At 42.9% G+C, this 126,964-nt stretch overlaps 6 protein-coding genes across 7 annotated transcripts; 4 read left to right on the top strand and 2 right to left on the bottom strand.

The window, feature by feature from the left end:
• The first annotated feature begins 5,234 nt into the window (after positions 1-5,234).
• Positions 5,235-14,332, top strand: LOC108919163 (uncharacterized). The gene is made up of 8 exons (XM_018726957.2): positions 5,235-5,394; positions 6,232-6,259; positions 6,984-7,067; positions 10,709-10,789; positions 11,693-11,851; positions 12,055-12,145; positions 13,033-13,111; positions 13,232-14,332. The coding sequence occupies exons 3-8, from the start codon at positions 7,004-7,006 to the stop codon at positions 13,556-13,558; spliced, it is 801 nt and encodes a 266-aa protein (XP_018582473.1). The 5' UTR covers positions 5,235-5,394; positions 6,232-6,259; positions 6,984-7,003; the 3' UTR covers positions 13,559-14,332.
• A 6,462-nt stretch (positions 14,333-20,794) lies between these two features.
• Positions 20,795-21,931, top strand: irgq2 (immunity-related GTPase family, q2). The gene has a single exon (XM_018726900.2). The coding sequence runs from the start codon at positions 20,795-20,797 to the stop codon at positions 21,929-21,931; it is 1,137 nt and encodes a 378-aa protein (XP_018582416.1).
• Positions 21,932-33,801: 11,870 nt separating this feature from the next.
• On the top strand, positions 33,802-55,167 carry LOC108919121 (B-cell receptor CD22). The gene is made up of 17 exons (XM_018726901.2): positions 33,802-33,824; positions 36,334-36,414; positions 36,594-36,971; positions 38,273-38,539; positions 38,937-39,188; positions 39,635-39,901; positions 40,053-40,343; positions 41,064-41,378; positions 41,802-42,071; positions 48,990-49,259; positions 49,709-49,796; positions 50,984-51,059; positions 51,305-51,438; positions 52,467-52,539; positions 53,522-53,622; positions 53,808-53,877; positions 54,396-55,167. The coding sequence occupies exons 2-17, from the start codon at positions 36,375-36,377 to the stop codon at positions 54,612-54,614; spliced, it is 3,111 nt and encodes a 1,036-aa protein (XP_018582417.2). The 5' UTR covers positions 33,802-33,824; positions 36,334-36,374; the 3' UTR covers positions 54,615-55,167.
• Positions 55,168-55,740: 573 nt separating this feature from the next.
• Positions 55,741-64,257, bottom strand: LOC108919123 (sialic acid-binding Ig-like lectin 10). The gene is made up of 9 exons (XM_029246029.1): positions 64,208-64,257; positions 62,782-62,871; positions 61,456-61,815; positions 59,515-59,832; positions 58,838-59,101; positions 58,440-58,736; positions 58,158-58,251; positions 57,472-57,547; positions 55,741-56,566 (listed from the first exon to the last, which is right to left on the bottom strand). The coding sequence occupies exons 2-9, from the start codon at positions 62,825-62,827 to the stop codon at positions 56,048-56,050; spliced, it is 1,974 nt and encodes a 657-aa protein (XP_029101862.1). The 5' UTR covers positions 62,828-62,871; positions 64,208-64,257; the 3' UTR covers positions 55,741-56,047.
• A 17,141-nt stretch (positions 64,258-81,398) lies between these two features.
• LOC108919092 (sialic acid-binding Ig-like lectin 10) lies at positions 81,399-89,434 on the bottom strand. The gene is made up of 9 exons (XM_018726858.2): positions 89,343-89,434; positions 87,313-87,402; positions 86,292-86,630; positions 85,300-85,617; positions 84,854-85,117; positions 84,230-84,526; positions 83,936-84,026; positions 83,702-83,780; positions 81,399-81,986 (listed from the first exon to the last, which is right to left on the bottom strand). The coding sequence occupies exons 2-9, from the start codon at positions 87,356-87,358 to the stop codon at positions 81,552-81,554; spliced, it is 1,869 nt and encodes a 622-aa protein (XP_018582374.2). The 5' UTR covers positions 87,359-87,402; positions 89,343-89,434; the 3' UTR covers positions 81,399-81,551.
• Positions 89,435-100,488: 11,054 nt separating this feature from the next.
• On the top strand, positions 100,489-108,048 carry LOC108919166 (C3a anaphylatoxin chemotactic receptor-like). 2 transcript variants are annotated; one of them, XM_018726962.1, is made up of 2 exons: positions 100,489-100,539; positions 106,337-108,048. In XM_018726962.1, exon 2 carries the CDS (start codon positions 106,338-106,340, stop codon positions 107,385-107,387), a length of 1,050 nt encoding a protein of 349 aa, XP_018582478.1. In that variant the 5' UTR covers positions 100,489-100,539; position 106,337; the 3' UTR covers positions 107,388-108,048. The 2 variants fall into 2 exon arrangements, with proteins under 2 accessions (XP_018582478.1, XP_018582477.1); XM_018726961.2 differs by lacking the exon at positions 100,489-100,539 and adding an exon at positions 100,808-100,874.
• Positions 108,049-126,964: the final 18,916 nt, after the last annotated feature.

Raw genomic sequence — 126,964 nt, forward strand, 5'->3', positions numbered from 1 at the left:
CAAGTATAATGGCAATGCATGCACAGAGCATTTGTGGTGAAACCTTTCTAGCAACAAGTGGCTCTGCTGATGTGCTCATTCTAGTCCTAAATAACATTGCATGTTACCGGCTTCTACTACACAAATACAGAGGCAAGGACAAAATGTCCTCATCAAGGAGGAAACAGAAAGTTCTCTTTTCATGCATGCAAGCATTCTGCCAGCGCTCCAAGCCCCATCAACAGCTTGCTGCTTCCTTCGTCTCCATCCACCTTTGCAGTCAGATGCACATGTGCTGTCTCTTGGTGTGTATATGCTTGTATCTTTCACAACAGTGTTGTTTCAAAACAGTTAATTTCTTTCACAACAGTGTGCTAGTGAAAAATGTGGAACATATGTTTTCTTGTGAGCTCTTACTAGAGGTTCTCTCCATCAAAGTGTGTTTTATTTTGTCACCAATGTCACTGACCTATGATGCCAAGCTGAGGTTTCAATGTTGTGATGTTTTGGTCTGAGGCATAGCTCAGCAATGATTTATATGCAAGTGCTTTTCTCACCATGGGGGAGAACTGTACATGACTTCTGCAAAAAGCAAAAAAAATGTTTTGAGAGAGGAAGAATTTGCTGTTTTTTTTTGTTTAATTTGAAAAGGAAATGCTGCTAGCTGGTTGTTCTGTAGGCAAATTAGGAACCGTATACTGCGTGTTGTTATCCCTACTAGTGAATTTCCTGAACACTGCAGTATCTATCTTAACAAATTTACCATGAGTTGCTTTAAGTCATGGAGACACAAAAGCTTTTTCTGTCGGTTCTAAACAAAGTGTGTAGGCCTGATGGAAAAAGGCTCATGTGTTCCTTTTATTTAAACCAGCTTCACAACCGTGACAGTGAGAGGCAGATGACTACACATACACATGACTACAAAGTAACCAGACGACATGATTGTCTAAGGATGAAATTCAGTGATCTGTGCTTTTGTGGGGCGTGTGGTGGTGCGGCATGTTTGGCCACTGCCCGCTGTGTGGCGGGTCTGGGGTTAGAGTCCTGCTTGGGGTGCCTTGCGATGGACTGGCATCCTGTCCTGGGTGGGTCCCCTCCCTTTTCGGCCTTGTGCCCTTTGTTGCCAGGTTCGGCTCCGGCTTGGCGCGATTCCACTTGGGACAAGCAGTTGTTGATCTTGGTTGTTCTTTTGTGTTTCTTCATGAAAGCCTCTCTATCTGGCTGTGAGAAGCTCAGCTGGCGTTAGAAAGATGGTTTTCTTATTTGCAAATACCCCCCACAAGCACAGGCCATGCATATTTTTGACTTTCCTGTTCCCCCCCATTTCCTCAAAGGTGCTTTCTCAGGGCAGGGTTCATCCCAGTTGGGTAGCAGAATTAATCCACAGCATGAGGGAATTTTTCAGAATGTTTATCATTTAGATGAGATAAACCCGCCCACATGAATGTAGACTCTTCTGGATATCTTCGTCCACTATCAGCAAGTCATGTTATCCTTGCAGAAAGCTTATCTTTGAATACGACAAAAATAAAAATGTAAAAAAATGTTAGTATTAGAACTTCAGGAAGGAACTCATATGAGTATAATGTAAACCAAGAACCGCGTACCAAGAGGTTTCAAAATTGTCATAAAGGGCTGATCTGATTGCTTCCTTAGCACAGAGAGCCATAAACAGTGGTGCGGGCTGAGAGCTGCGTCATTTTATCTTTATTGCGGCTGCTTACATTTCCATGTGCATGTATTAATTTAGTAGATGCTTTTCTCCAAAGTGATGTACATCTTATAGAAAATACCATTATGCCTTATATCAACAGAAGGAGAGACTTAGATGCAGATGTGTGATCCTTCAGTGCAGTTAATTTGTTTCTTTCTACCATAAGAACCAATGTAAATCTTACCTCGTCTTTTTGGATTCCCTTGTCATCAACGTTTGCCCATTGGAGACCCTTGCCTGCCCACCAACTATGAGTTTGGTTTATCAAAATAAAAGTCCTGTTCGCTCTGCACTTGAGTCCAGCCACTTTCTTCTGGAACCGAACCATGGCAGAATCACATTTTTTTTAACAAAACATTTACATTACAGGAGTAGCTGTGTAAAAGTTTGTTCATTATTCAACATGTATGATCTCAAAATTATAGCGCATGAACATTTACACATTAACATGTACTTAGATTATGGGAGAAGTGAGTCCAGAAGAGAAAAGGGGGGGGCGCAGTGTTGCAATAGGCTTGACTGAGTCCCACTCTCTGGTGGGTCTGGGGTTTGAGTCCTGCCTGGGTTGCTTGTGGTGAACTGGTATCCTGTCCTGGGTGTGTCCCCTCACCCTTCAGCCTTACGCCCTGTGCTGCTGGGTTAGGCTCTAGTTCACCGTGGTTTCGGACAGTGTGTTTGTGTGAGTCCAGAAGAGATGAGTTTTGAGACATTTCTTAAATATGGACAGAGATTCAGCAGTTCTGAGTGAGAGGGGGAGGTCGTTCCACCACATTGAAACCAGAACAGAGAAGCTTTTGTTTTTGGACCTTTTGTGCAGTCTGTTTGCGGTGTAGTGAATTGATCAGGTGTTGTAGATATTGGGGAGAAGTTCCATTTATGCTTTTGTAGGCCATAAGCAGAGTTTTGAATTGATTGTGAGGAAGAGCTGGGTATCATCAGAGTAGCAGTGATAGGTACTTGTTTGCAGTTTTCCTGTTTTAAAGCAAAATTATTGCACTTTGTTTCAAACACATATCTGTTAAAACAAAAAGAACCAAACCAGTGATTTCTGTAAAGTCAGGTAAAACTGAGGCTGCTGCTAATTTTAGGACATAGATATCATCATAGGGGCATGATGACGCAGTAGGTTTGGCCAGGCCCTACTCTCCGGTGGGTCTGGGGTTTGAGTGCTGCTTGGGGTCCCTTGCGACGGACTAGCATCTCGTCCTGGGTGTGTCCCCTCTCCCTCCAGCCTTGTGCCCTGTGTTGCCGGGTTAGGCTCCGGCTCGCCATGACCCCTCTCAGGACAAGTTGACAGTGTGTGTGATATCATCATGTAACTGTAAATATAAATGTGTATGTTTTTTGAAAATGAAAGTACTTCAGAAAGTACTTAACTGTATAGTGAGATTTGTAAGACATGAGGTGGGTGGAATGACCGATGAAATAGAAGAAGATTTTCTCATTTGCCCTTGTTGTAAGCATATTTTTGCATTTCCTGTTCTTTTACTTCTTCACAGGTGCTTTTCTGGGGCAGAGTTCATCTCAGCCACTGCTGGGTAGAAGAATTCATCCACAACATTATGTAATTATAAAAATGTTTTCAATATATGTCAGTGTTTCTGGCAATTTGTACTGTGCTCCAGAGCTAAGCTGTAGTGATTTCTTTAAGGAGACATAAGAACCTGACAGACGTGTTCTCTCCTTGATGGAAGCTGCTCAGTATTTGTTACATGTGTAGACTTGCCTCTTAAAAAGCATCTTTAAAGCATCACCTTTCACTTATCACCTGCTTCTGCCAAAGATTATTTTGTTCTAAATGGCAGTAAGCTTAATTTAGCTGAAACTACATTTTTAGAGATGTGTAATATTAAGTAAAAACTTTTCAAACATTGAAAAATGGCTATATTAAACAGATGGTGTGTTTATATTTGGTGTTTCTATGTGTATTCATGTGGTTTAACTAGAAGAAAAGAAAAACAATCACAGGTCAGAAACTGCACATTACAACCTGCTGTGCAAAAGTGCTGTTTAAGTAGACAATTAACCTTAAGACACAGACATTACATTTTTATAGGCAACTTCTGTGTTGCGCACACACACACACACACACACACACAAAAAGAAGTGACAGCTCCGTCTGAAGGAGGCAGCAAATAGTCATACTGACTTTAGGCTGTGAAAGTAGTAGCAGCAGTTTAATTATGAATAATCAATATAGAGCTGTATGAGACTTTATAACACCACAGAGTGCAACAAGTTTTAACCTGTCCAAACTTTGAAAAAAGCTTTTTTTGGTTGTGTTGCACAGATCAGTAGCACTAAGCAGCACAGTGGTTAAGGCTGTTCCCTTGCAATTTCATGGTACCTCGCTGAACTTCTTCTTCTGCTGCTGTGCTCTCAAGCAAGATATTCACTATGATTTGGTCCAATTAATATACTATGCTGTCTAAAGTGGTACATAATTACATTTGGCTGATTGTGCAAACCTAACATTGTATGTTGTCTTAAACAAAGCGACCAGCTGAGTAAAGAACCACTGAAACACTCATTTCTTATCGCAACCTGCATTCAGAAGCATTGCATTCGTAAACTGAACAGTGCATTTGTGCGCATGGTGATGGTGACTTTGTACTGAAGTTCCTCTTTTTGTGTCGAAACTGAAGACATCGATCACATTGATGAATAATAAAGCTACCAGCTAACACATATTCCTGCAAGAGCAGAGGCTGACAGCAAATCTGACTCAGAAGTTTTGGTCAGTGCTACATTGTATCTTGGAAAGTAGCTGCAAAGAGGACTTGACATTTGGATCAGCACACACACACACACACACACACACAAACAAACAAACAAACCGCTTGCCCCAAGTAGGGTGGTGGAAAGCCAGAGCCTAACCCAACAACACAGGGTGGGTGCAAGGCTGGAGGGGGAGGGGGCAGACCCAGGACAGGATGCCAGTCCATCACAAGGCACCCCAAGCGGGACTTGAACCTCAGACCCCCCCAGAGAGCAGGCACAGGGCCAGCCTGCTGCACCATCATACCCCCAATAAACACACAGTGAAAATTTATTTCATTCAATTAAATGAAAAGACATAATGAAAAACTGTCACACATGCCCCCAAAAAAACACATCAAAAGTGTAACTCAAGGAGCCTCTACAGTTAAAATCATAGTTCAGAAAATGGATTAGCCATATAGAGATGCACTGTGATGAATTTTTGCACTGTATACAGCCAAACGAATGGTCAAGTTTGTCGTCATATAGTTTTCTTATTTCTACTTTCTCATCCCTCAGTATGGTTAACAACTAAATCTATATAAATGGATATGACTCACTGATAATTTCTGAAACATGTCCTCAAAAAATTTAGGACAAAAGTAAAACAGTACAGATTAAGAAAACAAACTGAAATATTTTGATAAATTTTGTTCCTTGAGTGCAGTAAAAGTTGATGGATGGTTAATGGTGGAAATTCTACTGTGGTAATATTTGACAAGTGGCTCTAACTCAAAAAAAAAAAAACATCTATGAAAGGCAGAAGTTGGGATGGAGGCCAAATGAAGAAGAGGAAATTTCAATGTGTCAGTTCCTGTTGTAAAGCGAGATTAAAAGAACACGTCAGACACACAAGCTCCTCAGTGGGGCAACAGCTGTGTGACAGTCCAGACAACACACATGAAGACAGCAAGATAGGAGGGCAGCCCAGAAAACTAGAGGTATCATTCCCAATTTTTTTTCCCCACACTTTTTCCCTAGTTGATACTCAGTGTGTGTCTGGGACATTTTAAAATTATGGTGATAGTGTCATACACTTTCAGTTTTGTTCCCATGCACCTGTGTTTTGTGGTCCTTTGGCAACTTGTATAGCTGTTTTTACTTTTTGGTTTTGAAATTACAATATTACAATATAACAAAATTAAATGGCAACCATGTAAATTAAATGATACTTGTGTCCATCTGTCTTCATGCAAAATAATTTTTAACTAAAGGCTACCACAGCTAAAAAATTGTATCAAGAGTGATACAGGAGTCATAGGCTGGTTATTACTGTGCCTCTTTAGAATTTCAGCATAAATTACTATTAATAACATTATGCATTGCAGGATGGACTGTTATACTGATGCATAATGGAATATAATTGCAACCCACATTTATGCATTTAACTGGTGCTTTCCTCCAAATCAGTTGATAGTGTTAAGTGCTGTACAATTTGTACTGCTGGGTAATTTTACTGGAGCAATTTTGGGTAAGTTTAGGATATAGCAGCTGGGATTCAAACCTGTGACCTTTGGGTCAAAAGTCAGCTGCTCTAACCCCAACATTATTAGCTGCCCACACAGTTGTGTGCATAGAAAAGCTGTCTGATTCACTGGCTCGCTTTTGTTAACCACTTGTCAAGTGTTAGTTAGAAAGTACTAAACACAGTAAAAATTGTGCGCGCCTTCCCCCTCACGCCCCCCAGGGCTGTGGCATAGAGGGAGGATATGTGGTTGTTACTTAGTTGTTTGTTTGTTTCACACTGAACTCATGTTTCCTTTTCCGTCCTGCTTCAGTTCCACTGCACACTTCACTGAGTTGGAGGTAAGAACCTGCTGTTTCTTCATAAATAATTTTAGGAAAGACTCTAAATAAATCAACAGATAAGGAGATAAATGGATTTTCACATTAAAAGGTGACAGCAAAGGCAGGATACATCTAATAAATATCCTAGAATATATGGGCTTTGAACGTACCGTTGCAACACAATGATGCATTAATCCATTATTTTATGCTGTAAACATTAAATTGTCTTTCATTACAGTGCAATACAAACAGAAAACAAAGCGGTTAATCTGGTCAACAAATTCAGGAAAGTTCAAGAATGTCCTCAATGGTTCATATTGGCACATCAGCAAAAAATATTTAATACATCACCCACACTGGCTTTTCTTAACCGCTTTTTCAAAAAGAACCACTTTTGTGCAGGGTTGCAGCAGTCCAGTCTATCCTGAAGGCATTGTTCATCAGTTCACTAGAGGGTAACTGCACACACAGTCACATACTAAGGGGCAATTTAGATTCCTGAACTCATTGAAACACAACTTTTTGGACTGTGGAAGGAAACCAGAGCACGTGGAGGAAACCCACACAAACACAAGGAAAACATCCAAAAGCCACACAGTCCAAGGTGGATTCAAACCCATAACAAGTCAGGTGCTGTGAGGAAACACTGCCACCCATTGTACCACCATGCTGGCCTCTTCTGTTTATACACTCCCCACCCTTTACTTGTCTGACTATGATACTCTTATGTGCGTTCATACAGGTGGTGCACCAGACAGGAGAATGAGTGTTCCTGCCTGCGTTTTGCTGCTCCTCAGTGTGACAGGAGCAGAGATTAATAATACAAGTAAGCTTGCTTTCTGTGAGCACACACATTTATTTGATGTACCTGTAAGAATGCTGACGGAGCCTTATTTAACAAGTGCAGAACCACAGAAGAGCTCTTTGCAGCAGTGGAAATCAGAGGAATGACAATAAAAATACAGCAAAAAGGACTTAACAGTACCATGGAAAATCAATCACACCATTAAAAAGTTCAGATGCTGCAGCATTACAGAGCAATATCTACAATATTCAATATCCAGACACCACACACACAGACACACTGTATGAAACCGCTTGTCCTGAGTGGGAGTCACAGTGCACCGGACCCTAACCTGGCAACAGAGGGTGTAAGGCTGGAAGGGGAGGGGACACACCCAGGATGGGACGCCAGTCTGTCACAAGGCACTGCAAGTGGGACTCAAACCCCAGACCCACCAGAGAGCGGGACCCAGCTAAACCTGCTGCGCCACTACACCTCCATCACCCAGACACCATTTTTGTTTAAAATTCACTTACTGAAACAAAAAATTTTCATAGACAAAATTGTTTGCAAACATCTCTCGTATTTGCTGATGTGTTACTGTACCAGACTCTGAGATCTGCCTCCCTGTGGCAGAAAGACATTTTCACTTCTGGAAGTGTTCTTTCTGATAACTACTCAATGTTTCTGACCGTAGATAAGGATGAAGATGTGTACCAGCTGGTAAACTGAGAGGTTGTCTGTGGTCTCAGTACACTTTTCCCACTGTGGTACAATGACGTGTGCGCATTACTGCAAACACAGTTCCTTTCCCCACATCAAATGACCAAGACTCCTTTATCTGTGAGAAGACCACAGCTTCTGATTTGGAAGTCCTAACCTTCTTCCAAACACTGTCAGGTGTGGCTATGAAGTTGTGCATGCTGATGATCCCTGTAAAATGGGGACCAGTGGGACCCATATCATCTGCAGCAATGCAATGCTAATGTTCCCTAACAGATTCTCTCCTGACCTTGAAGGGGAGACAAAAACAATTAGTAGAATCCAACATGTACCTGGAAACAAGGTCAATATACAGAATGTGGGTATCTGAAGATTGGACTGGACATTATAAATAATAAATAGTTAATTTTCATGAGTCATTGAGTAACTCTGCCAGGACAAAAAGTTAGTTCATCATTCCACAGCTAAGATTAAATCAGCATTGTTCCTCCTGAAACTAAAGTGTGACTATTTGCTGGAGTGTTTTTTTCAGCACTCTGTCATAGACTGTCCCAGGAAAACTGAAGAGTTTGATCTGTTGCTAGTTAGAACATGTTCTCTGTTTCTCATTTTGAAAAATGAAGCAATCACCCTAATCTGCAAAACCTCTAAAAAGCTTTCAGCACTACCTCCCAAAAAGAAGGCATGTCTACCAAGATTATCTTCAAAGTGTTATTTCCACCTCTTGCTAATATCTTCAGTTGAGGTCAGCTTATACCTGTGCTTTATGAAAGGAATTTTTCAAGATTGTTGCTGCTATGCTAGGACCTTCTTTTTGTGCTAGGAATCTCTCTGTCATATCTTGAGCCTTGAGTCTTAACAGTGACCCCTTGTATAAGCTGGGAGCTTCTTTTACTGTGATCATTCATTAATGCACTGCGAGTGACAGGTGCCTACAACCTTATGATCACAAGTCTTCATGGACACCTTCACAACCTGAAGCTGAATAGGGCCTGTTACAATTGCAGTGCTCCAAATTCATTGCAGATCCTTAGAAAACATAACTACTTAGCTGGGGCTCCCATGTCTAGTCAGCTGTCTCATTCAAACCAACACAAGTAGTGAGAATCTGAAACATATGGCCTCATGTTGCCCCAGTGTTAATAGAACTACCTCTAGTATTAACCTTTCCCTGTGCACCACTGCCCACTAAGTCTCACATTTATAATATAAAACCCCAGCCTCTCAACTGATCACTGGGCAGACAGTGAATCTAAAAGAATGCTATGAAAATGAGGATTAAAGAGCACACTGGCTAAAGTCTGAATAGTCCAAAAATGTTCAGGTGTATGACTATTACTGTTACGCTCACACTCGCTCCCCAAGCACCAGCACCTGGTGCTAATCAGCAGGGAGGAATGTTTATCATTTGTATTCCAGCAACAATTGAAAACTTTCAGATGGTGTGAGTGTTTTTTCAGGATACTGTCCAATTAGAATTTAGTTTGTCTAAATCCCAGAATAAACTTACAGTTAATTGTTGCTGCCTTGACTTGTTTTGGTCAATATAAAGCTGCTCAGATTGAAATAAATCAAATGCTGTGTTAAATGGGTTTAAGCAAGCATGCTTCATATGACTTAAGATCAGTATTTATATCAGTGGCTATGCTGTTTTCAAAGTGTAGGGCAAAGACTAAGCAGTACATGCATGTAAAACATGAGCTCACAGTCAGGCTGAGAGAGCAATTTGGAGAACTGCTCAAACTGGATTACAGAAACATTTCAAAGTTTCTGGTTAGATTGATAAAAGAGGGCTTGACTTAAGTGGTTAGTAGCTCTGACTTAAAGGTCCATATGGCACAAACACATAGGACAAATCTGGAAAGTGGATGGGTTTTTTTTTATACACACACGCTGGGTGTGTCAGGGTAGGGAAACTGTGCTTGGGGGATGGGCAGTGCCCTCTTCCGCAGTTGTGCAGGTGTTCTGTGGGCTGTTCTGGCCCCTTAGGCTTTCATGGCCATGGCCACGGCCACACCCCTTTCTCTGTCTCTCTCTCTCTCTCTCTCTCTCTCTCTCTCTCTCATAGCCTCTGTTTGCCTCCAAGCTCCGTGGACTACTCAATCCTTGGAGAGACGGAGTAAAATAGGGGTAATTATTACCCGCAAGTGTGTTGAAGTCCCTCCTCCTCACCTCCTCCATCTCCCATAGTCTGGGTGTGCCAAAGTCCAACTCACTCATTCCCTGATTTTGTAAACTTTGTCACTGAGTCTCAGTGATCATAACTGAGCAATTCTGTCAGTTTCTGTTGAAAGACATGAGTCTTCTAGCATGCTGTTCTATTTTTTTTTCTTGCTCATGGTTTTTTTTTTAAGTTATCTGTGGTACCAAATATACCACACACACACACACATTTTCAGAACCGCTTGTCCCATACGGGGTCACGGGGAACCGGAGCCTAACCCGGCAACACAGGGCGTAAGGCCGGAGGGGGAGGGGACACACCGAGGACGGGACGCCAGTCCGTCGCAAGGCACCCCAAGCGGGACTCGAACCCCAGACCCACCGGAGAGCAGGACTGCGGTCCAACCCACTGCGCCACCGCACCCCCTCCAAATATACCAGTAGTTTGTTTATAATAAATGATAGTGACTGTGGAAATAAAATATTTTGTAAGGTAAATAAGTATAAATTAAATATTATGACATCTGAAAAACTTTTCAGCTCTTATGTAATAGTTGACCCATCCTGGGTGTGTCCCCTCCCCCTCCAGCAGCCAGGTTGGACTCCAGTTTGCTGTGACCCCGCTTGAGACAAGCGGTTTCAGTCAATGTGTGTGTGTGTGTGTGTGTGTGTGTGTGTGTAATAGTTGACTGAAGATGTTTCCTAACTACCAAGAAGCTTTTAAGCAGTCAGCTTAATGTAGTGTAGAAATGTAGACAGGCGAATTGAGACATCTGCTATTGCTGCTTGCCTTTCAGCTGATCAGTTAAGCATTTCAACACCTTCTACATCTGAAGGACAAACATCAGCTCTACCCTCAACACATCCTGCATGTGAATGTAAGTACAGAATCTCATACAAAACATCAATATTTGTTTTATAAAATGTTTTATAGAAGAACCCTATAACACCCTGACAGTATCTCATCGCTAAGAATGATAGATAGATAGATAGATAGATAGATAGATAGATAGATAGATAGATAGATAGATAAAGCCCACAAGGGAAATTATTATGTTACAGCAGCAGAATACAGATCTTAAAATACTTGCAATATAAAAAATATAAAACAAGTGGAAAAATACAAGATAAAAATATGTACAATTATATATACAGTTGGAGGAATAGTAAATAAGTGTATTTAAATAAATAAATCAAAGCAGTATGTAGGATTTATAACTGCTGATAAATTTCTTACTTGAAGACAGCGCAGAGTTTATGAATACTAACAATAGGGCTGTTCTTTGACCAGGTACGACTCAGATTATCAATGAATGTTGTTTGCAATTTAGCTACTACAGCAAGTAATAAAATGTTTATATCAATCCATTATCAACAATCACTTGTCCACTGCAGAGTCACAGTGGTCCAGATACCATTTTTGAAAATGAGGGTGCAAACTGGTGTACACTCTGGAGTTCACATCAGTCCTCTGCAGGATACACACATTAATTCACACATATACACACTAGGAGCAATTTGGAATTGCCAGTCTGCCTGAAATATATCTTTGGACTATGGGAGGAAACCAGAGCACCCAGAGGAAACCTATGCAAGCACTGGGAAAACACATAAACTGCCTACAGGCAAAATCAGATTCAAACTTATGCCAGCTATACCATCAAGTCCTGACAGTTTATTCAAATTATTTGTAATCAATAGGACAACAGTAGATGGGGTGACTTCAAGAAGCTCCTTACCTTGTTGACGTTCTAATTTGTTTTGATGCCTCCCTTGCTCAGGTAACCATACAAAATCGACAAATTCACCCAGCAGTACTCATTTAAATTCCACAAAAATTCCTCAGCAGACACATACTCTGCAATGCGGCAATCAACCGAAGACACATACGCTACAAACTCTGCAATCTACTGAAACTGATGCGGCTAAAGGAACACAAAGTAAGAACTGCGTTTCTATCAAAGAATGTGCAATTAGCGAAGGAAAATTGAGGGTCTATTATGCGGTGTTTCTTCCTAATATTGTATAGCCATGCAAGTTGGAAAAACACAAATGTAATTAAACAGGTATTTGAATTATGCACATTGGTTAAAATCTGCTGATAAGTATGACCATTTTTCACTTTTGATTTCAAATATTATAGGGTGGATCTTGCCTGCCGCCTTCATGGTTGGAGCCCTTTCTTCTTCCATCCTCTTCAGTGCATTCTTCTTTGTGATTTGCTTAATCCAAAGGTATGGAGGTAACACATCCTTATTATTCTGAGATTTTTTTATTTTACTGCTACCTGTGTATGCCCTTTATGAAATGAATACAGTGCACCGCTATAAAACTTTGATCATGTAATCCAGATGATGCTACTTTGCAGGAATACTTTCAGTAAAATTTCTTTAGGTCAGGCAACCTACAGAAACCTTCATAAAGGTTTAGCTTTTGATATCTTACTCTACCTTAACTTATCTTACCTATACATTGTTGTTTTTTCTGTGTAAACACACATACATTGTTGTATTTTCTGTGTAAACGCACATACATTGATGCAGCATTACCCAGTAACTTACACATAATTCCTGGTGTGAAAGGAGAACACACACACACACACACACACACACACACACACACACATTTTCTGAACCGCTTGTCCCACATGGGGTCGCGGGGAACCGGAGCCTACCCGGCAACACAGGGCGTAAGGCCGGAGGGAGAGGGGACACACCCAGGACGGGACGCCAGTCCGTCGCAAGGCACCCCAAGCGGGACTCGAACCCCAGACCCACTGGAGAGCAGGACCCGGTCCAACCCACCGCGCCCCCCTGAAAGGAGAACATGAATGAATTAATCTTTGTTATTCCCAGAGTATTACCTAGTTTGCTGCTGTTTGGTTGCAGGAACATGCATTGTACATACATACAAGCAACCACAGATACAGACATAAACTGAAGACACGGGGTTAAATATGAAGATAAGTTATGTGAATGAGTAGGTTTGGTAGCAGAACAACTAAATGACATGTGCAATTCCAGTTGTCCCTACATAGAATAAGGTTTTAAGGCAGAGAAATGTATAAAATGTTTTATTCTATTAAATCAATTTTAAATAGTCTGTTGATATCTTCATTCAGATTAAAACAACAGAATTTGAAAGTTCAAGATGAGGAGCAAAATGAAAATCTGAAGATAATAACAAAAAATGATGAACAGGTAAATGTTTGTTATCTATAAGGATTAAATTATTTTCATTGCATTGAAGATCAACTAAAGTAACTTAATTAAACAGAAGTCTATTTAAAAAATCACGCATCTCATCCCACAATGTGCTAGCTGCTCGATGCAGAAGAGGTGAACCAGGAGGAGCAGGTACTTAATGAGGAGCCACCCTTAGATGAGAGCAGAGAGGCCCTGGCTGCAGCAGACAAACGGACCAGTGGCATGGACACTGTGGCCAAAGAAGTGGACTATGCCACCATTGACTACTCCTTGCTGAAAGAGCGAGAAGAAGCTAAAGGTGTGGAGAAGATCAGGGAGCCAGAGTATGCTGAAATCAAGCAGGAGGAGGTGAGAAAAGAGGTACAGAAGGAACCCCTGACAGCAGAGGAAAAGAAGCTGAATGAAGAGATCCAGGAGCTGGCTGGACAAGAAGTAGTGTAGCCTCAGAAAATAGAGGCACATGAAAAAAAGCAGACAGAAAATATGACAGTAATTGTGTGCAGTTATGAAAACTATTTCTGCGGTGAATGCAGTTTATGAACCAGTGTAAAGTACACTCTTGACATCACTGTGAGTAATGTGATGTTTTAGCAGACCAGGGGCAAATTTAGTGAAGTCATTATATATAAATCTAGTCTAAATGGTGAAGTTCCTTTTTCTGTGGGCATCCAAAAGTTTGTTCTAGATGCATTTTCACAGGGAAGAACAGCAAAGGAAAGAAAAATTTGCAGAGTACTTGAAGAAATGTAACACACAGTTCATACTTACTTTTAGAGCGCTGCTAGTACACTCTTTGAAAGATTGAAGTGAAAGATGTCAGGCACGATGGTGAATGTCTCTGAAACTTACTGTGGTCCTCCACAAGAACGAGTGACTTTTTAGCAGGCTGCTACAATCTTCAAATGAAATTAAGTTAAACAGCACCAAATTCATCCTTTTTTGTGAAGCTCAGGGGCATTTAAAATGGTTTCTTTCCAAACATTTTGTGTTTCATAATATTAGTGAATCTTAGTAAATAAGCAATATTAGTAAAAACAAGGTTAAAAAACAGATATGCTTCAGTTCTACATGCATGCAGTTTTGCAAAGTGCAGAAAGGAACTGAAAGTAGAGGACTGAAACTTCAGCATTTTCACTGAGAAATATCAGTGCTTGGTGTCTACAGATAACAGCATTTTTTTAAATTGGAATTTAAAAGTTTTTATTTTCAGTTAATGGGGGGTGCGGTGGCGCAGTGGGTTGGACCAGATCCCGCTGTCCAGTGGGTCTGGGGTTCAAGTCCTGCTTGGGGTGCCTTGTGATGGACTGGCGTCCTGTCCTGGGTGTGTCCCCTCCCCCTCCAGCCTTGCGCCCTGTGGTGCTGGGTTAGGCTCAGGCTCTCCGCGACCCTGTTTGGGACAAGCGGTTCAGAAAATGCGTGTGTGGGTATGTGTGTATTTTCAGTTATTTATTTAATAACAGAGGGGGGCGTGGTAGCGCAGTGGGTTGGACCAGGTCCTGCTCTCCGGTGGGTCTGGGGTTCGAGTCCCGCTTGGGGTGCCTTGCGACGGACTGGCGTCCCGTCCTGGGTGTGTCCCCTCCCCCTCTGGCCTTATGCCCTGTGTTGCCGGGTTAGGCTCCGGTTCCCCGCGACCCCGTATGGGACGAGTGGTTCTGAAAATGTGTGTGTGTATTTAATAACAAAAACAGAATAAGGAGATTAACTGTGTTGGATGCTAAGTGTAGGGAAATGGTGTGTTTTAAGATATTCTGCTTTATTTCTACTATTTAAGTTACTATTCATTCAACTGACTACTTCATTGTTGATAGGACTGAAACAAATTATTTGTTTCTGCACTGAATTACTGATGTCTATAGACTGAGTCCCTGGCTGTAAAGAACTTTTTCAAGCGTTTTTTAGGTGGAAAAAATATTTTGGTAACCATTTTATAAGTGTTTAATAGTTAAATTCTCTCAATAGAAATCACACACACACTCACACACTCACACACACACACACACACACACACACACACACATTTTCAGAACCGCTTGTCCCATACGGGGTCACGGGGGAACCGGAGCCTACCCGGTAACACAGGGCGTAAGGCCGGAGGGGTAGGGGACACACCCAGGACGGGACGCCAGTCCGCCGCAAGGCACTCCAAGCGGGACTCGAGCCCCAGACCCACTGGAGAGCAGGACCCGGTCCAACCCACTGCGCCACCGTGCCCCCCTCCAATCTCAATTACCTTTCTACAAATTAAAGAATCTAAACAGGTATAGTTGTGAGCTTTGCAGTTGAGTGGTTAAAATCATTGAAATTAAATGATATTAGAAAATGCTGTTAAAAAAATCTTGAACCATTTGATGGAAGTGGCTCATTTTTACACTGTACAGGAATTGAATTCTGACAATGTTATCCTGAAAAGTAGTTGCACTGGAACAGTCAGATTAAGCAAATCTGAACAATAAAGGTAAAGTACAATTTTATTAATTCAGTGGAATATAAATTGCTTTGATGTAAGTCTGTCCCCTAAGCAGTGTGTAGTTTTTCAAATCAGTTATGTCTGAGTGCAACAGGTTATAAGTAAATACTGTATATAAATAAGAAAATTTGAGGATTTTCTATCTGTTTGTGTCAAATGGCTGATGTCTGGGTAGCAAAGTAATTTTACAGTCACAAATGTGTTAAATAGCAGATAGAAAAATAGGTGATTTTTAATCTGACTGAAGGAAATTGGTACTGGAGTGTTCTGGCAAATTCCATCAGAGATGTCTAGATCACGAGAATATGCAGCCTGCCTCTTACTTTGGTGTTAATACTAGGATAAGTAATGGGATCATCTTTTCTGTGAAGGTCTTATTGTTGCATATTTTAGGTTGCCTGTAGTATTGCTGCCACATCATTGTTTGGGATTCATACAGTGAATAACTCAGACACCTGTGTAAAAAATAAAGCTGTACAAGAGGCCGCATGGTGCCACCTTGGGCAGCCTTGTGGATTGACAGCCAAGGTGCCTTCTATGTGCAGTTTGCTTGTTTTCTCCCTGTTTATGCAGAATCCTAATACATGTTGAAGTGTCCACACACTGGGTGTGTGTATTGTGTCTTCCTTGAATGGCCTGATATTCTGTGCAGGGCTGAATAAATGAAGGGTATATGAAGATATGTATATAAAAAGGTTCTCACTGCCCACAACCCTCCACTCAGGTGTGGATTCTGGATTCTGAAGATTAATTAATAGCTGTATTGGTACAGGCACTTCATGAAACTTTCAAAAAATTATGCTTCACATATTTTTATGAGTTACTGATTTTTTTTTTATGCTGGAGAACACATGTCATTTTAAATAAACTGCCAGTCTGCTGTGAGGAAGGCTGACTTCATACCAGCCTATGCGTCCCATCTCTCACTAGGCCTCCTGGCTCCAACTGAAACCTGGATCACCCCTGACAACACAGTGACACCTGCAGCCCTCTACACTAACTTCTCTTTCTCCCACACCCCTCGTCCCTCTGGCAGAGGTGGAGGCACAGGTCTGCTCATCTTTCCCCAGTGGGAATATTTTTTTATTGCTCTCCACCTGCATGACCTGTCCTCATTTGAATTGCATGTTTTCTTTAACACTGCCCAAATCACCCTTGTTGTGGATGTTCTTTATCGCCCTCCTGGCTGCTTCCTGGATGACCTTGACATCTTGTTGAGCTCTCTGCCAGGGAACAACACTCCATTGATTCTCCTGGGTGACTTCAACCTGCATGTCGAGGACATTCATGCAAGTGGCCTTCTGTCACTCTTACAGTCCTTCGAGCTCTCACAGTCTTAGTCCCCTGCTACTCACAAAGAAGGCAATTGCCTTGACCTTGTCTTTTCCTGTAACCATGGCTGTCCTGTCCTCTCTGTTACTCCATTGCATTTCTCTGATCACTTTATCTCCTTCCAACCCTGCCTCACAACTAATCCCTCTCCTTTCTCTGCACCCATTGTCACCATCCACTGTAACTTAAAATCTCTCTTGCTTCCCTGCCTTGCCCCTCCCTTTTGCTGCACAATTCTCTGATCTATCAACAGACAATGCCACTGAGGTTTTCCTCTCTGTCCTATCTTCCTTTCTTGACTCTATCTGTCCACTATCTTCCAGACCAGTAAGCCCCAGTGCCACCCCATGGCTGACTGAAACATTACATGCTAATAGGACCAAACTCTGGGCTGCAGAGCAAAGATGGCTAAAATCCAAGACTTGCACGGACCTGGATGTCTACAAAGGACTCTTAGCTCTTCATTTCACCTCTGGTAAAGAAACCCTCTCTGGGTCCTAACTCAGTCTAAAACTACAGGCCAGTCTCTCTCCTGTCTTCCTGTCTAAAACTGTAGAATGGGTGGCCTGTGATCAACTACGTGAATTCCTCACCTGGAACCATCTCCTTGATGGAAGTCAGTCTGGATTCAAAGTTGGTCACTCCACGGAGACAGCGCTCCTGGCAGTGGCTGATGCTCTCCAGTTGGCTAGAGTGGCCTGCCTGTCCTCGGTCCTCATCTTCCTTGATCTATCTGCAACATTCGACATTGTCCAGCACCAAATTCTACTCTCCTCTCTTAGTCAGCTTGGGATCAAAGGAATGGCACTAAGATGGTTTGAGTCCTACCTATCAGATAGATCCTATCAAGTGGTCTGGTGGGGTTTCTGTTCCTCTCTTCTGCTTCTCTCAACTGGTGTCCTGCAGGGCTCGGTACTAGGCCCTCTGCTCTTATCGATCTACACCTCCTCCCTCGACAATCATCACTTCCCATGGCTTCAAATACCACTGCTATGCTGATGATACCCAACTCTTCTTCTCCTTTCCACCTAGAGCATCAGACATTTCCGCGCACATCGCTGCCTGCCTGTCGGACATCTCTGCATGGATGTCTGATCACTACCTCCAACACAATCTCTCCATAACAGAGATCCAACACCACCCAGCTGGTCTATCTTCCTGTCACAATCTCTCAATCAAATTGGACAACTAACTCATTTTACCTACCTCATTGGTTAAGAGAATAGGAGTGATGATCGACTCTAGTCTATCTTTCTCTCAGCACATCAAAGCCACAACCCAGACCTGCAGATACATCCTGCATAACATCCGCAGAATTCATCATTACCTCACAACTGACTCTGCCCAACTTCTTGTCCAGGCCATGGTGACATCCCATCTGGACTACTGCAGCTCTCTCCTGTCTGATCTTCCCGCTACTGCCATCAAACCTTGGGTTCATAACCTACCTGCCTGTCCTCCGTCCGTCTGTTGTCATGACAATGGTGCATATGGTGGAAAGAAACAAACTATCTGTAGTTAATAATCACACACCTGCAACTATATCTGTCTTTCTCCAAATGTAATGCACAGATTGTGTTTTCTATGAGATGTATGTCGCTTTGGAGAAAAGCGTATGCTAAATGAATAAATGTAGTAATACTGTAATTAATCTGATCAGATCTAAGGCACCTGTTTTTCAAATGCTTGTAGTTTCCTTGGTATTGCAACTAGTGCTGTTGTGCATCTGTATGGGCCTGTTCATGCAGAAAAGGATTAGAGAAAGGATTATAGGATTAGACTGCAAGTCCTCACAAGAGAGGACACAGATGACCTCAGCAGCACGGTATCTGCTATTTTCAATACAACAAGTGACTAGTGGCTATCTGGATTTACCCTGTTCTAAGATCATCTGTTTGTGCTTTTTAAAACTCAAGAGCAGAAGTGGATACAAGACTTAAATCTGAAGGTGAGCAAAGACATAAGAAACTGAGAAACTGATGTGTCCAATATGAATAGAGAACAAAAATATGTAGAGGTGCCTATGTCTGCAAAAGAAATAACACCAGTGTTGGTGGTTTTTGTATTAGAATATACAGGGACGTAAGAATATGCTCCAACAAATTCCATAAGCAAGCAAAATCCATCGCATTTCTGTTAACAAGGTTATATTTGTGTTTAAAAAAATTTAAAATTTAATGCATCATTACAAATTAGTTTGTGTTAATCAATTAAGCACAAACAGGAAGGTATGACAGCTAGATAATTATTTAAAGCATATCACAATCAATTTATTTTCAATTTCTAACACTCAACCTTTGACAAATTTACTTGTTTTGTGGAACAAGACTATGCTGACAGAGCTTCTGGAACTCTTAGGCGGGGTGAGATGTTACAGATAGAAGAATCAGAACTGGTCCTTCACTGTGTTTTACTTCAGGGCAAATCTCTTTTCACACCTACAGCTTCTTATCAGTTCTCAATCAGGGGCTGAAAGAGCAGAGATTGTTTATGGTAACTAGGTGTATGGGCTATGGTGACATGGTTACCAGCATGGTAAGCAGGTGTGTTTGTTGGTGTGTGTTTGCATAATGTTACATAAATAATAAAGGTAATGCTCAACACTAGACTGATCATATATTCTGTATATGCATATGTGCTTTGTCTTTCCATCTTCTACACACCATTAGGGTAACAGCAGCACCTTCTACTGTGTCCTTAAATACCTCTCAAGATTTTTAAATATACAGATATGAAGTTCACCCAATTTGTTCTGAAGATCGGTTTTCAGAAATCTTCTGTGTAAACAGTTTAATCAGTATACGTTTTACCTCTGGAAGTGTGTGTATGTATATATAATTTTTAAACATTATAATGTTTTACTGCCTTCCCTAATCCGCTATTACAGAGAGACTGGCAATAACGTTGCAAGGTAAGTTGGTATGTTTTATGTTTAAAAAGAGAAACTTATACAAATCCTTTTCTGCGGTTTAATTCTGCTGCTATTTTGACTGATCCTGAAGCATAGAACATAAATATTTGTTTCAAAATTATAAAAGGTAGCAAATGTTTTCCTTTCAAAATTTTTGGGCAAGGTACTTAACCTCAAGAAATTGATCCAGCAAGATCACCCAGCTGTATAAATGGGTGAATAATAGTAGGTATCTTAACATTGTAAGCTGCTTTGATATCAGACAAATGAATGAATATAAGCAGTGCAGGTGTTAAAGTCATAACCTTACAACCTAAAGGTTATCAGTTGAAGCTTCTCTTGATACTGCTGGAAATCCAACTATAAGGTATTCATTTAATATATATTTATTTTCAAACAAATACTTCAGACTAAATCAAAGTGCATTCCACCAACATGTCAGATGTAAAGATGCAATTTTTTTTTTTTTATTTGTAATGCAGTTCAAGTTTACGGAACAGATAGAAGAGAAGCTGATCTGAAAGAAAATGTATTTTGAATCCCTTCTTGAATGCTGAAAGGAATTCAGCAGCCATTCCACCACATTATACCTAGAACTGTGAGCCTTTGGGTTTTTGTTTTGGACCTCTTGTGAATGGTACCATCAAGTGGCTAGAGATTCACCTAATCTGAAGTGTTCTGGTTACAATACGCAACTATATATACAGAAAACATTCCTAGGATTAAAGTAACTACTGCTGCACTAACATTAGTGCTGCAACTATTGAAAATATATCTAGACAGTTTTGAGTAAAGGGGAACAACATGTATTGGTACAAAAACTTAACCCCCTTTCAACTTTAACTGATATTCATTTAAACCCCTTTCAGCTTTAACTGATGTTCATGTTTATTTCAATTAAAATGGATTGCATACAAGCAGAGTTTTTCTGTTTCATGATAGTCAGATCAAAATCTTTGGAGAAGTCATGGCTGATGTGATTAAGAGTCTGAAGGTGCTGGAAGTTCTGAAGGAGTCCATGGATAAAAACAAGCTGTCAGAGGTTAAGGATGCTGTGGAGGACCTCCTTCTAAGTAGGGTCAACATTGCTGTGATAGGGGAGAGAGGAGCAGAGAAAGCTGCCTTCATCAACTCCCTGCGAGGGCTGGGGCCTGAGGATGAGGAGGCTGTAAAGACATCTTCCCCCACCCCTCCTGATCAGCTGGCAATGTATGTCAGTCCAAAACACTCGGACTTTCGAGTATGGGATCTTCCAGCTGTCCCCACTGATGCATCATTTGACCCAGAAGAATACATGGGGCGGGTGAGACTCCTACGTTTCAACTCTGTCATTATGACATTTTCTCAAAGCCTCCATCCCAATGATACCATCATCTGGAGGGAAGCTAGAGCACTCCAGAAGGAAACTGTGTACTTTGCACTGTTAGCCTCTGAAAAGGAATCAGTGGAAGTTCTGGCAGCCAGACGACAGTCCAGCCTGGATGTGCTGAAGGCTCAAGGTGTGGGTTCACAGAAAGTCTATATGGTACATGTTTCTGCCTTGGAAAAACTGGACTTCCCAGCTCTGCTAGAGCAGATGGAGCTTGACCTTCAGGAAATAAAGGCTAATGCTCTGCTCATTGCCTTGCCTGCCCTCTCCATTCCTGTTGTTCAACGGAAGAAAGATGCTTTTAAGGCGGTGATTTGGGCAGCTGCATCCCTCTCTGGGGGGGTCTCAGCCATCCCTGTGCCATTGGTCTCTTCCATGGTGGACTCCAGCCTGGCTGTTCGGATCTTGGATAAGGCGAGACAATCACTGGGTCTGGATGACAAGTCAATTGAGAGGCTGGCAAGGCAGCGGGGGAAGGACAGTATACATTTAAAGATGCTGCGCAGCTGTAACCTTTCTGTAGAAGTGACCAAAGGGGAGGTGAAGAAGCGGCTGTTGGCAGCTGAAAAGGAGAAGCCCTCTAACTCATGGCTGATGGAGATGGCCCTCCCACACACTGCGAAATCTGCCAGCCGCTCCTTTGTAGCCATGTTACTCGCGCTCACTAGAGCCATAGATGAGATGGGGGCAGATGCAGAGAAGGTTGTAGCTGCTGTGGTTGGAGAGGAAAAGTAGAAGTATGCACTGTTCTCCAGCTAACCTTTGTGTTTTTCTACAATATTAGTGGAGATATTCATTGCTCTTTGCACCAAGCTGTTGAAAACATTTGGCTGAGACATGCATACCAGCCCCAGCATTGTCAAGAATTTGGATATTAACCCAACATGCTACCTGAACCTTTTCCGTCTTATGTTGAGCAGCTAGGTTCTGTAAGTTGTTCTTCTGTGACATCAAATTTACTCATTCTGGACACCTGTGAGAGCAACATCAGCTACTGATCATCTATACTATACTGATCACCAGTTCACCTGAAACACAGGTCTTTGGAACATAAAAGGAAACTGGAATTCTGAGAGGAAACCCATTTGGAAACCAATGCAAACATGGAGAGAATGTGCAAACAATGTTTTTCAGCCATTCATTGATCTGAAAAAACCCTGTGTGTTTGTTTTTGGTCACAGCTGAGCTTTTGGTTAATTTACAGTTATAGCTGTGGATTGAATCATTTCCATGATTCATACCTCACTTAACGAAAAGCAAGTGAGGGAGACAGTGTTTTTTCATTTGCATTAAATTGGACTTTTCATGGTCTTCCTGCCATGCTAGAGGGCTGCCAGGATTAGCAGCTCTGCATTTATATGTTCAGCACCTTAAGAAATGTTTAATTTATTTTTGTCAGGCACAATGCACAGACACTGTTGGAAAGTGCTTGTCCAAAGGGGGATTGTAGTGCATGGGAGCCTAACCCAGCAGCATAGGGGAAGGGGGGACACCTTGGATGGAACACCAGCCCATTGCAAGGCACCCCAAGTAAGACTCAAGCTCCAGGCCCACCAGAGGGGGGACCCAGCCAAGCACGCTGTGCCACTGCGCCCCCTGTACAGCCACAATCCAGAATAGTACAAATTAGCGCCTAACCACTTTTATAACTTGATCATTTCAGGGTTGCAGTGATCAATAACAGAGGAAACAGGTAGTAGTGTAGTGGTTAGAGCTACTGCCTTCAAACCCACAGGCTGTAGGTTTGAATCTTACCTGTAGTTGTAATACCCTTGAGCAAGGTATTTACCTTGAATGGTTCCAGTAGAAATTTTCCCACTTGTATAAATAGGTAATTAATTGCAGGTACATTAACATTGTAAGTCACTTTGGAGAAAAGCATCAGTTGAATGAATAAATGTAAACTTCCTGCAGTAACACATGGTATGGGACATAAAATCATTACAGGGTTATTCTACATACATATTTTTAATATATATTTTTGAATAATCAGATCCTGCTCCCACCTTGCTACACCAAAATCTCTAGGTGTTATGCTTTGGGCATGTTTCTTTTGTCATGTGCTTTGGATAAAAACATTAGCTAAGTGAATAGAATAAGTTGCACAACGTATTACTAGAATTATGTATGTATTCTAAGTTAAAATTAAATGAGTTTTCCACATTAAATGACTACCTGGAATTGTCATGGGTATGGACCTTGTAATTTAGAGAAAAAAGATTTTAACATTCTTAAAAAGAAAGAATAAAGTGGCTATTGCATTACTATGAGAAACAAATCTGCTTAAATTGAGTATATAGAACTGAACAAGGACTGGGTTGGTCAAGGTTACTTTTCTTTTAGCTTTAACAAAAGAGGAACATCCTTATTATTTCAAGGTTATTTATGCATGTACATTGTAAGAGACGAAGCAGGAGACAGGAGATGCAGTCGCCCGTAGCTGTGGGCTTTTATTTGCTAGACAGCGGAGAAGGACGGAGATGGGAAAGGGGAGCAGGGAACAGGTAGGGAAGGGCTTCGTGCAGGCTGGGAGAGTAGGGTCGATCGGGGCAAGGGCTTCGTGTCAGGGAACGGGTCGGCAGTCGTCTCGGTGTGGTTCTCCTCCTTGGTCTCTTCCCCCGTACTGCTAGGCACTGGGGAAGAAATAGGGGATGAAATCGGGGATGAAATTAACCCCAACTGTGGCTGCTTTAATCCCGTCTCCGCCCCCTCCCCGGGCAGCCTTGGCGTGCTACATACATCTTTATAGGGTGTTTCTGGGGATATCTGAGCTGTGCTTTAAGGCCAGTCCAATTTATTCTGGCAACATGACAAGATTAGTGTTCCTTCAGTTGTTCAAAAGATTGACAAGAAAATGTTTGATTTGGTCCTCTGCATATTCCTGTTAAACCACCGCCTGAATTTTGTTTTTGACTGAGATACAGAACATGGTTTGGTTACTTGTACACATTTGGAAAGAAAATACATTTTATTCATATGGTCCTCCCCAGACTCTGCAAATAATATGACATTGACTGAAGTGTCTTAACTTGTCTCTACTAGAAAAGTTAATCACCTTATGGATGATGTGAAGGAACTTTTTGGAAGATTTGGTCATCCTTCTGCAACTTCTAAGACAGTGCTGTACAATTACCCCTGCTAAATATAACTTTTGTGCTTGTGTTCATTTATGTAACTCTATGAATTTACTTTCTTTGTATACTGTTTATTTCTGTTGTTAAGACCCAGTTCTGTTATGTAAACAAAAAATTAAACAAATTTGATATATCCTTGGCTCAACTTTGATTGATAGCTGTAGTCATATACAACCCCAGGCAGTTTTACAGAGTTCATTCATTATCGGTAACCCCATTGTAGGCTCAGAGTGGTCTGGAACCTACTTCCAGAAGCAGATGGTGTACGAGCACAGGTTATTTATAGTCACCAATTCACCTGAACCACACCTTTTTAGAGTGTACGACTGAACCCACGTGAACTCCACACAGACAGAACCAGAGCTGAACCCATCTACAAACCCATATACCACGAGCTATGAGGCTGTGCCATGGTTTACATTAGTTTCTATTAAAATATATAAGAATTCCCCTGTTCCATTTCCTACTCTCTTTTGAGAACATTTGAACCTTCCATTTTCTGACCCAGATGGCAGTTTGGGAGTTTAAACAGGGTTCCGACACCTAACTGCCACTGACATGTACAAGTCCAGATTTAATTGTGAAGGAGAAAAAGAATCACTGGTTGTAGCAGGGTCGCATCACAGCCTACACCACACTATCCCTACAGTCTGGACCGGACCATACGGAGTTCTGGGCCCCCTGAAAAATATTGATGTGGGCCCCCACCGCCCTCCACCACCCTCCACCCATATCATATACAGTATAAGATATGGGCAAGGAGCGCCACATCTACGGTGCTCTAGGGACCCTCTAGACATCTTTAGAATGGGGTTGTGGGTCAGATGATGCCACAGTCAAATCTGTTGCTGCAGGACATATTATTTTAAAAGTTTAATATTATCACTCTGACACAGTCTATTTACTTGTAACAGAACATGGAAATGTTGTTAACACTTTTACTTCAAAGTTAAATGTTTATAGAAATATTTAATCAAATACAACGGCATTATGCCATCAATAACTTCATATGAAACGTTTAAAGTCCTCAAGCAATTATTCAAGACAAACTAATAAAATAATAACAAAAGACAGGAAATCAATAAAATAATAAAACAAATTTAAAAAAGGTAGCAGCAATATAATACAAAGTCTTTCCACTCAGTCTGGTGTGTCACAGCTGAAGTTAAAATTCAGAAATTGAAAAGAATGAGGTCAAATGTAAAATAAAACCACTAAATTACTCGTCTTCATTTTTGATGAAAACAACCTGGTTCTGGGGGAAGCGATGACGCAAAGGGTTTGGCCAGGACCTGCTCTCCAGTGGGTCTAAGGTTTGAGTGCTTGGGGTGCCTTGTGACGGACTGGTGTCCTGTCCTGGGTGTGTCCCCTCCCCCTCCAGCCTTACGCCCTGTGTTGCCGGGTTAGGCTCCAGTTCGCCTCAACCCTCTGCTTGGGAGAAAAGGTTTCAGACAATGTGTGTGATAATATGGTACTGGATGATATATTATTAAATAAAGCTAATAAATGTATCCATCCAAGAGAAACGAGTTGTATTCACGTTTTCTTGACAATATTGTTACCTTAATCTTAAAACATACCACATCAGCAGCCGACAGGTCTGTAATCCTTGTGACACGATGCATAACCACTTTTTTTTCCGCGTGTTATAGAAACCAACTCTATTTACAAATGGGAACTTTGACTATGCATCATTCGGTCAGTGTGCGCCAATACAGTAATGAGAAAATTATGCGACAGTAGCAGCAGGGGGACATGGGCGGGTGGCAGCTCTAGGTGTCCTGTTCACGCGAAAGTAAATCACCAGGCAGCACAATGATCTGTTCACGGCATTCCATGAAGGACATCCCTACAGTACACTAACCTATCTTGTTAAAGGATGTCTTGATAGACTGGGATCCAGTAGTTCTCCTGGCCTCCCTCTCCTTCTTTTCATTATGTTTTTGGTACCCAGATTTATGTTTTTTCCCAACATTTTCAATCACTCAGTCTCCTGTTCATCCACTGTAACTTCACTTCTAACTTCAACTGTTTTCAGATCAGCCTCGAGTTCGATTGGTGATCTTCACTAACTGGGGTGGGACTTACCATTTTTTTGGGGTCCTCTGCTGTTTGACTGAGCTGAAAAAATTAATAACCATCGGACTAAACCATTTTTAGGGCGAGGAGAGGAAAGATTTGGAAAACTTCTTCCATGAAATTGCATATTTTTGTGGTTTTCATTAAACTCTCAGGCATACAAGCTGAAGCTGTAATATATATATATATATATATATATATATATATACAATAATTATTCAAAGATTAGGTGCCTATATAGCCTAACTACTGGATTTAGTGGGCCTCCCATTACCTTAAGTTTGAGTAGGAAATGTATAATATTAATAGTTGGCTTATGGGTAAATTGTTAATAAAGTGTTCAACCAGTGGGGACACTTCTGGGGAAAATGATGTGGTGACCGTGTTTGCCAGCGCAAAGAAAAAGAAAGCCTGGAGGCGCTAAGCTGGTTGGGAAGAGTGGCTTGAGGCGCAGCAGGTCCTTACGGAAATGGGGTGCTCAGATCTAAAGCATTATTTTCCTGTGTGCTGGTGTTCCAGTAGAACATTCATTATGAACACTGTCTGTGCGTCCTTCTTCACCCCAGAGCACCGCGCGCTGCTGTATAATGACCCCTCGTGCAGCGTGTACTTATAAGTGCACAGTAGGTTACAAACCGTAAAGAGCTAGGTAGGGCTAAAACAATGAACGCAGGACAAGAAGACACAGTGTATTCTCACAAAGGAGAAAAATGAAACACGGATTTGTGAATAGGACTTGAACATGGTGCTGTGACGAAATACCATACTAGAGCACTGGAGCTGGACTGGAGCACTAAAGGCAGGAGTACATTTACATTTACTCATTTAGCAGATGCTTTTCTCCAAAGCAATGCACATCTCATAGAATTTACAATTTGTGCATTACCTTAGGAGAAAGAGCCATACCTGGAGATGTGTGATTCTTAAGTAAATTAGTTTGTTTCATATGCACCAATGTTCATCAGTAAAACTGAAGAAAACTTTACCACAATATTGACGATTCCTAATCACCTACCTAGTTTTTTTTTTTAAGATACATATAAACATTTATGTTACATTGAGAGGGGGTGCGGTGGCGCAGTGGGTTGGACTGGGTCCTCCTCTCTGGTGGGTCTGCGGTTCAAGTCCCGCTTGGGGTACCTTGCGGCGGACTGGCATCCCGTCCTGGGTGTGTCCCCTCCCCTTCTGGCCATACGCCCTGTGTTACCGGGTAGGCTCCGGTTCCCCACGACCCCGTATGGGACACGCGGTTCTGAAAATGTGTGTGTGTGTGTGTTACATTGAAGGAGTGGCTGTGAAAAGGATTTATCTGATCATGAATATTACATGATCTTAGTTCAGGGGTGAAGTGAGTCTGGAAGAGATGAGTTTTAAGACCCTTTTTAAGTGTGGACAAAGATTCAGCAATTTTGAGGGAGAGGGGAAGGTCGTTCTACAACAACAGAGCCAGAACCGAGAACCTCCCTGCTTTACTTTTCGTGCGTAGAACCACCATGCGGGCAAATGTGAAAGAGTGTAACAGTCTGGTGGGGTGTAGTGAATGATAAAGTCTTCTAGATAGCTTAGAGCAATTCTATTGATGCATTTGAAAGCCATAACCACGGTCTTAAATTTGATCCGAGCAGCTATAGGAAGCCAATGCAGAGAAACAGGTGGAGGAGATACTGTACATGGGAATGCTTTGGCAAGTCAAACACAATTCGGGCAGCAGCATTCCATATCAGCTCTAGAGGTCTAATGGCAGTAGCAAGAAGGCCTGACAGGAGACAATTGCAATAGTCCAGACGGGATGTCATCATGGCCTGGGTAAGTAGTTGGGCAGAGTCGGTTATGAGGTAAGGGCAGATCCTGTGGATGATATGCAGGATGTAGGTCCAGACTGTGGCTTCAATGTGTTGAGAGAAAGAGAATCTTGAATCAATCATCGCTCTTGAATCAATCAATCATCAGACTTTTAGCCGAGGAGGTAAACAAAATGTGTGAGTTGTCCAGTTTGATTGAGAGATCATGATGGGAAGACAGGCCAGATGGGAGGTGTAGGATCTCTGTTTTGGGTGTTTCTGAGGAGACAGGAGAGGCACTCGGGACTAGAACATAAACACCTATAGAACAAAACTTGATACATAGACAACTGAAGTTCTCTAGGAAATAAAGGGAACACTAATTAAGAATCCACAATCTATCTTTGGCTGCTTGGTCCCTTTACACCTCACTAACCACCAGATTGTGAACAGATGCATGGGTCTGGGCTAGTCGCACTGAGTGGCACCTCCTCTGGCCCTGTGGGTTGTGATAACTCCTCGGTTTTGGGAGGCATCAGTTTGTAAGGAGAGAGGTGAGGTTCCTAGGGAAGGGCAGGGGTGGGAGGGGGGGTCCCTGACTTCCCCTTAAAATTTGATTGCCTTATTTTCGCGCAGCACTGCTTCTGTCTGGCAGCTCCCCTGGAACACCCACACCAGCATTTGGTTCGCCTCTGGCTCTCTTTCCCATTGTGACATTTGGTGAATTCGTGGTCCAATGTTGGAGCAAAGGCTGAGTCTCTGCCAGGCCACTATAAACAGATGGTGAAATGGAGTAAGATTATTCTGGCAGACACTGGCACAAGTACCCTCCTCAAGCACAAAGTGTTATATAATGCTTTGTTGGAGAGGAGGGGAATGCGAGTGATGTTGGGCCTTGGGGAAGACATTTGGGCCCGAATTCAGCCAAAGGGGCTCGACAATAGGCTGCAGGATTTAAACTGGCAGTGCCTCCATGAAAGATTACCTCTAATGGAGAAACTTTATAGGTACGGGTTGACCGGACGTCCCGACTGCCCGCGACCCCAGTGTTTAAGTGTGGAAACGATTAAACACGTTTTTTGGGATTGCGGTTATGCCTGGACAGTCTGGTCACTGGTCAAGCCCTTCTGCGGGGAGTTAGACGGCGAGATGGCATTGACTTTTGATGATATCATGAAGGGGCTGTCCCTCAAGGTAAATGAAGCAACCTCTGGTAGGATATGGTTGATTTTGAGTTTGACAAAGAGAGAATTGTGGAATGCATGCATTAACCTTGTCTGAAAGGGGTTGAAAATGGGAACCTATGGTGTCTTTTTGAAAATCCAAACTGAACTGAAGTTCAGGACATAGCAGGATGTGATTGCCTGGGGCTACCACGAGGAAAAGGACAGATGGAAAGGCCTTGTGGAAAAATGTGCCTGAAGCTCTGAGGATGGACGTCTACTTTATGGAACTGCACACACACACACACACACACACACACACACACACACACACACACACACACACACACACACACACACACATTTTCAGAACCGCTTGTCCCATATGGGGTCGCGGGGGAACTGCATTCTTTTAAAACATATTGTACTTTCTTGTATCCTACCCCCTTGTATATTTATTTCCTTTTATATTTATTTGTTTAATTTTTGTGGATTTTATAGTATCTTATTTACAGATTTTAGTAGTCTTGTTTTACATTTACATTACATTTTGTGTAACGGCTTTTTAGTAAGCCTTCTTGACCAACTGTAGGAAATCTGGTTTTGGATTTGTTTGGTTGTAAATTTGTTGATTGTTTTTAATTGTGTATTGTATTAATAACTTTATTAAATAAAATTTATTTAAAAAAAAAAAAAAACACTCCTCGGTTTTTCTCTAGAGCTCTGAAAGCAGTGACAATAAAATTAAACCCAAGACAGAGTAAAAGAGCAAAAAAAAATTTATTCAAACAAAATAATAACAGATGATTCCTGATCACATTCCTACAATTTTTTTTTTGGAGATACACAAGCATTTATGTACAATACAGAAGTAACGGATGTGTAAAGGCTTATCCGGACATGATCGTAATGTTATGGTGCATGATCTTAAGAGCGCATGGGCGAAGGGAGTCTGGAAGAGTTTTCTGACCCTTTTTAAATGTGGATAGAGTTTCAACAGTTCTGAGTGAGAGGGGGAGATCTTCCCACCACAACAGAGCCAGAACCGGAACCTCCATGCTTTACCTTTTGTGCACGGGACCACCAAGTGGGCAGAAGTAGAACAGCAAAACAGTAGGGTTAGGGTTTAGCAGTTGATCAAGTCTTGTAAATAGCTGGGAGCAATTCTATTGTTGCATTTGTAGGCAATAACCAGGGTCTTAAATTTGATCCGGGCAGCTATAGGAAGCCAGTGCAGAGAAATGAGTAGAGGAGATACATGGGAATGCTTCGGTACATCAAAGACAACTCAGGCAGCAGCATTCTGTATCAGCTCTAGAGGTCTGATGGCAGTAAAAGGAAAGCCAGACAGGAGAGAGTTGCAGTAGTCCAGATGGGATGTCACCATGGCCTGGACAAGAAGTTGGACAGAGTCAGTTGTGAGGTTAGGACGGATCCTGTGGATGTTATGCAGGATGTATCTGCAGGTCCGAGTTGTGGTTTCAATGTACTGAGAGAGTGATAGACTTGAGTCAATCATCACCCCCAGACTTTTAAGCGAGGAGGTAGGAAAAATGCATGAGTTCTCCAGTTTGATTGAGGGATCATGACAGGAAGACAGGCCAGCTCGGAGGTGTAGGATCTTTGTTTTGGAGAGATTGAGTTGGAGGTGGTGACCAAACGTCCATGCAGAGATGTCTGACAGGTAGGCAGCGATGCGCGCAGAAATGTCTGATGAAGAAAAGCTGGGTATCATCAGCGTACCATTGGTATTTGAATCCATGGAGGGGAATGACAAGGCCCGATGGAAGAGTTATAGATCGAGAAGAGAAGAGGACCCAGTACCGAGCCCTGTGGGACACCAATTGAGAGAGGCAGAAGAGAAGAGTGGGAGCTCTGCCAGACCACTTAGTGGGATCTGTCAGATAAGTAGGACTGAAACCATCGTAGTGCTGCTCCTTTGATCTCAAGCTGACTAAGAGAGGAGAGTAGAATTTTGTGGTTGACTGTGTTGAACGCTGCAGACAGATCAAGTAGGATAAGGACCGAGCACAGGCAGGCTGCTCTAGCTGACTTGGAGAGCATCAGACACTGCCAGGAGAGCTGTCTCCGTGGACTGACGAACTTTGAATCCAGACTGACATCCATCGAGGAAGTGGTTCTGGGTGAGGAATTCAAGTAGTTCAGCACAGGCCACCCATTCTAGAGTTTTAGACAGAAAGGAGAGGAAAAAGGCTGGTCTGTAGTTTTGGACTAAGTTGGGGACCAATGATGGTTTCTTTAACAGAGGTGAAATGAGAGGAGTTCTGAAGGCAGATGGGAAGCAGCCAGAGGAGAGAGAGGAGTTGAGGATTTTAGAGATGAAGGTGGAGAGTTGTGGGGAGATGGTCTGTAGGAGCGACGATGGGATTGGATCAAGCGAGCAGGTGGTGGCTCTGTGTGATATCAGGAGGTCTGAGATTTCAGATTCGGAAAGTTGCTTGAATTTAGGGAGCGTGACTTTGCAGGGGGGTCAAGCACGAACTGGGCAGGGTGATGCTGAGAATTTGTCCATGACTTTGTTTCTGAAAAACAAAGCAGTGTCATCAGCAGTGACAGAAGAAGGAGGAGGGGGCAGCAGAGGACACAGAAGAGATGAGAAGCTGGCAAAGAGCCTGTGTGGTTTTTTAGTTGCAGGCTGTATTTTGTTGTGGAAGAAGGTAGTTTCTGCTGAGAAGAAGACAGAATGAAAAATAGTTAAAAGTTGAAAAGTGAACGAAAAGCAGAAACGTCTCTGTTTTGAGTGATGTAACAGAATACCAGAACAATCTCAACCACACCAGTTTCTTTTTGTAAAATGATGGCAATGCATTCATATCTACTGTGACAATGAACATATGAAACGTACTACGCAGCACAGGATTTATGCAGAGGGTCAGGATGGACACGGCATGTGAAGATAGCACGAGAAATGGGTCACCACATGGAGCTTACTGGATATTTGACACAACAAAACAATGGAAGAAAGACACGCAAAGCTGTTCACGATGAACATTTGTTAAAACACCAGCAAATAGCGCAAGGTATCAGCGAGTACACAATGACTATAGTGTCAGCTGGTTAGAAATGGTGCCTTTTAATCAAATGGTTGCAGGTTTAAGTCTCACCTCCTGCTGTAATATCCTTGAGTAAGGTTCGTACCCTAAATTGCTCCAGTACAAAAATACCCAGCTGTATTTGGTCTTTTTGGACCAAAGGTTGTAGGTTTGAGTCTCACCTCTGGTTCTAATGTCCTTGAGCAAGTTACAAAATTACCCAGCTATATAACTGTAAATGACTTAGGGTTGTAAGTTGCTTTGTTGAAAAAGCATCAGCTAAATGAATAAATGTAAATATAGAGCTTTCACCCCCCCCAGGTGCTCTTCTCCTTATAGTCCTTAAGATTCCCCTCTGCAATTGCACAACTCTTGTACAATTTCCCACAGTTTCCGTTATTTACAACAATTTACAATAACATCTGTTCCTGCTTGATTTTAGGGGAATTGTCCTCCACTTATGATGGAATTCTGTCATTAGTCCAAAATGCTCTTATACCATGTTATATGAACCATAACAATATAGTATAAACTCTATTTTATGGTGAAACTCTATGTCTATGGAGAAGTGTTATTCACACTTTATGGTTTCTAGTTGCTTGTGCTTTCAGTGTATTACAGTTTTGATTGTTTACTTACTCTGCGACACAGTATCATGTTTACTCATACTATGGTTTCCTTTTAGTGCAGCTTCAAGTGTCTCTTTCCCTTTCTGGCCCTGAGATGCTGAGATAGGTCTGGACTGTTCATGCAGCTCAGCTACTACATTCAGAAGTGATATTCATATGGATAAATATATGTTTTGGATATTTTTTCCAGCAAAATTATAACTGAACAAACACATTTGTAGTCATCTGCAAAATTTAAGCGAATAAATGTATAATATTTGCTTAAATAACTAATCTAAGCTGCGACTTTACTGTGAGCCTCATCTGATTGATTGTGTTACTCACAAAAAGGTTTAACATAAAATTTAACAGTGAACTATGTTGTTTCTCCTAAGGCATCAAAACTCAGTACCGGATTGAGGACACAAGGTTTGGTTCAGTGCCCTTAAAGATATTTCTCTTCTTGGAAGAACAGTCACTTTTGAGCTTTGTTTCAAAACAGGATCGTTAACTGAAGCACTTGGAAGCCCAGCTGCCTTTTCAGATGACAGAGCACTCTTCTGAAAAATGTTTGATTTGGGGGAAGTGAGACTCCATTCCCATCTACAGTATGGGGTTAAAAATAAGGTAATACCTCCCCTCACCCATCTGCATACACATTTTCTATTCTTTTCATTTTTTGCATGGTTGAGCATGCAAATAATGTTCTGTGCAATAGAGTTCTGCTTTTGTCCATGTTGCATTTTATTGAGAAATACAGAAGACACAGGAGCTCAGCTCAAGAATGAAGAGAATATTAACCTAGTGCAGGTGAGCAAGATCCTTTTTTTAACTAACATTTTATGTGCTAACACTGTTGCCATGTATCATATCCGAGTGATTAATCTTGGACTAATATTTCAAAGTTCCAACACAATTTAAAAAGAAAGTGTTTCATTTTAGATTGTTTTTACTTCATATTGCAGTACTTTGATACCAGTTTGAATTCTGAGTTACAAAAAAAGGTAATTGGACAACTGGTAGCATTGTGGTTAGGGATGCCGCAAGGTAATTCCCAAATACTTACTCTGAATTGCTTCATAACACCCATCTCTGTAAATGGGGAAATAAGTGTAACTTAAATACATAAACCTAAAGCTGTAAGTTATCTTAGATGACAGTACAAGCAAATTAGAAATTAATATTAAGTTACAGTGGGGGCGCGGTGGTGCAGTGGGTTGGACCGGGTCCTGCTCTCTGGTGGGTCTGGGGTTCGAGTCCCGCTTGGGGTGCCTTGCGGCAGACTGGCGTCCCGTCCTGGGTGTGTCCCCTCTCCCTCCGGCCTTACGCCCTGTGTTGCCGGGTTAGGCTCCGGTTCCCCGCGACCCCGTATGGGACAAGCGGTTCAGAAGGTGTGTGTGTGTATTAAGTTACAGTCTCATAGTGTGAAATGCAGTGATTTGTGACACTTGTCAGAACAGCTAAAGTAAGGACCATGCATCAACAATGTAAATGCAAAGGCTACTGTGAGAATCTACATTAGGATTTGAATGACATCATTTATCATTCAGTCAGTATTGTCAAAAGTTCCTCCCAATCAGGGCAGCGGTGGTCCAAAACCTATGCTGGATGCATTTGGCACTAAATTAGTCAGGATATATCCTAGACAGGATACAGTCCATCACAGGGTAGCCACACACTCCAGAGGGAGTTTAAAGTTGCCATTTCATTTAAAATGTGTGTCTTTGTGAGAAGAAACCAGAGGTGTGGGAGGAAACCCACAGAAAGCAGGAAGAAACTGCAGACTGCTCACTGAGCTAGTGTTAAACCCACCCAAAAGGTCCATGCACTATAAGATAGCAGCAATACTCCCTGTATCACTGTGGCACCTGCAAATAATTCTTGTAAATCAAGAATTATTTTTAATCATACTTACGTCAGTTCGCTGAAAAAAAACACTGATCAATGAAATACTGCATATGGAACAAATTGCAGGAAGCAGCAAAGATCCTTTTCACTGAACAATTTACTGTAATCAAAGAGAAGTACATACATCTATTTTTACAGTAATTAAGAAATGAAGCCGAAAAAGAAATGTCAATCGTACAGGACAAACCCTTGAATTTTAAGAGGGAGAATTATAGCAAATATGATAATAAATTTTAGTGATCTCTCTATGACTGGAAAGTTTTCTTTACACACACTTTCTAAAACCACTTGTCCCAAGTGGGGTTGCAGTGAACAGGAGCCCACCCTGGCAACACAGGGTGCAAGGCTGGATGGGGACACCAGTCCATTGCACAGCACCCCAAGCAAGACTTGAACCCCAGGCTCACCAGAGGGCAGGACCTGGTCAAACCTACTGCACCACCACATCCCCTAAGTTGCCTTTAGTTGTGTTAATTTATTAAGACCGAATTACTGAAAAGACAAATGGTCATAGCTTTTCAGTCAAGGTATGTTTATTAAAATTGGCTGTAAAAAACCAAGGTAAAAACCCGCATCTTAACTAATATGAACCAGGAGATTTTGCTAAGCTTTAAGAGTAAAAGAAATCCAGCTCTTTTTTATAAGGACCAGCAATAACTTATGGGGCAATGGGCAATGGTGTAAGGTGTCGTTCACACAGTTCACTGTAGCTTAGCAAAGAATTGGTGTTACACAGCTAAAAGGGACCCAAATACCTTGTTGTTAGCAATGATAAACTCAGTTTTGTCTGGGGAAATCAGTCAGATCTAAAAAGAATGGAAGACTGCAGAGGAACAGCAAGTTTTCTTCCTTAAATGGTGACAGAACTTCTTTATAACAATTGAATAAATGTTAAGATACATAAGGGCCAGGCATAATGGGTGGGTGTTTAGAATATTTTGGTAAGACTAACAGCCTGTGACCTCTCAGACATGACAGTGAGTCATCTGCAGCTGTGGTGCAGCTACACAATCACTAAACACACGCACACACACACACACACACACACACACACACACACACACACACACACACACACACACACACACACATATCTGTCATTGTGAGGACTTCACATTGGATCTCATTGTCATTAAATAATGTATTCCTAACTCAAAAGAAACCCCAAAACACAGTGATTTTTATTAGAAAGAACCTATCTTCTGATAAACATAAACTTATTATAAAAGACATTTTATTTCTTGGGTATCTATTTATAAAGTCTTTTTCTCTGGTATTACTTCCTTTTTTTTGGGCATTTTTTTCCCCAAAATATGAAAAAGATTAAGAAAACATAGATACTGTAAATACATGCAGCAAACGCTGAATATTGCACTTGTAACATAACATTTCCTTTTTTTTTTTTTTTTAGATATGTCCACATAAAAAGAGATGCAAAAGAAAAACTGAAACATGATTTACCTTCTGATGACATTTCTGGGCCTACTCTCTGGTATAGTACATGTTCTGAATGATTATAAACAATTATAAGTTTATTATGTCTCTAATGCTACTTTTCATATTTTCTGTATATTAACTTTATTAAGATGTACTTTGAAGACATTCTTTAGTTGGTGACAGAGTCTATATGCCTATGGTACTGATCAATATTTTCTTGATTTTTCTTCCAAGATTCCATGTGTGAAATAAACGTAACACCTTTAACAAAAAATCATCCCGAGGGCTCTTGTGCGCAAATCAAATGTTTTATATCGTCAAAACTAATGCAAAGCAATTCCTGGGACAATCAATACCCCAAAATTATTTGGTTGAAAAACAGTACCTGGAATGGAACTATTAAAGATTTCATAGGAACAGTTGTCTACAGCAGTACAGATGAGCGACCAGTGGCTTTTGAATTTCAAAACAGGACTTCCTTCAATATCCATGATTGCACTCTAACAATCAACAATTTACAAAAAGGAGACAGTGGAGATTTCTCTTTAAGGTATTATGATAATGCTAAAGATAGATACATGAGCACAAAAAATGCAACTCTTAATATTACAGGTAAGTGATTTTATCATTTGTGTTATAAACAAAGGTGCAGTATTCGAGTACACATTTTAAATTTCTTCATCTAAATCATAAAAACCCAGTTATGAATCCCATGGCTGTTTCTGTTGGCTTAATCCTGTAAAATGTAGCTTAATCTTACATGGGATTCTGAAAAAAAATTTAAACTTTGAACAAAAAATGCCCATTAATGTATGCTGGCTTTATTACACTGTTTTACTGAATAAGTGTAAACCTTAGAAATATTTGTATTCCGAAATGTGAAGTGTGTAGTACTTTTTACCACCTGAGACAATTAACCATTTAAACATGCATTGGAAAGACATATAAAGATGGCCTGGTGCAATTGTTAGTGTGTTACAAGTGGTACTCTACCTACCATGAGGTTCTTTTCTAATGACCCTATTGTAAGTTGACTGTATTATTAGTAAAAAAATTCCCCTATACTGTATGATATGATCAGCATCAGCTAAATGAATAAATGTAAATGAGGCAGGGTACACAGTGTAACTCTTGTTGTATTTTTTGTTATTAACTTGAAATAACTTATTAATGTTATTGTTAATATCCAATGACAATTGGCCACTCTTGGTTTGCTTTATTATCTATAAAATCAATAAAAGTACATGAATAGAGAGAAAGTATGGTTTATTTAATATGTAGGCTCTATAAAAGCCTTACACACACACACACACACACACACACACACACACACACACACACACATTTTCAGAACCGCTTGTCCCATACGGGGTCGCGGGGAACCGGAGCCTACCCGGCAACACAGGGTGTAAGGCCGGAGGGGGAGGGGACACACCCAGGACGGGACGCCAGTCCGTCGCAAGGCACCCCAAGCGGGACTCGAACCCCAGACCCACTGGAGAGCAGGACCTGGTCCAACCCACTGCGCCATCACGCCCCTGCCTTGCATATAATTATAATAAAAAATTCCGCTTGAAAACTTAACATTTTCATTAACTTAATGCTACATTATGCTGTGTCCAAACATGCCAACAATATTAAATGCTAACTATTGACTGATTTATCCCATCAACATGTACAACATTTCCATCTTGTTATCATTACACTCACTCACAGAATGTCTTGTTGGAGAAATGTGACATTTTTTAAACACATTTTTGAGAATAGTTTAAGAAAATACAATTAAAATGTTCAAAAGTTTGTAACTTGAATGTTCATAACCTGAGGACAGTTTTTAATTGCACTAGACATAGACATGATGTTGTCTGCATCCTGATAATCTGTTTTCATCATTCCTCCCGGTAATGATGTAGAAAATCCTTGCAAAGTGAGCGTGCATGATCCTGGACCTGTGAAAGAGGGAACTATAGTAGAACTGAATTGTTCCACATTGGCAAACTGTTCATTTCAACCTAAGTGGGAGCCCTCTGACATTGCTAGTATAATGAATGACCAACACAGCAAAACCAGCCAGCTGAAATTCAATGCCACTTGGGAAAATGATGGAAAAACATGGTCCTGCAGCAACCAAGACAATAAAGACCCCTGCTTGGTCAGAAAAGTCACCTTTACAGTAATGTGTAAGTATCCACTGTAACCTCTGAAGACTCTGAACTCATCAATGAAGCTTTGATTCAGTCAAGCAGGTTGAAAAAAGCCAGGAACTCTGTTGGTTCTGTAGTCATGACTGAAGTTTCAGAGTACAGCACAAGATAAATGGCTGTGGCTATCAAAGGAATTCACACTGTCAGGTGTCAATATTTCATTCAGCTTCTGTAACAGAAGCAAGTGCACAGATAAAAACTATCAATGCAGAAGGAAACTGCACAAAACTAAAAAACGTACCTACCACTAAATATTCACAAGTGTAAGATACTCTACAAATGGGACTGCCTACAACATACTGAAAATGAGAAAAATATTTTTTAAACAGACATGGTTTTTAATCTTCTTCTTGCTTTTTTTTTTCTTACAAAGATTCCCCGAAGGAAACCAAGGCTGAAGGTAATCCAACAAATGTGAAGGAAGGAGAAAGTATAACTCTCACCTGTACTAGCAGAGGGAATCCAAGTCCCACCTACTCATGGTTTCACAAGGGAGAAAGTAGATCCAGCAACAGTCGGTTGCTGTTGCAGGACCTTAAACCTGAAGACAGTGGAGAGGTTTTCTGCAAAGCCCAGAACAAATATGGATATGTGAAGTCAAATGTTCTGCAAATCAATGTCCAGTGTAAGCTTAGAACTTTTTTTTGTTCATCTGACCAAGAGTGGGAAGAAAAGCTTTAAAATACTAAATACTGTGTGTGGCCACCTATTGAAATGACATAAATCAGAGATTAATGATTAGATTTTAATTCTGCAAATCAATGTCCAGTGTAAGCTTAGAACTTTTTTCTGTTCATCTGACCAAGAGTGGGAAGAAAAGCATTAAAATACTAAATACTGTGTGTGGCCACCTATTGAAATGACATAAATCAGAGATCAGCCTTAACTAATGCTCTGCAATACTTTTTGAAAATACTGTCTCTTTTTAAATTATGGACAAATGTGCTGTCCAATTATTTGTGCTATCTTTCCCCTGAGGTATTGAGAGGACTCACATTTACTTCTCATTATCTTGATGTTATGCTTTAAAAGCTTCTCAGTTCACATCAGCTAATGAGGCTTTCCTTTCAGATGCCCCAAAAGAAGTCAAAATTATCTCGTCTGGCATGTTACAGCCACTTCTAGAAGGGGAGAATTTCACACTCACCTGCAATGCCAGTAGCAGCAATCCTCCTGTTCACTCTTATATTTGGAAAAAAGATAACAATCACATGCTGATAAGGCAACAGGAAAAAATTTTTCCCCACCTTCAGCCAGAAGATGCAGGCAAATACACCTGTGAAGCTACTAACAGTGTGGGTTCTATGGAGTCATCACCAGTCGAAATTCGTGTGAATTGTAAGTTCTAATAATGTTCAATATTGTAAGAATTTGATCCTATACAAGTACCTAAAACAAAGCATCACACCATTCCTCAGCACTAGCAGTACAGAAGTAGTTGGCTTTAAATTAATCTTTCTTATTTTATACTATTCTGATATTTTTTCAGATGGACCAAGAAATACAAAAGTTGAGGCAAGGTGCCCTCCGTTTGATGATTGTCCAGAAAATCAGGTGAAGTTGGGCCAGCAGTTACATCTGACATGTAAGACAGATGCACAACCTTTGCAGTTGGAGTACACATGGTACCAAAGGAATCGTGAGTCATTTGTCATGCTCTCAGAGAAAGGCATTAATCTTCAAATGAAGGCAAGCGTGAGCAATGCAGGGGAATACATGTGTTGTGCTGCCAACAGCATCGCTGCCCAGAACTCCAGCAGTCTCCCCATCAATGTGCTCTGTGAGTACCTCCGAATTTTTCACACACACACACACACACACACACACACACACACACACACACACACAGGCTGAGGCCGCTTATCCTGAGCAAGGTCGCGGCAAGCCAGAGCCTAACCCAGCAACACAGGGCATGGGGCTGGAGGCAGGGAGGACACACCCAGGACAGGACACCAGTCTGTCACAAGGCACCCCAAGCAGGACTTGAACCCCACACCCACCAGAGAGCAGGACCCGGCCCAGCCCACTGCTCTGCCACGTCCAAATGTTTAAATAAATTTTACATTATTATTCCTGTTGACATTTGTTTATTTAATATTATTATATCATTAATTCACACACACACACTTTCTGAACTGCTTGTCCCATACGGGGTCATGGGGAACCAGAGCCTAACCCAGCAACTCAGGGCATAAGGCTGGAGGGGGAGGGGACACACCCAGGACGGGACACCAGTCCATCGCAAAGCACCCCAAGCGGGACTCAAACCCCAGACCCACCGCAGAGCAGGACCTGGTCTGCGCCCCTGTGCCACTGCACCCCCATCATTAATTCAATATTATATTATTTATGTGATATTATTAAAGGGGAATATATTGGGGCAATTTGTAAACTTATTTAGATATTCCATATAAGGGTACATTTCAGCTGAAAGAAGTCATTTTTCATTTTCATTTATTTTTCTATTGCTATTTCCATGATCTTCCTTCCTGCATCTCAGATGGCCCCAGTAAACCTGTTCTGGAGATGAAGAGTCCTGTGACCGAGTTTAACACTCTGATCATTAAGTGCTCAGTTGAAAGCTTTCCATCATCAACCCTCACCTTGATAAAAAAAGTCAGGGCCCACTCAGCTGGTGCTCTCGTAAGCTCATTACTCAGTCAGATGTCTGAAAATCACTATGGTGAGAGCAACAATGGTGCAAATCATCTCGAAGTCGCCATCAATGTGTCCTTCAGTGATGCTGGACACTATATCTGTTATGCCCATAACTCAGAGGGAGAGGACTTCACTGAGCAGGAGCTTACAGTCAAGTGTAAGTAGACAGGCTCTTTAACAGTTTACTCTATGTAAATTAAGCTTTAAGTCACACTGTACTGTTGATAATAAACAGTTACAGAAAGTACCACACTAAAGTATCGGATGGCACACAACAGTTGGTTGTAACTAATATTCTAGGCATAAAAAATAATTGTGCTTTGTTGTTTAAATGTCATGGAAATTTTGTGATCAATAATGCCACCTCATCAATGGTTAAACATTAGAAATTTCATAAGTTTCTAGCATTTTTAGATGTCTTTATTTTCACTGGTAATTGGAGAATTGGTGGTTTAGAGTAAGGAAGAAGAGCAGCTTGTGACCATGCTGCCTAGTTCAAGATTCAAAAGAAAGAAAGCTCATACTGTAATTGTAGGTGATTTTTCCCATTCTCTTCTTCATTCTGTCTACAATGTGTCAGATGCTCCCAGAAGCACAACGGTATTGGTGAAACCTGGGACAGTTCTGAAGGAAAATGATTACCTGGAGCTTACCTGCACCACTGAATCCTTCCCACCAGTGTCCAGCACCACTTGGATCAAGTCATTCAGAGACAAGAATTTAACAGTGGGTAATGAAACAAGCCTGAAATTCAGAGCCTTGTCTGCAGAAGACAGTGGGAAGTATAGCTGCCGGGCCGAGAATGAAGTTGGGGAACAGACCTCTAAAACCACTGAAATTACAGTCCAGTGTAAGTCAATATTCTCATGGTAGACAATTTTTGTTTCACTCTTTTTTTGCATGCATTTACTGTTTCTTACTATGGAGGACCCCAAGATAAAGAATCCTACTAATATGCTGTTTTACATATTCATCCCTCCTTATTTGTAATTATGTCTCACTAAGACATTTTTACCTTGCAAATATGTCTCTAGATCCATAAAGCAGAGATGCATTTTAGTTCAATTCAAAAATTTCAAAAGAACAAAAATACAGTATTTGCACGACATTTATATATTTGGTGTTTCTCCAAGGTGAAATAACTGTATACAAAAGTGCATTCAACAACAGACAAAATGTTTTACATACAACACATGATTAACAAACCACAACTTCTTTCACTGACGCCACCCAGATGTCAGTGTAGCGTGCGGAAGAAAGTCTGACATGGATGCGTGTTGCTGTTTCGTTTGAACATGGGCAATACACTTGCAGAGTGTATTTATAAGTGCGCAGTGCAAACCGTAAAGTACCAGGTTAAAGGTGAAACAATAAATGCAGGAAAAGGAGACTCACACTGTGTACTCACTAAGATGTATATCTCATCTCATCTTCTGTCCTACTTGTCCTAAAAGGGTAGCGGTGGCAGCAGGGAGAGCAGAGAGGCCCAGCCGCCCCTGTCCCCCGCAACTTCCTCCAGCTCAGCCTGGGGAATCCCCAGCCGTTCCCAGGCCAGCTGTGAGATATAATCCCTCCAGCAGGTCCTGGGCCGACCTTGGGGCCTCGTTCCAGTTGACTGTGCCTGGTATACCTCCAAAGGGAGGCTCCCAAGGGGCATCCTTATCAGATGCCCAAACCACCTCAACTGGCTCCTCTCAATGTGGAGGAGTAGTGGCTCTACTCTGAGCTCCTCCCGGATGTCCGAACTCCTCACCCTATCACGGAGAGTGAGTCTCAACACCCTGCGGAGAAAACTCATTTCGGCCGCTTGTATCCGCGATCTTATTCTTTCGGTCATCACCCAAAGTTAATGACCATAGGTAAGGGTAGGGACGTAGATCGACTGGTTAATGGAGAGCTTCGCCTTATGGCTCAGCTCCCCCTTCACCACTACAGTTCGGTACAGCGACAGCATTACTGCTACCCTGCTCCCAGTCTGTGGCCGATCTCATGCTCCTTTCTTCCCTCACTCGTGAAGAAGACCCCAAGATACTTGAACTCCTCCACCTGGGGCAAAAACTCTCCCCTTACTTGGAGGGGGCATACCATCCTTTTCCGTGAGAGAACCATGGACTCAGACTTCGAGGTGCTGATCCTCATCACCACCGCTTCACATTCGGCTGCAAACCGTTCCAGTGCGTGCTGGAGGCAACCATGTGATGGTGCCAAAAGGACATCATCATCTGCAAAGAGCAGAGACGTCACCTTCCGACTCCCACACAGAATGCCCTCCTGGCCTCAACTGCGCCTTCATATCCTCTCCATGAAAACCACAAAAAGGAGTGGAGACAAGGCACAACCTTGGCGGAGTCCAACACCCACACTGAACAGGCTTGACAATGCCGAGTATGCAGACACAGCTTTCGCTCCGTATGTGCAAGGACTGAATGGCCCGCAGTAGTGGCCCCGGTACCCCATTCTCCACTCCTGCTGAGCACAGCCTGAACAAAACTCCTCCGACCCCTTCTGAGCTGCCGGATGGTTCTCCAGAACCTCTTTGAAGCTGACTGATAGTCGTTTTCCATGGCCTCTCCAAACTCCTCCCATGCCCGGGATTTTGCTTCTGCAACCACAGCCGCTGCTGCCTTTTTCGCCTGCTGGTACCTGTCTGCTGAGTCAGGAGTCCCCAGAGCCAACCAGGCCCTAAAGGCCTCCTTCTTCAGCTTAACGGCTTCCCTCACCACCGGTGTCCACCAGCGGGTTCTCAGGTTGCTGCCCTGGCTGGCACCAACAAGCTTTTGGCCAGAGCTGTGCCTGGCTGCTTCCACAATGGAGGTTTTGAACAGGGTCCATTCAGGCTCCATGTCCCCTACCTCCTCCGGGACATGGGAGAAGCTCTCCCGGAGGTGCGAGTTAAAATCATTCCGGACAAGGTCCTCTGATAGTCATTCCCAGCACACCCTCATTAAATGCCTGTGCCTACTGAGTCTGTCCATCAGTTTTCCCTGCCATCTGATCCAACTCACCACCAGATGACAGTTCAGTTCAGCTGACAGCTCAGCATCTCTCTTCACCCGAGTATCCAGAACATGTGGCCTCAAGTCAGAAGAATGACTACAAAGTCGATCATTGACCTTTGGCCCAAGGAGCTCTGGTACCAAGTACACTTATAAGCATCCTTGTGTTCGAACATGGGGTTTCTTATGGACAAACCATGGCTAGCACAGAAGTCTAATAACATTTCACCATTCGGGTTCAGATAGGGCAAGCCGTTCTTCCCAATCACCCCCCGCCAGATTTCCCAGTCATTGCCAACGTGAGCGTCCCCCGCAGGACTATGCGGTCTGTAGGTGGGGCCCTGTCCAGAACCCTACCCACCTTCTCCAAGAAGGCCGAATACTCTGAATTGCTGTTTGGTGCATAAGCACACACAACAATTAAAGTTTTACCCTCTGCGACCCTAAGTCGCATTGAGGTGACCTTCTCGTCCACCGGGGCAAACTCCAACTGTATGGCAGCCAGCCGGGCGCTTGTGAGTATCCCCACACCCGCCCGGCGCCTCTCACCTTGTGCAACTCCTGAGTAGGAGAGGGACCACCCCTCATCGAGGAGTTTGGTTCCAGAGCCAACACTGTGAGTGGAGGTGAGCCCAACTATATCTAGTTGGTATTTCTCAACCTCCCGCACCAGTTCCGGCTCCTTCCCCCCAAGTGAGATGACATGCCACATACCAAAAGCCAGTTTCCGTCGCGAGAGGCTACGACACCATGTGCCACCCTGCCCCCTCCCATTGCCAGGTATACATTGCACCCGACCCCCCATGCTGGACCTTGCAGGTGGTGGGCCCACATGGCCCCCCACGATGCCTTTTCGGGCTGAGCCCGGCCGGGCTACGTGGGCTGCCTGGCCACCAGGTGCTCGCCTAGGAACACTACCCCCAGGCCTGTGTCCAGGGGTATGTCCCAGTGACCCTATTCCAGGCAGGGTAAATGATTTCCTGTTTATTTTTTCCATGGAGGTTTTTGGGTTGTGTTAGTCTGGATCTTCACTCCAGACCTGTTCGCCTTGGGAGACCCTGCCAGGAGCATAGTGCTCTGGACGACATAGCTTTGGAGGTCCCTAGATCACGCAAGCCCTTCTGCCACGCCAAGGCCCCGATCCAGGAAGGGACCAAGGTGAACACTGAAACTCAAATTCAATTTCAATTCAGTTTATTTCTATAGAGCACTCTTCTCACACAGTGACACAGAGCACTTTAACACAAGCATAAGGCAAAATAAACAAATACATCAGATAAAGAAACAAAGAAGACAGCTGGCTACCAACTATCAAAATGTAATGCTTTCATAGAGCTATAAGTATGCCTACTGGCCATGGAGTAAAGGAACAAAAACTCCTAACCAAAAATCAAGGGAGAAAATATCTCTGGGGATCCAAGGGCCAGTGGCTGCCCACCCCTTCTTGACATTCTGAATTAAATAACAATACTAAGCCAATTTACAAGTAATAATGATATTGTTGGTGTATGGTAGTTTAAATTCCTAGCTCAGCATGGTACGTCTCGTCCATTATGGCAGTTAGTCATCATCTTCAGTCGGCCTGGGGTGCATCTGTGACCACTGGTTGGCCTCTTCAGGTCCTATGTAGGGAGACAATGCTCAACAAGAAGAAATAGTTAGTAATTTGTAACTTAAACAAGTAAATTTAATTTGAATTTGTATAGCGGTGGGAAAAACAAACACAGCCAAGTGGAATTACATTTTGAGGTGGAATTCCTGAGTTCACATGTAAATATTTAGTCTGGATTTGAAGACTGAGACAGATGGGGCATTTCTGACAGTAACAGGTAGAGTTTTCCACAGTTCAGGTACTCTATAACTAAAGGTGAGACCTCCTACTGAGGTCTTATTGATCGCAGGTACTTTAAGGTAACCTCCATCAAATGAACGAAGATATCACCCTGGGATATACGAATCAACAATCTCACAAAGGTCAGATGAAGCAATGCTTATAGGTGGAAAGTAAAATTTTATAATCAACTCTAAATGTGACCGAGAGCCAATTCAACGATTTAAGTATTGGTGTTATATGGTCATACTTCCTAGTTCTAGTGACAATTCTTGGAGCAGCATTTTCTACCAACTGTAGCCTGGACACAGTCTGGTATGGACAACCTGATAATAAAGTATTACAGTACTCCAGCCTGCTTGAAACATAAGCATGAACCAATTTCTCAGCATCCTATCTACATAGGAATCGCCTTAATTCAGCTGTGTTTCTTAACTAATGGAATCATGACTTAGTCAAAGCATTTACTTGAGAGACAAAGGACAGCTTTCCATCCAACAGGACACCCAAATCCTTGACACAATCTCTACGCTTGAAACTAATTCCATTTGTTGTAAGGATTGGTGTGATTGTGTCGGGTGCCTTGTGGAGGACTGGCGTCCCATCCTGGGTGTCCCCCTTCCCCGTCCTGCCTTTGACCCCGTATGAGAAAAGCAGTTTCAGATGATGATGATGATGATGTGTGTGTGTGTGTGTGTGTGTGTGTGTGTGTGATAAAACAATGTGGTAAAACAATTAGCTAAAGACATCACACATGATGGATCATCAGGCTTAAACTAAACATATAGCTGTGTCTCATCGGCATACGAATGGAAATTCACATTGTGTTTGTGAATAATGTCACCCAGTGGTAACATATACAGTGAGAACAGTAATGGACCCAACAGAGAGCCCTGTGGCACACCATTCTGAACCGTAATTGAGATGGAGGGGGTGCAGTCATCAGAGTACAGTACAAATTGTTCATGGTTACCTAAATATGAGTCGAACCACTTCAGAACAGTACCCCTTAGTCAAGCCAGATTTTGAAGTCTACTCAATAGGATACCATGGTCTACAGTATCAAATGCAGCACTCAAGTCCAGTAACATAAGAATAGAGATCTCACCAGCATCAGAAGAGATGGGAATATCATCAACAACACGTGTGGGTGCCATTTCAGTGCTGTGACCAATGTGGAAACCAGACTGAAATTTTACAAATGTATTACCATGATTAAGATATTTTACAATCTTAGCAGCTACCATGTTTTCTAAAATTCTGGATAAAAACTGTAGAATGAGATGGGTCTATAATTACATGGGTTATTACAATCCATGATCTGATTTCTTTAGTAGGGGCCTAATAATGACGATTTTAAAAGCTTTTAGAACACAGCCATTAAATAATGAAGTATTAACAATATTGACAGTAGGTTCTGCAAGTACGGGAAGTGTGGCTTTCAGTAATTTAGTGGGGATTGGGTCTAAAGGACAGGCAGTACCTTTCATAGAGTAAATTTGCACGGTAATTTCCCTCTAAACTTATTATGTTGAAGCTTCTGAAATGGTGCAGGTAGCAACTAATATTATTATCATCAGAACTGCTTACATTGGCTAAGACCGAACTAGAGGGCACTATGGATTCCCAAATATTCTCTGATTTATTGGCATAAATTCATCATTAGTAATTGTACCAGAAATAGCCTTATCTGTGAATAGGACTTGAAAACGGAGGCGTGATGAAATACCAGACTGGAACACAGGATCAGGACTGGAGCACAAAAGGCAGGAGTTGGCAGAATAGGCACTTGGGACTGGAACATAAAGATCTATAGAACAAGACTTGCTAAACAGGCAACTAAAGTTCACTAGGAAATCACAAAGGCAACACAAATTAAGAATTTGCAATCTATCCTTGGCCGCTTGCTCCTTTTATATCTCACTAACCACCAGATTATGAACAGGTGCATGGGTCTAGTGGCACTGAGTGGCATCTCCTCTGGCCCATAGCAGTATTGTCACTGTAGGTCGTGACAGTTTGATACTGCACATTACCATACACATTACCCAAGTAGTTGCCTTCAGCAGTGAAACTGAAATCACAAATACAAAATGTAGATAACAATGACAGGTTGTTATGTGTGCCATGAGGAGTGATGAAACTAACAGCCAGAGGTCTGGGTTCCAATCACTTGCCAGAATGTGACGCAGCTGTTCCCAAAGATACAAATGCAGAAGAAGCTATAAAAGGCAAACAACAAGCCTGCAGAGGTGTGTTGATGTTCCTGCCCTCCTGCAGTGTATTTGTGTTCCAGTCCTTGGTTTCTGTCCTGTTTCTGCTTGACTGCTGTCCCCCTGTCCTAGTCCTGTGTATCAGCTTTGTTTAAGCCATGTTTTGGTATTTGTCCTGTTCCACCCACAGTCCTTGTTTTAGCCACCCTGTGTTTCACTTTGCTCTGTTTCTCCTTTCACACCTGCACTTCGGCTTCTAATTTACTTCATATGTGAGTTTCACACCCTTATGTCCATATAGGTATGCTACAGTGTGGGGGACAGGCAGCCACACAGGTGGTGGGATAGAGGTGTTAGACAACAGGGTTTCACACCTAGAAGGAGGGTTCATTCACAAAATCAAAACAGACGTGACCCCCCCTTTTCCTACTTTGAACAGCAAAAAATAGGTACAGGCAGTCCAACCAAAACAGGCAAACAGAAACCGGAAACCTCTCCTGCACCATGCAAACTTTCCTAAAGGTCTCCCTCAGTCCTCCCCCCAAGTTATGAAAAGTTACACTTGATACATTTATGTGACTGTGGAAAGAACCCCTGGTGTATGTGTATTTCAAAGAATATGTAACTGAATTGTTATTAATCAGAATTTTATGTGTTTATTGATTTAACTGGCAGAGCCAAACTCAGGAAAGGTCAGTTTTTTTTTCTCTTATTTCCTTCTTACACAGATGGCCCAAAGGACACAAAAATTATTCACAGTATGATCGGCAGAGATCTGCGGGACAGAGACAAGGCACTGACACTGTCCTGCCTCAGTTACAGCTACCCCAATATCACACATTACTGGTGGTACAAAATCACAGAAAACACAGTGGAAAAGTTTGTCACTGAAGGACAGAACATTACAGTTATGCCTGAGGAATCGGGGACCTATTACTGCATTGCCTTCAGTTCCATTGCGAACAAACGTTCCAACATGATAGAGGTGCCTCCCATGCGTGAGTATAAATATTAAAAATATGCTCTCAAGAGGTACACTCCTGTTTACTCCACTTGCTGCTATAGCTGTGTGCTCATACTTTCCCAGTGCCCAAGACCCATATATTTGTCAGAGTCTCAGTCACCTACTTTCGGCTGAATTTCTTCTGTTCAGGTGTATGTACCATCTTGGATCATATTACATGATTATTCATGCAATTTCAAAAAAGAAATCTGCCAGAGCCTTAACCTGTCTCAGCTCAATCTGCAGCATCTCACACTGTCATGCCTGGTTTACATTACTGTCGTAATGTCTAAATGATATTAAACTAACACAATTTCATATAGGTACAGTTTTTTTCACAGAACTTAATTACCAGCATATGCCCACATAAGAAAGTGTTCTATGATTGTTTTGTTGCTGCTTTTTGTTTTGTATTTTTAACTACTTTCTGCCTATCACCTGTAGGGAGCATTCTTCATCTGTTAACTTACATTGGTGTCTTGGCTGGACTCCTCCTCCTCTTGGGGGTACTTATTGGGTATGTGGCTTACAGGTGAGGACTCAACATTACCCAAGCAGGTCACTTTTAACATTATGCAGATGTTGCTCTGATTTAGGTATTTGACTATTAGTTGTTCATCAGGTTCAAAAAACATTTTCTGATGTTTGCTGGTTTTCAGACTTTTCAGTTTAGTTAAAAATACACTGTGGACTCAATATAACGCCGATGGCAGGGTCCAAATTTTCATGCTGTGTTATGAGTCTACGTTGCAATGAGTTTCCAGTTTTGATGAAGGTTGAAAAAAGTTTAACTCCAGTTTAGTGCTGAGAGAAGATCAACATAAGTAAAAACAACCATCCGCACACCTGTGTGAGCAAAAATAATTGATACGTAGCAGCAAACATACTTCATAATTACTACTAACATTGAGTAAAGTGCAATTCAAGAATTCTTGTTTTTATTGATGAACCAAAATATCATGAATCAGTGTATTGACATGTGATATATTCTGTAACATTAAATACACTTCCTCACAAATTGCTTAATTACAGGAATTTACAACAAAAACACACTGATGTTAATGTCCTAGAAGAAACTAACTGGGAATAGTCTGTATTCGCTTCTGTTGTACTAATATTGCATTACTTGTGCAAGTTCTACTGTGGTGTGCACTGTATTGCGTAACTTTACCTTTTGACTTTCGGAAATGTGTTTGGGAACTACCCAGATTTGAAACACGTGTAAAGGAATTGATTGAAAAAAATTTAGAGTTCAAACTCTGTCCATGTTATATGCAATCTCAAGTTGTATCAAACCGCGTTACATCGGGTCTACAGCATATATGGTTTGGAAAGATGCAATTAGACCCACCCAGGGAAGCCTCAGAATTCAGAGGAAAAACCCTTCATATGCTTATTCTTATGGAATCAATTCTACCTGCTTTACATGCTCCTACATTTTAAAAAATGCCTAGTGGACTTTTTACCTGACTGGATTTAAATGTTTGCAGGGCTATAACAACCTTTTTTAACCTAGAAACCTCTTCAGAACTCCCTTTTGAAATTCTTGTTGTGTTAAGTTTTTGTCATGTTAAAACACAAAATACCCTGGTCTTGTGCAATCTGTTTCCGTTCTGTTGCCAGGGGTTGAACCGCTCACTTATTTGCAAGCATGTACAACTTACATTGCAAAATACTGCCTTGTAAACAGGAGTCTGCTGTTCTTCCCATTTCTCACAGAAAACAGAAGAGAAAAATCACCCAGCCAAGTACAGGAAACACAAGCTTGTGTCATCATCATTGCCCAAGCTTTCTGGTACCCTTTTATTTGAACAGTTACTGTTTTATGTCAATGTAATAGTCAGTGTGTTGAGTTCTCCACAGCCTGTAATTAATATCAAAAAGCTTTTTCTTCATTCATATTTTTATGTAGCACTAGGATGTCCTCACTTTGGAATATTATTTGTAGCGGTACATTATCCTAGTGTTATGATGCCTTGAGCATTGAGGGTACTTCAGAATTATAGACTCCCTGATTGTGCATTTGTGGGCTGCCATCAGGGTGCGAGGAGTGGCACTCAGGAGCACCTGGTAATGGAGGGGATGGGAGAGTTGCACAGAAGCAGGGAGGACCTGCTGGCAGGATTGACCTTCCCCCAGAACCAGCACACCAATGGACCCCACCCAGACACTGTGTAAGAGATCTGTTCTATGTGCCTCAGTGCAGTGTGGGGGTGGGGGCTGGCTAAGCACAATGAACATAGCAAAAGTAGAAAAATTATGTAATACACACTCCCATACTGCTCTGCTCATAGTCAAAATGGGCTACAAAAGGTGGAATACATTTGACTGTGGCCAAAAAACTAATATGCAGTTTCTGCAGAGTTATGCAGAATTTTGACTCAGATTAAACCCTATAATCCATACAATTGCCACTTTAAGGCTGGAAAAACAATTTCAAGCAAATTACTGGTGTATTGCCCTGTACTACATTTAAATTTACATTTACATTTATGTATGAGATGCTTTTCTCCAAAGCGACTTCCAATGAACTCTATGTAGTGTTATCAGCCCACACATGTTATTCACCAAGATGACTTACACTGCTAAACACACTACTTTACAAAGGGTCACTCATCCATACATTAGTGGAACACACTCTCTGTCACTCACAAATTATGGGGGAACCTGACCACTACTGTGGGACCTGCTGCAGGACAGGTGGGCGAGACATAGCTACTTATTTCTGGGTTAAAATTGTTCAACAACACCATAAAACATGCTTTCCACTGAGTGTACTTCATTTTTTTTACTGCTACTGTAATTTAGCAAGGACATAAGTCTTTTCTGAGCTTTTGTGTGTAGACTGATGTTTGCAGAGCCCCTGTTTCTTTTTACTATGAGAGTGAACCGTTTAGAATGTTTCAGGGTGCTTCAATCAAAACTCTGTGAAAAAATAGTTTTCCATCAAGTTTTTGAATTTTTCCATGGCTCTGTGAACTGGAAGCCAAATAGCAAAGTTGTGTGTTTGATTAACTGCTGTGTAATTATATATTCTTCATAAAGCCACCACTCTGAGAGATGTCTGCGCAGTCTCCATTCGCCACAGGGTGCAACATCCAGCTCAAAGGGATGAGGGATTTGTGATAATGTAGTTGTTTGTGATTATATCTCAACACATCTCAAAATAAATTAATTAAAATTAATTAACCGTGTTTTCAAGACCTCTCTCAACCGCAACCACCAATGTCCACATTGTGTACAGTGCAGTGAAGACTTCTGCAATGGAACAAAGGGTAAGACACAGCAAAATATTCAATAAAAGCCCACAGAATAGTTTTTTCTTTCTGTGTATATTTCTGAAAAAGTTTTAGCTATAAAATTGTAGTAGTTTATTTAGGAACTGTATCCATTAGTGGAAAATGAATAGTAGTAGTAGTTAGTGCTGTGCAATTTGTTGCTACGATTGTTTACCAGTTTGGTTTAAACAGATCAGTTTGATTTGAATTGATATGTTTTGCAAAAAAACTGTGCTTCAATGTTTGTGTGGTGTTTGTAATTTTCAACATATCAGGTATTTATCCAATAAGCACGTCATCAGCAAATACTTTAATTATATATCTGTGATTTCTTTCCCCCTTTCCGCAACACTGTACACACACACCCAACAATAAATTATTTACCTGTTTAACTGTGATGTCTACAGTTTTCATTTCGTTCATGGAATTGGCTATAATAGTGACCGCTGTCCAAATTACCAGCACTAATGTTTCATGTTTGAAAGTGCTGTATTCTGACCCTCAGTAAACTCAATACAATGTCATTAGCGAATCGAATCCAAAAAAGTAGAATTGCAAGCACGACTCAAATTTAATCTATTGTTTTTCTTGTCGCTGAATCACACATCACTGTTGGTAGTACAAATAAATTGCAAATGTACAATTGAACATACTGTATATGTATTCTCTTGTATTGTGGATGTTCGATTTATCTGGTGAAGGTTAAAGGGATTATTTCAGTTTGCTAAAATATAGAAGTTATAAAGCTATAGTTGTATTAGGTTCCTTATATAGATGTGCAGATTAGGGCTGTTGTGACAGTGGAGGGCAAAGTGTTGCCTGATTTTGTTTTAGAACTTGTAACCTCACAATCATTATCATTATCATTTTGCAATAAAATCTGATAATGTATTATGTTTTATGTGTCATGTTGCCACTGCTGTCTTTATTGTTTGTGGCCATTCATGGACTTTGCATGTGAATGTGCGGTAATTTGCAGTCACCGTGCTCTTCCTGGAGAAGCCAAGATGAAAACACAGAGATGCACGCTGTGACCTATACCACCCTGCACTTTCCAAAGAGTGACAGCACACATAGCACGTGAGTTTTGTGTTTAATGTAGTGAAAAAAAAAGCATGCAGTAATACTACTACTACTACTACTACTACTACTACTACCAATAATAATAATAATAATAATGAGTAGTGATTTATGCTGGGGCTGCTATCTGCCTTATACTATTAAATCTTCACAAATCTAAGATATTTATGCCTTTTTTATTGAAGGAATGCCACTGACTCAAAGACACTGGACTGGATCTACGCTAAAGTGTCAAAGCCACAGTGCCACATGGAGGTTAGACTGCTCACATGTTCAACACTTACTTACTGGACTCAGTGTCACTTTCACCTGAGTATGACCTGCATGGAAACAACTTTGTAATAATGGAATAACATCTTCATATGTGAAATAACTATTGATGCTTAATGTTTAATGTAACTTCCAACTTGGTTGCAGTTGAAAATGTTCCTCTTTCACATGTTTCTCTTCTGACAGGAAACTACTCATATTGCCCAAACCAAAGCCAATAGATTTGTGTGTTATGGAAAAAATTTTAATAGACAGCACAGCAAGAATTTTTCTTTTTTCAGTCTTGCAAAACACAAAGTCATAAGATTTTGCTGGATTTCAATGAAAATGTCTGACTTATGTGTTTTAACAGGCATTCTTTTAAGAATTTCTCTTTGTAAAGGTGTGCTGTTATTTGTAGCAAGATGACAAATTCTGGCTAAATGAGAGTGAAGAAAATGAAAATCTTCTCTTTTTTTAGAATATCTGCACATCAATCAACTGTTTTCTATTTCTCTTGTCAGCAGAATGGGACACAAGACTATGAGAACGTGAAGGGCTTGAATTTGAAGCAGACGAGCACAGATACAGACACAAGTGAGGATGACCAAGAAGTCAACTATTCAGTCATTTCCATCAAGCAAAATGCCAATTACAAGGTCCAACAACACCAGTTCTCAGATGTCAGTTCCAGTTCAGATGAGGAAGACGATGCAACACAGTACTCTGATGTCAAGATCTGAATGAAATTCATATCGTATTTTTTCCATGATAAATCTTGAAAGCGTTTCACACATGCATGGGCCATGAGAGAACTAAGGAGGAAAAAAATGTTTTCTTCATCTTTGGCCTCTGATGCCCAGTAACTAATATATCTGTTTGATTCAGTATAGCCTACTTCTGCATCTATGAAAGCCTTGGGGCTTAAAATATGATATTGACCTCTGCTTAGGATCTTGATGGCATGTACTCTGGAGCATAATGACTGTTGCTGTAAATTCCGTTTACAAGGTCAGAGGAGTTTTCCACACACAGTCTACTTCCCCTTGAAACACATTACCCTGATTCGAAGGTTCAGCCTTTGCTGTTCCTTTCCTCACATTGACTGATAATTTACTGCCTTCTGTTAGTTCCTTATTTCATTAGCAGCTCTGCCTCTTTTTACTTCTCATTTTTAGTGTTGCAGATTTATTTTTTTAATGATAAATTTCACAGGAACTACTATAACAAAAAGGGGGGGCATGGCGGCATGGTGGCACAGTGGCAGGGAGGGCTTGGCTAGGTCCTGCTCTCTGGCAGGTCTGGGGTTCAAGCCCTACTTGGTGTGCCTTGCGGCGGACTGGTGTCCCATCCTGGGTGTTTCTCCACCCCCTCCAGCCTTGTGCCCTGTGTTGCGGGGTCAGGATCCGGCTTGCAGTGACCCTACTTGGGACAAGCGGTTTCAAATTGCATGTGTGTACTATAATAAACAGAAAAAAAGTGTTTTGTGCTCTGAATATATAAATCCTGTAAAACTGAATTAAATTTGAATGAAAAACAATTTATTCTTCTGTATTGACAGAACACTGGAGTGCTCTGGAAAAGAAAAATAAATACATTTGCATGCAAATGCAACACGTACACACATTATTTTATATTACTGTAAAATGCAAAGACATGCAAGAATATAATCACTTCCTAGGAAGAAAATCACGTTTCAGCAAAATCAGAAGAAAGGTTTCTAAAATAAAAATTTAAAGGAGAGTTTATTTCCAAAACATATGGAAATGTATAATTATTACACTGCAATTATATATACTATCATACTTAACACTGACAAATCTTTACCACTATGCAACCAAAATATAAATAAATATTAAAGGACTGAATAACAGATAAATTAGAAGGTTTGGAAGTGACTTTTTTCTTTCAAAATTATGTTTCCAGCTTTATATGAAGTAATACGTACAGTGAGCTCCACTGAAGGTCCAGCGGTTATAGCTGTGCTCTCAGTGTCTCACCACTGCTCGAGGAAGACTAATGGCTTTTCTGCTGAATGTTATTCTTCCTTCTGACTGCAGCTTACTCATTGTCACTGGGACCCTTTTCTGCACCGCCTTTGCTTCAACTGTTAATGTGATGATAAAAGTTGACCCATCAGCTGTGTCCCTCTCGTCTATATCAAAAGCTGCCATCCTTAAAGCAGATCTCTTGTTTCTTTCTCTGTAGCTGGAAGCTGTTTGCAGATGTTCCCATATGTTGCCTCCTGTATGGATTCAGGTGGATCATGAGACAATCCCCACTCCTCCATCTCCTCTTCTTCCTCTAGCTCAGTTTGTTCCTCTTGGTCCTGTGTAGAACTTGGATATTGGAGCTCACCCTCAGATGATTCTCCACTTTCAGACAGTGGTTCTCCTTTCTTCTCCTCTCCCTCGGCCCCAGGCCTAGTCCCCAGGATTTCAGCATACTCTCCCTCCTCATCCTGCAGCTCAGCTTTACACTCCCTGACCTCAATGTCATTTTGGGGTTTGCGGCGGATCTCAGCGTAGTCGGTTGTTTTTTGAGAACCTCCCCGAATGACTCCCTGTTCCTTCCCATTGCTCTGGACACTGGAGAAGTCAATGTTGGCATAGTGGAGAGTGGTGGCCCTGTCTTCGTCCTCCTCATCGGCAGCACCTGTGATTCCCATGTCTCCCGACAACATGGCTTTAGGAGTCTAGGAAAAACACAAAGCGTCTTTCATTGTGAAATGTTTAAATGCAACTTCATTAAAAAACACATCGTATTTGCACATTTAGAAATCTTTTATTGTTATTTTTCACTTATGAATATACACACACACACATTTTCAGAACCGCTTGTCCCATACGAGGTCGCGGGGAACCGGAGCTTACCCGGTAACACAGGGCATAAGGCCGGAGGACACACCCAGGACGGGACGCCAGTCTGTCGCAACGCACCCCAAGCAGGACTCGAACCCCAGACCCACCAGAAAGCAGGACTGTGGTCCAACCCACTGCGCCACTGCACCCCCACTTATGAATATAATCTCTGCAAAATCAAACAGTATCATTTCAGGAAGCTATGTGTCACCTGAAACCATGTATTTAGTCAAGTACTGTGTAAAAGTTTTGAAATATTCCTGGATCACTTTCATCACCCTCTCTCTGTCCCTCAGAAGTGCAAAGTCCTTCTCAACAATCAAAAATGTAAATGTAAATGTTGGTGGATTACAAATGATACAATTACATGTTTTTCCAGTTAGTAATTTTAATGCAAAGTCACATCCTCAAAGAGATAATATTCTGAGATAATTAAGAGATAATATTTTAAAGCGAAGGGGGCATGGTGGCACAGTGGTGCAGTGGGTTGGACCAGGTCCTGCTCTCTGGTGGGTCTGGGGTTCGAGTCCTGCTTGGGGTGCCTTGTGACAGACTAGTGTCCCCTATAGCCTTACGCCCTGAGTTGCCAGGTTAGGCTCCAGTTCTCCGTGACCCCTGTATGGGACAAGCGGTTCAGAAAATGTGTATTTTAAGCAGTAATTAGTTCTAATTTTTGTGGAGATTTCACACATCAAAGTGTGTGTTTACTTTAACACAGAAACACATGAGTGAGACTCACCTGATCTGTCAGTATTAACTGTGCAGTGTCCTCCATCCTTGTGCTGTGCTTATGCCTTTTCCTCCTCCTCCTGAAACTGGTTAAATCAGCACAAAAAAACTTTTTTATTAACAGAAAACATGAAACCTGCAGAAAGATTTTTCTTCTAATAATACAACCAGGTGGGGGTGCGGTGGTGCAGTGGGTTGGCCCTTGCCCTGCTCTCCCGTGGGTCGGGGGTTCGAGTCCCGCTTGGTGTGCCTTGTGACAGACTGATGTCCCGTTCTGGGTGTGTCCCCTCCCCCTCCAGCCTTACGCCCTGTGTTGCCGGGTTAGGTTCTGGCTCCCCGTAACCCCGTATGGGACAAGTGGTTCAGATAATGTGTGTTTGTGCAATACAAACAGGACAAATCCCAAGTGTCCATTCTGTTACTATACAGGTGTTCTGTAATGGGTAGGGGATGCGGTGGCGCAGTGGGTTGGACCGCAGTCCTGCTCTTTGGTGGGTCTGGGGTTCGAGTCCCGCTTGGGGTGCCTTGCGACGGACTGGCGTCCCGTCCTGGGTGTGTCCCCTTCCCCCTCCGGCCTTACGCCCTGTGTTGCCGGGTAGGCTCCGGTTTCCCGTGACCCCGTGAGGGACAAGCGGTTCTGAAAATGTGTGTGTGTGTGTGTGTTCTGTAATGAATATGAGCCTTCCAGACACTCACCACAGAAAAAGTTGAAATAAGATGCAAACAAGCATCATCCCAGCAGCCCCTGCAGCAGTTCCAATCATCAGAGAGGGAAGCTTATGAATCAGGCCTATGTAGGGAATAAACAGGCAAAAAAAAATTGATAGAATATTTTTCTTCATTTTATTTTTACCACAGTAAAAGGTTACTGACTGAATAATGAACAATATCACCATAAAAGAATGAAAATAGTTATATTACATAGAATGCTGATTTGGTGTTCTTCATGACAAAATACACAGATGTGTCTTGCTTTACCTGAGTCAGACTCAGAGGGAGGGATGTAAACATGGACACCAAAGGAGCCAAGAGGGTTGCGACTGAGGCAGAAAAGGACGTGTGTGTCTCCCTGTTTCTGGCGCATGGTGATGGAGCTCCTCAGCCCTGTGGTCCCCAGGCGCTCCTCCACAACGACTCTGTCAGTAGAGTTAGCGAGCACCTGGTCAGACAGACGCCACTCTATGGTGGGGGAGGGATTCCCTCGACTCTCACAGCAACAGCTGATCTCTGCTGCGGTCCTGTTGCAGCTCCAGGGAGGAGAGATCCGGGGAGGATCTGAGCAAAAAAAATCATGCTCAGAAACCACAGTGTTCACCATGTTTAAAACTGTGACACACTTCAGGGTAAGAAAACTTCTAAGAACCAATCTGACATACATGTCACATGTAGAACAACCATTGCTGAATTTTCAGTTCCATGTTCATTCTGAGCTCCACAATAGTACTGTCCACCATCTCTAGATACATTAAAGATGAGTTCCTGCCCAGATCCAACTGTTTTATTCCCACTTTCAGTCACTATATACCAGGAGTAATTCTTCACTGCTGGATTGGCTTTGCTGCTGCAGTTGAGAGTCACTGAATGCCCTTCTAACAGTGAACCAGCAGGACTTACTGAGACAAAGGTGTTCTTAGGCGGATCTAGAGGAAGAGAAAAACCAAAACCAATTAGGTGGTATGATATTTCATTGCATGCCTGCAAGCTGGTAGCAATGAATTATGTAGAAGTATGACACCAACGACAGACTTAGAACACTGATACCACATTAACTAAAACACATATTGGAGCTGAAGCATGAGTTATTGAATCACCTTCTAACAGTGAACCAGTAGGACTAATGGAGACAGAGGGGAATCTGGGAATGTTAAAACATTAATTTTCTAAGGATGTGGATTTAGAGAATACTACAAGAATACAATAATTTTATTTCTTCAAACATGGTGCATTTCAAAATACTCATAAGCAACAGCTACTGGAAAACACTGAAATACTTGAACTCTTAATCTTGTTACATTCTTCATAAAAATACAAACAGTGCAGAAATGAACCTTACACTGAACATCAAGAATGAAACTGTTCTGGGATGTTTTCTCACTGCTGTCCACTTGTAGTGAGTAAACTGCAGAGCAGCTCATTTCCTTGTTATGGTGGAGATACGATGCAGTGAAGTTCAACACAGAAGACACATATTTGGTTTTATCCTCCTTCTCCTGCAGTTCAGTAACACTGACACTGTCATTCAGCCTGGGGGTCCATGTCAGAGTTGGGGGAAGTATGGGACAGGGGGCTGGAGCAGAGCAGCTCAAACTCACAGTGTCCCCCTCCTTCACCCTCACTTTCTCTGGAGTGATCTGGGGTTTCGCTGGAGAGTCTAAGTGTAAAATTAGACACATATGACAGTGTTTCATGCATGCACACAAACACTGAGTTTAAACCAAGGGTGTCCAACCTGCAGTCAACCATCTCACATAATGCAGACAGCAACCACATCTATGAATGATTGACACATACAGTTGCATTACAACATTTACCTCAGGCCTTTCTCTAAATCAGCTTACAATGTTAAGGTATTTACAATTACTACCCATTTATAGAACTGGGTAATTTTACTGCAGCTATTTAGGGTAAGCATTTTGTTCCTGTCTACTACAGCCAGCAGTGCAATTTGAACCTGCAACCTTTGCACCCAAAGGCAGCAACTTTAAATTTGAAGCTACCAGCTATACTTTGAACGAAGAAAGTGAAAAAGTTGTTCAACCGCTGTGGGTGCTGACAGGGACTATAAGGGGTGAGTGAGTGTCTGTTGGGGAGTCTGTACGGCTGTATTGAGGTGCAGCTCCTTGAGGAAAAGAGCTGGCGTCAAAAAAATGCGGCGCGGGATGTTTTGTCTCATTACATGGTTTGGTGTGTATTTAAGTGATGTACTTGTAATTTTTATTGTTTTGTTTTTTTGCGGGGGGGAGGGGGGGTGTTTTAATGTTGTGATTAATGGTGAGGAAATCATGGAGTTTTATGTCACAGTTGTTTTATATTATGACACGAACTGGGTAGACAGCAGAGGGAACTGTTCAAGTAAGGGAAACGTGACGTGTGTTGTGACGTCTTATTGATGACGTGTTTCTGCTGATTTGAATAACATTTTTCAATGAAGTTTGATTAGAAATCTCCTCGGACTGAGAGCATTATTTACATTGTTTCGCGCTGTGTGCCGCTGTTCCAATAAATATTTATGATGAACGCTGTCAGTGTATCTTTCTTTGCCACCATTCAAACCCAGAGCCCCGCGTGCTACAATATATACTATAATATATTTATGTACATCACTATGTACCGAGTGAGTGAGAGGACGCTCCTCCTCAGTGTGTATCTATTCGGGGAAGTTTGTGTCTTTTCATTCCATCTGTTTTACACCGAGTTAATATTTGTATTTATTATTGTTTTTGTTAATGTATTATTATTGTATTCAAGTATTGCATTATTATTTTTGTTATTTGCTTTATTTGAGCGCTGAACATAGTTTCCGAGTCGAGATAAACTATATTCATCGGAAATATTTCTATTTCGAGCAAGGAGGAACCTGCTTTTCTTCACACTGGGTGACTCGACTGTCTCACTGAAAATGCCGAAAGCGTAACAAAACAGACCAGTTACCGCTTCAAGCTCAACAGTTAAAAAGTTGTGTCGGGGACTTTTTAAAAATGAAAGCTTTCAATTCTGTTATTGTTCTTGCTGTTGAAAGAAGCTGAGAAACAATATTCTACACTACAGGTAACTGGTGGATATTCAGACGGTAAAACAACTTGTACTTACTTCTTCTTGTCCTGAACTGTGTAACCAGTACATGATTAAACTACACAGAACGAGTAAATCTTTCACCAGAAGCTGCATTTTCAATTTTCACGCTGACTTCTACAGATACTCTTTATCGTGTAACTTGTAAAACTGTAAAACACTGTGAAGTAAAACATGTATTCAATGAAAATGAGTGTTGTACCTTTAACAGTAATATAGACCGGAGGATCAAAACTGTATCTGAGACTGTTTAATCCTTCAACTCTGAAGAACAAGTGGTCAACCCATTCAGGTTTAACGTAGTACAGTACTGTAGTACAGTTCTTCTGAAGCAAATCTCCAGTTATATGTCCCTGAATCTGATTCTCTTGCCCTGAAACACTGGAATCAAACACAGTTTCCCCTCCTTTGAAGCCCCTTTTCCATATTCCTTTTACTGTCTCTTCCAGATATTCGTCCCACTCTGGTGGAATGTGGAAACTGCAGGGAATCAGCACACAGGATCCAGTCAGAGCTTCTATACTCGGAGGCATCCTCACTGACCACTGACTGCACAAAACACCTGTAACACACAACACACCACTGTCACACTTTGCCCATAAGAGACGAGTAATACAGTACATTAAAGATGGGAATATTAGAGAGCCAACCAGGTAATTAGAGTGACTCTTACCCCAGTAGGTTTTTAGTTCCCAGAGTCAGTGCAGTGAACCAGAAGAAAATGAAACACTAGACTGGACAGCACTTCATCACAGAGCACTAACACATACTCACCAGGTCGATTTAGAGTCAGAAATTCACCCAAATGCTATTTTTCAGTAATAGGAACACAAGGAAAAAACCCATATGAACACCGAAACACTGTGGAAACGTTACAAAAGGCAGTTTATATTTGAATCGCAAGTCTAGAGCTGAGATGTACGTCGCTTTGGAGAAAAGCATCTGCTAAATGAACAAATGTAAATGTAGAGCTAAAACGTCACAACACAACCTAATGAAACACAACCGTCCCATATATTGGAAGTGACGATGTGCATGAAAAGTGTATGAGTGACAGAGAGAGTGTGTCACACTGATGTGTGAATGAGTGACCCATTGTAAGTAGTCTATTTAGCAGTGTAAGTCACCTTAGTGAATAAGGTGTGTGGGATGATAACACTATGCAGAGTTCATTGGAAGTCACTTTGGAGGAAAGCATCTGCTAGATAATTAAATTTAAATGTAAGTATAAATGTAAAAGTGATGTTGTTTTCATGTAGAAAACTATGGACTGGTAGGCAGCCCACTGCATGGTTTAACCTGACACACACATTCACTTGTGACACTTCACTAGTTCACGAGGAGGTTCAGTTCAACAGTTAATGTTAATAGCTTGTCTTAGGAATACAGTAAAAACACATGAAGGAGACCGCACTCCGAATACAGGAAGAAGATGATGCCAGATTTGAACCTGCAACCCTGAACCCAGAATCACCCACCGAATCAAAATGTTTTCCGATATGACATGTAAAGGAATTAGTTTCCCCACCTTGCAGCAGGCAGCCAAAGAGGGCGAACCTCTGAGCTCCAGTCATGTTGCTGTGTGTCAGCAAGGATCAGGAGCCCTTAGTGGACCCACCTGGACAGGAGTGTTGGACACTGTGAGGAGAAACACTCTGCACTTCTTGTGTAATCCATTTACACACATGGTATAGGATACATAATGTTTCTGATCAGTTAATGCAACATACTGAAATATTCACTTAACACAGATTTCAATAAATATCAAAATTATAGTGACCCAGTTCAGTTTTTTTACCCAATAGTCAATAAAAGTCATTTGTTGTTTTCCCGAATGTTAAAAATACAGTAATTCCTGGAAAACCAATTAAAGTAAAAAGTATGTAAAAACTGGACTGATTGTAGAGTATAAAATGTAATAATAAACTTACACACCATTATAATAAATGGAACTAGAAATTATAGAGAAAAGGGAAGATCTGAAACATCAAATGTTTTTATGAGCAACGAAAGCCTGTAGGTGCAGATGATGTTTTTACTGCTATATTTATTCATTTAGCTGACACTTCTCTAAAGCGACTGCTTACTATGATTTCCCCATTGATACACCAGGGTAATACTCATTGTATCCATTCAGGGTAAGTACCTCAATCAATGGTACCACCGTAGGAGTGGAGTTAGAACCTGCGACATCCGAGTCCACAGGTGGTCAGTCTTACTACCGGATTTTTTCAGTTATTCTAACAACATTCATAAGATCATATCCAGCTCATTGCACTTATATTTGAAAAGTTTTTCTACACCCGCTTTTGACACAGAAGGAGGAAGTTGGAATTTCCAAGGCAGCCAAGCTACAGGACACAAATAAACATTTAGATTTCCTTTTACATGTATTAATTTAGCAGACAATTTTCTCCAAAGCAACACACACCTCACAGAAAAATACAATTAGTGCGTTACATCAACAGAAGGAGAGACTTAGATGCCGATGCATGATTCTAAAACACAGCTAATTTGTTACATTCCACCATGAGTACATCACGCAACAGCTGCATAAAGGTTTATCCGTTAATCAACAGTTTTACTCAAAAGCTTTTTTATACATATTAAAATTGAAAGTGCATGCAAACAATGAGTAACATCAAAGTAATTGTGAAGTTGTCCTGAAAAGTTCTATATGCTATTTATCTATGTATAGTTTTTCTTGATCTGTCTCTTTTCTCCACTATGGATGTCCATGAACTTCGCTAGAGTTTATTAAGCAGATGAACAGTTCTGTTTGCTACCAAACCTCAAGAATATCAGACCAAAGGACATATCCTCCAGGATAACAATTAACACAAGATAAATCCTACTTGTACTGTCACTTGCTAGGTCTATTTAATGTGAAAATCAGTTTCTCATTTTTTATTTATTTATTCCCAGGTTGTACTGAACCAGCAGGTTATTCTTACCTCAAACTGAGTGAAGTTTGCAGTGGAGCTCCTACAGGACTGAGGAGGAAATGTGACATAAGTGCAGTGTGAAACAACCAAATGACAACATATCCTCCCCCTGTGTCACAGTCATGTTTTTACCACATTTTACTGGCATCTAACAGGATCTGTCACCACTTGAAACTGAGGACCGAAAAAGTATTTTCATAGAGTTCTTTAGAGAACTCGGTGTTCATTTGTCTGGTTTGTGTCCAACAGTCAAAATATTTGCAAATATACGAATAAGAATAATACTAATTTTAAGGTTTTAAATTGACAGCCCAAAAAAGTGGTTGAGTGACCCGCAGTTAGGTATTTTGTTTTCCCACCTTCCACTGTACCCCAGTTAAAGTCACTCTGATTCCCCCAATGACTGCAAGCAATGTTTACAGATTAACTAACAGTTAAAATCAGCATCAACACAAAGAAATAACACAGCTGGCAGGGTAACAATAAGATTCTCTTTGAGCAGGAGAAGGAGAGGACAGTTTGAGCGAAACCCTCGGATAACAAGTCCCACCATAAAGACATTCATGTCTCACTATGCACAGCCAGTCCAGTCCATTATCGGGAGTCTTTCACTCTCTACGGTCAAAGGATAGATAATATGACGGAGAACCATTTTAAATACAAATTTGCCAGTCCTGTGATCTTTTCTGAAAGCTGCATTGGGGAAAAAAAATATTTATGCTTAGACTAATTCCTTTTGAAAGAATGTATCTTTCATATTTCTACTATGTTTCCCATTTAGTGAGAACAACTTCTGAATTTACATTACTTCATTTAGTAGCTGTATCACGCCGATGCCATCGAGCCAAGCGACCGCCCCCTGCTGCAGATCAGACTGGCCAGCTATGAAGTTTGGAAAATGGTTGTTTTGAATTGGGGTGATTGCAAGGTTTGAATATGCTGTGCTTGAATATGTCCTTGAAAATGCTTGATTTTTTTTCAGAATGTCAGATGTAATTACAAATGTAAATAAAACCTCCAGCCTGTCGTTATTTTATTTTGTTTTGTTTAATTTCCTGAGGCAGTGTTCTCTGTTGTGGCGCGCCCTAAAAAAAATAAAAGCGCTCGTCGCTTGTCATTCGATCTATTGGCACTTCTATTCGCCTGGCCCGCATCCATCTCCATGAACATGCCTCACTCTTATTTTAACGATAACTGGCTGGAAAATGATAAATACAAACTGTGGTTGCATCGAGGATATTCCATGAAAATTTCAAATGATTTTTTTTTAAAAGGATCAAATTCTTTCACCCACTCTTCTGATATATTTGATATTAAATTTCAAATATATAAATTTCAGATGTTCAAAATGTAATTCCACTTACCATGGTTGTCTTAACCACCTTTATATAAATGTAGAAGGGGGTGCAGTGGGTTGGACCGGGTCCTGCTCTCCAGTGGGTCTGGGGTTCGAGTCCCGCTTGGGGTGCCTTGCGATGGACTGGTATCCCGTCCTGGGTGTGTCCCCTCCCCCTCCGGCCTTTTGCCCTGTGTTGCCGGGTAGGCTCCGGTTCCCCGCGACCCTGTATGGGACAAACGGTTCAGAAAATGTGTGTGTGTATATAAATGCATATTAAATTGACTTACAGTAAGCTACAAATTACTGACGCTGTTCTTTCTTCTTGATGAGCACTGTCTCGACTTGAGGAGGCCGGCCGGTGGTGACAGACGAATCCCATGCTGACCGAAGATGATGACCAACTGCCATGATGGATGAGACGTTCCATGCTGAGCTGGGGATTCAAGATACTATATATCAATAAATATCATTATTACTTGCTAACTGGCTTAGAATTGTCGCTTAATCTAAAACACCCAGGAGGGGTGGGCAACCACTGGCCCTTGGACCCCTAGAGGTTTTTTTTTCTCCCTCAATTTTCAGTTGGGAGTTTTTGTTGCTTTCTTTTGTGGCCAGTAGGCATACTTATTGTCACGCCCTCCACCTCGGTAATGAGCAACACCTGTGGCTGATCAGGGTCCGGGCACATAAAAGGACAGCCCAGAGTGCAGGAAGATATGGAACCTTATTCAGCCTTACTCTTTGCTTGTGCTCACTGGATTGTCTGCTTACTTCTTCCCTGACGTTCCTGTTTCTTAATCCTCCTTATCCTTTTCGTCTCCCTTGACCCATTGCCTGACATTTGACTCATGGTTTTCGGATTCTCCTTGTAACAATGCCTGCTCCTTGGTGACCTTCGCTTGTTTCCTGACCATGACTCTTGGATCATCCCCTCATCCTGTGTGCCTCTGTGCTGCATTTGGGTCTGATGACCCACTTCCCAGATGGAATCATGACACTTATAGCTTTATAAAAGTACTATATTATGATAGTCATTTGAATTGAATTTGATCTTAGACTATAACAGATCATTTGTTGTGTGGTATATTCTTATTTTCCCGTCCTGGGTGTGTCCCCTCCCCCTCCGGCCTTATGCCCTGTGTTGCTAGGTAGGCTCCGGTTCCCCACGACCCCGTATGGGACAAGCGGTTCTGAAAGTGTGTGTGTGTGTGTGTGTGTTATTTTTTCTCGTTATATTATATTGTGGTGCGCAGCGCTATTGGTTTGGATGGGGTGAAGAAGGATGCAGAGGCAGCGTTCATGTCGAATGTTTTATTAGAACACCAGCACACGGGGAAATAACGCTCTCGGTCCAAGGACCTCCTTTCCTCCAGAACCTGCATCTCCAGCCAGCCTGCTTAGCGCCCCCAGACTCTCTCCTCTTTCTCTCAGCAGACGCAATCACCCCCTTATACTCCCTGCATGTCATCAAATGCCAACCAATCACAACAAACATATTTCCCACTAAAACACAGTAACGTGGGTCATTATATCTTTTTTTTTCAAGGCAAGAAGCATCAAGACCTTTTAAAACATAGGCTTGGTCCTTCCTTGGGGTCTTTTTTCCAGCAGCCATGTAATAAGCCCAGCAGTGAAGCTATGGCCTGATCAACCTCTTCAACTATTTCAGCAACAGCCAGCAGTGGATTGCAAACGACCATGAACACTATAAAAACTTTTATTAGAACAAACCTAGCACTGATGGTAGAGATTTGTTGAACTACAAAAATGATCACAAGCCATTATTTGTACAAGTCATGTGTTAACATTGGAGCTGTTTTCAAAACCATGTTTCCTGACAGTGACATTGCATCATTGATGAAGAAAGGAGCCAAGAAAGAATCTGCATATGTGCTTTTGTCTGATGAGAACTTAAACCATGAAATGAAGAAAAACCAGTTTGATGTTCATGTGGGATTTTGGCAGGATAGCAACATAACAATAAGGTATTTAACTTCTTTTTTTCATGGGCCATCACACTGCAGACCAGGTGTATGCGGACATTGAAAATGTGTGTTCAGAAATTGGTTTCCATAACCTCATGCAGCTCTCAATGGATGGCCCTAATGTAAACTGGAAACTTCAATCACTTCTGCAAAAAAAAAACATCCAACATCAAACAGGTAAGAAAATGGTGGATGTTGGAAGTTGTGGTTTACACATCCTGCACAACTCCTTCAGAGTTGGTTGTGCAGCTACAGACTGGGAGCTTGGAAATGCCTTGTTAAGCCTCAAATGGTTATTTGAGGCTGTGACAGCATGCAGGGAAGACTACACAACAGTAACTGGGTCCTCATGTTTCCCTCTTAATTTCTGCAGTCATTGATGGCTTGAAAATGTGAAGGTGGCAGAGCATGCAATACAGGTCTTGCCCTTCCTAAAGACCTACATAAATGCTACAAAACAAGGAAAAGTAGCAAAGCCAACAAGAAAGTCTTTCAGGACCGTTTAGAAGATTTTTGGAGATGACCTCTTCCCAGCTAAACTATACATTTTTCTTTATGTGGTGAGGGAAATGGCTTCTTTCCTGGGAAATGACCAAACTGATAAATCCATGCTCCCATTTGTGAATGGGGACCTTGTCAGTCTGTTGAGGGTGCTTTTAGAGAATTTTGTAAAGCCAGCTGTCATGGAGAATGCCACCACCACATTGAGGCTGCTACAGGTGCAATATGATGATGCTGAGAACCATGTTGATGTCACAAAAATAAAAGTTGGATTCATAACAGAGAGAGTCCTGGATGACCACAGAATCACCAAAATGGTCAGAATCTGAGGTTGGAGTTTAGACAAGTTCTGAAGGAGTTTAGTCAGTTCTATGACCACAGTCTGGAGTCTGATTCTTTTAGGTCCTTCAAATCAGAGAGCTACAGGCTGGATGAATTCTACGATGAGCAGTTATCCTCCAAAGCAGAGTGGTGCCATCTATGGGAAATAGTGAAAGAGCTCCTGATCCTCTCACATGGTAAAGCCTCTGTAGAAAGAGATTTTTCAGTCAACAAAGAAGTGATGGTGGAGAACCTGCAGGAGCACTCAGTGGTGGCACAGCATGTCATCCTTGACCATTTAAAAATGTTGGAGGAATGCTGAACATCGCCTACACCAAAGAGCTTCTACTGTCAGCAGCTTCAGTAAGGCAGTAGTATAACTTCTATCTCAAAGAACAGAAAATGAGACAGAAGGTTGAGAAAAGATTTGAAAAAAAGAACATGACTGACGGTGGAGAGAGTAGAACTAAAAGCATAGAAAAAGAGGATGTAACACGCTGAGGCGGCCGGGGAAGCGGGCGGAGATGGGGATAAGGCAGCCACAGCTGGGGCTAATTACTTTCGCTATTTCTTCCCCCGGACCCGATAGCGAGTGAGCGATCCACCCCATCCCGAAACCTTTGTTTGATCTGCCTGGAGGCTTGTCTAGTCCATTAAAGAAAGGAAAAAGAAATGTTCGTATGACTAATTGCTTTGTTGAGCCGAACCTTTGTTTTGATGCCTAAGGCGCGATTGCGGAACCTCTTTATACTGTGGCGCGCAGCGCCGTGGGTTTGGATAGAGCGAGGAAGGACACGGAAGCAGCGTTCATAACGAGCGGTTTATTCGAACATCAGCACAAGGGAAACAATACTCTCGGTCCGAGGACCCCTTTTCCTCCAGGACCTGTGCTTACAGCCAGCTAGCCTGCCTTAGCACCCCTAAGCTCTCTTCATACAGTGCCAGACACAGTCAACCCACCATTTCCCCCCGAAGTGGCCCCAGCGGTTACAGACATTATTTACAGATTTCCCACAATGCAACTATTTACATTAAATCAGTAACGCGGGTCGTTACAATATGTTGATGCGCGATTGTTTTACGTGTGGTAATTCCATGATGCACTAGTGACTAGGTCGAAGCGTTTGAGTTCTGTGTGTTTTCCACGCCCGGCATGGAAGCAATAACTTTAAGTTGTGAAGTCCTTTCAGACATTGGTTAAGATGTGTACTTGCTTTAAATTTAATCTCTGTATTTATTTATTCAGCCGTAACTCCACTGTTTTTGTGAAACGCGTGTGTGAGTTTACGCTGCGTCATGCTAAGCTAAATGTGCTCTCTGAGAATGAGTAACTGTTACTGGTGTTACAGGGGGGCGCAGCAGCGCAGTGGGTTGGACCAATACGGGGTTGCGGGGAGCCTGAGCCGCAGCCTAACACGGGACATAAGGCTGGAAGGGGCAAGGGACACACCCAGGATAGGGCGCCAGTCCGTCGCAAGGCACCCCAAAGGGGACACGAACCCCAGACCCACCGGAGAGCAGGACCCGGTACAACCCACTGTGCCATCTCACCCCCTAGCCCTACACTACAAAAATACAGCCAAAATTAAATAAGTATGCAAAATATGCGCTAATATACATATAATCATAAGTTGTATTCATATTGAGGATTCCAGTCTTCCAGCTTGATACTTTGGTAAGGGGCGCTGTTTAAACTCACCAAGGGTGGCTTTTGTCAGTTTAAGTAATAGTGCATCAGCAAATTCAATGCTAGTGCTTAAAAAACGGATTAAGTGTACTGTCGATTAAGGTTAGGCTCAAGCTTGAGACCTTTGGACACAAAAAAACAGCAGCTCTAACAACTGCAGTGCTGCTTGCCCTTTTAGTCCATGGTGACACCAAAAAGCAATGTGATGCTGGACAGAGTATCTCAAACCTGAATGATATTTCATCTAAATAAGTTTGAAATATCATTCTTTGTGGACCTTTATGATGGTTTTTATAATTGATAAGATTTTAAAAGAACTTTCGTAAATTATGTTGCAAAAGTATATTAAATAACGTGAGGCTTTTTTTGCTTGTTTTGTTTTTGTAATGTATACAGGACAAAGATTGTTTTGAGAAAAAAAACCATTTTGTATCAGTACATGTGTAGTTGTTTTAAGGCTTCCTTCTTCCCCCTTCTGTAGCATCTTTGATCTGTTTTGTGCCCTTCTTTGCAGTAAATATACACAGACTGAACAGAAAAGACATGCTGACACTCAGCTGTGTTCCCCTCCTCCGTATCAAGAACTGCCTCCATGAAACACAATCTTTTGTCCAACTCTGTAGATGTTCCCAAGTGCTGGTTCCTCTTTGTATTCAGCTGGGTTTGAGGACACACCCAAATGGTTCTCTACTGGTCCTCATTTCTTCCCCTCTGCTTCAGCCCCAGGCCTCGTCCCCAGAACTTCAGCATACTCTCCTTCCTTGTCCTGCGGCTCATCCTTACAATCCTTGACTCCAGTGTCATTTTGGGGTTTGTGCCAGATATCAGTAGTCGGTTTGTTTTTGTGATCCATCCTGCATGACTCCTGCTCTTTTTTCCTTCCTATTGCTCTGGATGCTGGCAAAGTCAATGTTGGCATAGTAGAGAGTGGTGGCCCCGTTTTCATCCTCCTCATCCCCATCACCCATGATTTGTATGTCTCCTGACAGCATGCTTTGTTGGAATACAGCTCTTCCCCTCTTTGAGAGGGACTCTGGGAAAAACACAAAACGGTTTTCTTTTTCAATTGCTCAAGTGCCCCGTTATGAAACATTTTCTACATTATTGAAATAATATAACCATCCCTCGCTTGACCATATTAGTTCATTCTGTGAAACGACTGCATTAGGAAAAATCTTTGTGAGGGCATCAAATTACTGATGTTTATTTAACAAAAAACAGGTTTACAAACTACTGGGTGGCACATTGAGTAGTGCTGCTGTCTCACAGTGCCTGGGAGGCATGAGGGGACGTGTTCAATCCCTGCTCAGTCTGTGTGGAGTTTGTATGTTCTCATAGTGTTTGTACGGGGTGTGATCCCATAGTCCAGAGGCATGCTGTTCAGGTTCACCCATAGTGCTTAAATGACAGAGAGAGTGTGTTCCACTGATGTATGAATGAGTGATTTTTGAACTGCTGGTGTCACCTTCAGACTCCAGCTCATAAACCATGAGAGAAGAACATTTTTATGAATCATCAAGGCGAAGGCTTATGGGACACTGTGATATTAGAGCTGGCTTCACTTAATGTCCTTTTTTGGCAGTTCTCTTTTTTTTATGCTTTTCTTCCTCACGTCTTTTTCTTTCATCTGATTTCTCATGCTGACCAACCTTCACCACCAATTGAAGTTCCTCCAATTTTTTATTTTTTTTTCTACTCACTCATTTTCGTGAACTGTTTGTCCAAGTCAGGGTCAGGACAGTGGGGAGCAAATTTCACAAGGGTCAGGCGTAAAAAGTAGTTGGGGTAGACAGTCACTGACACATTTACACACTACAGGCAGTTTACATTCCCCTATTCAGATGAAACTCATCCCTTTGGATTGTGGGGGGGAACAAACGCAGACACAGTGAGAACACTCAAACTTCACGTGCACTGAGTTGGACTCAAACCTATGGCCAAACCGCTTTGATGTTATGAGGAAGGAAAGGGACTCGCTGCTCCACAGTGCCGCACCATTAGTTAACTTCATTTTGCTATTACTGTCTGATATGGTGATATAGCAATATGACTGTATCTCTCCTAAAGAGACCAGCTGGCTGTTCAGAAACACCTTCACCTGGATGGACTTCAGCACCATGGACCCACAACACACCTGAGATACTAAGCCATGGTATAGTTCAACCGCTTGCTGACATGTTACCTGCCTAGTACCTTAGGAGGGAGAAGTGATCCATATGAGAAACAAAACTGCTACAGTGACAATGTGTCGGAGGTCCAAGTCAGCAGCCTGAATTGGTCCTGTGGATCTTGTTTCAAAGAATATTGGCACAACTTTTCCCCAGGAAGCAAAAGGATTTCAAACATATCCTTCTTGTTTTTTTTTTATTTTTAAAAATTTCCCCTTTACTTTCGACCAGACATTGTAATTCCCATTTCCACTATCTCTTGTCAACAGAGACACACACACACACACTTTCCGAACTGCTTGTCCCATACGGGGTCACGGTGAACCGGAGCCTACCCGGCAACACAGGACGTAAGGCCAGAGGGGGAGGGGACACACCCAGGACAGGACGCCAGTCCATCGCAAGGCACCCCAAGCAGGACTCAAACCCCAGACCCACTAGAGAGCAGAACCCACTCCAACCCACTGCGCCACCGCGCCCCCCCGTCAACAGAGACAATTGTCTGCAAAGATTCAGAAAAATAACTATAGCTATCAGAACTACAACACTTTCCGTACATCTTATTATCAGATACCTGCAATGCTAAGAGCTGTTTGAAATATGAATGAGACAAAAAGAAATATATTTCAATAAATTATTCAAAATGCATGGCTAAACAAGTACTTTTGGTCGATGTTCAGTATATGATTTTTGAAGAGGAGGTTTTGTGAGTAATACCTGTTGACTTAGTGTGTGCTGCGGCAGCGACATGTTGCATACAGATCATCCATCCATCCATCCATTTTCTTGCCCACTTGTCATTCTAGGGTCGCGGTGGCATTAGGGAGAGCAGAGAGGCCCAGCTGCCCCTGTCCCCTGCAACTTCTTCCAGCTCAGCCTGCAGGATCCTCAGTCGTTCCCAGGCCAACTGTAAGATATAATCCCTCCAGCAGGTCCTGAGCTGACCTCGGGGCCTCGTCCCAGTCGGCCGTGCCTGGTTTACCTCCAAAGGGAGGTGCCCAGGGGGCATCCTTTTCAGATGCTCGAACCACCTCAGTCTAGCTCCTCTCAATGTGGAGGAGTAGCAGCTCTACTCTGAGTTCCTCCCGGATGTCCGAACTCCTCACCCTATCACAGAGAGTGAGTCCCAACACCCTGCGGAGAAAACTCATTTCAGCAGCTTATTCTTTCGGTCATTATCCAGAGTTCATCAAAGTTCAATGACAGCTTTGCCTTATGACTCAGGTCCCCCTTCACCACTAGAGTCTGGTACAGCAACTGCAAGACAAGACCCCAAGATACTTAATTCTTTCCCCTTACCTCGAGGGGACATGCCATCCTTTTCCAGGAGCGAACCATGGACTCAGACTTTGAGTCCCAACCGCTTCACACTTGGCTGCCAACCATTCTAGCGTATGTTGGAGGCAACCATGTGATGATGCCAAAAGGATAACGTCATCCACAAAAAGCAGAGACGTTACCTTCCGACTCCCATGTAGAATGTCCTCCTGACCTCGGCTGCGCCTTGATATCCTGTCCATGAAAACCACAAACAGGAGTGGAGACAAGGCACAACCTTGGTGGAGTTCAACACCCACATTGAACCGGCTTGACTTAATCAAGTTTCAAGTTTATTGTCATAGGTACCAGTACCGTGTACAAGTATCATGAAATTTTTCTTTAATGCTTCTCCACAGACTCCATACAAGACAGAGACAACACGAATACTGCACAAACAAAACAATGACAATGACAGTGAGTAATGCTAATAGCAATGACAATAAATAACGGTAACAGTAACAACAATAATACCAGCCACAAAACTCAGAATGAGAGAGTGAGAATGCGAATGCTTAAAGTGACAGTGTAATTTACCAATATGCTAGGAAGGAGCAGTCCAACTCTAGTTACTAAAGGTGGCACACTGGTGATTGTTGTATACTCCTACAACATTGGGGTAAAAGCTATTCCTGTACCTAGCAGTGCGGGTTCGAATAGACCTGAGCCGCTTTGCAGACGGCAGAGAAGAGAAAAGTGCCCGTGCGGGGTGACTATGATCTTTCATGATGTGCATCGCGTTTCTGAAGCAGCGTGTTGTGTAGGTGTCCTAGACTGCTGGTAGCTGTGTGCCGATGATTTCCTGAGCTGTTTTGACCACCATCTGTAGGGCTTTCTTGTCTTGTATAGAGCAGCTGCCACCCCAGGGTGTAATACATCGGACTGACTCCACAGACGGACTCCACAGCACACCTGTAGAAAGTGGTGAGGACTGTAGTGGACATCCTGACTTTCTTCAGACGCCTGAGGAAGTGGAGACACTGATGGGCATTTTTGATGGTTGATGCTGTGTGCTCAGTCCATGTGAGTTTGGCAGTGAGGGTGACCTTGAGGAATTTGAAGCTGTTGACCCTCTCTACAATGTCCCCTCCTATGTAGATGGGTGCCTAAACCGTATCCTGTTTCCTGAAGTCAATCACCAACTCCTTAGTTTTACTGACATGGAGAGACAGGTTGTTGTCCTGGCACCACTCTGCCAGGAGCCTCACCTCCTCTCTGTAGGCAGTCTCATCGTTGTTGGTGATCAGACCCACAATGGTGGTATCGTCAGCAAACTTTATGATGGTATTGGAGCTGTGCCTGGCCACACAGCCATGTGTGAACAAGGAATACAGCATCGGGCTTAGGACGCTTCCCTGTGGAGTGCCAGTGATAAGGGTCAGTGAGAAGGAGGTATTACTGCCAATCCGCACACGCTGGGGTCTGTTGGTGAGGAAATCCAGGATCCAATTGCACAATGTGGCACTCAGTCCCAGTCCTATTAGTTTGTGGATCAGCTTGGTTGGGATGACAGTGTTAATGCCGAGTGATAGTCCACAAACAATAGCCTTGCATAGCAGTTTTTATTGTCCAGGTGAGCCATAGTGGTGTGAAGGGTGTGTGATATTGCATCTTCAGTGGATCTGTTGTGGCGGTAGGCAAACTGCAGTGTCTGGGATGGTGTCCTTAATCTGTCCCAGCACCAGCCTCTCAAAGCATTTCATTGCAATGGGGTTCAATGCCACTGGGCAATAGTCATTAAGGCAGCTCACTTTGTTCTTCTTAGGAACAGGGATAATGGTGGTATTTTTGAAAGAGGTGGGTACAGTTGAGCTTTAAGGAGCTGTTAAATATGTCCGTGAAGACAGCAGCCAGTTGCTCACTGCATGTTTTTAAAACTCGCCCTGAAGTTCCGTCCACACCAGCAGCTTCGCGGGTGTTGACTAGGCTAAAAGTTTTTCTCACTTGTGCCACAGAGATGGTGAGACTGGGGTCATTCAGCACTATAGGGATTTGCACTAGAGGGTCTTTGTTTGCGAGCTCGAAGCGGCCATAAAACGCGTTCAGTTCGTCAGGGAGAGACGGAGTGGTACCTGTCAATGTCCGGGTCTGTGGTTTATAATCTGTTAAAGTTTGGATTCCCTCCCACAACCTACGTGCGTCTTGAGTGCAGTTAAACTCTCTCTGATTCCACCTTCCTGCTGTATTCCCGTTTCGCGCTGGCGATGGCTTTGCGAAACTCGTGCTTGCTCTTCTTGTACGCGTCCGAGTCTCCGGTCTGAAATGCACAAGTTCGCGCACGGGTCTTATTTCGGATTTCAACGGTTATCCATGGTTTTTGGTTGGAGAATGAGCGGACTGACCACTGTGGCATACTCGTCCAGATTAGAGGATGAGTTTCTGAACATGTCCCAGTCCACGGAGTCAAAGCAGTCCTGGAGCCTTTCCTCCGCTTCCGGTGTCCAGCGCTGCACAGTGCACGTCACAGGCTCCTCTCGCTTCAGTTTCTGCTTGTAGACCGGGAGCAGCTGAATCGAGGTGTGCCGAGTATGCAGACACAGTTCTCGTTCCGTGTGTACAGAGACCGAATGGCCTGCAGTAGTGGCCCTAGCACCCCATACTCCTTAAGCACCTCCCACAGAATTTCTCAGGGAACACTGTCATAGGCGTTCTCCAAGTCCACAAAACACATATAGACTGGATTAGCGAACTCCCATGCCCCCTCAATTATCTGTGAGAGGGTAAAAAGCTGGCCCACTGTTCCATGGCCAGGCACCCCAAGCAGGACTCAAACCCCAGACCAGCCCGAGAGCATGAGCCAACAAAACCCGCTGCGCAACAGCGCCTCCTACCAAGTCGCAATAAAAATGAAAGTGACAACAGAAGTATTAGTATAACAAATAATTATTACATGAAAAGAAATAAAACATTGTCAGTAAAATAAATATTATTCCCAATATAAAGCTGGCACTTCATTCTCCCACTGCAAGTCAAAACGAATTGAGTAAAATTGAAATTAAAATCCAGGAAATGACACATCTCATGATCATCCCCTTATTTAAGTAGGACCGGCTCCAGGGCAGGGTGGCATTGTGTAAGAATAGCACTCTTACAACCACTGAAGTAAAATATTTTATTAATACAAATGAGATCCAACCAAAGCACTAAACAGATTTTTTTAAGTTATGGACCAGCCCAGCAAAGGTGTGAAAGTGTCATGTTTTCGTTCCACACGATGACGGACTCAAGCACGGAGTTCTTCAAATCGTTTATTATAGAAGACAGACGAGAGAGGTCGTGGGACAGGCGATGGTCAACAGAGTTCAAAGGACAAGGCGAGAATTGTGGTCAAAGAGTAAACATACAAAGGTCAAGATCGGAATGAGTAACACGTAACACAATCCAACTGGAAAGCCGGGTCACTGAACAAGGTTCCGCATAATCTTCTCCTCGACGTCCCTCTTTATTCCCGTTCCCATCACGGAACAGCAGGTGTTGCCGATGTGCTGGTTGATGGAGACGTGACAGAAAGTAGAAATGTCAGTAAAACAACATTATAATATAATTTAATACAATTCTTAGATGGGGCGCGGTGGCGCAGTGGGTTGGGCTGCAGTCCTGCTCTCTGGTGGGTCTGGGGTTCGAGTCCCGCTTGGGGTGCCTTGCGACGGACTGGCGTCCCGTCCTGGGTGTGTCCCCTCCCCCTCTGGCCTTACGCCCTGTGTTACCGGGTAGGCTCCGGTTCCCCGTGACCCCGTATGGGACAAGCGGTTCTGAAAATGTGTGTGTGTGTGTACAATTCTTATTCCATATTTTTTGTATGTTTAGATGCTAATGATATAAATTGGATATTGGATTTTTTTTTTTGTGTTGGCAGATACAATTTATGTAACCTACATACCTGGTAAAACACATAAGTGTTTTTGCTAATCTCTGATTCTGGTCTGATCTATGTTGTCTCTGCAGAGCTCTCCACAAGCTCTCTGACTGTATCTCTGCTTCTTCCTTGTCTCTCTTAGCAGCAGACATTTCCTCTGCTTCGTCCCTCTTTGTGGCTTTCAGTCCCCCTGCTTCTTTGTCATTTTCAGTATTGCTGGTACTAGTCCTCAGTTTGTAAAAAGGAATGTATCTTCCTCCCTTCCCCTGCTTTCCTTTTCATCCTTTCTACAGTTTAGACAAACACACCTATCAAGAAACACTTATGATGAAACTTAATAGCTACTTACAAGCGGGGTGCAGTGGGCTTGGCAGGTCCTGCTCTCTGGTGGGTTTGGGGTTTGAGTCCTGCTTAGCGTGCCTTGAAATGGACTCGCGTCCCATCCTGGGTGTGTCCCCTCCCCCTTCTGCCCTGTGTTCCTGGGTTCAGCTCCAGCTTGTCGCAACCCCCCTTTGGGACAAACGGTTTCAGACAATGTGTGAGCTACTTACAAAAGACAGTGACAGACTCATAATAATGTAAGTGTATGTGGCAACATTATTTTTAAAAATTTGCTAGCTAGCAGTTGTAGTAACTTTAGCTAACATTAGTTAAGTTATTACGTGATTAATGATGGTAAGCTAACATTTCTTTCTCAAGATGAAATGTTGCAGTACCTCAACTTTAAGAAACTTTCACGAAAAGGATGGTAGTGAAATCTTGGTAAACAACTGATTTTACTCACCTAATCACCCGTATCCTTTTGAGTTGCTCACTTGCCCTGGATTTTGCTGGAGTAACACAACCAAAATTCAGTTTTACCACTCTTAGCCTCCCACACACAAAGGTCGTTTATGCCGTGTGGGTAGTACGCAGCTATTCAGCTTAATAGCGCTGCAGACCTTGTGCTTCATAGAACTTTGAGTGATGAAAAAAAGTCACCTATCAGTGTTTTCAGTGTGTTTTGCACAAGAGAGGTGGCCAGATGGGTGGCCAAGCTTCAATCAGGGGTGGCACTGGCCACTCATGGCCACCACGTAGGTATGCCCATGCTGGTTTTGGACCAGGACTTCACCGACTGGTGCATTGGAAGGGCCAACCAAAGACGTGCAAAGTATTGGTGGGGATGCTCAATCAGAGCTGGGAATTGGTTACATCACTGGGAGAGAAAGAGACAATCCAGAAAGAGACATCCCTCCCTCTGTCTTCCTTCGGAAGATACATGATCTACTTCCTCACGTACTCATACCTGATCAAAAACGTCTTTCATAAGGCCTCTCTGCATCATGGGCAAGGGGTACACCTGCGCAAGGTAGAGCAACGTAGGGAGAGTGTCCACCTTTAGCGCCAGTGTTTTCCCTGTCAAGGAAAAGGGCCTTAATTAACAAGGAACAAAAGTGTTTTCATGAGGAATTAAATCCTGTCACACGAAACCAAAGATGCCAGGGCGACTGGACCCTGTGTCACTGTGTGAGAAGAGCGCTCTATAAAAAAAAAAAAACTGAATTGAAAGTGCAGGATCGTTTGTCAGGAACCAAGGGGTCAGGCGAGTTCACCTTGTCGGGGATGGGGAAAGAGTTGATTGATTGGCGGTCAGAGTGAGAGCGAGAATCCATGGATGTGGTCAGCGGACGATGCGAAGGGTTGAACTCCGGAGAACGGATACAGGAAACAAAGAATGAGGAAGAGCAGGAGCTAAGAGGGACGGTTGTCTCAGCGAGATTCCACAACGAAACGGAAGCAGAGGAGGGTCTTTTAAGGGTGCGTGTACTGATTGGTGTCTGGTGCTTGATCTGTGTCAGGTACTTTTGATGGTGATGCGGGCGTGGATGTGACAAAACCCACCAGTGGAAACAATGTTTTTACTTGTAAATTTATTCATTTTTCTGACACTTTTCTCAAAATCAACTTCTTGCTTATCATAATTTACTCATTAATACGCCAGGGTAACTATCTACTCAGGGTAAGTACCTTGCTCATGGGTACGACAGTAGGATTTAGAACCTGCGACATCCAAGTTCAGATTTGCTCAAACTACAAGATTTTTTTCAATCATACTAACAACACTCTCAAGACTATAGTCAGATCACTGAGCTTATATTCAAGAAGTTCTTCTACACCCATTTTTGACATAGAAAGAGGAAGTTTTTTCAAGTAGTTTCCAAGGCGGAGGAAAATTCCAAGGCACTCAAACTACAGGACACAAATAAGAATTCATATTTACACATATTAAAATTCAAAGTGTAAGGAAACCCGTCCTGGGTGTGTCCCCTCCCCCTCTGGCCTTACGCCCTGTGTTACCGGGTAGGCTCTGGTTCCCCGCGACCCTGTCTGGGACAAGCGGTTCTGAAAGTGTGTGTGTGTGTAAGGAAACAATGGGTAACATCAAAGTAATTCTGAGCTCGACATTAAAAGTTACATGTTATTTTTATGCATGTTTTTCTTGATCTGTCTTATTTCTCCACTGCTGACATACAGAAACTTTGCTGAATTTTTAAACAGATGAATGATTCTGTTCGCTACCAAACCAAAGGATATATCCTTCAGGGTAATGATTAACATGAGATAAATCCTGTCTGTTCTGTCACTTGCTAGGTACATTTAATGTAAAAATCAATTTCTCATGTTTTATTCATTTATTCCCAGTTTATACTGAACCAGCAGCTCATTCTTACCTCAAACTCAATGAAGTGTGCAGTGGAACTCATACAGGACTGAGGAGGAAACGTGACATGAGTTCACTGTGTCCACATTGGAGTTTTAGGAAACTTTTTTTAAGGAAGAGAGTCCTTTAGAGAACGTGATGTTCATTTGTCCATTTTGTGTCCAAAAGTCACAATATTAGCAAATCAGCAGGAGGAATATTACAAATTTTAAGGTTTTCAGTTGATGGCCTGAAGAAGCAGTTGAGTGACCTGCAGTAATGTATAAGGTTTCCCACCTTCCACACTATCCCCAGCTAAATTACCCCAATGACTGCAGGCCATGAATCGCCATTTACACATTAACTAACAGTTCAAATCAGCATCAGTATAAAGACACAACACAGCTGGCAGGGCAACAATAAGATTCTCTTCGAGCAGGAGAAGGAGAGGACAGTTTGAATGAAGCCCTCAGTCAGCATATCCCACCATGGACACTTTCATGTACCACTGCACACAACCAGTCCATTCCATTTCCTTCCCTACAAGGAAAGTTTTGGCATTTTTGACGGACTTCGTTTCCATCACGAAAAAATATATATTTTTTTCTTTTGAAAGAAAGTCATAATAATTAAAATGCATCTGCTAAATTAATAAATGTAAATGTAAGAGCATTGTCATGGCCGCTGGACAGAATTGAGCAACGGACTCATGTGCGAGCTCATCGTCGGTTGTATGCAGAAAAAGTCAGAGGGAAAAACAAACGGGGAAATCCAGGTACAGGTCAATCGCAGAGCAGACATCACCAGGGGAGAACAGCAGGATTGTGGTCAAGAGAAACATGAAGCACAGGTCAAATTCCAGGAAACCAGGAAGGATCATCAGGAGGTGGGGGGGGATCACTGTGGTTGCTCAAGGAAGGTTCCACACTGACCAGAGTCTGGCATGCCTTCTTATACCATGGCCCCCTGATCAGCTCCAGGTGCCGTCAATGAGCTGCCGGGTGAGGGCGTGACAAGCATAGCTTTCATATCTCTATTCAGTTTTCCATTTATTGTGAGCAACTTCTAAATTCTATAGATACACTTGAAACCTGAATGTCATTCATATAAATGTGTCATATAAATGTGTTTCAGATGTTATTCTTTGTGCATATTTATGATGCTTTATTAAATTGAATTGATTTTAAAAGAAAACTTTTATAAATTAATTTGCAGAAGTATATTAACTAATTTTACTGTTTTATTTGTATTATTCTTATCATGTATGAAGAACAAAGATTGTTTTGAGAACAAAAAAAAAAACATTTTGTATCAGTACATTTATTAAAACATCGTTGTGTTAAGGCTTCCTTCTTCCTCTTTCTGTGGCATCTTTGATCTCTTTGGTGCCCTTTTTTGCAGTAAATGCACACAGGCTGAGCAGAAATGATATGCTGACACTCAGCTGTATTCCTCTCCTCTATATCAAAAGGTGCCTCCATGAAACATGATCCTTGTCAGCTTCTGTAGATGTTCCCAGGTGTTGCTTCCTCCATGGGTTCAGGTGAATTTATGGTCACACACAGATGGTTCTCCATTTTCAGAAGTGGTCCTCCTTTCTTCTCCTCTCCCTCAGCCCCAGGCCTTGTCCCTGGCACTTCAGCATACTCTCCCTCCTCATCCTGAAGCTCAGTCTTACATTCCTTGACTCCAAGGTTATTTTGGCATTTGTGGCGGATCTCGGCGTAGTCGGTTGTTTTTTGTGAACCTCCCCGAATGACTCCCGCTCCCTTTTCCTTCCCATTGCTCTGTACACTAGAGAAGTCAATGTTGGCATAGTGGAGAGTGGTGGCCCCGTCTTCATCCTCCTCATTCCCATCACACACGATTTGTGTATCTCCTGGCAACATGGCTTTGTTGGCATACAGCTGTTCTGCACCTTTGAAGGGACTCTGGGAAAAACACAAAACAGGTTTATTTTTCAATTGCTCAAGTGCGCCATCATGACACATTATCTTCATGACTGAAATAATATACCCATCCCCCTCTTCACCAGTTTAATTCATTCAGTGAAACGACCACATTAAAAACAATCCCATGAACAGGGGATGAAATCACTGCTTTTCCTATGTTAAAAAAATAGGTTCCTAATGTAAAAATGTATCTCCTAAAACGAATTAATAATACCAAATAAAGCGTATTTTATGCCTCACAATGATAACTCCAACATTAAAAATGGTACAGCCATAGCTTCCACTCTCCCTTCTGCTACACAGTTCTATCAACAGACAATGCTACTAATGTTTTCCTCTCTGTCCTATCTTCCACTCTTGGCTCTTTCTGTCCCCTAACTTATAGACCAGCACACCCCAGTGCCACCCCATGGTGGGGGGGATGCAGTGGGTTTGGCCAGTCCCCACTGTGTGGCAGGTCTGGGGTTCAAGCCCTGCCTGGGATGCCTTGTGATGGAGTGCTGTCCTGTCCTGGGTGTGCCCCCTTCTCCTCCAGCCTTGCTCCCTGTGTTGCTGGGTTAGGCTCTGGCTTGCCACACCACTGCTCAGAACAACTGGTTTTTGTGTGTGTGTGTGTGTGTGTGTGTGTGTGTGTGTGTGTGTGTGTGTGTGTGAGTGTGTGAGTGAGATTTTATACATGTATATATGCATTACTAGGAAGATAATTAGGAATTGGTGATACTCAGATTAAGTTTTATGTAGCTACTCATGTGATGTACATTGATTCATATGGTGGAAAGTAACTACTTAAGAATCATGTGTCTCCTTCTGCTAATGTAATGAACACATTGCATTTTCTATGAGCTGTACGACGCTTTGGAGAAAAGCATCTGTAATGAATAAATGTAAATCTAAAGAAGTATTGAGGTTGATGTTCATTATATTATTTTTGAAAATTAGGTTTTCGGTGCAAAGGCTGTTGAACATGCTGCATACAAATTGTATGCTCCTACACAGCAGCATTTATGAACATTTGGCTGGTACAAGAACCCAAATTAAAAAGAGGAAGTACTAAACCAAACCCTTGGTCATTCCCCCACAACTCCCACAAATCTTCACACTCCCACATGCAGTGTTCTCCACAAATCCACTGCATGTACCACAATTTCTGCAGCAGCATTCTGTGGCAACTGGAGAGGTTTGATGGAGGAGGCAGGATAGCCAGACAGCAGAAAACATCAGAAGTCCGGACAGGAAATAACTAAGAAAAAAGTCCTGCACCAAAAGCTGTGTAGAGTGAGATGTAAGACAAAGGCTGGTTCTTTGGATGCTATATATAACATATTTAGAGGATTGGTTAAAGATTTTGATGTGTTGAGACCTCTAGCTGCGGCTGTCCCATGTACAAAAGGGCCAACATAAAAAGCCTGAAGTTTCTCGGTTTTTGTTCCAGTGCAGTAGAGTGAGCTCCCTCTCTCCCTCAGAACTGCTAAGTTCCTCACAGCAGTCAAGATTCAAAATGTAAAAGTTGGTGGATTACAATGACTTAATTATATCTTTGTCCAGTTAGCAATTTTATTCCAAAATCACATCCACAAAGAGATATTTAAAGCAGATATTCATATTTTTATGTAGATGTCACAAAAAAATGTGTGTACAATATACTATGATACTGCAGGATGGGACAGCAGCGCTTGAGTGACAGTGACATTCACCTGGTTTATCACTCTTAACTCCTTTGCAGAGTCCTCCATCCTAGTGCTGTGCTTCTGCCTGGTCTTCCGCCTCCTAAAACTGGTAAAGTCAACACAATAAGCGTTTTTACTAATAGACAGTATGAAAACTGTGGAAAGCATAATAATACAAACAAACAAATCCTAAGTGCGCATTCTGTTACTAAACAGGTACTCAGTAATAAATATGAACCTTACACCAGTCCAGACACTCACCACAGAAAAAGTTGAAATAAGATGCAAACAAGCATCATCACAGTAGCTCCTGCAGCAGTGCCAATCAGAGAGGGAACCATGTGAATCAGAACTACACAGGGAATAAACAGACACTAAAAATCACAAAGCAATGCATTCATAGAAAATTTTTCTCCTTTTTGTTTTCACCATGGTAAAAGGTAACTGATTGAATAATGAACAATATAACCATAAAAGGAGTAAAAATAGTTACATTACATACAATGCTGATTTGTTTTTCTTCATGTAAAAATACACAGATGTATCTTGCTTTACCTGAGTCAGACTCATAGGGAGGGATGTAAACAGAGACACCAAAGGAGCCAAGAGGGTTGCGGCTGAGGCAGAGAAGAGTGTGTGTGTCTTTCTGTTTCTGGTGCATGGTGATGGAGCTCCTCAGCCCTGTGGTACCCAGATGCTCCTCCACAATGACTCTGTCAGTAGAGTTAGTGAGCAGCCGGTCAGACAGATGCCACTCTATGGTGGGGTAGGGATTCCCTCTACTTTCACAGGAACAGCTGATCTCTGCTGCGGTCCTGTTGCAGCTCCAGGGAGGAGAGATCTGGGGAGAATCTGAGCAAAACATTGTGCTGAGAAACCAGAGTGTTCAACATGTTTAAAAACACACTTAAGGGTAAGAAAACTTCTGAAAGTGAGGGACAGTTGGTAGTGTAGTGGTTAGAACTACTCCCTTTAGATCCAAAAGTTGCAGGTTTGATCCCCACCTCTGGCTGGAATACCCTTGAGCCAGGTACTTACCTTAAAATTGCTCTGGTGAAGTTACCCAGGTGTATAAATGGGTGGATGATTATAAGCCTGTAGTAACTGTGACCTTAACACTGTAAGTTGCATTAGAGAAAAGCATCAGCTAAATGAATAAATGTAACCAGTTTGACATACATGTCACATCTAGAGCAACTATTGCTGAATCTTCAGTTCCATGTTCATTCTGAGCTCCACAAAAGTACTGTCCACCATCTCTCGATGCATTAAAGATGAGCTCCTGTCCTGATCCCACTGTTTTATTCCCACTGTGAGTCACTGTATACCACATGTAATTCTTCACTGCTGGGTTGGCTTTGCTGCTGCAGTTGAGAGTCACTGAATCACCTTCTAACTGTGAACCAGCAGGACTGACGGAGACAGAGGTGTTCTTAGGGGAATCTGTGAACGTAAAAATTATTATTTTAAGCAAAATCTAACATGAACGTGGATTTAGAAAACACTGCAAGGATATAACCATTTTATTACTTGAGTATGGTACCTCCTAAAATTTTTATAAAAACAGCCACCTCTTCAAAAGCAAAAAAAAAAAAAAAAAAAAACAGTACAGAAATTAACCTTACACTGAACATCAAGAATGAAACTGTTCTGGGATGTTTTCTCACTGCTGTCCACTTGTAGTGAGTAAACTGCAGAGCAGCTCATTTCCTTGTTATGGTGGAGATACGATGCAGTGAAGTTCAACACAGAAGACACATATTTGGTTTTATCCTCCTTCTCCTGCAGTTCAGTAACACTGACACTGTCATTCAGCCTGGGGGTCCATGTCAGAGTTGGGGGAAGTATGGGACAGGGGGCTGGAGCAGAGCAGCTCAAACTCACAGTGTCCCCCTCCTTCACCCTCACTTTGTCTGGGGTGATCTGGGGTCTCGCTGGAAAGTCTAAGTGTAAAATCAGACACATATGACAGTGATCATAGTGTTCAGTGTCTCTCACACGCACACATATACACACACAGAAAGTGAACTTCTCTGAATCTTCTGGTACAATGATTTATCAAACATTTCAGGGGTATGAAATAAGTGTGAAAAATATCAGTTGAGACCTTTACTTACAAACTTAACTAGGGCCTCTAATTGGTTTTTACTCAAAAAAATACTTCATTGAATGTAACAGAAAGCGAGAGCCCCTTGCTCGCGTTCTGTTACATTCGATTAAGTGATTTTTTAAAGAAACACAATAAAGAACCCTGGCTAGAGCAGGGTGTTGAGGAAATTAGAGCAGCCCTTGTTATTACTGATCACTGTCTGTCAGTGAATCAGCTAAAGCTTTGGCACACAATTTTGAACTGGTACACAAGCTCTATTTATTCAGAGCCCCACTGTATCATAGAGTAGAGAAAGTCAGGAGTAAAATAGAAGAACCTGTAATAGAGCACTATAATGTGCAGGATAATTAGATTAGCAACTAAAAGGCTTTTCTTCTTGTGACTGAACTATAAACAATAAACACTTGCATTACCTCACTGAACACTGGATTTACTCTTTCATCATGTAACAAAGTGTGTATAACACATCAAAAAGGATGAAAATCTATGTGAACATGACTGTTTCACCTTTGGTGTTAATCTTGACCAGAGTTGGGAAAGTATATTGGACAGACTTCATCTCAAATCTGAAATATAACTTCTTAGGCCATTTTTTGTACAGTATTGTAGTACAGTTCTTTTTATTCAAGTCACCAGTTACAATTCCTTTCTTTTGTTCTGAAACACTGGAATCAAGCACAATTTCCCCTCTTATATTGCCCTTTATCCATGTTCCTTTTACTGTCTCTTCCAGATCTTTGTCCCACTCTGGTGGAATGTGGAAACTGCAGGGAATCAGCACACAGGAACCATTCAGAGCTTCTACACTCTGAGGCACCCACACTGACCACTGACTGCACAAAACACCTGTAACACACACAAAACACACTTGTCACACTCTGCCCATAACAGACAAGTAATACAGTACATTAAACATGGGAATATTAGAGAGCCAACCAGGTATTTTGAGTGACTGTTACCCTGGTAGGTTTGTGGTGCCCAGAGTCAATGCATGGAAACAGAGGGAAAAGGGAAACACTAGACTGGACAGCACTTCATCACAGGGCACTAACACACACTTACCAGGTCAATTTAGACTCAGAAATTCATGCATATGCCATTTTTCAGAAACAGGAACAAAAGGAGAAAACCCGTTTGACCACAAAAAGACCATGGAAAATCTACACAGGCAGTTCGTATTTGAATTGCAAGTCTAGAGCTAAGTGGTCATGACACAACCTAATGAAAAGGAAAAACTGAGATCACATGAAGGCAATGCATGTTAACAGAAAGACAGTATATCATCTATTCTAAGGAAATATTTGATACATGATACAGTAGAACTTGGACTTGTAGGCAGTCCACTGGATAGTTTTAACCGATATACACATTCACTCCAACATTAGTAACAGTTTTGAGTCAAGAATTATTTTGCTTAGGAATGTAACAAAAAACCTGGTCAAATTCAAACCTGTAGCCCTGAATCCACAATCACCCACCGAATCAAAATGTTTCCCACTATAACATCTGAAGGAATTAGTTTCCCCACCTTTCAGCAGGCAGCCAAAGAGAATGAACCTCTGAGCTCCAGTCATGTTCCTGTGTGTCAGTGAGGATCAGGAGCACTTACTGGACCTGCCTGGACAGGAATGTTGGACACTATGAGAAGAAACAGCCTGCACTGCTTGTGTAGTCCGTTTACACACACACACACACACACACACACACACACACACACACACACACACACACACACACACACACACACACACACACACACACACAGAGTATAGGATACAAATGAAAAGTAGCAAACTGCTGTGGGAAACAGTGTGTTAAAAGAACAACATATCTGGAAATCTTATTGCACAGTTTTTTTTTTTTTTTAAATGAACTTAAAAACATAGGAAAAAAGAAAATAGTAATTGTGACATGTCCAAAACTTTGGACACCCTTCCAATTGTACATTAATAAAAACTTTTTTGCAAGGTCCCTGACTGTAATAACTTCATTAAGTCTTAATAGCCATGAAAAGCTGTCACCTGTTGACAACTGCAGAGCTGAATAAATTCCCTGGCACTCTAAACTTTGGGCTGTCACTCAGCAACCATGGGTTTCTCTGAGCAACTGAGTGAGGATCTGAAAATGAAGCTAATGATGCATACAAAGCAGGCAAAGGCTATAAAAAGATTGCAAAACGAACTGAGCTTGCAGTTTTCACTGTCTGTAATGTCACCAAGAAATGGTAGTTAAGGGGAACTATGGAAGTCAAGGGAAGATGTGGAAGACCCAAGAAAACTTGGAGAGAGGAGTGTTCATACACTGGTCAGAAAGGCAGAGACAAACCTTCATATGATTGTAAAGGATCTCCAAGCAGGTTTGGCTGACAGCAGTGTACTGTACCATGGGCAGTGTTCCTTGTACAAACATGATCTGCATGGAAAACTCATCAGAAAAAAACCTTACCTACAACCTCATCAGGGGCGATTCGGGGGGTGGGGGGTCACGGGAAGTCTGCTGAAGTTACGCTAGCTAAACTAACTAACTATGTAATATTATAACAGGAGTCTTGGGAGCTTTTAAAGCTAGCTTTACTAGGGCAATTGAGGCTTCGGTAGCCTTTCGTCCTCGGTAGGCTACATCATTCATTACTGTTGCTGTAATCTGGAGTTCACCTCTGCATGTTACTGAGGCAAAGAACGACAAGACCCCAGTCTACATATATCAAAACGTAATTGAGTGCGTTCATACCATAAACAGAGACATGGTCAACTCGTGTCTCTCCTGTGTTTACAAAGGGGTGTTAACACTGACTTACTAGCGTGTCCAAACTTTTGCACACGCCACAATTACTATTTTCTTTGTTCCTATGTTTTACAGCTCACGAAATAAGTAACTGTGCGTTCACAACAGTAAATGTGTTGGGTTTTTTTTTTTTTTTTTTAAGTTTCAACTGCTTCCTTCTTCTCACTTAAACACACACACACACATTTTCTGAACCGCTTGTCCCAAATGGGGTCACGGGGAACCAGAGTCTACCTGGCAACGCAGGGCGTAAGGCCGGAGGGGGAGGGGACACAGCCAGGGCAGGACGCCAATCCATCGCAAGGCACCCCAAAGCAGGACTCAAACCCCAGACCCACTGGAGAGCAGGACCTGGTCCAACCCACTGCGCCACCACACCCCCTCTTCTCACTTACAAAATGAGCTAAATATCATTGGACCAGGCCAGAGCTGCCCAAACTTTTGCATAAAACAGTGTGTGTGTATTTAAAATTAATATTTACAATGTATTAAATATTATGTTTTCCATTGGTGTAAGAAAGCACAAGTGTTTCCCTTAAAACATCTGTTGTATTGAAATTGTATCAACTGTAACAAAAAAGATACACAGTATGTACAGCTTTAGAGTTAGTCACTGACTGATTTATTCACACCACAGACATCAGTTTGCACACACATTCCAACAAACAAATATAAACTCACACACAATACTGAACAAAAGTCAGACAAAATAAGAGAAACAAAAAGCAGTGAGCGAAACAGCCAAAGTGAAAACCTCGCTGACGTCTCTGGTACCTGAACGCGTGGATAGGTGGATGTGGACAAGTGGGGGAGAAGAGCGCTGCTGTGGAGAGGCGACAGGAGCGACGCGAAACAAATGTGGAAGTGTCGTTCAGACCCGCAGCCTGTTTGAAGAAAACTCCCTCAAGCTGCTGTGACGCTGTTGGAGTGTCAATCACAGCCTCTACACCGAGGTTAGCACTGCGGACGAGGGGTTGGGCTACTGGACGAGTAGCTGTGTCCACTCTGTATGGACTATGAGTGTCCCTCCACCTCACATCCAGGGTAGCCCACAGGTTTTTGGACACACACACACAAGCAGGGTCGGCGTGAACTGGAGCTTAACCCGGCAACACAGGGCACGAGGCTGGAGGGGGAGGGGACACACCCAGGACAGGGCTCCAGACTGTCACAAGGCACCCCAACAGGACTCAAACCCAAGATCCGCCAGAGAGTGGGACCCAGTCAGACCCACTGTGTCCCGGCGGTTAGAGAACCATTTAAACAGATATACACAGTCAGAAGATTTATTTTTGATATCAAAACTGGAAATTGAAATATTAAGTGCAGAAATCACAGACCACCTACACACACACACACACACTCACACACACACACACACATTGTCTGAAACTGCTTGTCCCATGTGGAGTCGCGGGGAGCCGGAGCCTAACCTGGCAACACAGGGTGTAAGGCTGAAGGGGGAGGGGACACACCCAGGATGTCGATCGCAAGGCACCCCAAACAGGAATTGAACCCCAGACCCACCGAAGAGTGGGACCCGACCAAGCTCGCCCGTCACACCCCCCCACTTCAATACATCTTTTAAATGTAGGAGATGCCCCACAACTTTTCGCTCCATTATACACCAACCCTGAAGCACAGTCAATGCAAGTAGTAAAATACTCTAGTTGTACTTCACTAGGTTGGACTCAAACCATTTCAGTGCTGTTCCTTTCATCCTACACTATTCAAAAGAGGAAGGTAGAGTCTGGCAGTTGACAATATCAGATGCTACAGACAGTTCAAAGAGGACGAGGGCAAAGGAGAGGGAGACCGCTGTAGCCAAATGAAGAGAATGTGAAACTACCAAGAGAGCAGTCATAGTGGAATGTCCAACTTTTAAATGTAGACTGATAACCATCAAGGACATCTTCTGGGTGAGGAATGGGGACAGTTGATGACAGGTTTCCTATTCTAAAGTTTGCTGCTGTCCTGTTCCAGTCAAAAAAGGGAAGGGTTGTTAAAGGGTTCCTTTAAGAACGGTGAAATTAGGGCAGTTTTGAAGGCGGATGAGAAGCAACTAGAGGAGAGCAACAAGCTGATGATCTTGGAGGTAAAAAAGATAAGTAGGGGGGAAGTGTCCTGTAGGAAAGGTGAAAAGATGAGATTGAGGGAGCAGGTGGTGGCTCTGTGTGACAGTATGAGGTTGGAGATTTCAGTTTCTGAAATGCGGAGAGCGTGACTTCGCAGGGAGGTGCACCATAATCGGGGAAAGTAGATGTCAAGAACTTGTAACTGACTTGGTTGATTTCATCTCTGAAAAACAAGGTGTAATCATCAACACTGAGAGAGGAAGAGGAGGGTAGAGGAGGGAAGACAAGGTGGAGTCTGTGTGGATTGTTAACTGTAGACCGTAGTTTGTTTTGAAGAATGTAGTTTTAGCTGAAGAAACAGCAAACTTCCAGGTTCGTGGGCGTCTTTAATTTCCTCCATTGCTGTTCTGCAGCTTGGAGTTTAGTCCGGTTATCATGTAGTACATCTGATCACCATGGGATGGAGCTGGGGTGTGCTGGTCTGGATGATAGAGGACAGAGAGAGTCTAGAGAGGAAGACATTAGTAACGTTGTTAATGGACAGCTCAGGGAATTGTGCAGCAGATGAGAGGTAGGAAGGTGAAAGAAAATTTAAATTACAGGAGGATCTGAAAGGAGGTTGAGGTGGAAGGTTAGTAGTCATGATGCAGGTCTGAAGGAAGATGAAGAAATGGTCAGAGACATGCAGAGGAGTGACAGAGAAAACAGCACAGCCACAGTTTTCACTTTTATACAGCACTCGTCTCGTGCAGTGACACAGAGCATTTTAACAGAGGCATAACAAAACAAGTTAAGGAATGAATTAAGCATGAGCTCCTGATAACAGTGAAGAAAGGGGCCCCCCAATGTCTCCAAGACGAAGTATAGTGATATAATGTCTACGTTTGGGTCCTTATAACCTTAGAATTTGTTGTGAAGGGTAGTACAGCAGGGCAGTGTGGTGGCACAGCAGGTTTGGCAATGGCCTACTCTCTAGTGGGTCTGGGGTTCAAGTCCTGCTTGGGGTGCCTTGTGATGGACTGGTATCCCATCCTGGGTGTGTCCCCTCCAGCCTTTCACCCTCTATTGATGGTTTAAGCTCTGGCTTGGTGTGACCCCACTTGAGATGTGTGTGTTTCCTGTAGGTGCTCTGGTTTCTTCTCACAGTCTGAAGAAAAAATGTTTCAAGAGAATTAGTGACTCTAGCCTGCTTGTTGTCATGACATATAAGGACAGAGGACTCAGTGCCTAGACCCATGCACCTGTTCACAATGGGGTGATTAAGTCAAGTATAAAAGGACCAAAGAACTGAAGCACAACTACAATTTCCTAGCAAACTGCAGTTACTGCTTTCTCAAACTCTTGATCCATATGTGGTTATGTTCAGTCCTGTCTATCCCTGCTCCAGTACTGGTCCAATGTTCCAGTCAGGTATTTTGTCACACCTCCATGTTACATGTTTCTTTGAAAAAAAATCATCTGATAAATGTAATCTACATCTAACATTACATTGTAAAAGTAAAATTACATTGTACAGTGTAAAAGTTTAACCATTTGACTCAGTACAAAATTTAAAATACATATCTAAAATTTCACACTTCAAAAGATGAAATCAATACAATAATTATCCAGTGAGATCATAAATTTTATTTCTCCTTTATCTTTATATTTATTTCCATAACCCTTCCTTTATGGCCATAACTGCAGCTATCTTGACTGTAGCTAAGTACCCTTAACAAAGGTACTTTCCCTAAATTCTTGGAGGAAAGCTATCCAGCTGTAAAAATTGGTGATATCTGCAGATAAGTTGCTCTGGAGAAAAGCTCAGTTACATAAATGAAAAGTAAATATGAATTAAATACAGCCTCCTTTCAGGAAGTCTTTTAAAGAGTGGGTCTCATTTCATTTGTGGTTGTCAGAGTGAGATCAGTTTACTTTCGTATTTATTCATTCAGCAAATGTTTTTCTCCAACTAAGCATACACCTCAGAAAAAAAAGTATCTGTTCAAAATGCTGGGGTGAAAATTTCACATGTATTGAGTTTTAGATATTTTAAAATGTGGAAAAAGTAGATAACTAAATTACTGCAACAGGGTAGTAAGATATACTGAATGTTTGGTGAAAACGTGTACTGTGTTAATGTAAATACTATGCAACTGCCAGGCAGCGATAACTATGAATCCTCAATGTTTGTCTATCTCCTCATTCATAAAATAAAGATCAAGCATTATGCATTTCAAGACACTTTCAGTTTTGACAGCAAAGGAATAACATGAAGAACTTAGTATTTTCTCAGTTTGTAAGACAACGCATTGCTTGCTTGCAGTTTTAAACAGAAAGAAGCAAAAAGCAGAAGGAAAAATATGCAGAAGGAAGGCTATATAAAAAGGACTTGCTGACATTCGAGGTTAAAATTTGTGAAAACGGGTTTGCTTCTTAAATTCACAGCTGTCATAAAGTACTTTAAAAAGTTTATTGAACTAATACATGGTACGCAGTATCCATCAAAAGGAGTTTCATGACCATTACTCTTCATTGCTCGGTTTTGACAACCATCTTCCTGTTTGTGTTCTGACAGCCTGACGTTCTCCTTTCTGTGTTGGCCGGGTGTCTTTCGTACCCTGAGCAACAAAAAAATTATAGATAAGAAAAAGGCACTGATCAGTGTGAATTTATATACCCTACTTGAACTGCAACAAGATTATTAATGATTCACATCCATCACAAATGTTTTTTTTTTTTTTTTTCCCCTTTTACAAATCTATTACATGGTAGTAAACAAGACTCAGTAAATGGTGGAACAAGCAGAGGTCGGAAACCAGAAGAAATGAGAACAAGGAACAGGGTGTAAGGGAACAAGATGCTGAATTCACAAGCCCAGCAGGTAGGCGTTGTAAGATTCCGCACCCGTTGCCATGGCATACCTGGCCGTGCGAATCGGTAACAGGTGCTGTCGCTGAGCTTGCAGGTGCGGGCGTGACAAGGACACTGCAAATACGAAACTTTAATAAGATAAACAATATGACACCAAACAAATTACACAGCAGCCAGTAAAACTTTCTCACCTGTAGGAAATCATACTCACCTCTTACTGGATAACTGCAGAGAGGTGTATATTTCAGGACCACCTCCACCCTTTAAAAGGTAAGGAACAGCAAAACAAGTGCTGTAAAATAAACATTCAAATGAAAACCAGGAAAACAATGGAAATAGTTTGATGAGGAAGTATCTGCCACTTAATTGAAGTTTTCCATACAGTCTAAGTAAACAGACTGTATTATTGATATAGTTTTACCTAGATGTATGTTTAAGATGTATGTGAGGACATCTGCCAGTTGCTCAGCACAGTCTTGACAAAAAACATGATCACATGCTGACAAATGCATTCATAAAATGTATTGGCTTTTTCTTGGCCAGTTCTGCTGTTTTTCCATGAGACAAACAGTCAGCATTTCAGCATTCATTCTTCCTGCTCAATTCAGCTCCGTGAAGCTGCACCCCCTGAAAACAGTAGAAATACACACAAAAAAAACAGTACACATACACGAATACACTCTGATTTGTTAGTGCTACGTTTGTGATATTTTCTTGCTGTGAAAATTAGAATTTGTGCCATTGCTCTTGTTGAGATATTAGCAAATATTATTTCCAGACTGTGACGTCACTCAACCCTCAGCAACCCTGTAGACAGACACCCGAATTTGGGCTAATTTTTTAGTGCTGCATTTATGCCGCTTTGTGGCATTTCAATCACGATTCTCTCTTTTACTTTTTCAGTTATTAATAATTGTTTACACATGATGTCACCCACCCCCATACAATGGCGCAGACACTTGATTTCAGGCCTATTTTTTTAGTTTGTGCTGTGCACTTTTCTATCTCTTCAACTTTTTGAGATATTAATGATTATATGACATGTGGCCCCACTTCACTCCATGAATCTCCCCCCACTAGAAACAGCACAAAGAAAAAACCCCACGTTTTGTTATGTTTGTGTTGTATCAACAACCCCTCTTTCTCATTTACTGTTTGAGGTACCAAACTGGTACCTTCTCCAAAGCGACGTACATCTCATAGAAAATACAATGTGTACATTACATTAACAGCTTTCACCCACATACTTGTCATTAGGTGGTTAAACAGAGTCTTGCTTTTTTTCTGTTTTGCTTCAAGTTGTGTTGAATTGAGGATCACATATAAGCAATAGGTGGAACATCTAGGTAACCTCATGCTGGGCCACTGATATCCTCATGCATCCTTCTGTAAATTTTAAGTGTTGAACAAGACACTTTACTTTCATTGGTAAGGTGTCATGCTCAAGGACGGAGTGTTTCAGATTTTTGAATTCTGCCTCCACAGTAGCAGAACTTGCTATAAGATTCAAGTTTTTAAAGAGTGGAATCATTATCTGTGTCCAGAGTGGTAGGTAACAATGAAGCTGCGTCAATGAGGAACAATCTCAGGTAAAAATGTAAATTACATCTGTCACCATTGTCAACAACTATCAACCTGCAATCTTTACACAAGTCGACTACTCATTCTTTTCATGCTGTTTAGTGTTCATCTTCAAACTCTGCACTTGAAGCGGGCACAAAAATTGCCTTAATGAGATCATTTGCACCAGGAAGTGACACCAACATTATGAACTGTGTCATAGATAGTATGTAAAACTTTATGACTGAAAGCACAAGCAAAACGTGTTTTTTTTTTTTTTTTTTTGTCTGTGCTGTTTGTAGGACCAGCTTCATGGAACTAACACAATTCTTGATTGAGCTAACGATTATCAATGACATCCCTGCAGAACCATATACACAACATGCCCTTTTTTCTTTACGTCATTATGGCATCTAATGGAGGAACACAGCACTGTTGCACATGTGTTCACCACAACACTGCACTTTAAATAGCATTAAGTGTAGTTCAGTTATTTTTTTATTTTTCCTCTCATGCCTGGTAAACTTCCTGCTTGAGGCATCTACAGGACATTGTAACTGAATGTCAAACCATATTAACCACAGAGTAGGACCTGTCCAAGCCTGCTGCACCACCACAGCCCCGCCTGAGAATAACAATGTAGACCAAATGGTCATCACAAACTTCATCTGAGGACTCAGTTCCCACTTTGTACAACTGTGCTGTACAGCATTTGCAACACTGCATTTTCAGTCTTACCATTTTCCCAGCTGTCACTGCTGAGAAAGGCTTCTCTTTTACTGTTGTTAACAGTTTGCTGTTTTTTTTTTTTTTGTTTACTTCTTCATTTATTGGTACTGTGTCAGTATTGTCTCCTCAGACTGTCTGTACCTAAGGTAAAGAACTGTAGTTCTCAAAATCCAAAATCATTCAGACAATAGTAATTCAGATGAATTGTAGTGATTAGAGTTGCTGCCTTTGGACCCACAGGTTTGAATCTTACTTCCAGCTGCAGTACATTTATTCATTTAGCAGATGCTTTTCTCCAAAGTGATGTACATCTCATAAAAAATACAGTGTGTGCATTACATTAGGAGAAAGAGAGACATAAATACAAATGTGTGATTCTACAGTACAGATAGTTTCTTTCCACCACATACACCAATGTTCATCACACGAGTAACCACCATCCAATGGTCATGAACCTATCTTAATACCCTTGACCAAGGTCCTTACTCTAAATTGCTAGACTAAAAAATTGCCCAATTGTACAAAGGGGTAAATAATTGTTGACTAACATTCTAAGTTACTTTGGAGAAAAGTGTCAGCTAAATGAATAAATGTAATCATAGGCAATGTGTTTTAAATAATCTTTGCTGACACCAAATACAGGTGAGGTTGTCTTGAATTACTTCAGTGTAGTCATTATGATTTGAAAAGGAGTGAAAACCAGAAGATCGTCGATGTTCTTTGGAACAAGGGCTGCACCTATCTGGTATATACTGTAAAGAACTTAAGTTCAATGTCAGTTAATTTGTGGCGCTAACAGTTGATTTCCAGAAGAGGGTAGCAAATGCCTCTCAGGACTGGCTCTGTGTCATTTTGATGCTGTTCTGACAAGATATGAACCGTTTTTTAATACAGAGTTTTTCCTCAGTGGGTACAATATTTAGTTCTGTGCAGATCACACTCACTCACTCCCTCACTCATTCACTTTTGTCACAGGCCAGTCCTTGTTAGGGATGCTGTGGTCCTGAAGTTAAACCGAAATCGCTGGGCCCTAGGCTAGGAGGAACAGGACATATGGCGGGGCAATGAGTGCATTTGGTATGGGCCTCACCTCATACATATAGTACAGTGCTTTACAAATGTATTCAAGCCCCTTGAAAAATTAGCACCATTTTCTCAACTTTAAAAGACACATACACATACACCGATGAGCCACAATATTAAAAACCACCTGCCCAATATTGTGTAGGACCCCTCTCACTGTCAAAACAGCTCTGACCTATCGAGGCATGGACTCCACAAGACCTCTGAAGGTGTTCTGTGGTATCTGGCACCAAGACATTAGCAACAGATCCTTTGAGTCCTGTAAAGTTGCAAGGTGGGGCCTCCATGGTTCGGACTTGCTTTTCCAGTACATCCCACAGATGCTTCATTGGATTGAGATCTGGGGAATTTGGAGGCCACGTCAACACCTTGAAGTCTTTCTCATGTTCTTCAAACCATTCCTCAACAATTTTTGCAGTATGGCAGGGCACATTATCCTACTGAAAGAGGCTACTGTCATCAAGGAATATCGTTGCCGTAAAGGGGTGTACATGGTCTGCAACAATCTCTTAGGTAGGTGGAACATGTCAAAGTAACATCCACATGAATGTTAGGACCCAAGGCTTCCCAGCAGAACATTGCCCAAAGCCTTCACCTGTCAGTGGTAAGTTAATGTTGTGGCTGATCGGTATATTTGTATTCTTCTATTAAGTATTCTTATTGTAAACCCAAGTTTTGTTTGAAAAATTATTTACTTTGACATTGAAAATTAATTGTTAGAACACTTCACATTAAAATATTTTCTACCCTTCTTCGCAAACAATGCCGGAGCCTCGCAATGTCACGTCCCCCGCAGCCGGCTCATCGGCGACACCTGCCGCTTCCTGATAGGAGCGGCAATAAAGAGGGAAGCCGAGGAGGCTCAGATGCGGGACCTTGTTTTGCTTCCTTGTTTCGCTTCCTTGTTTCCCTGCGAACCGTGTTTCTGAGAACCTATTCCAACATCGACCCTTTGCCTGTTTATTCCTGACCACGATTCTTTGCCTAGCCCTTTTTACTACGTTTGCTGATCGCCTGACCCACGCCTGCCCCTTGACTTTGCTTTTGGATTCTGATTCGGCTTCGTTGAACATCGCTACGGGAACTCTGCACTTGAGTCCGTCTGCGCTACGCGCAACCATGACACGCAATGTGAAATGACTTGAGGTTCACCTGAGCTGTTGAAGGACCTGAGGTGGGGTCCCCCCTCTGTGGTATGCCAGACCATTGCAGGGCTCTGTGCAGATCATAAAGTTAAATTTAAATAAATATAGTGCAGGTAAATGTGTTAAGACATATCAAATTTGTATCTCAATAATATCCTTTTAATAGGTGGCATGGTGGCACAGCGGCACAGCGTGTAGCATTGCTGTCTCATACCTCTTGGGTGGTGCAAGAGGCCATACGTTAGATTCCCAGCTCAGTCTAAGTGGAGTTTTCATGTTCTCCCCATGTCTGCATTTCTTTCATCAATTTAAAATGTCAAGTTTGTATTACAAACTACCACTGGGAACTGCTGACATTTCCTTATTAAATGGGTGACATGGTGGCACAACAAGTAGCGCTGCTGTTTCAGTGGTGTGAGACAACGTGGGCTTGTTACCCATTCAGTCTGCATGCAGTTTTCCTGTTCTCCCTATATCTGCATGGTTTTCTTCTCAGTGCTCTGAATCTCCTACAGTCCAAAGACATGCTGTCACATTCATCCATAGTGAGTTACACAGAGAGGGTGTGTTCCACTGATGTATGAATGAGTGACCACCTTGGTGAATAAGGTGTGCGGGCTAATAAAACTACACAGAGCTCATTGGAAGTTGCTTTGGAGAAAAGTGTCTGCTAAATAAATGTAAATGTAATAGCAGTCCATCCATCAATTTTTCATTAAGCACATTTTCATTCAGGGTCCAGGAATCACAGGGTGTAAGAAGACATGCAAGTTGTAGGACTGCTCACATACATTTACTGACACTACTTTCCGTTGAACACTCATTATGAGAAACTGCTTTTCCAAGTCAGGATCACAGTGATTTGGGGCCTATCCTGAACACACAGGGCACAAAGCTAGTCAAGGGTACACCATAGGCAGGATGCCAGTCCATCAAAGAATAGCTGCACATGCATAAATTCACACACCATGTACAATTTGAAGTCACCAATCTGCCTATAACACATGTCTTTGGACACAACAGAAACCCATGGAAGCACATGACGTTAGCATGTTAGAATCAAACCAGACCGGAAGCCAAAGCGTTATAATCCAGCACTGTTGTCCACTGTACCATCTGATTTCACTTCAACAGATGATTAAAATTAATAAGTATAATTGCATTGCCATGTGCAAATTGCTTTGAAAGGAAATATGCACAAAGAGCAGTTGAGGAACAAAGGTAGCCACAGGCTGGGCAGAGTGACGTAAGGTTTTTTTTATTTGTGGAGTTTTTCGAAAGCTATTGGCACATTAATAAATACTGTTACACAACTTTTTTTTCCTAATTTTGGATTCCTTGAACTAAGAATATTATTGTGGACACACACTGAGAACAGCATTTCAGGGTTTCATTGAAAGGACTCTAAGTCTACAAGTAGATACGGGAACTCAGCTGTAAAGTGTTCAGAGTTAAATGTCAGTCTCTATGGGTATTTGGCCCCACTGTGATTCAAACATCAACTGATCAAAGTCTCAGCTAGGAAAACAAGTTGTGAAAAGAGAAAAATGACAATGGACCCATTCGCCATAAGCATGAAGCTCCAGAAAGCAGCAGGTTTTATTTGTTGCACTTTTGCTTTCAGGGGAAATGTATGTGTGGACATGTATGTGTGAAAAGGCAGTTATTCACCACATCATGATGGACATTCAGTGGAAATGCTTTCAGATCCTTTCTGCTTAATTTTTTCATTCACAATACCTGGCAAATAGCAGTGTAAAGCATTAAGTCCAGTGTCTGTGGTGGTTTTGACTGTTGCCTCCTCAGCCTGTGGGTTTGGTCTGCCTTGGGTTCTGGAGAAGGGATCTACTGAGTTACAGTCCGTCTGTGGAACGTCAGTGTGCAGAATGTGGATCACTTGAACCATGTCTCTGAAGCCAGTATCCCCAAAAGTTTTTTTTTTCTTTCACTTCCTCTACCATGCATTCCAACGTTTTCTGTTGTTTATCCTTCCTCGGAGCAGATTCACTTTTAGTGTAACAAGAGAAATGGGGACCTCACAGAAGCACTAGTTCAGAAAACAGCTGGTTTTAGTCTGTGCACTTTTGGTTTCATTTATCCTTCTAATGAATTTTATGTTCAAGAAAAAAAAGTGACTACATATGTCTTTATGACAATTCTGCTAAAAGGTGCATTGCAACACGTTACTGGAGTATCTCTGTACTGAACTTCAATTGAGAGGGGGGTGAAGTGACGCATTGGGTTGGACCGGGTCCTGCTCTCCGGTCGGTCTAGGGTTCAAGTCCTGCTTGGGGTGCCTTGTGATGGACTGGTGTCCTGTCCTGTCCTTGGTGTGTCCCCTCTCCCTCCCCCTCCAGCCTTATGCCCTGTGTTGCTGGGTTAGGTTCCAGTTCCCTGTGACCCTGTATGGGACAAGTGGTTTAGACTGTGTGTGTGTGTGTGTGTGAACTTCAATTGCTCAAGTTCTCAGACAAGAAAAAAATTGAAAGAGATGAGGAAGTAAGAGAGACAGGAAGAAGCTGAGCAGTGAGTCTTGGAAGTCTGTTTGCACACAAATGTATATGTTATTGTCATGCAATATTTCTGAAAAAGGTCAGTGTGACTATAGAGACTGACTCATAGCTCATGTACATGTTCGGGGAGGAACAAAGTGAGTAGTAAACACATACGGAAAAGACAAAAAGACAAAGGCACAAATAAGCTGTCAGTTTCTCTCTCTCTCTTGCGCTCTCTCTCTCTTTCACACACACACACACAAATACAACTGTGACACCACATCAACGGAAAAGGGATGCAAAGCCAGATACAGATTCAGCTTCTTGGTGCTGTCTGATGTTTTCCGATCCAGTCCAGTTACTCAGGTGAAGAGATTGTTTTCTATTTTCTTCTCTTCTTACCATAGTTCTCAGTATTACTAAAATTTCTCTGCTTTATACAAATCAATTAATGCTCACTGTTTTTAGTCAGTGTTCACTGTTATCACTGTTTAATGTTTATCTTGTTTTGCTGCATAAGAAAGGCACTGCAAATCGGTCGCTCGAACTGTCCCGGTGACCTGCAATATTGTTACAGTTAAGGTAGCACTCCAGGTTAATGGAGGTTTAATTGAGCACTTCACTGATAAAATATGATGATTATTCATGGTCTCTACCTGCTCTGTCCTTTCTGAAAAGAAATGATATACAAGAGTAGTTAGTAATCACACAGGTTTTTTTCCCTATGGGTTAATATTATTCATCAGTTATTGCCTTTCTCTTAAACTTAAAATGTCGGGTTTTTATTACTGAAAACGATTTACCCATTTATACAGGTGCATAATTTTTACCAGAGTAATATGGAGTTATTACATTGCTAAGTGGTAGTGCAGCAGTAGCAGGGATTCAAACCAAGACCCTTCTAATTGTGGTGCAACATCTGTAACCACTATGTTTCCTACTGCCATTTTGTAGAGGTGCCAAAAATGAAAAAGCAAGGTAGATTTTTATGTATCTGTAAATATTTAGAAGAGTAGCTCCAAAAATGTAGAACTAAAAAAACAATTTGAGGGGCATGAAAAAAGCTCAGTCATCAGTTTTTTTAAAGATATATCAATGGAGTTTTTGTGATGGCAGAAATAATTAGGTTCTAGTTACATGCCAACAACAGACATAAACATTATCATGTTTACCTGAAATTGTCATTTCATGAATGTGAGCTTGTACTTTATTGTAGTTGCTGCATAAATATAGAACTTTAATAAAAATCATGTAATGAAAGTCTCCAGACAATAAAGACAGGAGTTGTATTGCATGTTATTGGTGTGCCCACTATGCATGACAGCTGACTTTTGTTAAGGAAATCCATGCAAGTTTATGAGCACAATGGGAACCGGTTGCTGGACAACAGTATAATGTTTATTTTTCTATACTGTGTACTTAAGTCTGTGCTTTTTGAGTGCCACTGAGCTAAATACCAATCTCACTATTTCCTTTTTATCCATTTGCCTTGCTGGTCATTCCGCTCCATTAGCCCTTCACTCCACTATGCACAAGTGTTTCAACCTCCATTTATTATGTACAGAGCTGCTCAAAAGTATGTGAAGCCCTTGTGTCCCTTAGTTTTACCACAAAATGGTTATTTAATGAGATGCAGTCTTTCTTCTCCGACATAATAGGAGTGTAATGACCAATCCCATATGTTGCTTTAAACGAAATCATGTGTGTAGTACAAACACGGAAGTAGTGCAAGTGAACCCCAGGTTGCACCAGGTAGGTGAGTAGAATAAGGTGCGTAAATCATAATCATTTATTCATGTTATAAGTTGATATTAAGATTTAGTTATAAGTTTGGTGTAATATCTTATACAAGAATAATGAGCATCCCTACAGGGTTCACATACTTTCAGGCAGCATTGTTCAGTATATTAGCTAGGAAACTGCATACTCTCCCTCAAACATACAATTATTAGAACATCAGCTGCAATCTCCCTCTGTGCCCTTATTTCCTGTGGGGTTGTACTTTGCTCAAAACATCATGTTCACATGACCCAAGCTGCAAGGAGGTGAAATATGGGGGTCAGGGTGCTAAATAAAATGCACAATTACAGAAACAAACAAGAAAGAAGACAACATCAGACAGCTGTGTAAAAGCTAAACTGCTTGTGAATTGTGTGCCTTTAGTACAGTTTGCAAAGAGACACAAAAAGCATGAAGGTAGTGTGTTTATGTAACAATGAAGGAGAGTTTTATCAGTGCTGATAGGGACTGATGATGGCTGATGCTCCAAGACAAATTCTGATCAATAAATTGTCAGAGAGACATATTTTGGTTAACAGGTTTGCAAAGCAGCAGAAACAAATAAATGTGAAATTTGAATTTCAGCCTAAGAACATTTCCCAGGTATAGAACCTGGACTTTGTGGTTACATCTACTGCACAATTTGTACATAACTCCTTCACAATCCAGAGTCAAGCACCTGTCAGAAGATGGGGCAGTGTGAAGACACTGCAGGACAATCATGCAGACACATATGGACATGTTCTTTCACCCTTTGTGGTCCTTTTCACAATTTTGCACTGTTTCACCTGAACAACATGTCTTTACATTGTGAAATGGAAACAAAACAGAGGACACAAACAAGAAGTAACCCACTGATGCCACAGTGCTACCAAAAGGTCCCAGTCTGTTTTTCCCAACCCCAAAGAACAACCACACTGCAGGATTACTCATCCTGACCTACTTTTAATGATTAGCTGCATTTTTCTTATTTTTATTTATTGGTCCCTGCAGTGCTCTGGGCACTGGTCTTTCATTCCTTTTCATATAACAAACACCTAAATTGATTTAGCAGACACTTTTCTCCAAAGTGACTTACAATGTTAAAGTTACACTTATTACAATTTTACAATTATTTGCCCACTTACACAGCTGAGTAATTTTACTAGAGCAATTTGGGGTGGGTACCTTGCTCAGGGGTACTACAGCCAGAGGCAGGAATCAGAGCTGGCACCTTTGGGTCCACAGGCAGTAGCTCTAACCACTACACTATCAGCTGTCCCCCCAGATACACTACTTACAATGGAACACACACACTCCCTCTGTGTCAATCACACACTATGGGTGAACCTGAACAGCATAACACACACACACACACACACACACATTTTCAGAACCGCTTGTCCCATACAGGGTCGCAGGGAACCAGAGCCTACCCGGCAACACAAGGCATAAGGCCAGAGGGGGAAGGGACACACCCAGGACAGGACGCCAGTCCGTCGCAAGGCACCCCAAGCGGGACTCAAACCCCAGACCCACCAGAGAGCAGGACTGTGGTCCAACTCACTGCGTCACCACACCCCCTCTGAACAGCATAACTTTGGGAGGAAATCTGAGCACCAAGAAGAAAGCCATGCAGATATGGGGAGAGCATGAAAACTGCATGCAGACCAAACGGGAACAAACCCACGTTGTCTCACACCAACCAGGCACTGTGAGACAGCAGCACTATTTATTGTATCAGCCTGCCACCCACTTCAGAAGGAAATGTCAGCAGTTACTTCCCCAGCAGTAGTTTGTAATGCAAACTTGACATTTAAAATTGAAGAAAGGCAATCACGAATGTATTGTAATAACCAAATGGAAAAAACCTTAATTATTATTTCTAATGATGGGGGGCATGGTGGCGCAGTGGGTTGGACCATGGTCTTGCTCTCCAGGGGGTCTGGGGTTCGAGTCCCGCTTGGGGTGCCTTGCGACGGACTGGCGTCCCGTCCTGGGTGTGTCCCCTCCCCCTCCGGCCTTACGCCCTGTGTTACCGGGTTGGCTCCGGTTCCCTGCGACCCTGTATGGGACAAGCGGTTCTGAAAATGTGTGTGTGTGTGTATTATTTCTAATTGAAAGTATGGACTGTTCAACATTTATTCTATTGTTATCAATTACAGTACATGCTTACATTAAATGCGTTGCAGCGCAATAGTGTTGGGTTGGCTTTGTTGTAGGTTTGAATTCAGCTCAGTCTGTGAGTTGGCATGTTCTCATCATGTTCAAGTGGCTTTTGTCCAGGTTTCCTGGTTTCCTCTCATACTTCAAAAACGTGTTTCTGGTGGATTAGTAACTCTAAGTTGACTGTGGGAGTGCCTACCATGTGATGAACTGGCATCTCATCCAAGGTGTATCCTAACTACACACACACACACACACACACACACACACACACTTTCAGAACCGCTTGTCCCATACGGGGTCGCGGGGAACCGGAGCCTAACCCGGCAACACAGGGCGTAAGGCCAGAGGGGGAGGGGACACACCCAGGACGGGCCGCCAGTCCTTCACAAGGCACCACAAGTGGGACTCGAACCCCAGACCCACCAGAGAGCAGGACCCGGTCCAACCTACTGCACCACCGCGCCCCCCCTGTATCCTAACTAGTTTTGCTCAATAAAGATACTATCATTGATTTCTCAAAAACAGTAATAAATGAGCATGGTTTGTTTCAGTCAGTTGTCATTACAGCATGTGTTGTCTGGCCACACTATGAAAGTAATCTTTTGGAATTGCACAGGGATTTTCATATAGTCTTGTGTCCCTTGTCATTGCTGTCAGAAGTACTTCTCCATTTATGGCTGCAGTCTTTCTGTTTCTGACTGGCTTCCTTTCCCCTTAAAAAACATTTCCTCTTATGTTCTCCCTTCTATCATGGACAAAAATTAGCTAGAGGTCAAAAATGGTGTTCTGGTTTTCGTGTGATCAAGTCTTCCACAGAATATACTATATACTCAGTACAATTTCTTCTCTTCCTCTCCAGGAAGACTCTTTATATATGTCTCACCCAAACACACACACACACACACACACACACACTTTCAGAACCGCTTGTACCATACGGGGTCACGGGGAACCGGAGCCAACCCGGTAACACAGGGCGTAAGGCCAGAGGGGGAGGGGACACACCCAGGACGGGACGCCAGTCCGTCGCAAGGCACCCCAAGCGGGACTCGAACCCCAGACCCACCGGAGAGCAGGACTGTGGTCCAACCCACTGCGCCACCGCACCCCCCTCACCCAAACAAATGATTCATTTAAACTAAATAGTAAATTGGTCAGAATAATGGCACAGTGTATAAAGTCGCTGCCTCAAAGCTCCTGGGCTGTATGTACAAATCCAGCTCAGCCTGTGCAGAGTCTGCATGTTCTTCCCGTATTTGCTTGGTTTTTCTTCCACAGTCCAGAGACATGTGTTTTTCTCATGAACTGAAGACTCAAAACTGCCCATAGTGTCTGTGTGTCTGTGATTGAGTGTGTAAGATTGCCCTGGTAGTTACAGTGCCTCACATCCTTTGCTTTTGCAAGAAGTTTCAGAACCCAGTGACCCAACTTGGTTCAATCAATAACCCAAGTGGTTATTAATAAAGGATGAAGCTAGTAAATTAGTGTATCATCTATTGAAACAGTGGTTACGTACCATCAACCAAGAAGTTCCTTGTGCGTGTTTGTTAGTGTAAATACAAATGTTTTTTACCTTGCTTATGGTTATACTGTACATCACAATGCTTCAATTGGCTTAAACTTGTCAAATAGTTTTGTAAGTCACCTCAGGTGGGGTGTAGGCCACCAGTAATAGTTTCCCAGTGCTAGTCCCAGTTCCAGATAGAAAAAGATGGAAGGTCAGGTGTAGGGCTAGCACCACCACCTCATAAAAACTTAGCTTGCTGCAGAAATGCCAACAGAAGTGGCACCAAAGGATTAATCTTGGTCAAATGTTATTTTCCAGTGAATCCCCACCTCCAGGACTTGACAACTTTGTTCCACAGAAAAACACAGAATTTCTCTTTCTCTTTGTCACCTAGGATGATGAGCAACAGCTCCTTCATGTTACTTGTGAGCAAGTCCCAGGGAGACTCCAGCACCTTCATGGATAGCATCATTGATAAAATTCAGATCGTCCTATACACCCTGACTATTGTTTTTGGCACCACAGGCAACGGTGTGGTCATCTGGGTAGCTGGGCTTCGGATGCCTCCCACTGTCACCAATGTGTGGCTGATCAACCTGGCTGTGGCTGACTTCATCTTCTGCTTGACCCGTATATTTTCACTGGTCAAGAACCTCTTCTTTGCCTATTGGCCCTTTGGTACTTTCCTCTGTAAGTTCAACGGCCTATTTAAGTACGCCAACATGTTCTGCAGTGTTTTTCTGCTCAGCATCATCAGCATGGACCGGGCGCTGTGCGTTTGGCGGCCTGTTTGGACCAAGCAGAGACGAACAGTGGCAGCAGCCCGCCTGGTGAGCTTTTTGGTGTGGGTGTTGGCTGTGGCCCTCAGCAGCCCCTATTTTGTCTTCCGGCGAACATACCTTGGCAAAAATAACCTCACCAAATGCACCATGGAGCCTGAGAAGAAAGGGAAGGAGGAGACTGGTAAGCAGGTGCTCTACATGCTGCGCTTCCTGTGCGGCTTCCTGCTGCCATTCCTTGTTATCCTGTGCTGCTATGTTCTGGCAGCTGTGGGCATCCGCCGCACCAGACTGGCACGCACAACCAAGCCTCTCAAGATTCTGGCTGGCCTGGTATCAGCCTTTTTCCTGTGCTGGGCACCCTACCACTTCTTCCTGCTGGCCAAGATGGTTAATGGCAAGAGCCAGGTGGTGAAGCTGGGAGGAACAGTAGCCAAGGGTTTAGCCTACTTCAACAGCTGCGTGAACCCACTACTCTACTTCTGCATGGGTGTGGACCGTAGGAAAAGTTTCAAGCAGAGCTTGTCTGCAGTCTGCAAGCGAGCAATGGCTGAGGATGGGGAAGGACCAACAGCAATATCTGCAGAGGGTGAACGAAGGTCTTCTTCCCAACACCGCTGTGGCACAGCACAGGATCAGTCAGTAGGAGATGTGACAATAATATAGTAGCTAATGTAATATGGCACTGGATTTTAAAATGTCTTAAAAACATTTATATTTAGCAGTAAACTTGAACCAGATTCTACAATTCAAAATGTAAAATCAAGGCCAGGAAGTAAAAAGCGTATTGGGAAAAAAAACAGTAAATGTTGATTCTGTCATCCATGCATGATCACGTACAGTGCAGTTTGACCATGCAATAACATTTATGATGGATGTGCACAGCAGGAAATATGGATGTGGGACACAGTGTAAACCACTGTCTTAGATTTGAATGTTTTGTTGCTGTGAAATACTTTTTCATGATTATTGTTATATACAAGCAGCAGTTTCCAACAGATTAATTACTACTGAATTACAGAAGAAATTAGCATGTAATAAGACATGCATATTTGTGATAAAATTCTGGTGTAACTTCAGTTCTTGTCCTTGCAACTATTTTCAGTGAGCACCAGTACTGGTATAAAACTCCAGAACACTGACTTCCTCAAGGTGTTTTTAGCAGTCTGTCTAGGAAATAAGACCAGCAGCAGTTAGTCAATCCAGAAGAGTGTAACAGGGACATGTATCAGTGCCTATATTCCTACATTATATGTTTAGTTGTATTTAAGTGGTGGCTCCTTCTGATATATCCACTGTTGAAATAAATTCCCTGTTTCCAGTTCATCCTCAGCATAGAGAACATTTTAAATAATGCTGGCTGGACAGTGGTGTGATTTTGCTTATATTGTAAAATGAAATAAATGCCTGAAAGAAAGACTGCAAAGCTGACAATTGCCTACATCTCCGCACAGTTCCTATTTTCTGCAGCACAGCAAAGATGCAGAACGGGTCCTGAAGAAGTTATATGTATATAAACACCAGATGTAGTACCAGAAGACTCAGATCTTCACCTAGGAATTGCAGCTCCCTAAATAATCCAACAACACATTTGTAGATGTAACCCTAAAGTTATATTTCAGGTATCACTTGAAACTTCAAATGAATTGCAGCTCACTCACTTTGTACATGTATTGTTATACCACAAAAATATATTCACTTACACAGAATACTGGACCATTACTTGCAATTTCATGCACCACCACACACAAAAATACTTTCATGTATGTATATAGATACACAGGTCACACAGGCAGCACTTAATAGCCAACATCAGCATTTTAACACATTACTTACATTTAGCTGACACTTTTCGCCACAGCAACTTCCAGTGTTAAGCTGCTTACAATTTATTCAGCTCTACAGGTGAGTAATTTGACTTAAGGATTTTTAGGATAAATACCTTGCTCAGGTGTACTAAAGTGGGAGGCAGGATTTGAACCAGCAACCTGCAAGACCACAGGCTGTAACCACTATACTACCAGCTGCTCCAATTATTTTGTGTCTTAACACCTATAATCTATAAAGAGCATATAATTTAGAAACCGGAGCTTTCTAACTGCAAAGCAACTTAAAAAAAAACCATTAACATTAAAAAGCATAGAAATGGAGGAGTAAATTACACAGAGATAGGATATTACAGAAGCAACTCTCATTTCCAATAAGGTAAGGCAATAAATTGTTTCATTAAAATTGTTTTATTAACATTTCAAAATTCTCACAACTGAAAGGAAAACCTCAAAGTTAACATCCTCTTCATTTGCTGTTAGGAAACAATGGATTTTTTGGACACAGCATCCTCAAAAGCCTAAACTTGTAACTATTCTTTTTAATCAGTTCCTATGGACTGTAATATGTCTTCCTCAGAGGAAGAGTAAAGAAGATGACTGAAAAGGTCAAGGGGAAGTTAAGCCATTTCTTTTTTTATTGCAGCAATGGGTTACAGTACCATACAGAATGTGGTAAGAACACAGAATAAAATTGGAAATTAATTCCATTGTTGCATTATTCCATACTGCAACTGCAAATTAACTTGAAATTATATTTACATGTATTCATTTAGCAGACACTTTTCTCCAAAGCAATGTACACACACACACACGCGCACACACATTTTCAGAACCGCTTGTCCCATACGGGGTCACGGTGAACCGGAGCCAACCCGGTAACACAGGGCGTAAGGCCGGAGGGGGAGGGGACACACCCAGGACGGGACGCCAGTCCGTCGCAAGGCACCCCAAGCGGGACTCGAACCCTAGACCTACTGGAAAGCAGGACTGTGGTCCAACCCACTGCGCCACTGCACCACCGCACCCCCTGTAGCAATGTACACCTCAGAGGAAAATACAATGAATGCATTACAAGCATATTAAATGCTTGTATATGCATTTCACCATATTAAAAACCTCCAGTCTATAATTATACTTACATCAAGTTTGAAATTTAAAATAAAAACTCAGTTTTACTTTAAAATTTTACTTTACCCAAGAAGTACAGTTTGCACTGGTATCAGACAGCTAGAACATGTGAGCCAGTGAGCTAGAAAATAGAGAAGAAAGAAGTGAAAGAGGAAACAAAAGACAGACAGACAGACAGAGAGAGAGAAAGAAACACAGAGGGATATGTCAGATGATGAGTACCAGAGGCAGAGTGATACAACTCTAACAACAGCAACATCCCCTCTCAGAGAACCTATCAGCCACCAACAATATTTACAGATGTCATAGAGGATGTCATAAAACCCTAACTACTAACTAGACATCCCTGTGTACACCTCCCCTTCCCCAGGACCCACCTTAGTAAAATAAAACTGTGAAACTGCATCAAAGAGATTAAATTAAACAAAAAGCTAGTAGCGTAATGGTTAACGTTTGTTGCCTTTGGATCCAAAGGTTGTAGGTTTAAATTTCACTTCTAGCTGTAGTACCCTTGAGCAAGGTACTTACCTTAAATTGCTCCAGTGAAATTACCCAGCTGTGTAAACTGGTAAATAACTGTAGGTATCTCACCATTGTAAGGTGCTTTAGAAAAAAGCATTAGCTAAATTAAAGAATGTAATGGTTTTTGGCCTGTTGTGTCTGATCACATGGCATGTTCCTCTCTGCAAAAATATGTATACACACACACACATTTTCAGAACCGCTTGTCCCGTACGGGGTCACGGGGAACCGGAGCCTACCCGGCAACACAGGGCGTAAGGCCGGAGGGGGAAGGGGACACACCCAGGACGGGACGCCAGTCCGCCACAAGGAACCCCAAGCGGGACTTGAACCCCAGACCCACCGGAGAGCAGGACTGCGGTCCAACCCACTGCGCCACCGCACCCCAAATATGTATACAAATAATGCATATTTGCACCACAGGAAGAGAAAAAAAACCGTTGTCATGTCTGAGTCATTTTGTGTTGGTAATATGTGACCCTAGTCTTCTGCAATCCCCAACATGTGCACATTACAGTACAGAATGTGAAATTTGTTCCACATTCTTTTTAACTTGCCCCCTCCGAGTTTTTCATTCTGCAACAGCAGGAAGGACTACATGGGTGAAGAGGAAAACTCTTCTAAACTCAACAATTTCAACAAGAGAACCAAAAAAGGAAGTACAGGAGGATCAGTTAACATGTGCTAAATGAATATTTACATATTTAGCAGACACTTTTCTCCAGAGCAATTTCTAGTGAACTCTATGTAGTGTTATCAGCCCATGCACCTTATTCACCAAGGTGACTTACACTGCTAGATACATTACTTACACTGGGTCACTCATCCATATGTCGTATGGAGTACCACGTGCCATGAGGCACAGCCATTGAAAACACTAAGCAGAGTTTTTTTACTGAAATGAATATTATTATTCATAATTTGGGGTTCTGGTTTTGTTGCATGCATACAGTTCTGAATAGAGTGTGGTTTTCTACCAAATCTTTGTGTCCTTATTTCTGCACCTTGGAACAAAGACTGAGAGACTGAGAGTGAGAGGTTTCGCTTTAAGGGCTGTCTGATTAGACTGAACTAAGAAAATTTCATAAACTCCCCTCAGAACAAAAGTAGATATAGGAAAGGAAGAGAAAGACTGAGCAAAAGAAAGACAGTGTGAGAAACATACATTTTCTCTCAGTCCTGCCATAACTGCCAAGTTAGACATGGCTAGACAGATACTTTATGTACTATATATAAGTAGTATTTCTTAAAATAAGCAGCTTTGTACTATTCCTGTTGTGGGAAAAAGAACACAGTGTTCACAAAAAAGTGAGTAAGACTGGGAAATACTGTTCATCAGCACATGTGAGCACCATGAATTAAGATGAATGAAGTACATTTAAAATTACTGTGTCAAACTGAACTGAACATTTATTCCTGCTCTGGTATAAAAAGCAAAACTACAGGTTTATTCTTTTGACTGTGTTAAATGGAACAAGTAAAGTATGTGTATGTGTGTATGTAAACATATGTAAAAGCTTATCATTCATTTTAAGACTTTAAGTGCATTAAATATTATAAATCAGCTTTCTGGCTGTGTCCTGAAAGCTTTTCATTATTGTGATTTTTACCAACACTGTCGAACACAGTCTCTCTTTCTCACACACACACACAAAATGGGCAACTGAGAGTCACCAACTTACATGAAATTTGATTGAGCAGTTTTGACAATTTTTTTTTTTTGTCCTTTATTTTTCAGGGTAGTTCTGACAGAAATGTTAGATGTTGAAGCCAGGTTTATATTTTGATACATTTTTTTTTTTTTTTTACCTGCATGGTAAAGTCTGAGGCATTTGATAAAGCGTTAGCTGCCTTTGGTTCTGAAGGTTGCTGGTTTGAATCTCACTTTCTGCTGTAGTACCACTGAGCAAGGTAGCTCCAGTAAAAATTATCCAGCTGTATAAATGGGTAAAAAAGTGTCAGCTAAATGAAAAAATGTAAACCAAATTGCAGAGAAATAAAAGCTGACATTATGTATTTTTGCCTCATATTCATGTTTTGATTTAGAATACAAATTTTTTGAGTATGCAAAAAAAAAATTTTACTTCACTGTTTCACTTTCCAATATTTATGCTTTTCACTGCATGAATTATTATTTCAGACAAAATAGCTATATTTTAGGACTTTAATGACTGTTTTGGGTGAGTTATTCTGTCTGAGTTAGGCAGTGTCATTTCTTGAATAAGAACACAATGAGTTGAACTACAGCTTGTGACTATTAACCTGAGTGTCCCTGCTGTGCTAACAGGTACACTGAGAACTTTCTCCCGTGAGATTCTCCTATCAGAGCCAGGCACTTAGAAAGGCAAATCTTGAAATACTCAAACAGAAAAGAGCTGTGACCCCTTTTGGGGGGTCACAATCAACAATTTAAGCCATACACTGGCTCCGCAAGTCATAAACACAACCGGAACCACAATTCAGCATGTAACTAGCTCTGTTCTTGACTCCAAAGTCGCTTTTACCCTGTTAGATAACCATCAGTAAAACTTTAGTAATTCTGATGTGTCCCAACTTATTTGTGGTTATGTAAAAAGCTTAAAAAAGTGGTTTTAGAGATCATTTTAGCATTTATGTAAGCTTTAAACAACCTTCAAACTAAAATTAAAATGAATGAAAATAAAGATGTTAAAAATTGTCATTTGATCCCAAACCCTCGTGCATATCAGACATGATTTGTAAACAAAAAAAGGGAAGTGACATGAATTGCTCCCACCCTCCTATTTTGTTTGGTTGTTCATCATTGGCGCAAATCTAGCACTGCGCTTTACTATCAGCTACCTTCATTGGACAAATCAGCAGAGGAGCAGAATCCTTTGTAGGGCTGAAAATACAGGTTCATTTTTTCTGTGAATTGGTCTCTGAAAGTGTAGATGGGTGCCCCTTAGGCCAGGTCCAGGAAGGAAACTTCATCCCCGTTGTGGTGCAGTAGCACCCTGATCCACTAAGGATTGATCTGTAGACTGAGACACATCTCTGGGGATGTCCTAGCGCTGTACTCATGGTTCTGCAGAGCAATGGTGTAGAAACCCTCCTCAGAACAAACCACAAAGTTCCCTGTCCTCCAGACAGAGCCTCAGGCCATGCTGAGCCTGCAGGTGGGCTTGCTGCCCATATCCATACCTTAGCAGTAGCTCCCACAATGATACCCCATGGAGCCTAAGACAAACAATGCGGGCTGAAGTGCTCTGGACTGTCTGGGACAGTCTTCCTCCTGAAGCTGTAGTGGACACTGGTCAGCTCCTCAGATAGGGTGAGCTGTTGGTATGCAGAGAGCAGCTTCAGTGTCACAGGAGTCCAGGAGAAATCATTAGTCCTATTAAAACATGACCTCCCTACAAACCTGCTGTCAACTGTATGCTCTTTTGACCAAATGAATACAAGACTGAAGTTAATGCCATGTGGTTCAAATTTAATACCTCCTTCTGTAGCAAAAGAACTTATGAATCATTTGTCTACCTTGAGGATAGGATTGTGTTTTGCTCCTCTGTATGATTTATGAACATGAAACCATCCTAGGGATGTGTTCTTTTCAATCAGAGCTCTGATGTAAACACTCATAGTAAAAAATGCCCAGCACCCTCTCCCAGACTCTGTACTTTATCAAGGCCAAGTGCGTGTCTGTGTCAAACCGAAACAGGTTTTGTCAAACCGAAACAGGTTTTGTATCTTCAAGTTTGCACTTGACTCTGCAATCTAGCTCATGGGTCTGTACTGTTAGGGGGAGATTCCTGCTTAGAGACAACGTGTCTGTCTCCTCACCAACCCCCAAGTTAGGCCTTGTAATTCAACGCCTAAATAAACAAAAGAGGAAACTGCAAGAATAGCTCATATCACATTTTATATATATACACACGACTCTAAACATGTGCCCTATTAGTGAAAAGTTTTCAAGTACTGGGTTAACTTTGCACATTTCGTCCTAAGAGGAGAAATAATGTTGAATAATGACATTGACAGGATTTTTATTCATAAACAACACCCTTACAAACTAAGAGAGTCAAAAATGAGACTTTCCTTTTTTGTGTCCAAGAAAACCTGAAAATAATGTAATGACCCGCGTCATTGTTCTGAGCGGGAAATGTGTTTTATTGCAATTGGTTAGCGTTCAGTAATGTATGGGGAATGTAAGGGGGCGTTTGCGTATGCCAAGGGGAAAAAGAGGAGAGAGCCTGGGGGTGCTAAGCAGGCTGGGAAGGCTGGCTACACTCGCAGGTCCTGGAGGAAACCGGGTCCTCGGACCGAGAGCATTATTTCCCTGTGTGCCGGTGTTCCAATAAAACGTTCAAAATGAATGCTGCCTCTGCATCCTTCTTCGCTTCCTCCAAACCCACGCCGTTGCATGCTACAATAATATTGTAACGACCCACATTACTGGGAAGTGTCATGTTTGAGCGTGAAAATAATTTTATTGTCCATCCATCCATCTTCCTCCGCTTTTATCCGGGGCCGGGTCGCGGGGGCAGCAGTCCGAGCAGAGTACTCCAGACCTCCCTCTCCCCGCACACCTCCTCCAGTTCCTCTGGGGGAACCCCAAGGCGTTCCCAGGCCAGCCGGGAGACATAGTCTCTCCAACGTGTCCTGGGTCTGCCCCGAGGCCTCCTCCCAGTGGGACAAGCCCGGAGCACCTCCCCAGGGAGGCGTCCAGGAGGCATCCGGAACAGATGCCCGAGCCACCTCAACTGGCTCCTCTCGATGCGGAGGAGCAGCGGCTCTACTCCGAGCTCCTCCCGGGTGACTGAGCTCCTCACCCTATCCCTAAGGGTGCGCCCAGCCACTCTGCGGAGGAAACTCATTTCTGCCGCTTGTATCCGCGATCTCATTCTTTCGGTCATGATCCAGAGTTCATGACCATAGGTGAGGGTAGGAACGTAGATCGACCGGTAAATTGAGAGCTTCGCCTTACGACTCAGCTCCCTCTTCACCACAACAGACCGGTACAATGACCGCATTCCTGCGGACGCCGCACCGATCCGTCTGTCGACCTGCCGCTCCATTTTTCCCTCACTCGTGAACAAGACCCCAAGATACTTAAACTCCTCCACTTGAGGGAGCAACTCCCCCCTAACCCGGAGGGAGCAATCCACCTTTTTCCGACTGAGAACCATGGCCTCGGATTTGGAGGTGCTGATTCTCATCCCCGCCGCTTCGCACTCGGCTGCAAACCTCCCCAGTGCACGCTGCAAGTCTTGACTTGATGAAGCCAACAGGACCACATCGTCCGCAAAAAGCAGAGACGAGATCTCGCGGCCACCAAAACAGACACCCTCCGTTCCCTGACTGCGCCTAGAAATTCTGTCCATAAAAATAATGAACAGAATCGGTGACAAAGGGCAGCCCTGGCGGAGTCCAACATGCACCGGGAACAGGTCTGACTTACTGCCGGCAATGCGAACCAAGCTCCTGCTCCGGTCATACAGGGAACGAACAGCCCGTAGCAACGAGCCCCGAACCCCATAATCCCGAAGCACCCCCCACAGGATGCCACGAGGGACACGGTCGAATGCCTTCTCCAGGTCCACAAAACACATATGGACTGGTTGGGCAAACTCCCACGAACCCTCCAACACCCTAGTGAGGGTATAGAGCTGGTCCAGTGTTCCACGGCCAGGGCGAAAACCGCATTGCTCCTCCTGAATCCGAGGTTCGACTATCGGTCGGATTCTCCTTTCCAGTACCCTGGCATAGACTTTCCCAGGGAGGCTAAGGAGTGTGATCCCCCTGTAGTTGGAACACAATCTCCGGTCCCCCTTCTTAAAAAGAGGGACCACCACCCCGGTCTGCCAGTCCAGAGGCACCGTTCCCGAACTCCACGCGATGCTGCAGAGGCGTGTCAGCCAAGACAGCCCCACAACATCCAGAGACTTGAGAAACTCGGGGCGGATCTCATCCACCCCCGGAGCCTTGCCACCGAGGAGTTTTTTGACTACCTCAGCAACTTCAGCCAGGGTAATGGACGAGTCCCCAGCCTCAGCTTCCTCTACGGAAGGCGTGTCGGAGGGATTGAGGAGATCCTCAAAGTACTCCTTCCACCGCCCGAGAACATCCTCAGCTGAGGTCAGCAGCGCACCACTTCCACTGTAAACAGTGTTCGTAGAACACCGCTTCCCCCCTCTGAGTCGCCGGACGGTTTGCCAGAATCTCTTTGAGGCCGACCGAAAGTCTTCCTCCATGGCCTCACCGAACTCCTCCCAAGCCCGAGTTTTTGCCGCGGCGACTGCCAGAGCCGCGCTCCGTTTGGCCCGTCGGTACCTGTCAGCTGCTTCAGGAGTCCCATGAGCCAGCCAGGCCCGATAGAACTCCTTCTTCAGCTTGACGGCATCCCTTACTTCCGGTGTCCACCACCGTGTTCGGGGATTGCCGCTGCGACAGGCACCGGAGACCTTATGGCCGCGGCTCCGAACCGCCGCACCGACAATGGAGGAGCGGAACATAGTCCATTTAGACTCAATGTCCCCCACCTCCCTCGGGACCTGGTTGAAGCTCTGTCGGAGGTGGGAGTTGAAGACCTCTCTGACAGGGGCCTCCGCCAAACGTTCCCAACAGACCCTCACTATGCGTTTGGGCCTGCCAGGTCTGTCCAGCTTTTTCCCCCCGCCATCGAATCCAACTCACCACCAGGTGGTGATCAGTTGACAGCTCAGCCCCTCTCTTCACCCGAGTGTCCAAGACATATGGCCGAAGGTCAGAAGAAACGACTACAAAGTCGATCATCGACCTCCGACCTAGGGTGTCCTGGTGCCAAGTGCACTGGTGGACACCCTTATGCATGAACATGGTGTTCGTTATGGATAAACCGCGACTAGCACAGAAATCCAATAACAACTCACCGCTCGGGTTCAGATCAGGGAGGCCGTTCCTCCCAATCACGCCCCTCCAGGTATCACTGTCGCTGCCCACGTGGGCGTTAAAGTCCCCCAGTAGAACGACAGAGTCCCCAGTGGGAGCGCTTTCCAGCACGCCCCCCAGGGACTCTAAAAAGGCCGGGTACTCTACACTGCCGCTAGGCGCATAAGCACAAACGACAGTGAGAGACCGTTCCCTGACCCGAAGGCGTAGGGAGATGACCCTCTCATTCACCGGGGTAGACTCCAACACATGGCGGCTGAACTGGGGGGCTATTAATAAGCCCACACCAGCCCGCCGCCTCTCACCTTGGGCAACGCCAGAATAGTGGAGAGTCCACCCTCGATCGAGTAGAGTGGTTCCAGAACCCAAGCTGTGAGTGGAAGTGAGCCCGACTATATCTAGACGGTATCTCTCAACTTCCCGCACCAGCTCAGGCTCCTTCCCCGCCAGTGAGGTGACATTCCAAGTCCCAAAAACCAGAGTTGGCGCCCGAGGTTTGGGTCGGCCGGGCACTCGGCCCCGACCACCGCCCAAATCACAATGCACCGGCCCCTTACGGTTTCTCCGGCAGGTGGTGAGCCCACCGAAGAGCGGCTCCACGTTGTGGCTTCGGGCTGAGCCCGGCCAGGCCCCGTGGGCATAGACCTGGCCACCAGGCGCTCGCATGCGAGCCCCCCCCCCAGGCCTGGCTCCAGGGTGGGGCCCCGGTGAACCCATACCGGGCGGGGTAAACGGACGCCTTGATTTTTTCGTCATAAGGGGTTTTTGAACCGCGCTTTGTCTCGTCTGTCATCCAGGACCTGTCTGCCATGGGAGACCCTACCAGGGGCATGTAGCCCCAGACAACATAGCTCCTGGACTCATTCAGGCACTCAAACCCCTCCACCACGATAAGGTGGCGGTTCACGGAGGAGTAATTTTATTGTAAATAGTTGAATTGTGGGTAAAATGTGAATGAAGTGTTCAGCCACTGTGGGGGCTCAAGGGGAATACAGGGGGGTGACTGTCTGCTGGCAGCATGAGAGGAGGACACCTGAGAAGCACTAAGCATGCTGGGGAGGCTTGCTTGAGGTCCAGGTTGTTGAGAAAAAGTGGTCCTTGGTCCCCTGGCCTGTTCCCAGGGTGTTACCATACACCTTACCTACCGTTTTTGGGTGTTTCCCTTTTCACAACACGTCTCCCCTATTAATGTTTTAGTGGGATAGGTGAATGATAAAATACATATGCAGAATTAAAAAAACAACATGCACCCACACAACAAACTAATCTACACTAAACTAAATATGGTAAATAAATAACAGTAAATAAATGATTAATACAAACATCACACATGTAGTCATTTATAAGTGACTACTTAAAAGTGAAGTGCTATATATTTTTTTAAATTATGCAAATTAAAAAAAAAAAAAATGTGCCGTAAAGGATTAGAAACTCTGTACCAAACATAAAACACATAAGATACCACAAAACACAACACTTACATTCACCAAAAATAGGGGTTGTGGTATTTTGTAAGCGCAAAAGGATATGTGTTACTTACCCAAGGATGGAGGATCTGCCACAAACCTGTGGGGTCATAGCCCTTCCACCTCTCTTTGGCTTCTAAGTAACCCCATTGAGTGACATCTTTCTCCATTCTATACGTTAGGTCGGCCTGGATTTTATGAAACACACCCTGGACGCCCCAAGTCTATTCCTGTCTGGACCAGCTGGGTTCTTCCCGTTCTTGTGAGCATTTGCTTGGCTACGCTGATCACCAGCCACGTCCAGGTGGCTGCTGCCTTCTGAGCGCCAGGGTTACACCCCCTCAAGACCTTGTCATAGGTCAAAACTATCTGTGGATCGATCTTCTTGCACAGGTGAGTCACCAAATGCCAGACCTCCCGCACCTGTCCTCAGTCTCAAAAAGCATGTGCGACAGTTTCACTCTCGCTGCACTGGAGTTGCGGGCAGAGTGGGTGGCTGGTCAATTTGTGCCTGTACATAACTACTTTGACTGGCAACTTTGTAGACAATGCCAGTTCAAATCTTGCAGATGGTGGTAAAGCTCCTTTGGCTGAATCCTGGCCCAAATGCCCTCCTCGAGCCCCAAAAGAACTGAAGTTCCTTTCCTCTCGACCAAGGCCTTATACAAGGCCCTGTGCTTAAGGAAGGTCTCTGCCTCAACCTTGGTCGCCATGGTCTTACTCCATTATACAGCGTGTCTGTAATGAGCGGACCATGTCTTGGCATTTGACCTGGTGTTGGATCAGGACTTTACCAACTGGCACATCGGAAGGGCCAACCAAAGACACGCAAAGTACTGGTGGGGATGCCCAATCGGAGCTGCTAGTCGGTTACATAACTGGGAGAGGAAGAGCCAATCCAGTTTAAAACGAATATCAGGCACATCCCTCCCTCCTCTTTCGGAAGGTGTATGGCCTCCCTCCTCACGTACTCATACCTTCACCCCTAGAGGAGATTGAAAACGTTGTTCGTGAGGCCTTTCCGCATCATGCGGAGCAAGGGGTACACCTGTGCAAAGTAGAGCAATGTAGGGAGAGTGTCCACCTTCAGCGTCAGTGTTTTCTCTATTAAAGACAGGGACCTTGTCCTCCACAAACCCATTTTCCGTCTGGTTTTAGTCAAACATTCTTCCCAATTAGCCCTGGTGGCACCTTCTGTAAGAAAGTTGACCCCCAGCACTTTGAGAGGACCGTCGCATTGGGAAAAACCACCTATGCAGTCTTCTCTATTTTTCCAGCTGCTGGAGAACTTGACAAGAGACTTGCTAAGGTTCAGGGCTGAGCCTGAGGCACGCTCAAATGCACGAACCAAGCTGAGCGCTTGACCGAGTGGCTGGTCCAAGCACAGGAACAGCGTAGTGTCGTCCACGTACTGGCCAGCTTCACCACCTCACTGCCACCCCCAAGCAGGAGCAGACCATCAATCCCTGGGTGGGCACGGATGGCGACCGCCAGCGGCTCAATGTAAAGAACATAAAGGAACGGAGAGAGCCCAATTTGCTCAAGTTGTTAAATAGGAAGCGGTGATCCATCGGTCAAACCCCTTTTCCTGGTCCAAACCAACAAGCGCAAGGGGGACCTTTCAGTCCTCTGCCCAGGCGATCGGGCCCCAAACCAGGTGCATAATTCCAGAACACGGAATGCCCAGGTACTCTGCCCATCTGGTCACCATGATCCAGGTTGCCAATTACCTTCCTCAGGCATTTGGTCAGATTCAATGTGCTACAGTACAGACCTAAAACAAGAAAAACTGTGTCAAGGGCCAAAAACTTCAGGGCTGCATGTTACAATTATTTACCCATTTATACCGGTGGGTAGTTTTTACTGGAACAATTTAGGGAAAAGTATTACAGCAGGACGCTGTATGAACTTGGCAGCTCTTTTTATATTTAATGGATTAGAATGAATTACCTAGAGAATAAAAGTGTCTGATATCCCCAAGCCATCCTTAACAACTTATAACGTGTCCATCACTTCCACCATTGTTTAACACTTTATCACATAGATAATTAAAACTTATGTTTTGTCATGTTACATGAAATAAAATCTGCAGTATGAAATTCCCTCAGTAAAATCAGCAAATGTGTACTCTGTATGATGGGTACTTATAAACCGATTAGGAACATATTCAAAGGCCATAAAATCTATAAAACCATTGCGAAAGGAAACTTACCCAGCAACTGGACTGTTAAAGAGGGACAATTCCCTGGCCTGTCCCCAGGCTGTTGCCATTCATCCTACCTACCTTTTAATGGGTGTCTCACTTCACATCACATCCTACCTTTACTACTCCATTCATATAATATGAATATACAATATAAAATCCAAAGTATAATACACATTGTAACAAAAAAAAAAAATTATATATAAAAAACACTAATGTGCAAAGAAAACAGAAAAGTACACTACAGAAACACATTAAAATCACCCAAGGGCTGTGCACATGTATTATGCACAATGAACAATAAAATTTAACAGTGTGAAAGGTGATTAAATAAGGCTGAATAAATATTTTAAACCCTACACCTAACATAAACACAACACAAAACCAAGAGGACAGCTGGTAGTGTACTAGTTAAAGCTGTTGCCTTTGGACTTAAATATTGGAGGTTCAAGTCTTACCTCCAGCTATAGCACCATTCCACGATGTACTTACCCTCAATCACTTCAGTCAAAAGAGGCCCTTCCACCTCTCCTTGGCTTCTAGGTGTCTCCATTATGTGATGTACTATGCATAAGGTTTGCTCACATTCTCCAGTATGCACTTTGGATGCTCAAGTCTACCCCTCTCTGGACAAGCTGAATTCTCACATTCGAAAGCATCTATTTGACCACACAGACATGCCCAAGCTTACCATCTAAGTTCCAGGGTTGAACCCTCAAAAGTTTATTGGACACCAAAACTACCTGTGGGTCAATCTTCCTGCACAAGCTGGTCACCAAAAGTCAGATATATCACACAGGCCCACAGTCCCAAAAAATATGTGAAAGCTTCACACTTACCATCCTACAGCTGTGGGTAGAACCTGTGGCTGGTCAGTTTGTGTCAGTACAGAACCAATCTGAGCAGCAGCTTACGTTGCAAACGTTGCCAGTTGAAATCCTGCAGATGGCTATCAAGGTTCTTCATTTGAATCCTGGGACACATGCCCTCCTTTGGCCGTAAAACAACTTAAGTACCTTTCCTCAGGATCAGGCCTTTATACTTGTACAAGGCCCTGTACATGAGCAGAGTCTCTGCCTTGGTACCAGCTGCTGTGCTCTTACTCCACTTTTGCAACATATCTGTAAAGAGAATTGCAGGTCTCAGCATTTGGTCCAGTGTTGGACTAAGACGTCACCGAAAGTTGACTCAACAAGGACAGCCAAACATGACCAAAGTACTGCTTAATCAGAGCTACCTGGAAAAGGGAGAAAGAATCAATTTTAAATGGTTTGTCAAGAGAGGTGCACAAATTATAATAGACACTGTAATAAAAAAATACATTCAATAAATCCTTGATAAGAAGGGACCTGGTCTTCCACAGTCCTATTTCCATCTGACTTTGGAAGCTAAAGTACTTCCCAATTAGCTCCGGCATGACCTTCTAAAAACAGGTAAAAACTACAGCCCTCCCTCTCTTTCCAGCTGCCAAAGTGCTTAACATGCAACTTGTAAAGGTTCGGTACCGTGTAGCAGACACAGCTGAACGCATGAACTGCCAAGTGACTGGTCTGAGCTTACCAAGAGTGAAGTGTCATCCACATACTGGGCTAACTTCACTGTTTCAGCACCACTCCCAGGAAGGGCACAAATGGCAGCCACCAGTGGTTTGATGTAGGAGGAGTGAGGAGAGTAGGCAAAGGAGAGCAGGCTTTACAAAAGGTAAAGCACAGAGGTTCTTGGTTCTGGCTCCATTGTGGTGGAATGACCTTCCCCTCTCACTCAGAACTGCAGAAACTGTCTACATTCAAGAAGGATCTGAAAACTCATCTTTTCCGGACCCACTTCGCCCAAGATCTCTAGCTCATGTACGGTGTAAATGTTCATGCACCATAACTTCACGAGCATCCCCAGATAAAGCCTTTAGCCTAAAGTTTTAGCCTTCAGCCACTACTCCGGCATTGTATTTGCTTGTTTGTGTCTCAGGGGGGTGCGGGGGCACAGTGGGTTGGCTCAGGGTGCCTTGCGACGGACTGGCGTCCCATCCTGGGTGTGTCCCCGCCCCCTCCAGCCTTATGCCCTGTGTTGCTGGGTTAGGCTCCAGCTCCCTGCGACCCCGTATGGGACAAGCAGCACAGACAATGTGTGTCTGTCTCTTATATTTAAAAAAAAAAAAAAAAAAAAAAAAAATTGGTAGGAGGGTATCTGGATTTGTCTATCCTGTTTTATGCACCTACTTGAACGATGAACCTCAGTGCAGCAAGTGGTAAACTAAGTTTACTTGAGACTTATGTACATGTCTGCAGCTCTCGCTTTCTCTTAATGTAATGCATAAATTGTACTTTTGCTGCGATGTACATTGCTTTGGACAAAAGCATCTGCTAAATGAAGAAATGTAAATGTAGGCAGGCCAGCCTCCTTCCACTATGCTGGAGTAACCACTTCATATGGATAAAGACATTCCATTGACAGCAACCACCGCTGTACACTGTGTTGTGCATTTGATTAAAAAAAACACTTGATTGATTTGATTGATGAGACTGGCATCATTTGGCATAAAAGAATGGCAACATGTGTGAACTGTAGGTGGACTAATAGCCAGTAGACATTTAAGATTAAGGTGGATATGCATAGCCTTTATTTTTGAAAACCCAGACAAAAATAAGTGCTTTTTGCAAAGTGATGTAGTAATCTGCCACAGAGAAGAAAAGGACTAGTGAGCAACTGAAAAGAACTATCCATGTTTTACATTTATTTAGCAGATGCTTTTCTCCAAAGTGACTTACAATGGATACTCCATCCATCACGCTTGTCCTAATAGGGTCACGATGGCAGCAGGGAGAGCAGAGAGGCTCAGCCGCCCCTGTCACCCGCAACTTCCTCCAGCTCAGCCTGGGGGATCCCCAGCCGTTCCCAGGCCAACTGTGAGATATAATCCCTCCAGCAGGTCCTGGGCCGACCTCGGGGCCCCGTCCCAGTTGGCCGTGCCTGGTATACCTCCAAAGGGAGGGAGCCAGGGGACATCCTTATTAGATGCCCGAACCACCTCACGTGGAGGAGTAGCGGCTCTACTCTAAGCTCCTCCCAGATGTCCGAACTCCTCACCCTGTCACTGAGAGCGAGTCCCAACACCGTGCCGCACTCATTTCAGCCACTTGTATCCGTGATCTTATCCTTTCGGTCATTACCCAAAGTTCATGACCATAGGTGAGGGTAGGGACGTAGGTCAACTGGTAAATGAGAGCTTCGCCTTATGGCTCAGCTCCCCCTTCACCACTATAGTCCGGTACAGCGACCGCATTACTGCTGCCGCTACTCCCAGTCTGCAGCCAATCTCACGTTCCCTTCTCCCCTCACTTGTGAACAAGACCCCAAGATACTTGAACTCCTCCACCTGGGGCAAATTCTCTCCCCTTACCTGCAGGGGGCATGCCATCCTTTTCCGTGAGAGAACCATGGACTCAGACTTTGAGGTGCTGATCCTCATCCCAACTGCTTCACACTTGGCTGCAAACCGTTCCAGTGCATGTTTGAGGCAACTCTGTGACGGTGCCAAAAGAACATCATCATCTGCAAAGAGCAGAGACGTCACCTTCCGACTCCCACACAGAATGCCCTCCTGGCCTCAACTGCACCTTGATATCCTCCCCATGAAAACCACAAACAGGAGTGGAGACAAGGCACAACCTGGGCGGAGTCCAACACCCACATTGAACAGGCTTGACTTAATGCCGAGTATGCGGACACGGCTTTCGCTCCGTATGTACAGAGACTGAATGGCCCGCAGCAGTGGCCCGGTACCCCATACTCCCTAAGCACCTCCCACAGAATTTTTCCGGGGGACACGGTCAAAGGCCTTCTCCAAGTCCATAAAACATATGTAGACTGGATTAGTGAACTCCCATGCCCCTTCAATGGTCTGCGAGAGGGTAAAAAGCTGGTCCACTGTTCTATGGCCAGGGCAGAATCCGCATTGTTCCTCTTCAATCTGAGGTTCAACTATCGGCCAGAGCCTATTCTCCAGCACCCCAGTATAGACTTTCCCAGGGAGGCTGAGAAGCGTGATACCCCGATAGTTGGTACACACTCTCTGGTGCCCTTTCTTAAAAATAGGGACCACCACCCCAGTTTGCCAATCCAAAGGCACTGTCCCCGAGGTCCATGCAACATTGCAGAGGCGTGTCAACCATGACAGCCCTGCAACATCCAGGGCCTTAACCAGTTCCGGGCGGATATCATGCACCCCTGGTGCTTTGCCACTGTGGAGCTTACCAACTACCTCAGTGACTTCCACCAGGGAAATGGACTCTGAGAACCCGAAAGCCTCAGGCCCTGACTCCTGTAGGGGAGGCATATCACTTGGGCTTAAGAGTTCTTTAAAGTGCTCCTTCCACCTCCCGACAATGTCCTCATTAGAGGTCAGAGTTTCTCCATTCCTGCTGAACACAGCCTGAGCAAAACTCCTCGGACCCCTTCTGAGCTGCCGGATGGTTATCCAGAACCTCTTTGAAGCCGACCGATAGACATTTTCCATGGCATCTCCAAACTCCCCCCACGCCCTGGATTTTGCTTCTGCAACCGCAGCTGCCTTTTTCGCCTGCCAGTACCTGTCTGCTGAGTCAGGAGTCCCCAGAGACAACCAGGCCCTAAAGGCCTCCTTCTTCAGCTTAACAGCTTCCCTCACCTCCGGTGTCCACCAGCGGGTTCTTGAGTTGCCGCCCTGGCTGGCACCAACAAGTTTTTGGCCACAGCTGTGCCTGGCTGCTTCCACAATGGAGGTTTTGAACAGGGTCCATTCAGACTCCGTGTCCCCTACATCCTCTGGAACATGGGAGAAGCTCTCCCGGAGGTGCGAGTTAAAATCATTCCAGACAAGGTCCTCTGACAGTCGTTCCCAGCACACCCTCGTTAAACGTCTGGGCCTACCGGGTCTGTCCATCAGTTTTCCCCGCCATCTGATCCAACTCACCACCAGATGGCGATCGGTTGACAGCTCAGCAGCGTTCTTCACCCGAGTGTCCAGAACATGTGGCCTCAAGTCAGATGAAACGACTACAAAGTCGATCATTGACCTTTGGCCCAAGGAGCTCTGGTACCAAGTACACTTATGAGCATCCTTGTGTTCGAACATGGTGTTTGCTATGGACAAACCATGGCTAGCATAGGAGTCTAATGACATTTCACCATCCGGGTTTAGATCAGGCAGGCCGTTCTTCCCAATCACCCCCTGCCAGATTTCCCCATCATTGCCGACGTGAGCGTTGAAGTCCCCCAGCAGGACTATAGAGTCTGTAGGTGGAGCCCTGTCCAGAACCCCACCCACCCACCCTCTCCAAGAAGGCCAAATATTCTGAACTGCTGTTTGGCGCATAAGCACACACAACAGTCAAAATTTTCCTCTCTGCGACCCTAATTCGCATTGAGACGACCCTCTCGTCCACCGGGACAAACTCCAACTGTATGCCAGCCAGCCGGGGGCTTGTGAGTATCCCCACACCCGCCCGGCGCCTCTCCGTGCAACTCCTGAGTAGGAGAGAGACCACCCCCTATCGAGGAGTTTGGTTCCAGAGCCAACACTGTGAGTGGAGGTGAGCCCAACTATATCTAGTTGGTATTTCTCAACCACCTGCACTAGTTCCGGCTCCTTCCCCCCCAGTGAGGTAACAGAGCCAGTTTCTGTTGCGAGGGGCTGCGACGCCATGCACCACCCCGCCCCCTCCTGCTGCCTGGTACACATTGCACCCGACCGCCATGATGAGCTTTGCAGGTGGTGGGCCCACATGGCCCCTCCACAATGCCTTTTTGGGCTGAGCCCGGCCGGGTTACGTGAGCTGCCCGGCCACCAGACGCTGGCCTAGGAACACTACCCCCAGGTCTGGCTCCAGGGATAGGTCCCAGTGACCCTATGCCAGGCAGGGTAAACATTTTTCTGATTCCATTATTCATAAGGGTTTTTTGGATCATATCAGTCTGGATCTTCATTCCAGACCTGTTCGCCTTGGGAGACCCTGCCAGGAGCATACTGCTCCCAACGACATAGCTCTGGAGATCCCTAGATCACGCAAGCCCTTCCGTCACGCCAAGGCCCCGATCCAGGAAGGGACAATGGATACTACGTAGTCTTATGAGCCCACCCACCTTCTTCACCAAGGTGACTTACACTGTTAGATACACTACTTACACTGGGTCAGTCATCCATACCTCAGTGGAACACATTCTCCATAATGT

This window comes from Scleropages formosus, chromosome 18, assembly GCF_900964775.1.
Source record: "Scleropages formosus chromosome 18, fSclFor1.1, whole genome shotgun sequence".
Lineage (NCBI taxonomy): Eukaryota > Metazoa > Chordata > Actinopteri > Osteoglossiformes > Osteoglossidae > Scleropages > Scleropages formosus.

Bases quoted from the DNA above. Each gene is read 5' to 3' on its own strand.
- LOC108919166 (XM_018726961.2), top strand. From the start codon at position 100,846: ATGTTTTCCGATCCAGTCCAGTTACTCAG. The intron at 100,875-106,336 runs GTGAAGAGATTG...TTTGTCACCTAG, and splicing joins GATCCAGTCCAGTTACTCAG to GATGATGAGCAACAGCTCCT.
- irgq2 (XM_018726900.2), top strand. From the start codon at position 20,795: ATGGCTGATGTGATTAAGAGTCTGAAGGTGCTGGAAGTTCTGAAGGAG.
- LOC108919123 (XM_029246029.1), bottom strand. From the start codon at position 62,827: ATGACTGGAGCTCAGAGGTTCGCCCTCTTTGGCTGCCTGCTGCAAG. The intron at 59,833-61,455 runs GTACAACACTCA...TTTTACACTTAG, and splicing joins GGTCTATATTACTGTTAAAG to ACTCTCCAGCGAAACCCCAG. The intron at 58,737-58,837 runs GTATGTCAGATT...TTTTTTGCTCAG, and splicing joins GGTTGTTCTACATGTGACAT to ATCCTCCCCGGATCTCTCCT.
- LOC108919163 (XM_018726957.2), top strand. From the start codon at position 7,004: ATGAGTGTTCCTGCCTGCGTTTTGCTGCTCCTCAGTGTGACAGGAGCA. The intron at 11,852-12,054 runs GTAAGAACTGCG...CAAATATTATAG, and splicing joins TGCGGCTAAAGGAACACAAA to GGTGGATCTTGCCTGCCGCC. The intron at 12,146-13,032 runs GTATGGAGGTAA...ATCTTCATTCAG, and splicing joins GTGATTTGCTTAATCCAAAG to ATTAAAACAACAGAATTTGA.
- LOC108919121 (XM_018726901.2), top strand. From the start codon at position 36,375: ATGATTTACCTTCTGATGACATTTCTGGGCCTACTCTCTG. The intron at 39,902-40,052 runs GTAAGTTCTAAT...ATATTTTTTCAG, and splicing joins AGTCGAAATTCGTGTGAATT to ATGGACCAAGAAATACAAAA. The intron at 53,878-54,395 runs GTTAGACTGCTC...TTCTCTTGTCAG, and splicing joins AGCCACAGTGCCACATGGAG to CAGAATGGGACACAAGACTA.
- LOC108919092 (XM_018726858.2), bottom strand. From the start codon at position 87,358: ATGACTGGAGCTCAGAGGTTCATTCTCTTTGGCTGCCTGCTGAAAG. The intron at 85,118-85,299 runs GTAAGGTTAATT...TTACGTTCACAG, and splicing joins TTTCATTCTTGATGTTCAGT to ATTCCCCTAAGAACACCTCT. The intron at 81,987-83,701 runs GTGAATGTCACT...TGTTTTTCCCAG, and splicing joins AGTTAAGAGTGATAAACCAG to AGTCCCTTCAAAGGTGCAGA.